The sequence below is a fragment of the Aythya marila genome (assembly GCF_965140915.1).
Source record: "Aythya marila genome assembly, chromosome: 1".
NCBI lineage: Eukaryota > Metazoa > Chordata > Aves > Anseriformes > Anatidae > Aythya > Aythya marila.
In genome coordinates this window covers 124,843,160-124,987,338 of record NC_139042.1, presented here as the reverse complement: position 1 = coordinate 124,987,338, position 144,179 = coordinate 124,843,160, and the positions used below count along the sequence as shown (strand labels likewise).

At 42.4% G+C, this 144,179-nt stretch overlaps 4 protein-coding genes across 5 annotated transcripts; 1 reads left to right on the top strand and 3 right to left on the bottom strand.

Moving 5' to 3' along the window:
- Positions 1-6,448: 6,448 nt before the first annotated feature.
- Positions 6,449-33,699, bottom strand: FAM131B (family with sequence similarity 131 member B). The gene is made up of 7 exons (XM_082784290.1): positions 33,447-33,699; positions 13,842-13,951; positions 12,361-12,396; positions 8,713-8,806; positions 7,923-8,120; positions 7,453-7,596; positions 6,449-7,030 (listed from the first exon to the last, which is right to left on the bottom strand). Exons 1-7 carry the CDS (start codon positions 33,472-33,474, stop codon positions 6,486-6,488), a joined length of 1,155 nt encoding a protein of 384 aa, XP_082640416.1. The 5' UTR covers positions 33,475-33,699; the 3' UTR covers positions 6,449-6,485.
- Positions 33,700-51,821: 18,122 nt separating this feature from the next.
- ZYX (zyxin) lies at positions 51,822-63,438 on the top strand. Of its 2 annotated transcripts, XM_082784274.1 has the most exons (10): positions 51,858-51,976; positions 54,816-55,079; positions 55,614-55,874; positions 58,585-58,775; positions 59,931-60,437; positions 60,789-60,930; positions 61,015-61,184; positions 61,332-61,510; positions 61,775-61,895; positions 62,307-63,438. In XM_082784274.1, the coding sequence occupies exons 3-10, from the start codon at positions 55,625-55,627 to the stop codon at positions 62,415-62,417; spliced, it is 1,671 nt and encodes a 556-aa protein (XP_082640400.1). In that variant the 5' UTR covers positions 51,858-51,976; positions 54,816-55,079; positions 55,614-55,624; the 3' UTR covers positions 62,418-63,438. The 2 variants fall into 2 exon arrangements, with proteins under 2 accessions (XP_082640399.1, XP_082640400.1); XM_082784273.1 differs by lacking the exon at positions 54,816-55,079 and having other exon boundaries at positions 51,822-51,976.
- A 3,713-nt stretch (positions 63,439-67,151) lies between these two features.
- On the bottom strand, positions 67,152-101,724 carry EPHA1 (EPH receptor A1). The gene is made up of 18 exons (XM_082784527.1): positions 101,446-101,724; positions 98,175-98,242; positions 87,044-87,319; positions 85,032-85,422; positions 79,909-80,064; positions 79,379-79,711; positions 78,012-78,136; positions 77,744-77,903; positions 74,971-75,067; positions 73,243-73,298; positions 72,841-72,963; positions 72,552-72,737; positions 72,049-72,110; positions 71,460-71,669; positions 70,459-70,608; positions 69,562-69,755; positions 69,095-69,250; positions 67,152-68,213 (listed from the first exon to the last, which is right to left on the bottom strand). The coding sequence occupies exons 1-18, from the start codon at positions 101,537-101,539 to the stop codon at positions 68,135-68,137; spliced, it is 2,916 nt and encodes a 971-aa protein (XP_082640653.1). The 5' UTR covers positions 101,540-101,724; the 3' UTR covers positions 67,152-68,134.
- An 11,668-nt stretch (positions 101,725-113,392) lies between these two features.
- LOC309874090 (olfactory receptor 10AC1-like) lies at positions 113,393-114,472 on the bottom strand (the record flags this gene model as incomplete). Its single annotated transcript, XM_082752010.1, has 1 exon — positions 113,393-114,472. One exon carries the CDS (start codon positions 114,470-114,472, stop codon positions 113,471-113,473), a length of 1,002 nt encoding a protein of 333 aa, XP_082608136.1. The 3' UTR covers positions 113,393-113,470.
- Between the last annotated feature and the right edge of the window lie 29,707 nt (positions 114,473-144,179).

The following is a 144,179-nucleotide window of genomic DNA, read 5'->3' as shown; positions in this document are numbered from 1 at the left end:
ATACATTTAGTTCTAATAGACACCACTTTACTAACATATTTCCTATTTTTTCCTTTCCCTGAGCCATGGCATAGCAATCTTTCCCCATAAAATTGCTATAGGGGAGAGGAATCAAAGCTCTGTATAGGAATGGATTTATTTTTTCTTTCCATTCCTTTTCTTTCCCTTTGAAAAAAATCAAAGCTAGTTTAAGGGAAATACTAGATTGTTTAGAGTTATCGGAACAAGGAACTTCTATCCAGAAGGAATTAGAAGGAAGAGGTTTAGACTGCAAGATAGTAGGGACTTAGGCAAACTGAATAGATTGATGTTGCACAGATCAGAGTTACAATTAATAACCTTGCCCCCCCTGCTCTCCACAATTGTTAGAGGTGGATTTATTTCAGTTTGTTTCTCTTTCTAGGCAATTACCAATGCAACAGTAAAGGTAAACTGAGCCAAATTTAGGTATTTTGCTTTTCTGCTAGAGACAAAATTCACATTGACTTTATTTGGACAATAAGTAAGTTCTTATCTGGAGTATTTCTTAATGGTTCCCCTGAAGAATTAAGCATGTGGTGAACCATTTTTCAAAGACAATGAAAAAGAAGCCAGCAGCTGGCCTAGTTCAGAAAGGTGTCTTTCCTTTCTCTCTGACAAAAAGTGTGGCCTATAATAAGGACTGCCATGAGTTGTGCCAGTCCTGGAGCTACGGCTAGTGTAGCAGTTCTCTACCTGGTTCCCTTCTGCCTGTAGTCTGGCACAGAACTTCCTACTTCTGTTTTATAAAAATAAACTTCAAGTTTTTCTTGATCTTTTTCCCAAGCCTCTCTCTCAACTTCTTCCCCTCACTGGCTACACTTCTTGCCATTGCACCAAGCACACATAGTCGTCTACAAGTTTGGCCTGTTGCACCCTGCCTTTCCCCACCACCATACCTCACACCTGTCAAACAAAGAGAACAGTTTCCTTCTCTTCAATCGTCTTCAGGCCTTCAACTAACTGTTTTTGCTGGACACAGTACATCATGCACAGACTCTGCCTAGGTATGAAAAGCCATTCTGAATCTCACACTAGATTGGAACTGGCTTAAAGACAGGGACAAACCTCACCTCCAATATCTGTGTTTCAGTCCTGCACAAGGCTCTTCCTCTTATAATTACAGGAAAAGACACCTCAGTATCTTTAGCTGCTGTGGAGTGTAATCACTGAGTACATCAGTGATTTGTGCGTATCAGTTTTATGAATTTCAAGGGTATGTCAAGTTACTCAAGGCCTCCTGCCTGATTGCAAGGGATTATTTCAAAGGATCCTGTGGAAGAGGAGGGAACCCAAAATCAGATTACAGCACTAAAAATTCTAAGGAAAATGCTAGGGAAGGAGAATAGGGGCGGTATATCCTCTCAGGTTTCCCAGGTGGGTTTCTTTTTCTTTGACAGAAATTTCACGTTCAGCTTAAAACAATTTAAGTTTCATCTGCAGCCAGAGAAACATCATTCAACATAACCATCTGCACATTTCACAGGACCTCAGTGATGCATGCCTCACCATGTAAAAAATACAGGTTGCTGATCCCACTGAAACTCTTATTTTGGTAGGAGATGTGGTTAGTTTTCAATGGTGCCAGTTCCTGAGCAGCCAAATGAGTGTTAGTACTTGTGCTTTTTAGGCAGCAGAAGTATACAGCTGGTGATGAGAGAAGGGAGGAAGCATGACAGCTTCTTTTGTCAGCTTCGACTTATCACAGCAATGCCATTTCAAAGTGCACTTTCACAGTTTTCCTAGCCTAATATAAAGGCCAGCTACTGAGAATAATGCTCACTCTCCCTCTGCTCACACCTGTTCCCTCTTGCTTATTTTAGAAAGGTATAAGCGACCTGACTTGTTATGAGGTCAGCAGCATGCTAGCGTCTGTACAAGAACTGTGGGAGATGGGTACAGTTAGGGTAGAGGGCTACCTCCTTCACAACAGCATCCCATTTTGATCATCTCAGAGGTATGGTTAAATTTTGTTCTCTGCTGCAAGTTTATCACGAAAGGTGATGTTAAAGTCTTAGAGAGGTAAGGGGGGTGGGGGCAGAAGAGGGAAAGTGGAAGTGGTGACTTGTCAGTGGCTTCACAGAAGCTGCTGATTTAGAGACACAGAAACTAAAGCAGCAGATTGACTTCTCAACCCCAAAGCCTAAGGTAATGGGGTTGAAAAAATTCACAAGGCTTGTCAAGAAAGCCTAAAACTTATATAAAGAATAACTTACGTAAGCTTCTCTTGTATGGTCCTTGACTTTGAGGTTTGGACTGCGCAAGCAAAATGATTCTCTGAGTCATTGTAATCCTAGGGCCCTGAAGGAAAGGATCCCACACTGTAAAACCCAGCAGGGCCCGTAGACCTCATGTGACTGATGAATAGGAAGGGTGCAACCCAGTGTGCCCAAACATGGTGGACTCTACTGGATTTTAAGTGGAGAAAATAAGATCTGCCCTCCCCCTAAGTCATACAACCACAGCAACAGAAGCACTAGCACTGTGACATTCCTAACACCAGCACTGGAAAAAGAGCAAGGGGGGCAATTAAACAATCATTTGATATTCATCAAATTACATAAATGGTCATACAGGAAAGAGTTACAGCTACTGGTAGATAAGCAGAGGCTCAAACCAATGTCTTGGTGGTCCTAACATGCCACAGTTCCCTAGCCCCTTTTTTCTTTTATTTTTTTTTTTTATCAAGGTCTGTGGGATACAATGTTCATGTGCCATTCAGCAATTCCCTAACTCACCCAGCTGCTCTATATTTGGGTAAGCTAGACACTTTGCCTTAGAGATGAAACATGTTCCTGTCCTATGTTTAGTCTGCTATGAGGCAATCATTACCCATACATTATTAGGGCATACTCAAACTGCTGGCCCAAAGGTGCTGGCCCAGTGCTTGCTCCAAATCTTAACATATTTTCTGCCAAGATTTTGCCAATCTTATTTTCCTATTCCTTCCTCCAATCCAGTCTCTGGGTTTAAATGAAGTAGTATAGCTGGCCAAAAATAGACAATCAAGGGAAAAGGAAGATAGTATTTTCTTACAGTGGAATCTGAGTTTTCTTTCAGATAGGGTCACATGTTTAACCCTTCATTCATATTCACTATAATAACAGCAGTAGCTCCTGTTGAAGTCAAAGGCTTTGAGATGCTGGTAAGGAGAAAAAAAAAAAAAATCTATCTTTACTGCTTCAAGAAATATCCAAAAACTATGTAGTGCAGCTCTGGTCTGAAAAGGACCTGTATAAACAAACAGTAGAGCTCAGTTTCTTAGTAACCCCAGATCAAGCATACTCAGCTTACCTCTCCTTCTTATTTTCGGCCTCATGGGTTCAATTTGCACTCTGAGTATTTGGCTGGACTCCCTCCAACTCATTTACCCTTACCAGCATAAAGAACTGCAGGCCAAATTTTTCTCACAGAGCACCTGTGCCCTCCATATGCTTCAATAGGTATAGCTATATAATAGTGGCTTTTCTGGAAAATGTACAGTAAGTTCCAGGTCCCTCTCTCTGATACTGGATACACAGAAGCAGCAGGCTTGTTACCTAAGAAAAGGCCAGGTTATACAAACCATTTTCAAATTATATTCAAACTGCCTTTCCAGTCCAGCTCTGGATGCTCACTCAGGTTGCAACTGATTATGGGTAGGCCTGCTATCTCTAGTCAAGCTCCTTGCAACTGGAGAGGAAGATACATTTCTCTTTTGGATTGTGGAAGAGGTCATGAAATTTTATTCACAGAAAGTCATGGTCTTTATGAAAAAGCTTTATAGAATTTAGAAAACTTTAAAGTTTTTACAGAGAGTAGTCTTGAAACCTGTCAGACTTCACAGAGAATAAGTGTATCTACAGGTTGCTAGACATAAGATTATGAAATTATAAAGCAGGGTATGATTCTCTATCCCATTCCATAGAAAACCGGAAAACTCAACAAGTTTTCCCCTGGTATTGAACTCCACAGAATTTTTCTACAAATTCAATATTTTATATATATATATATTTATATTTTTTTTTGCATTTTTTACTGTGTAGATCTTTCCCTCTCACTCCCTTGCATGGAGAAAATGTACATCTTTTAGACATTGATCAAACACCTTAGTAAGTGTATCACATGTCCACATTAAAAGAAAAAAGTCCTGGACAAGTTGGCCCTCTCACCTTAGTCCTATAAATAACACAGAGAGATCATTTGAAGCTATTCTGAAAGCTACCATAAACATCCAGATTGGTCCTGGAGAGGCACATGGGAACAAAACTGTGAGAAAAAAGCAATAAACCCAAATTTTCTCCCACAAAGAAACATACTAGACCATTCTGTATCCCTGAAGGTTTTTAGAAACAGAAATAATTAACACTTGCTCATTTGACACCTGATTAAGTGTCCTTGGCACTTGCCTTGTCACCTGTTCTGGTTTATGTCGTTTCATAGGCCCTGATCCCTGACTAGGCTCAAGATAGTTCAGGAAAATGAACTAGCATTGATCCTGCAAAACCTGTAGATTCATCTTTATGAAGTGCTGCTGCCCAGGAGAGGTTAGCACCTGAATGTGTAAACATTTGTACAAAGATACTGAAAGTTCATCATTCAGGAGAAGAGCTACCTCCTAAGACAGATGTAAGCAAGCCCAAGGAAATGGGTAAAAAAAAAAAAAAAAAAAAGGAAAAAAGGTCACAAAAGATTTTATCTCTTACCTATACCAAATTATCAATCTTACTTTAATATCCAAAGGTCTTTTCCTTTAGAGGAGCAATGGAGAGGGAAGACAGATCTTCTTGACATGGTCTTGGCTAGAAAGACTTGGGAGTTCATAGAGGAGTTCCCTCTTCATGCAGCTGCCTGTGTAAGTGGGAGAAAGCTGAGTAGGGTAAAGTTCCACCTGAGAGGAGACAGTTTCAGGGTAGGGTAAATTTCTACCTTGAGACAGGTTTTCAATTTCCTTTCAAAGTCCCTCCCCTGCAAAAAGAGGTCTGTAGAAACATGGTGAGCAATTGCAAGAGACTGAACTCCCACAAGTCAATGAACCATTTTTTTTAACAAAACAAACGAACAAAACAAAAACAACAACAACAACAAAAAAAAAGTAACCCATACAAATAGGAAAAAACTCCTAAAATCAGCTTTTTCCACTCCTGAAAAAGAGATGGAATGTGAAAAGAAACAGATCAAGGGTTGAGCACTATTTACATTTCTTGGGGGCAGGAAAACAAAAGAAGTCAGGAATATAGTCAGGAAGAAGAAAGAGGAAGAAACATCCTCTCTAGCCTCTTTCCTCCATCTACATTTGGCACTGCAGAAGGAGTGGCAGAAATGGGAGAGGTGCAGTATTTCTGATACTGGAGTACAGGCTTTTACCACTATTAACTGCTTTTTTAGGAACACTTAACCAGCAATATAAAAAGTTTTTTAAAAAAGCAACAACTGAAAATTCCACTGTAAACTGGATATCTGTGATCTCATAGTTGTACACACTATTCCTGGATCTGCTGCCTCCCCATGCTTCTGGCAAAGGAAAAGACAGAAGGATGCAGCAGCAGCACCAAGATGGACATGTTCTCAAGCCCTCTGCAAGAGTCAGCTTTTTATGACTGTCTCCGTAGCTGAAAATGTTCTTTCCACTGGCATCCAGTGCTCAGTGCCAAAAGGACACACCACTCTTGCCAGCTCCTAGGAAGGTAGGAATGTCAAAGACAGAAACAAATAAATGAAAGACTAGAAAGAAAGAAACCAAAGCGTGAGTATCTCAGAGCAGGGTTAGATTCGTATCTGCATCCATTCTTTCATGCCACAGTAGAGCCATGCCCACAGATCCACACCATCTGTACTGCAACACAGTGTGTGCCCACGGAGCGCAGTCTGTATCCATTGAGCCTACGATTTCATATCAAGGTGCTATTGAGGATCTGGTTACACAGCAAATCCTTCATCTCAGTACAGTCTATATTGAATACAGCCTTATTCTCTGCGTCAGCCATAATCACTATACTAGTGCAATCTATATTTGTAAAGCCATATCTTCATTTAAAACAGTCTATATTCATATATTCTATCAAAGGGCATCAAGTCCACAAAGCAACATCCATTTGGCCAGGCTGGATTCTAGCCCCATAGCCACTCCCTATATCAAGCCTGTCTTATCAGCCATATCCCCAGTACCAGAAGTTTGTATCCAGAGCCAAGACTTTGTATTTATAACATTTAAACATGATTTACCAATCCAGATCTCTCCAAGCACCTCACGTGCATTGCCCAGAGCAATGAAAATAGAAAATATACATGTATGTCCACACCAGAGGGAAAGGTCTTCATGTGTCAATCACTCTGAGATTTTCCTTTTGTTTAAAAAAATAATTAAATGTAGGAATGTAAGGTGTGTCTGCTCGGAAGTACAGGGAGCTGGAGAGAAGAATTTCTGTCGTTTCATTCCTCGTCACCCATCTCTTTGTTCAGCATTAATGAAAATTTCACAAAAAGCATCAGTTGTTTGTTTCTCCCTCTTCCTCATCAAAGGATTGAACCCCAGAGGAGGTGACATCTGAGACTTTGCGGCTCAGAGCAGCATGTTCCAGCTCCTCTCGAGGAGACAGAGATTCCAGGTCCCGGCATACTACATCATCCTCCTCTGGAGAGGGCTTCTTGTTTATGAGAGGAGCCTTCTCCAGCTGTGGGTGCCCTTCGTCCTCAACATGGTCCTCCATGTAGGTGCTGGACTCAGCCCCATCCCCACCCTGAGCAGTCTGCAGGGGCCACACATGGACCAGCCCTGTGCTCTGGATGAAGTTTTGCTCCTGCTGCTGTGGCTGCAGCTGTTGCTGCTGGAGAAGACCACTCTGGATCAAAATACTTTCCTGAAGGTTTGTCTGAGACTCATCGAAATTCTGGCCTAGGTAGGAGCCAGTTGCTGGAGAAGCGATGAGGGACTGGTCACTGGTCTCCCAGGCATCAGATGAACCTAAGCAATACATGCCCTGTGAGACATAGGAATGAGGCCAGCTATCATACTGTGTCTGGGCCATATGCTCTGCAGGAAAAGGAAGGAAACAACAGACAGTTAGACACGGTAATCCAAGCTGGTTCATTCAGATAGCTTGGATGTCTGTAAATGGTACTGTATTGGACAGGGTTGATAAATCGTTTTGAGGAGAGGAGGGTGAAGAGGAGAGGCAGTACTAGGCAGTAGGCATATGAACATGACTATACCCACAAGCAACTGCAAGAGCTAGTGGCTCTCCACAGTTGTGCCCAAAAAGCCAAAGGAACTGGGCTTTGGAGCCTCTCTGCTAATGTCAGATTCCTTGGGGTGCAAATAGGTGATGCCTCTGCTAGATTCCAACCCTGGAATTTGACACTGCAGAATAAAACAGGGCAGATGGAAGTACAGTGACATGACACCAAGAGCAGAAAAGGGGTCTTTCAAGATTAGCAAGAGGTGCTGGAGCTCACCTTGGCTCTCCATTAGCTCCTGATAGTTCTCAGAGTAGTTGCCTGCTGGATTCTCCTGATTTGAGTTTACACTCACATCCTCACCATCCATAGAGGACCAGGCCATGAGAGTCGCCTCTGATATAGCAAATTGCTCCATCACTCCTGTACCAAAAGAGACGTGGAGGGGGAGCAGTGATGCATGAATGCCTCCACCTTTCACCACCCTCTTAAATCTTACCTCTTGGTCCCTCTGTCCCACTATGGTCCAATATCAGCAATGCCCATCACCCATAGTTGGCCCTTGCTGTCTACACTTTGCATGCCATTGACAATACTCCAACCACAGTCTCTCATCTCCTTCTGCCACCTGAACCACCCAGAGACATTCCTAAGTGTGTTTTTTGAGGATCCTGCACATTGGTATCCCAGTGATTCTGCTCTGGGCCATCCCAACCAACCCAATTCACATGCAAAAAAGTCAGAACTACCTGCAAGGAATCGGGCCTCCTTTTCACCGTCACTCAGGTCTGAGTAGGCATCAGCATCTTTGCGTGCTGTCTCATGCGTGTGCTGCTGCTGCTGGCTGTTACCTTTACCCCAGCCTTGCCATTCAATCATGTGAGCCACACGGCCTTGGCCCATAGCCGTTGGCTTTGTGACATGGTCCTTCATGCTGCGGGATATCCCTAAGGGGCCAGACATTAGAAAACAAGGAGGGGCTATTACACAGCTCCAAGGTTGTTTGCCTCTCTGTTTACCTCTCTTGGAAGTGGGGTTTCTCCCCTCCTTTCCTGACAGGGTTCAGGCCTTGGGTTGGGCGTCTCCCACCTTTCACTGTATCCCTCTCCAGGAGAGTTTCTCCATCTGTCCTTGGACTGGTTCTCAGGAGGGGGAAAAAGAGGAAACCCCAAATATGAAAGACCATTTCCTTCCTTGCCTAGAATCCATTTGGGACAGAGTTGGGCATGAGTGATGAAACCTGGAAGTGAACAAACTAAGAAATAGAAAATGGGGTTAAACCCAAGACAGTTTGAGGGGAAACAATTGAGGATGTCTGAGCTGGGGTGCGTGGTGAGAAGCAAAATCTGTTTCTTGGAAAGTGCAAAAGCTAAGAGATTTCTATATCTCTAACCATGGTGGTAGAGGCTGCTCTAAGGCCTAGAAAAGGCATGAGTAAGAAGGGAGCAGTTGGGAAAGCAACAGGGAGCTATAAGAAGAGGCCTTGAAGGCTTGTGGAAAGAAGCTGCCAAGGATAAACCCAGGTTTTAAGGACCTCACCAGAGAAAGACGATTTAGCCAAAGCCCCAATCCCATAAGCATTGGAGTTGCGTTTCAGCTTGGGGAGGATGGAGGTCGTATCTTCCATGGAGAGCTGAAAAGAGAGAGAATATGAAGAAATATATAGAGGAAGATGAAAAGAAAGTGAATGGAAGTAAGATATCAGTTTAAGAATTCCAGAAGGTAGAGGGAAGATGAAGAGCAGAAGCAAGCAACAAGAAAGGGCAAAAGAGGAGATGAAAAAATTAGAAGCTATTTAACCAACATTTGATAGTGCATAGCTGTGGGACTGAGTGAGGCAAGGTCAGTGGCAGAGACAGAAGCAGGCTGTGAGAGGCCTCCCTTTGGCTGCTGCCAGTCCTCTATGGACATGCTGCACTGTTCTTGCTCTTCGTCAGAGAGGCAAAGCATGGCTGATGGACAACCAGGGAGCTTACAGTGAGGAGCTGACAATGTGATAGGCAAGACACACCAATATGCATTGCACTACAGATATTATTTTATATGTTGCTTTTGGTGTTAATTTCCTCTCATATTTTACATGGTCTTAAAATGAACATGACTATATCAGTGGTGCATCTTGTTTCATTCAAGCACCTACAACTACTAGTAAAGAAATGAGGTCAATTCCAGTAAATTTCACTCTATTCTCTTTCTTCATCCTAAATCCCTGAATAACAAGGACAGGCAGCAGTCATAAACACAATAAAACACAGTTTCTCAAGATGAATTCATCAGGCTTCTTCAAAGATGCCAGGCATTGCATTTGAGGCTAAATTTTCATAAGGGCTAAAGAAGCATTGCTTTTGCTCTTCATTTCAGCCTCTAAAACTCAAGTCCACCATGTTCATACTCAGCATCCAAACACAAAGATACTCAAAAGTAGTGACCATGACAGTGGAAATTTTAAAACCTGATCTGAAGCAACCATTTGGCCATAGGTATAGACCTCATGAAAGCTGAGAGGAGCAGGAAGTCAAATAATCTCAGACAGTCAAATAATTGGAGGCAAAGACAAGCATTGATATCAAACTGCATATAATCCCAGTCAATTGCCAATCTAAGAGAGATGAGTTTCTCTGAAAACTGAGTGTAAATGTAGTGAGTGAGGCATTCTGTAACTTAGCAGCCAGGAATGAGTGTGTGTGACACATAACCTGAAGCTATCAGAAAGCAGGGAAGAACAATAAAAAAGGTAAGGTGTAGCTTAGAACACAGCTTGTTCCATTGTGCACTTCCTTTGATGATGAAGCTGGTTAAAGAATGCCAGTCTATGCCCCCACTGGTCATTCTTGCCTGGGCACTGCTGTTCAGTATCTGTCCATTTGTATCAAAACAGCCTGAGGACTCTGCTATGATAAACCTAATGAAAATGACCTAGAACAGAAAGCATCTGCAGGAGGTCTCTGCCACTCCAAGGCTGAACAGCTATGGCAGAAAGGCAGGAATGAATAGGAAGAGAAGGAAATTCATGAGCCAGCATTGATGCCAAAGATATACAGAATTACACTGAGAAAGAGAAAGAGACACATTGAGAAAGGACTTGACGGATTCAGAATAGGCTAGAAAATTGGAAATTGCAAGTAAGAAAACTATCTTCTACTGTCTTTAAGGAAACATGACCTTGTGTACCTTGCTTTCAGGTAGACAGAAATGCAATGAGGAAAAAAAAAAAAGTGGTAAAGTTCTTCTAGTAAACTGCTGTATGCTGTGTAATTTTCCTGCTCAATGTGTTTCTCTAAGCAAAAGAGACTAAGCAAAACATCCCAAGCCATAAGTGCCACAATGGATGAGATGTCAGTAGTAAGGGTTGGTGTATTGGGTTTATGTGGCAAAGGTTTGGTAGCAGAGGTGTTACAGGGGTGACATCTGTAAGAAGAGCCCCAAAGTTGCCCCGTGTTAGATAAAAGACAGTTGCAGTCAGCTCTGAAAAAGACCTGCTGCTGGCAGAGCTGACCCCACAAGCAATGCTAGTTGTGCCTCTGGGAGAGCATATTTAAGAAAGGGGAAAAAAACTGCTGCACAACAGCAGCTGGGAGAGAGAGAAATGAGAAACAGCCCTGCAGACACCAAGGTCAGTGAAGGAGGGGGAGGAGGTGCTCCAGGTGTCATAGCAGAAGTTCCTCTGCAGCCCATGGAGGAGCCCCTGGTGGAGCAGGTGGATGTGGCCTGGAGGAAGCTGTGGCCCATGGAGAGCCTCCGCAGGAGCAGGCTCCGGGCCAGAGCGGCAACCTGTGGAGAGGAGCCCACACAGGAGCAGGGGGTCTGGGGGGAGCTGCCACCCATGGGGGACCCGTGTTGGAGCACTCTGCTCCTGAAGGACCTCTCCCCATGGTACAGACCCATATGGGAGCAGTTCTTGAAGAGCTGAAGCCTGTGGAATGCCCACATAGAGGACTGTATCTCATGGGAGGGACCCCACACTGCAGCAGGGGAAGAGAGTGACCTGAAGGAGTGGAGTGGCAGAGATGAAGTGTCATGGACTGACCACAGGCCCCATTCCCTCTTCCCCTACACCACTCAGGGGGAGGAGGTAGAAGAGCGCTGATGGGAGTGGGTGGGAAGCTGTTTTTAGTTTGCTTTCAGTTTCTCACTGTTCTAGTCTGCTAGTGATATGCAATAAGTTATATTAATCTCCCTGTGTTGAGTCTGTTTTGCCAGTGACAGTAATTAGTGAGCAATCTAAATTAGTGAGCAATCTAAAATCTCAATCCTTGAACCCTTTTCTATTGTATTTTCTCCCCCTCTTCTTTTAAGGAGGGGGAGTGAGAGAGCAGTTGTGGTGGAGTTTAGCTGCTCAGCAGGGTAAAAACACCACAGTTGGTTAAAAAGGCAAATCCCCTCAGCTTTCAGTGACCCAAGTGCTCTCAAATCACAGAGAACCAGAAAATGACACACATTTAAAAAGTATCTGAAACCTGAAATTGCTTACAACTGCCAAAAACTTGGCTTCTAATCCTACCTTTCAAAATGTATAAAACTATCAACACTAATTTATGGGAAGATACTTTTAAGTATCTTTTTTAAGTATCTTAAGTATCTCGGCCAGAAAGAATAGTTTGGTAGCACTAATAGAAATTATTCCCTTTTCAGGATACTCTTTTTGCGCTAGTGGAAAAAAAAAATAAATCATGGCATAGGTGTTAAGAGCATCAAGGAACATATGTTATTAAAATATTTGTTTGTTTCTTCTTCCACTTATTAGCTAAAGTTAAGTTGTGCTGACCATCTTCCTCAGGGGACTGTAAAAAATGTCTTTACTTCTGTATGTAGCTGAAAATTATAAGATACATTTCTTCCAAAGTCCTGGAAAAGATCAAAGACTACTGATTTTTTAAACTTGTTGGATATACTTCTTCTTTATCTAACAGTGCCAAGAAATATCACAAAGAAAATATCAGAAATTACACACATTTATCCCAGAGAGATAAAGGCAACTTAAAAGCCACCTGCAGATCTAAATATCTTGTGAGACAGAAGCACATCAAAATTCATCAGCATCCTCTGAATCTTAGACAATGCTCAGAATTTCAGTGGCAGTGAAGACTTTCATTCATGTTTCCATTCTGATTGCCACTATAACTAATAAAAGACAAATCCTGGGCTTTCTATGACTAGAATATGAACAGTAGTGTGGTGCATACTCACATTGATACCATCCCAGGAGAAATCTGTCCGTGTTTGCTAAAGAAACCAAAAATGGACATGATGTTAGTGTAATGAACAAGTTGCAAACAGCTATGCATCTCTCCAAGTAGTTTGCCATAATCAACAGCCGGTACTCTAGCTGATAGATTAAAAAAACTTGTGTCTTTCAAGCTGGCTTATTCCCTTTTGCTGGATGTGGTGACTGTAGGTACAATGGTATTTGGAAGTATGCAAGTAAATATGAAGATAAAAAAGTACGAGAGGGAGAAATACAAACACCTTTAAGACTCCCCTTCTTACAACTTTTCGTTGCTAAATACTGCAGCTGGAATCTCTGTATGGGAGGTGCATCCCTCAGGCTAACACAAGGAGGAGCTACACTACCTATCTATTTTTACTGTATGATAGCAAGTTACAGAATGATTTTCTTCCAAAATTATTTTTGCTTGTAGTCTTTCAGTTTGTCCACTCTGACCCACTTTCCCTTTGCAAAACAGATCCCTTGCCCATACCAGTCATTACAGCAACAATTCATAGTGCATTTCCTTCAGCTGGGAGGACTCGCATCTCAACATCTTGGCTTGGGGATGTGAACGCTCAGGAAAATTTAGATGAATTGATTACAGCTATGGTAATTTACATAAATCAAAATGTTTCATGAGATATGGTTTATACTCATTGGCTTTAAAATCTGTATTTGATTTTAACTGAGTTTTCCATACAAGGTTAGGCTCCACTATTTCTGTCATGATTTTGTGAAACTCCAAGATTCTTAGAGTTACATGCCAAGCCAGCAAAGTGTAATAAGGAAATAAAGTATTAAAAGGAAATAAAATACCAATACATTAGTACTTTGTAAGATTAGGCAAATTGTATGTTATTTGTGAACATTCTTTGTGATTTCCCAAATGTTATTTGTTGATATTTTTATTAACCAGGACTGCATATTCTGAACCTTACAAAGCTGAAAATTCAGGTATCTAAACTGCAATAATTCAGAGCAGGAAATGAATCAGCCCTTGACTAAACACTAAATCAATTGGCAGTGAGTTACTAGTGAATGCATTCCTAAAAATCAAAATGGAGACAAATGTTTCTTCAGAAGATTCTATGGCTATACTGCAGAAGCTGGGACATAGTGCTGGATATTTCAGTGAATCCATTATTCAAGGAATGCAGACCTACAGGCTTGTCAGAACTGCCACAGTCTTATTCATGTTCTGTTCTGCCTCTGTTGTGAGTGGTTAAAAACATCTTTACGTGCAAACTCTTACTCACTCTGGATATTCAAAAGAGTGACTCAACTCTACTCAACACAAGCCAAACTGCACAGATACGGAGGTCTGATCCTTGGGTGCACACTGACATCCTAGTCCCCTCCCACATGATGCCCCAGTGATAAACAACATGCATTTCTAAACTCAGAAAGAATCATATATTTCTGATTCCCCTGGATAAGTGTGTCTGGGACAAGCACTCACCTCAGTGGAAGGACGGTGGAAGCTGCTGCCATGCAGTGAACTGGTGCTGTCCATATTGATTTGGTCCACATCTTTCAGTCCTTTCCAGTCTACTGCAATCACCTCATTTCCTGCAGGAACATATCTAGTCAGGCTTCCAAATGCCACTGACTTAAATGTGTTTTAAGAGTCTTAAAAGCCAAGTCAGCTTAGCATACAGAAGAATCACTGACTTTAAGGCCATAATGGCCTTAAACCAAACCTGATTTTTATCAAACCATCTGTACATCATTAACTATTACATTTCACAAGGATATCTCCATATGAAGACCAGTCATTTGTGTTGCTCTAAAGCAGAATGTATGCTTGGCTAAAGCATAGCTTCCCAGAAGAAAAGAATCTAGTCATGATGTGTGACAGAAATAACCAATTCTTTTGATATCCTGTTCAATATTAAGCCATCATTACTTAAAAAGGCATTTCTTCTTTTTAATTTGAAATGGTTTGGCTTCAGCTTAGAGGTGCTGGTCCTTGCTTTGCCTTTCTCAGAAAGATTAAAGAGTTTTTTAATACCTGCTGTTACGTTTCAGAAAAGTTATTCATACATTTGACTTTCTTCTTGACGTATCAAATAGACTGAGATCCTTAGGTTTCTTATTGTATAGCATTTTTCCATCCCCCTTAATAAATTGTTTATTATTTTTAAAGACATCTAAATTTGACATCTAAATTTTTTTAGTTCTTCAAAATGAAGACATGAAACCATGCATAGTAATACAGGACTCCTATAACCCATTCTGCTAATAAAGGTAAAAACAACTGGCTGCTCCTCATCATATTAACCCATTGTGCCATAACCTTGCAGTAGACTCTCATGTTCAGCTGTTTGTTCACTGAGATCCCTATGCATTCAGCACAGTTTTCTGGGATTGGCACCCATTCAAAAGCAGAATCTGTGCTGTTTGATTTTAGATGCATTTTAATACAACTTAAAGGATTAAATAAAAATAAATGTTAATAACGTAAAATAGGAATGATAAAATTGAAAGAATAAATATAAAAACCAAAATGATTAATACTAAATTTTAATATAAGTGAAACTAAATGCAAACTTCATATAGCCAAGTATCAAGACTGTTCTGTATGACCTCTCTGTCCATATAGCTATTTACTGTGCCTTCAATCCTTGTTCCATCTCAAACTAAAAAACATTTTATTTCTGCATCCATGGAGGAGAAGGTTATACTGTGCTTAAAACAGCCTTTTGCAATCTAGCAAGAAACAGAGCTCCAATAATGATCATTGATTCCTGGATCAATTGTGTAATCTCTAGTCTATTTAAAATATATATTACTAAATGTGAATGGTGCTATTTTCATTAGCATTTTGCTTTTTATTTGCTCTTTGTCGCAAATTTCTTTGCCACAGACACATGAAAACCCTGTTGCTTTTTCTAGCATCTGGCACATTTACACTGGTTTGTCACTACCTGGGTAGAGATTTTCTGACAGGCAAGAGGTATTGTGCAATCCTCTGCCCTACACAGGCCTGTAGGAGGCATGTAGGCATTTATGGGTGGGAAGCCTGAGGCATTCATCAGCTAGAATTCAAAATGCAAATAAGTTAATTTGGTCTTTTAAAAAAGGCTAAGCTTGGTAAGTCAGAAAACAGCAGAAAGCAAGTATTATTTGATTTAGTGTCCACCACATCTTCACACCTCATCACTTTCTGCTGTGTAAGAAAATCTCCTTCTCAAAGGATCAAGTCATACTTTCTCCTCCACACATTAAATATGTTTCTGTTCATTGGGATAATTGTAACTGAGTGCTTTAATAGCATCCCCAATGTGCTTCTGATTGGCTAAGTAAAACAGAAACTATTCATGGAACTTAAAAGAAAAAAAAAATCCATAGTGTCTGCTACAAAGCCAAGCATTAGAAGTCAAACATAGCCTGATTTCAGGAGGTAGCAGGATTTGGCATTAATGAACATGACAAAGACTACCTTTCAAGGTTGTGATCATCTTGACTGATTTTCCTATCAAGTACATGCATGTATTTGTCCTTACTGAGCTCCATTATTTACTTCTAATTGTGATTACCATTAACCATGATCAATTCATGAGCTAGAAGTATACAGCTGAAATTGTTTTCAATTCTGATTGGATCATTCAGCATCTATCCACAGTCACCCTCCCTCCTTTGCAGGGTATGTCACATCATTTAATACAAGCTTATCTGCACACCCACAAAGAAGCACAGAGAGACAATGGCAGAAGGTGGGATCCAAATAGTACCCTGGCAGGCTGCTCCCAGGCACAGAACAGGAACCATCATCCTATCAAAGTCATGTCTCAATACACCCAGAGGCTCATAGGGTGACAACAGCAGGTGGAAACCCAAGTTGTGCACTCACACGAAGGGACACCCTGTCTGGACCCCTCACAAGGGTTGTTGCATAGACAGCCTCAGCCCCATGGTTCAGAAACAGTGCCCATGAAGATAAGGCAGGGGAAAAGGTTCTCTAAAGCAACTTTGAAACTGAGGGAGGTGTTCATATGCCATGGAATATGGGACCTACTATTGGATGTAGGAGAAGAGCATTTAAGGATTGCAGTAGATTTATGAGATGTTTAGGGGTAGAACCAATGGGAGGGAAAGCGTGGGATCGAGGTGGCTTGGGGAGGAATGTATGTATATATGTTGCGTATGCATGCTTGTGTGTATGCTACTCAGCCTTGCTACTCACTGCAGCTGGTGACATGGAGCTACAGCAACCTTGCCGCTACTGGATTCATCTCTGCTCATGGGCTTCAAGTGCCCATTTATAAGGGCACTTGAGGTTGTGCACGAGCTTTCCAGCGGATCTGGAGGTATCTCCACTCAGGCCTTGGCAGGTCCCCAAGGCCAGGCTGCCAAAACTTCCTCTAAATCCTGGTGTGCAGTGCCTGTATGGGACAGTTACCTCACTTTTCTCTGGCTGTGGAGTACAGCTGCAACTAGCTCACCCCAAGCAGTCAGTTCTTGTATCGTTACATAAAGCTTTGATACATCATTGCTACCTTCTACACAAGCTTTTATTATGCTTTGTCCTTCCTATTTGGCAGCAGTTTCATTTTTCTGTTTTGTTTTGTGGCAGACAGCACTACTCCCTGCAAGACTGAGCAATCTTGAATTTGTCAAAGCAAGAGAGGGTGCTCTGGTGTGTGCTTGGATTCAAGTGAGAGGGACAAGGCCATAGTGGGCCCACTCATGGGCTGCTCATTCCTAATGTGGCTGAAGAGCTATTAGGTTTGGCATTAAAATCAAAGCTAGAAACATCTCTAGCAAAGGAAAGTCTCTGATAGAGCCTTGAGAAGCCCAGCTGCGAGTCCCAGGTGCATCAGCTATAAGTTTTGCTGTTGGCTTAAAATAAATGTATTTGATCTTCCTTGAGCTGGGAAAGGGTAGAGGGTAGAAGCTGGTGGAGGGCAAGAAAGGGGAACCACAAGGAAGTGCAAATCTGGAGAGTGCACATAAAGGAAGGAGTGCGGGGGCTGAATGTCATCAAAGTGAGCCAATGAATTCAACAGAGGTCAGTGGAAGGTTGAAATTGGAGTTAGGTGTAGGAGTGGGTGCCTACTTCTGCTTATTGGGATTCGGTTGCCTCTTGTAGAGGCAGCTCCTGCTCCTTCACTCCATCAATAACTCTCTGTCACACCAGAAGGGGAGAGCTGAGGCGTTCCTGCTGCAGAGCTGATATAGACAATGATGCTGGAGAGGCAGAAGAGGTGCTACCACTCCAAAGCAGAAGGCAAAAGTACAGAAGCCTTCATTACAGACTTCAACAGCAGTGCCATAGCTGTTTTATTTCCATTTATCCTGTTTCATTCCTGTACTCTCAGTTGTTTCTGAACATAGTGCTGTGACACTACTGTAAGTCTACACATCCTGGCACACAGAGTAAAACAGGCTGCAGCACTGTTCTGAAAATGCTCTGCAAGGACCCCTCAGACACAGAGATAGAGAGAGACTAACCTCAGGCAGACAGGTGCTCAATACAGGCAACTCGACAGCCGCAAAGTTTGGCAAAAGACATTCAATTTTTGATCTCAATACTGGTAGCACACTGATAGTTTCCATTTTTGTACAGTGTGTATAGAAAAAGCACAGAGGAATTTTGTTTTTCCTTGCACTTTTAAAAGTTGTTGCTTTTTTTGTTTTGTTTTGTTTTTAACATCATAAATTCCATCTTTTCCCTGAAAGACTCAGTAGATGACTGAAGAATAAGTAGGAAGCTAAATATAAGAAGCAGTAAAATGAAACCAACACAGTTGAAATACATAAATATACTAAGTGACAGTGTTTACAGATCAAAGTTGCTTTGTATTTTTAACACAAATTTAATTTAAAAAAAATCTGACAGACGCATATCTAGAAAGCTGTATCCATCACAACTGAAGAAATGTTTCTACTCTAGCCCTCTAAGCCTTTGGGGGAAAGACAATCCCTCTGCTCTTTACAGCACTGCTTAAGTAAAAATAAAGATTTAATTTTAAGTCAGACATTTCTAAATAATAAATATGAAAAACATTTTAAAAGGAAAAAAATAGATGAGGGAAACAAAATACCAAGATGCCTCCCCCTGCTTTTTTAAGCATGGTAACTATGGACTCACAAATTAGAAAATGTATTTTCTAAAATTCACAAGTAATATGAAATAGCAACTATTTTTAAGAATGCACTGGAAAACTCCAAGAATCCATCTGGATGACTGTATCCCACGTTGCTGATGTAATATTAATTATTACTTTTTTTTTTTTTTTTCTTATTTGGAGCCCATTTTGATGAATACTTCGACTTCTCATGGAGACATAAAATATCTTGAACATATTTCAGTTTCTTTTTATTTCTGTGATCATAGGAAATTCATCTGGTTTTGAATTACTTATCTATTGTAATGTTAAAAAGTCTATTATATTTGGGTTTCCTTTTGCAATTTCTCAATCCTATTACTACTGTGCATTCATTGACAGTGTATTTGATATGTATGCCTGTATTTTGTTCATTTAACAAGGTACTTGCTTGAATTGCACACCTGCATCTATGCAGAAGCCTTTAATAACCTATTTTGTTGCAACTTCTGTGTTGAATGCTCAAAATCTCTTATTTGTCTTCTATGTTTTGTTTTGCACTGAATAGAACAATATAGCTTTAGAGTCCTAAATTTTCTTCTTTTTTTTCCAATGCAATGCTGGTGAAGATACACACTATATACTAAACATATATTTGTGTCAATCGCTTTCAGATGTGTTGTCAATTAACATAAGAAACACATTAATTATACAATGAGTTTCCAGCGCTGTTATTATCCACTGTTAGCAAACCATCTTCTGTTTTTCAAGTTTTACTTTCCGCAGAGAGCAGAAACATTATCATTCGATATTGGTAGGCAACTTTAATGTTGGTAAACACCAATATTTAGAGTAAATGGTTCAATTATTTCTTTCCACTCCTTTCTTTACCCTGAATGACTAAGAAAGCAACAAATGTAATTGCAGTAATTATGATCAGTATTTAAATTGTACTTTCCCCAATATCAATTTTGGAGGAGCTGTTAACTCCCTTGAGGGTACAGAGGCCTTGCAGAGAGATCTTGACAAATTAGAGGGATGGGCAATCATCAGCAATATGGAGTTTAACAAAAGCAAGTGACAGATTCTGCACATGGGACTCAGCAACCCTGGATATAAGTACAGACTGGGAGATGAGAGGCTGGGGAGCAGCCCCACCAGAGGGTTTTGATCAATGGCAAGTTGAATATGAGTCAACAGTGTATGCTGGGGTCCATCAAGCACGACATTGCTAGCTGGTTCAGGGAAGTCACTGTCATGCTGTACTCTGCACTGGTGCAGCCTCACCTCAAATACCATGTGCAGTTTTGGGTGCCACAATATAATACATAAAACTCTTAGAGAGTGTCCAAAGGAAGGCTATGAAGTTGGAGAAGGGTCTGGAGGGCAAGTCATATGAGGAGTGGCAGAAGTCACTTGGTTTGTTCAGCCTATAGAAGAGGAGACTGAGGGGCAACTTCATGGTGGCCTACAGCTTTCCTCATGAGGGGAGCAGAGGGGCAGGCAGCAATCTCTTTTCTGTGGTGACCAGCAACAGGATCAGAGGGAATGACAACAAGCTGCAACAGGCTGGATATCAGGAAAAGTTTCTTCACCGAGAGGGTGGTTGGATGCTGGAACAGGCTCCCCTGGGAAGTGGTCACAGCAGCAAGCCTGTCAGAGTTCAAGAATCATTTGGACAATGCTCTCAGACATATGGTTTGATTTTTGGGTGGTCCTGTGTGGAGCCAGGAGCTAGACTCCATGATCCCTGTGGGTCCCTTCCAACTCAGTATATTCTATGATTCTCTGAATTTTCATTATACTCGTGGAAGTGTAATATCTTTGTCTAATAGAACACCTTCATGTCCTGTCAAACGTGGTTGAAATGAAATAAGTGGAAGCTACTGGAAAGTACTGACAGATGGACAGATAGTGTATCACAGGACCCTTTTTCTTCCCTGTGTGCTTTACAGAAAGCTGTTGAAAGCTAGCCTAAAGGGCAACATAGAGGAAAGGAATAAGCCTCTGTGCCAAGTGAAGTGTTCCTGAGCTGAACCTCAGATGAAAGCATTCAGATTCTCCCAGATAAAGCTCAGAAATCAAACTGAGTTATTTGCACAACTCTATGAGCATGGATAAGGAAACATAGAAAGTGGTTAGCTGTTGGCTTTTTCAGAATGTAGATAGCAACTGAACCACTTGTGGAAGGTGAATATTAAAATGCCTGTTTTCATGGATGAGAGTGGGTTGAGCAGTGTAGTGCTCTTCAAAGCATCTTGGTCTCCACAAAACAGATGTCTCAGAAATTTTTGATCAAAAATGAAAACATCTACAGTTCTGAGATGTCTGTAGGATTAGGCATCAGACAGGCAGTTCTTCTTCAGGATCTTTGCTTTGAATTTGGGTAACCTAAATTATTTCCCAGACCATTCTGATTCCTTCTGCAGGTAGGTCCCTTTTCAGAGCTGTTTAGGAAATAGAATTAAGGAACAAAGCTCCAAGACCAACATTTTCCTTCTTGACTGGAAGCATTTTCAAACCAATTCTAAAGGTTACTGTACACCATGTCCTTGCAACTAAAAAGAGCTGAACACTGAGCCTAATGTTACACACATACAGCTCTGTTCTGAGAAGCAGTCATGTCATTTAAGCTAAGGAGATACTGCAAAATGGAACACATCCAATTAACACAACAACAACAAAAAATCTCAAAGACCTGTCTCATTTGCAGAACAAGTATCAGCCAGCATGAACAGCAGCGATGGATTTATCCTCATTCTTCAGTGCTTCTCTGAAGTGCAGAGAATGTGTCCCCAGGGGCCTCATTCAGCACAGTAAGTATGAAAACGTCAATATGAACAAAGGTAACAGCCTTTTTTATTTTTTTCTTTTTTTTGGCGGGCCTGTAGCCAACATTGCAGAAGTAATATGCAGCAGGCAATTTCATATCTTGCTCTCCCTATGTATTTAAATTTTAATCTCTGTGATTGTCACATGACACTGAGCACTGTTTTAGAGAATAAGAATATCATTAGTTGTGACATCTATGTTCTGTAGCTTCATCTCTACCAGTGAGAAAGACGGACCATCCCAGCTACTCACCAGGAGTCAACTGGCAAATCGCAATGCACCTTTCTCCCTGCACTCTGGAGCAGGAAGAGAAAGAAAGGTTTCACTACCATCTCAGGTTCTGCAACACACAGAAGGACTTGGAGAAGGGACAGCACAGAACCTTTCCGCTACCCAACTGTCCCCTTTACCCTTTTCTCCCCTCACCCTGATGTTACCATTTTACATATGAAAAACACATGTGAGCCCCCCTACCCTTTCTTTTCCTATAGGCTCTCCCATTCACACCATAGCCTTCCCCAGGCTCTCTTTTCCTCCTTAGCACCTCTGTGCATTCTTTGTGTTCTGTTTTTCTGCCCCTACCTGTCTCCAGGACAGCCCTGATCCATGCTCTGCCCTCCAGCACTACCTGTGGAGCCCAGGCCTTTTCCCCTTGCACAGTCCACTCCTCTCTTCCCAACTTCCAGCCTTTCTGCACCCTTCTGGACCCTCTCCCAAATATTATTACAAACACCCAGATACCCAACCCCATTGCCCTGCCTGTGTGGAGAAGATAGGACAGACTGAGAAAGGGTGGTTGTTGACCCCAGGGACTTCTCCCAGACCTTCTTTTTCCCCTCAGCCGGTGGGGTAGGCAGCACCACTGCCAATATGATGTCAACAAGCCCAAGACAAGACTCCACTGCTGAATCTTCAGGCCCACTATCATTCTCCAGTCAGCAAGACAAGTTAGATGAAGAAGCAGAACAAGAGTTTGCTTAAAACACCAGCACACAGGGGCAACTACCACCTAACAGTTTCAGGCTCCTTTCTCCCTACCTGTCCCTGCTCAGTTTGGGGGTATCACTTTGGAAACTCCAAAGTATACAGCCAGGTGGCTACATCCTTCTCCACCACAGCCACCACACACTTAGCCACAGTCCTCATCAACCACCTCATTTTGGAACAGCTGTATTGGTCAGAACCACTTCCTTCTACAGACAGGAGGCATGAAGACTGCTGCCTCCCTCTTATCACTCTCTCCTGCCAAAACAAAGTGTGGGAGTTGCTAGAGGCAGGCATGCCATGACAATGGCCACCAAAGCATAGCAGATTTTCTTTCTGCCAACAGAAGCCACTCTGTGGGAAGCAACAGGCAAAGGACTTCAGTTGGAGGCTCTTCTTCCTCCTCAAGCTTCTGTAAATCCTGGGTGTAGAGGTGATCCTAACTTTGTCTCTCCCCTCCTCCCAATGCTGCTCTCCTCACGCTCCTATTCTTTGCCCTGAAGAAGGTGGTGTTTCTCATCAGCCCCTTCCTGCAAAGGGTATCTCTCTCTGCCAGTGATCCATCCAGATGCTGGTGGCTGTACATGGCATGATGGAGAGCTGCAGAATCTTTTATCATTTAACATCAGGAATCTTCTTGTACATCCACAGCTCCTCCAGGGACATTTAGGGCTTTCCCTGCAGAGCCTGGGACACTTATGCATTGGCTGCTTTCTGGCCCAGAAATGGATCACTGGCCAGTGAGAAATGGAAGTGGTCACAACATAAGCAGATACCCACTCTAGCTGTGGGGAATCCCACACAGGGAGGCAGAGAGTTGTTTACAGGGAAAAATCATTTCCTTTCATGCCGCCTACCTCTGTGCTTTAATGCCTGGAAAAGCATATGGATAGTATCTCTGTGGGCCTGATATCTCCCATCCCTTAAGAGGAGACAGATCTCTTCCAGAGGAGGCCACTTCAGGTCACAGTTGGACCCTCAAAGACAGCCAAGAGGGCAGAGCTGGCCACAGCTGGCTGAGGTGAACAAGGCCATTGCTGTCATTCCTCTGTGACAGCCCTTCTACAGGATCTCAGAATGGTTCCCCCTCTTTGCATCTTCAGTCACTCCAGTTAGCACTGAATCTAGCATCCTTAGCCAGTGGGGGAACAAGCCACTACCTTTGCTAACTGCTGAAGATTAACTGCTCTGGGAAGAAGATGCAGCTGACCCTTGCCATGGCAGACAACAACCTCATCTTCATCAATGAGGACCGTGTTCAAGGAGGGAAGGGGAGCCAGGCAGCAGAGTGCTTCCCTGTAACCTAGGGACCATAGTTCTCTCTACAGAACTTGCTGGCATACAACTGAGATGTCTGTCATTCTACACCACTGATACAAGAGGCCTCTTGCAAAGCCTTCTTGACTTTTACAAGGCCCTCCTCAGAACCCAGAAGCTCTCTGGTGCAATCAGGTCCCTCATGATCACCAACAAGGAGGAATGTCTTTGTTGAGTCCCTGCTTCATAAAACCCACCTCCACATGTAGGCAGAAACCTCCTCACTGCATAGAAGCATGGCTCCTGCAGCATCAGCAAAACTGAGGAGCACTGGGTCTATGGTCAGTGAGACTGGGTCAACCCCACATTGTTTGCCTGGTATGCGGCATCAAACACCCGGATTATATCAACAACTCCAACCTCAGGCAAGTCCCACAGGAGGGTAGCCCCCTCCAACTCCTACTTCCATCGAGCTCCTTCTGAAGCCTTGGCCCTTGACTCCCTGTCCAGCCTACACATCACTCTAGTAAGCTTTGAAAACCAGATGACCTCCCTTGAGAACACTTCTATGCATTCATGCTTCAACTGCTTCACTTTCTTACTGTCACATCCCATACAGATATATGGTTGTAGAACAACTCCTTGTCAGGAGAGGATGAGAAACCCCAGTAGCTAGTTTCTAGTCTGTCTAATTCTATGGCCCACTTGGAACATCAGAGGGAACACCCTGCATCAAGCACCTAAGTTTATTCACAGGATCCCCCACCTCCTGTTTCTTCTGCAATGAGAGACAGACTGGCACCAGTGTATACCAGGCATGTAAGTCTTTGGACCCCTCCAGAACTTGTTACTTAGATTCTGGATGCTCTTCTTAACAAATTTGTTGTACAGCTCCCATCTCAAGCCATACTGAATTCTGATCCTTCTTAATCAACTTTCCTCTGTTTCTCACCAAGCTGGCTATCTGCAGCTGCAGGAGGAGGAAAACCCAGGATCCCAGCAACTAGAGCAACTAGGAGTCCTACTTCTATTCCCTTGTTCTAGGTAGGACATCACTAGGAAGTATCCACTAGTCGCTGTATACCATGGAAGTACAGAAGAGCTCTACTCATTGCTCTGCTCTGGTTCTATATTTTTCTATTTTTAGTCTGTTAGTCTTTACTCTGTTCTAATTTTATCCCTCCTTTTTTGCCACCAACAATTCTCTTTTTATTCCTCCTGGTTTCTTTCCTTCACTGTCTTTATTTTTTTTTTTTTTTTTTTTGGGGGGGGGGAGGAGAATCAGGGGGGGAAAGTAAGCATTTAGTAATTGTTTGGTATCAGTATTAGTTCGTCCCTCAGATGGGAGTGGATATATAAGAAATAATAAAAGAAAAGGAGAAACAGTAGTGATTTTTTCCTACAATACTTCTCTTAACTTCCAAGTAATTTATACCTCCAGTAGTTCCTGAAACAGATTTTGTCTCTGTATTTAGTCACCTTTAAGGGATTTTTCTTCTATTAATCTATTCATTTTCTAAACCAAAGAAATCTTTTTTGTACCCATAGCACCCTATAACAATAGTTCTTCTTTTTAAGTATACATTATGTGAAAAATGCTAGCTCTTATTTGTTTGAAACTTGCCATTTTGGTTTCATTTGATGTGTAGTATCTATCTTTAAAAAGAATAATAAAATATTCTTCTCTGTTTGTTTTCTCCATGTTATTCATATTGTAGAGAAAATTCATGACCTTAAAGATATCTGTCATAACTTGCCCTCATCATCTGTTTTCCAGACTTGAGAAATCCCTATCTATATGGCTCCCAAAACATAAGCCACACCATACCTTGATTGTCTTTGCTGCCTTTTCTGAATCTTTTCCAGTTCAGTTACATCCTTTCTGAAACAGGATTGAACAATCAAAAACAACACATGGTATTCAAAATATGGGCACAGCATGGATTTACACATAGTAGAATAATGCCGTTTGTCATTTTATTTTCTACTTTTTTCCTAGTTATTAACATTTGATTGACATTATCGCTGCTACTAAGAATTAAGTTTTCTATTATAACTTCAAGATTTCTTTTTGGAATGGAAATAGTCAACTCAGAACCTTCATCATTGCTAATGTAACACTATAATTGTTTTATTGTGCATCAGTTTACATTCATCTACAACAAATTTCACCCATAATTTTAACCCCTAATTATTCAGTATTGTGACATCCTTTTGTAAATCTCTGCACTCAGCTTCAATTGCTCCCCCAAATAATTTACCCTCATTATGGTATTTTATCTCATTAGTTGCCCCCTGTTTCACACCATTCATGGATACGCACATCTGAAAAAGATCCCTGTGAAAACTGGCCATTTCTTGCTAATCTTTTTTTTTTTTTTTTTAATACTATCGTTACCCATGTAATTAATAAGTTTAGGAACTTTCCTTTGATCCGACAGCAGAAAGGCTGTCTTTAGCAGCCCTTACAAATGTGCTTTGGAAATCCAAGTAGACTATAGCCACTGGATCTCCTTTGTTTACGCTTTCTAAGACATATATTGCTTGTTGAGGCTTTCTAAGACATACAAGGCATGTTTTGCCTCAACAGTAGCATTAGCTTTTCCTTAGTATATCTTACTTGTCCATGCATGCACTAGTGCTGTTCTTTAGAGCAACATTTATTAGCTTGCCTGGCATGCATATCTTGTTGACTAGCTTATAGTTTCCTACATCTCAAAATCTGTTTACAAACAGGCATCACATCACCTAACTTCCAATCTTCTTGTACTAAAGTAATTGCAAGACTTTACATATCACAATCAGTAGTTCACTTTTTTCGGAGTCAAATTCCTCCAAGACTTGTTATTCTTTTGTCTACCTACTTTACAACCATATTCACCAAGGCTTCAATTTGATCTTCTGATGTATCCGCAGCATGGAAAGAGTCCAGAGGATAAGCCTCCATAAATTCCACCACAACAACCAGATGCAAATATGTATTATTTGATTTTTTTTTTTTTAATTTGTATGCTTGTTTTTTGTTATGGTCTTAATCTCTCTGAGTCACCTAAAGCCTCATTAGTAACAACATTATGCACTAAATACTGATCATTGCACAAGGCAAATTACTTAACTTTTACAGGCTCTTTGACTGGCTTCTAGAGCAAATATTTAATTTTTGCATCGCATTCAGATTTCTTACCAGGCTACATGTATGGTTAACTGAAGTCCATGTTACTACTAAGTTTACTGCCTTGACAGCCTCGTTGATCTTCCTGTAGCTGTCACTGTTTCCTGTCACCAACCTGACCGGTGACATTAAGTGGCTAGTAGTACAATCCCTAAAACTATTTTTCCCTATTTAGGTCTGGAACATTAATCCATATGCTAGCTATTTGGATCACCAAATTACTTTCTCTACTTCAGCTAATAGTTTTTGCACTGCAACTTTCCCCACAAACTGTCTGATCAGCATCTGTAGTTACAAACTCATCTTCCCAGGATATAGAAACTATGTGTCCTTTCATAAATCTAGTACACTCCTGGACTTGAGAACTTGTAGCTTAAACTCACAAAGAAACATCCCTGTATCTAATCTGACCTCCTTAAAGTAAATGAGGCTAAAGGTATTCCCTTTGTTAATTATATTTTCCATTTCTGCACTTAAATACAGTAAAAAAAAAAATTAGAAAAGTCTTTATTTTTATGTGTTTAGGTGACTGAGAACTCAGCACAATTCTTGGTAAATTATTCCAATAGTTAAGTATTTTTACTATTTGATTTTTTGCTTTAGTTCCAGTCTATATGTGTCCACTGTCTTTCCATTGCATCTTAACTGTTCTCTGCTAGGCTGAAGACTCACATTGTTCTGATGCTTATTCTTCATTCAAACACTTAAAAACTGTCATCAAGTTACCCCTGTAAGTTTTTATTCACGGCTCACATATTTATTTTCTGATGATTATTTTTGCAGCACTTCTCAAAGTGAGAATAATGAAATTAGATTTTTTTTTCACAAATGCCAAATACAGAAAAAGTATAACTTTCTCTCTTCTGTTCAATATTCAGCTCTTCATAGATCAAAGAACCACATTAGCTTCTTTGGCTGCAGCATCACAATAGAAGCTGTTGATCTACTGATTATCTGTTCAGACATCTCTAATCTTTTTTCAGTGTGACTGCTTTCTAACATAGAGCTCTGGTTCGGGACATATTATTCACACTCTGTCAATAGATGTATGAACTCATATTTAGTCAGACAAATGCACACTGTTAGTCAAGATATTACAAATGAATTAAACTGTTCTACATGTATATCAGTGATTTATCCTTTTCATTTGTATTTGTATTTTTGGCAATTCATCCAATCTTCTTAGATTCTGTTAAGCTTATCAATATTTTAGATTTCTGTGTTAAATCACAGGGTACTGACAACTATATTGAGAAATGTAAAATCACATAAGAAACACAACTTTTTCAAAAATGATTATTTGTTGCTATTTTGATGCACCATATGTACCACATTTATATAATATTAGTAAAAGAATCATGCGGTACTAAGTTGGTTACTAACTGATCGTTGTTTTATCTTTTACCAATCTAGTATTTTAGATTTATTACTATGATCATAGGTGAAGTTACTTCTATCATTGGAGTATTTGACTGCAGAGAGTCTCATACAAGTCATGATATAAAGTCAGCTTAATGGGATCTGTTTTGAATAAAGCCATTCTTGTCTGTCATGTTGTCCTTCTAATATTTTACTGGGAATTATATCAGATTGACAAAATAAGTACCTAGGTTATCTCGCTCTTTCAAGACTTATTGGAGGAAAAAAAAAATACTACAGTTCTGCCTTTTTATTTGACTCTCTAAAAACTCTTAAGTGCTAGTTATCTAGAACTAGCTGTTTTAAGTATCAGTCTGACATCATCACTGTTTGTTGTTGAAAAACATACTTATTAAATAAGCTGAAAACTATTTTTCTCCTACTTCCCCCCAAGAAAACAGGCAAAAAATATGCATTGAGCGGGTCAATTTTTCTGCTTCAATACACATCAGTCTATAGAAGTCACTGACTCCCAGCTCTCTCAAGACAATTCATTACTTCAGTTTTCCCATCAGCTCCTTTGCAATTTCTCTCATAATTCTCCCAACTTACTGCCTCTAAGAGTTAACAGACTCAGTATGTTGTCCTTCAGTTCTACTCCCCAAGATCACATCAGTAGAACTGTACACATACACACACACACACACAAAAGGAGTTTTAGGACAATCAGCAACATGCTGAATACAGTTTACCTATACTAGTGACTGTTGCTGATAAATATAATTTACACTTGTTCTTTAGAATGCTTTCAAACTAGTCTTATGCAACTGGCCTCTTTGTTAGTTCTTTCCCAACAACTTTGAAACCACTAACTTAAACCTGACAAGAGAGATAGAGGTCTCAGAGACGATCATTTTGTAGACACATCATGACAACTGGCTGCTAGGTCAGGGACAGAGTCTCTGTTCAGATTCTTATTGGCAGAAATGAGCTCTTAATCCCAGAGCTCTTTGGTTGACTTTTTACAGTGATCAAATTGAGAAATGCTCAAAAGAAGAAAAGTTAGACTGGGAAGAAGCAGAACTAATGAAGTGAGACCAAGCACAAAGCAGTCTGATCTGGTAGGAAAGGTGTTCCTTTGCCCCCTTTTCTGTTTTTCTCTCCCTTGGCTATGAGAGGAACAAGATACCCAGATGCCCTTCTTCATGTATTCCCACCCTTTTTACCACATTGCCTTTGATATAGAGGTTTCTACACAGAGCCCTGTGCTCCTTCCACCTCTTTGCATGCAAGTAAACAAATGTATTTTGCCCCAATGTCATGACTCAGTTTCCTTCTGCATCACCTTTTGCTCTCCTAGACCTCTCCCTCTCTTTATTTCTTTTCGCTGGCTTACTTGTATGTTGAAGGGGAAGGAAGGACGAAGGAACCAGACACTGGCTCTCCCTGATATGTACTGTATACACTACGCTTGCCACACCAGATCTCACTCCACACAACCTTCAGATCTGTTGGGGGATGAACGAGGAGGAAAATGAAGGGGGGGTTCACTGATTCCCCTAGCAGCTTACCCCCACTCTTGTCAGTCTCTTATCATGCTCCCACTCTGCTGAATCTGAAGTAGACAGATTGGAAGTGTGTGGTCTTTGGCTTCATTTCTCCTACCGTGGATGCTATGAGCCACTCATTTACACTTTGTACAGCACAGCCAGTGAGAAAGCAATGTTAAAAGTGTAGGCTTCTTCAACTAGTACCTGCATTGCTTCTCCCTCTGACAGTATACTGACCTTTCCGTGTAGAGGGAAGCGCAGCAAGCTAGCTAGCTAGATTTAGCATGTCAGATTTGACCCAGAGACCAACAAATTAAGAGCACTACCTTTTCCAATCTGCATGGTCTATACATTGACTGATGCTCTGTGCACAAGCCTAAACCAGCTAACACTTGAGCTGCTTTTTTGCACAATTGCCATACTAAGCAAACATTGGGAGGACTTCAGCCGACAGCTGGGGTTATTATAGTGAGGTAAGGGAGTCTGTGTCACATAGTATTCTAAGCAGCTAAAGGAAAGCAGTGATAGGTGGGAAAAGTATAGTAGGAATGTATTAACAATACGTAGAAGCTTGCAGTCCTCTGACAGCACATGACTGAAGCACTGGATCAAATCTGATTCAGAAAGTCAACCCCTCCACGCTTTAAGTCTTAAACATAGGATCATGGGATAATTCCAATTAGAAGACACCTCTTGAGGTACAAACTCCTGCTTAAAGCAGAGTCAGCTATGAGTTTAGGCCAGGTTACTCAGAGCTTTACCCAATCTGGTCTGAAAACCTCAAAGAATGGACACTGCACAACCTATCTGGGAAACCTGTTCCTATGCTTGATACTCTTCATGGTCAAGAAGTTTTCTGATATCCAGTGTGAGCATCTCTATTTTCTCCCCACACACTCCAAAAGCACTATTAGATTTTAATTTCTTTAAATAGTTTTCCACCATTTCACGTCACTTCACAAAACATGTTTGTTGCAGGCTTTCACTCAAAGACGTCAAAGAAATTAGAGACACCACTGGGCAAAACAGAGAGTATTCTTGAGCATAATAGGTTTGAGCTTTCCATTCATTTAAATCTCTTCAAGGAAATAAGAGAGATCTTGTCACACTAGTCAGAACAATCAATTTTTTTAATGTCTAAACTATGGTCAAAGGTACACTTGCAATGTATTCAGAACTGAATTGGAATACATTCAGACATTCAGGTCTGAAATATCCTACATTTATCTAATTCAGTTACTAAAAATAATCAAGCTGATCTTTGCATGTAGTTGGAACTCAAATATCTACAAGTTTCTGGCTGGATTTTGCAACTTTAACTGTCCAGCAACCTCAGTGAAAACCTTTTTTACATACACTGAAATTAAGTCCCAGTTATTGTGAGAGTCACTAGGCAGCTCTCTGGGAACTACACTGGAGCGAGTAATTATCACCAATATACAGATCTGACCTCTAGGCAGTATCAGAGGCAGAATATCAGAGGCATATATCGGAGGCAGAAGTCAACTGTGATGCTTAAAAGGGCTCTGGATTGTTGTGTAGTTGACATAATGCCATGTAACAGAAAGCACATGTATGACATCAGTGTGTGAGTGGCTGCATCTGTGGAGAAGGTGAATGGGTATCCACTTAGCCTTTAAGATGACTTTTCAACTTTCCTCATACTTTAGGGAATCCAAATTTGATCATCACCTTTGTGACTTCTGGTGTCCCCTATAACACTAAAAGATGTTATATGACTTCCACTTCAGTCTTATATGTATGGAGCTGCTCTGCTAGGAACCTCTCAATTACTTTTCCCAGGGAGAAATAACAGGAAAACTCATGTTTAGGAAAGAAAATATGAAGTTTCACATCATTAAATGTGCAAACTATGACATGTAGCTAGATCATAACAATATGTCCCTGCAGGAGACAGAGAAATCATGTGGTTTGCTTAAAACTGGAACGGAAAAAGGTCCAGAGCAAGCTCAGGGCACAATCCTTCACTGGTCCCCATGTGGTGAATAAACTAAATGTGACTGATTATGAGCTTTCTAGCACTAATTCTGAATTAGAAACCTGCTACATGAAAATTCCAAGGTAAAGCCAACAGAAGTGTACCTTGCTTCGCCTACCTCTGGGATCTCCATGGTCTTGGAAAGGCAATACAGGGCTTGTATATTAAACTAGTTCTGCAAAAATCTAACCAGTTACACCATACAACAAGAACACAAAGCTCTACTCATGCTAGGGCATTATTTTCCAACCATATCCTAGGATTACAACAAGATATATATGAATATATATCTACGATGTATATATATGAATGATACTTGAAATAGGTTAGTTATACGGCCTTTGTGTAACAGATACCAGGTCAGAAATCATAAAAATGCTGGCACACACAGGAACAAATACCTTCATGGTTAAGTATGAAAGCCATGCATCATTCTGAAGTTGAGTGGATGCTACCAGATTGTGTGTTAATTATTTATTTGAAGAGCATTGTGGGGAGATGGACCAAGAATTAAAGCTACCTGTACAACATGCACTGTTAAAAGTGGTGTAGATTATTTGTTGGCCAAGAGGATAATAATACCCTCAGCAGTGTGCACATGTAGAGGATATGGGAAAGGGAAGCAGTACATGTTTTGACACATTACAGTATACAGACCCAGGTGATTTTGAAAAATCTTAACAGTGAACTTTGCCATGTGAACATTACAGAAAACATAAAAGATCTCTTCAGGTCATGAGGACATCCAACCGGTAAGAAACATAGGCTAAATGTGGGAATTATATCCCAAGGTAGAAACTGTAGTCTCTAGTTTAAAGTTTGCTTCTAGAGGAGTATATGGCCCCCTGGAAGTGCTCACAGAGGACTTTCCTACCAATCCAAGAAGTGTCACAGCATCAGGCTTTGACAGAGTCGCTCAGATTTATTTTGGGGATCTTGCTCAATTTGTTTGCTCTCAAAAGTTTCATTTTCCTACTTATGTCACAGTGCCTGTGTGCTTCATGGGCTTGAGGTCTTCCACCAAATGAGCTGTTTTTGTCTCAGAGAGTGTTTTGTTGAGTTAAATGGCATATCTCTATGCATCTGTCTGATGTCTTTACATGTGGTTTGCATAGAAAGAAATTTTTCCGTGGGGAGGAAAGTGTGCCACTGGACGCTGCTTTTATCTACAGAGACCTGCATTTAGAGATCCATGGATTTTTTTGGTATTCACATATGTGTAGGAAGACAGAGCTAGGTTTACATAGCCTAAGGGCTTGGGATTCTCTCCTGAAAAATAAGCGTGGCCGGGTGGAAATACGCTATTCCTCCCACTGTGTCCCCTCGCCATGGCTCTGCAAGGAGGAAGGGAGGGATTCCGTTTTGTTTGCTGTTCTCCACTGAAGTCTCCGTAGGGGGAAGGGGGGGGGAGAGAAGACGTGCAGATCATGCAGTGTTACGTACACTCGGATAACAAGAACCCGTTACCGTGCAAGGGAAGCAGCCTCCGGCTGCCTGATCCCGCGTCGGGAGGCACGCCCCGCACCCCCCCCAACCCCCTGGGGGGCACCGCACCGACCCCGCACGCTCCGCGACCTTCCTCCGGGGGTGACCGGGGAGATGCCCCCCGCCGCCCCCGCAGCCCCGGGCTCGCCCCGCTCCCAGCACCGAGGCCGGCGGCGCCCCTCGCCCCTCGGGGCACCGGGCTAGGGGGGAGCGGGGGGGTCGTCGTGCGCAGCTAATGGCGCTGAGCGGGCCCTCGGCGGCCAGGATGGGCGCTGCGCAGGGCGACCCGCGTCCCACCGTCGCTCGGTTATAACCGGGGAGGGACTGCGACCGCCCGAGCATCCTCTAGCGCCGTCCCCGCCAACGCCTTCCTCACCCACGGTGCGGGATCCGATGCAGCCCATCACTCCGGGAAGAGGCGGCAGCCTCGGCAGCCGGGAGGAGGAGGAGAAGGAGGTGGAGGAGGAGGAGGAAGGCGGCGGGGGAGGTCGGAGAGGAGCCGGTCCCTTCAGCGGCAAACGCCGGGGCGGCCCAGCCGGGACCGGCGCGGGGTCATGGTCAGGTGCGAGCGCCGGCTGCCCCCGCCGGGGAGACGCAGGCGGGAGGGGACTCCGCCGGCCGGGCTGTCATCTGCCCCGGCTCCGCTTCCCGTGCCGAGCCCTCGCCGCGGCTGCGCCCCTGCCTCCGCCGTGCGCCTGCCTCCGCCGTGCCGCCCCTCCGCCCGCTCCCCCCGGCGGCTCCCCGACGGATTGGGTAAACAGCCCCGGCCCGGCAGCACCGCAACGATTGGCTGCAGGACCGGGGAGGCAGGGCCGTGCCGAGCCGTGCCGAGCCGGGCCGGGCTGTGCCGGGCCGAGCCGGGCCGGGGGGCGGCCGCGCGTCCACCCCGCGGAGAGCGGCACCGGGCTTGGCGGGGCGGAGCGGGGCGGGGTGGGACCGGGGCCTGCCCGCAGTAGGGGCGGGCGGAGGGGGCCCCTCCTGGCTGCCGGGGCAGCGCCCGGTACAGGTGAGCGGCGGGCGGGGGGGAGCGGGGAGCGGCAGCGCCCCCGGAAGGAGAAGCGAGGGGCGCGGAGATGCCGCGGGTGGATGGAGGCGGCTGGACGGGCCCTCGGCGGCTCGCCGCGGTTTCCCGGTAACTACACTTGCAGGTTTGATTCAATTAAAGGATGCTCTCCTCCCCCCCCAGCGGCCGGCGGCTCCCTGGAGGGCTGTGGATGTGCAGGTGCAGATCTGCAGCAGCGGTACCCGCTTCCCAGCCCTCTGCGAAACGGTGAAAGGAGCAGGCTTAGCCCTGTGGAATAAAAAGGCTTTTCCTTCAAGCTCCCTGCTACCATGGCAGGGGGGGACGCAGGGACGCATCTCACCAGATGAAGATGTTAGGTCGGCTCCTTTCACAACCCAAATTCGTCTGCACCTGATAACAACAGGCAGTGTCCCCCTAGCCCACCTCCCCAGCACCACTGACCCTCCCTACTCTGCTCCTTCCACCTGCACGCTCTGAAATGCTCATGGTTTCTCCCAGCTGCTTTGTGTTTCCTTCACCAAAACCTCTCTGATCTCACCAGCTTCATTCCACCAGTCTCTCTTAAAAGCAAATTGAATTTTGCTGATCCCAAATGGATTATTTTGTTCTCATCTTTGAGAAATTCAGTTTTTTGTCTACATCGCTGAGAAGTCGCTCACAGCAGCTGAACAGCCCCGATTAACAGCAGTAATGGGGAATAGCTCATTCTCCCACATACAGCTTACACTAAACCTAAAGAAAGAGGAGGAAAGAAAAGGGGGGGGGGGGAGGCTTCATATTTCATACAAAAAGATTATGTTTTTGCATGGGCCTCTTCAGAGAAGGAAATCTACCTACACAAAGTCAACTTACAAAGTAAAAGTTAAATAAAAAGGACATGTGCAGAAAAAAAAAAAAAAAAAAAAGTGAAGAAAAAAAAAGTGCCAATGTTTGAATATAAGCAGCTATTATTTATTTTTCCCTATTCCATGGTATTGAAGATTTACCAAGTATGGTGAACTATAACTCTTACGAATTATAAGAGATTGCAGTCCCATCCTGTCTGGGTGCCTGAGGCCATTGGGAGTATGATCTGGTGCTTTAATGTTCTTCAATGGATACAGCACATTATATCTTTGCTGAGGATGAAATTTCTCCACAGTCAGCATTCTTTCCCTATTTTTCTCCTCCCTCCCCCATATATTTCCAAACCTGTCAACTTTCTTGGAATTGTTTTGGATGACTCCATAAAGACATTTTCCTGATGTGTCCAAACTCTTGAAAACTAAGTTTTACAAATGCTGGGAAACCATAGATCTTGTGAAACTTCATGTTACCCAGAGGTCTTTAGGCCTCCCTGAAGAGGAGATCCATATTGACTTCCTGGTGTAAATGCAAGAATAGGGGAAATGAAAGAAAATTGAAATGGGAAAAAAAATGGTATATTAAGAAACAAGGCTTCTCTAAGTGTTTTCTAAATTAGTGACTGTCCAGCCAACTACTGTCCTCCACAGTCTCATGGAGGTCTTTTCCAACCTTACTAATTCTATGATTGATCAGTATAGCTGTCCTGAGGAGGTTTACCACAAACCCCACCAAACAGTTTTTGCAGTCCTACCCTTGCATAGAGATGTATTGCTAATACAGCTGTGGGCAATTTCTTAAGTCTTTACTCTGTTTCATGTTTTAATTTTAATCCCCTTCTCTCCACCCCCAATATAAAGCTGGTATTCCGCAAACCTCCTTTCAGTACTGAGAGAGATCTCTGCACTGGTTCCTTTTCAGTAAAGGTTTCAGGTGAGTCACATTGACTCTCCTTATTTTATTCTCTGGCCTTAACACTTTAACTTGTCTATCACTTTGTCTCAAGCTCAGTGTCATACCCCAGGTCCTAATAAGTGTGCATTTGTCTTTCCTTTCATTAAGCTACAATAAAATCTACATCAATCTGTTCTGACTTCTGCCTCAGGCTGTGATTCCACATGCAGGTGAGCAAGTCCTAGCGCTTACCCTGCCTGAAAATCAGCTTTCTAGTTCTTGATGGATTTGTTTTCTTCTGCTTTAGTGTGGTAGTAGATTACACAGGGGTCTGGCAAGCACTTACACTGCTGCAAGGTAAGTGTCAGGCAAACAGAGCAGAGAAAGAACTGGAAAAGAGGAGGAACTCTCCCTTCCAAGGGTGGTGAATGTCCACTGCTCCCACAAAATTGCACCAGTGTGTATGTTCTTTCACTCCACAGAACTACTAGCCTGCTGCATAGCTGTCTCACATGTCTTAATGCCACAATGCTATAATTTGTGGGAAAGCATATGCAAAATATGTTTTGTGTAGTGCTGATTTAAATGCTGATCTGAAAGGTATTCATAAACATTAAGTGTTCACACAGGGTTTGTAGATGGGGACATTTAAGCATCTAGAGAGAAAAACAGGTGGGTTGAAGATGGGCTGAAGGCATGGGGCGAGAGGCTAGTAGTCAGTGGTGCAAAGTCTGGTTGGTTGCCAGTAACTAGCAGAGTACCCCAGGGTCCAGTCCTGTTTAATGTCTCCATGAATGATTTGGCTTATGGAGTAGAGCATGCCCTCAGCAAGTTTGCTGATGACACAAAACTGGAAGGAAACTGCCCCTCTGTTTCTTGTAGAGCTGAAGACCTCCCCCTCCGTATACCCTGCTATAAGAGGCACACTAGGCAACACAGAAGGAAGAACATTGCTATATTCTAGCTCCCATGTCAGTTGTTGCCCTGAGGAACTTCTGTTTGCAAAGCAGAGCTTCTGGGCTAGTCTAGCTTATTCCAGTTAATTGTTTCTTAATTATTTTGTGTTTGCTCTTTAAGACACGCCTCTTAGCATTGTTTATCATCCTATGAGCCATTGATGAATTGTTTCTATTAAACCTACTTTTCGATGTGTTCCCTATGGCTCTGTATAAATAAAATATAATGATCTTGTAAATTATAAATACTGGAACAGCATCTTCCTGAGAAATACTGTTCATAAAATACAGAGCTATTGTCACTGTCATACCTGCTTAATAAAGGTATTAATTTCATTAATTAGTTATCAGGGATTCAGATTATACTACCATAAATAATGTGCCCCTGTCTTCTCCCTTAGCTGCCATTTAAACCAGTTCAAATGAAAAAAAAATATATATATATAAATCTTGCCATCTAATGTTCCACTTTTAACTAAACATTGCACACCACAAAATAATTCAAAATATTTTCCTTCTCTCTATCATTTAACCTGACATGAGTTTCCATCTCCAAAGGTCTCACTGGTAATCACATCTAATCCTCCCATGAAAAGGCTGGAAAATGATTGCTCACTTTCCTTCTCTGATCCTTTTTCAAATCCTTATTTAAAATCCTGTGTCACGACCAACTTAGATCACAGAAAGATATGGAGGAACTTCATACATGCTTCTTGCAAGATGTGCATTCAGCTGTGAAAAATGTGCAGAGGCCTACTAACTTCTAGAGTGGAAAATGTTTACAAAAATAGTGTCTGTATTAGATCTATATAGACAGGAATTGCCCTTCAGGAACTGTTGCTCCAATATGCTTCTCTGCTGGCCTTCTGCCACTGACAACATGGATACCCCAGTAAATGCTTCTTCTGGCAGAGATCTCTGTAATTGCTTCACAGAAGTAATGGAGTAGATACCACAAGAGTTAATTCTACATCAAGCTGTATTAGCTACTGATAGGATTTTCATGTGGACTGAAAAGGAAATGAGATAACAAAATGACTCATACCATCCCTTCTCGCTCAGAGCTCCTTCGGTGCAGGAAACAAACAAAAAGACTTCTTATGGGGTTCAAAAAAATGAAAAAAAGAAGCACCAGCATAGTTCAGAACCAGAGAGGGGTGAATGATATCTGACATAAATGGAAGGCTGGGTCCTTTCAAGCTAGGAAAATATTTGAGGCTGTGTGAATCAGCTGAAGATTAGAAGTAACAATAGGTGGAGGTATAGACACAGGATATCATGTAATCATTACACATGTAATGTTTGCATTACATATTGCAATATAAGCTCATGCATACCTACATCCGCATCCAAGCAAATGTCATCTTGTTCTGCCTACACCTAGAAGTCATAAAAAACTTTATGAGAAAGCATTAGTATTTATCAAAAATTCCTCCTGGTGCTCAATACTATTTTCTCCCACATTGTTGAAGAGACATAATGGTGGCGCTAAAAGATTATTTTTTCTCCTTCTTCTGCACAGTGAGTTCTCAAATTGGTCTATGCTGCCAGAGTAAAGACACACACTTTGGATATCCTAGAATCATTTATTGGAAACTGAACACTGATGGAGTGTCCCAGGAGGGATAAATGAGCTGGGGGAGAGGGGAAGAGAAAAAGAGAAAATTCCAGAAATGTGAGAGAGAGGGAGCTTGGTGAATCTGTAGTAGTTACTGATGGTTACTGATGGAGCAACTCACGTCACTCACCATCAGGTAGCTAGTACCAAGCAGGGAGGTAAGAGGAAATAGCTCTGGAGGGTCAAAAGGGCTATGCAGTATGTGCTAGGAAGAGACACCACCAATGACATAAACATGTGGTGTATACCCAGATACAAATATCTTTGATGCAGTCTGAGTCTTATTTGGCCTTTTTAAAAACATTTACTTCATTCTCTACTGAATATCTCATCCCAAACAGTGAAACATACAGCAGCTACTTCTCATAAATGTCAGTTGAATCTATACTAGTGGTGTTGCTCAAACTGCATTTTTAAAAATAATCTGCGAGCAGTAAATGTGCTTTTTAAATTCCCAGTGTTATGTAAAAAGGCGCAGTATTTTTAGCCTTACAAAATATCAGTTGTCATCTTCTCACTCTGTCCCTTTGGTTTATTGGAAATGAGGAACTAGAAGCTCTCAGAAACTGTAGATTTTAACTCTTGAAAAGGAAGGGCTTTTCTGCAATATGGTTATGCAAATCTTAATAAAAACATACAAAAATGCACAAAGGTTTAAAACTGAGTCAGAACAAAGAAAGTAATTCTTATTTTAAAAGCTAGTGTTTCTGTCCTCACTGCCAAATTGTTATGTCTGGACTAATGATGGTATAATGCAAAATATCAATTTAAACTGTTCACTAATGATGATAGAATGGCCCTCATCTTTAAAAAATAAACAAACTCCAGAAAGTAGTTTCTGCCATTTAACTCTGCCGTATAACACTGAGCACACATCTGCTGTGAGTAGGCTCTGGCACATCAACATTGACTCAAACTGGTTTTGGAATCAAGTCAGGCCTGTGGCTGTTTCTGTGGATTCTGAACAAATCTTCCTTCTCTGCTATGCTGTACTCCATAAGAGATCTTATGGGATCCAGAATGTTTGCCTCTGTGCTGATTTGGAAGTGACCTTTCCATTCCTGTCTGTGTTTCAAGTCTTCTGAGGTCCAGTGACTCATCTGTTGATGATCTCCTTAATAATCACATTTGGACCTTTCTTCTTTCTTTGTCCTCTACTGAAATTTGAGGAACAAGATTTTGTCAGGTATAGAAGAGACTGGTGAGACCTTTAGATGATACCCTCAGGTGCTTCTGATGCTCAGGTTCTTCTGGTGCCTCAGGTGCTTCCAAACCAGAAGCCGACCAGGAAAGGAGAGCATTCTGTCCTCAACCCATTGTGATCCTAACTGACCCTTGGAAGAAATCCTTGGACTTCCTGTATTTTGTGGCACCAATGCAGTTCAAGAGAAGACTACTAGAAACACCTCAAATAATGTTTACCACCACACCTTAGAGTGTATGGAGTCGTATATATCAGTACCAGACTAAGGCAAAGGCGCTGAAGTCCATATACAGAAAAGTACAGGAAGGTCAATTGCCACCATGTGGGGCAACGTTATGTCTAGAAACTAGCCAATAACCCTGTCACTTCTCAGACCGATCAAGGAGTGCTGCCTTAGAACAATGTGACTTCCTCAGCACTGCTGACCAGTGCTGAGGAGGGCTTTCTTTAACACTGCTGTGTCTTTATGCTGGCAGACAGTAATGTGTTTTTTTTTCTTAAACCTGGTTAAGTCTGTGGCTGGCCAGTAACTGCAATTGGGTACTGCTGCCATGAATCAATAGTGTTTTTAATGCCTGCAAGTACTTGCTGGTGGTTGTTTGTCCTTATTCAGCATCTTTAATCTTCAGCCAATCCTGTCCTGTCTGTATTTTTAGATAGAAAAGCAGTTTTAAATGGAAACAAGACACATATTGATTCAATATATATATTTTTACTCACAGAGTAATACTGTGATCAGCCACCATGATGTTTCAAAAAGCTTCCCAGTTCTGAAATTTCTGTATGTAGTAGGCCTATTCTCATCTAATCAGGCCATGAAGCATAACATGCAGCTAATGCAAAAGCTTGTCTTCTGAATTTTGAGGGACATTAGCTTTTCTCTGTTCCCACAGAATGTTGTTCTTTCTATCTCCTCAAATTTTTATTTATTTTTATTTTTTTATTTATTTTTTTTAATGTGCAGTATGTAAGAGAATATTTATCATACTTTCATATTTACTACTGCTTTTTCAGTTTACTGTCAGCTAGAATAAAGAGTTGAAACAATAGTAGATGAGATGAGTTATGGTCTCATGGTCCCTCAGATAAATTATTGCTATGTTTAGGAAAGTGGAATACCAGACACTGCGCAACAACTATATAACTTGAATTCTTTGCTTGGCAGTGTAGGCATTTGGTGAAGAGCAATTTTTGAGTCAATAGCATACACAAATGGACTCTACCAAACTACCAGTAAAAGAACAAAGCAACATACTGTAGGCCTTTCAGCAGCATATGCTGAGTCTGAGGGAATCATTTCAGCCTCAGAACCAAGCCAGGAGCCTGAAAATATGGAACATGAAAGAGTCAAAAAGATTCAACAGTTTAGTGTCCCTTTAATCTTGACCACAATCTAAACTCACAAATTTAAATTTAGCTTTTGGCACCTGAGCTCAGATATTTGTCTCCAGTGATACTAAGTCTCAAGAGTCAGATGGAATGAAAATCATAAACCAGACCAGAACTTTGTCCATGTTCTTCAAAACATTTTCCATCTCAGTACTAATCAAGGTCCCGTACCTTCTCTGTCCTGTTCCTCAAGTAGATTCATTTGCAGTATGTAGTGTCACTGCAATTAAATGCCTCCTTTTTTTAACTCAGGAGGGAATGGATACTGTATTTCACTTATACATTCAAAATTGCAGCTATTTGACTGCACTGGAGCAATGCAGACTGTATCGCTGTGTTCAGCTTTCCAAAGCAAGCAGACAACTAAGAGGGCTCCTTCCCTTTCAAGGCATTACATTTGAAGATGCTGTGGTTATGTTACCATACACTGCCTGCCATTATTTGGATACCATATGTGGCTCTTGCACTGTTTTAAATTTACCATACCCTTGCACAAATCCATATCTTTGTTGTATTACTTCAAAAACCTGTTTTCAATACAAACATATTATTTTCTTTTATCAAATCTCATTTTCGTTTTATATTATTAAAAGAGAGTCTTGATGACCATCTTGGGAGGACACAGCTTTGGTGACTAAGAACATAAAAGACAAACAAACAAGAAGCAAAAGGATTATTGCTGGTATGACCCAGCATTTTATTTATTGTTTATTTATTTTTATGAGGTTGAACACCATGTACCAAAGTGGCAGGAAGAAATCCCATGTTTTCCTGGTTGGAAGGCCTAGGAAAAACAATCCCAACCTGGAGAAATAAATTTTTAAATATCACATTTGCTTCTTTTGGCGGCAGTAAGTCCAATAATGTCTCTGAAACCATCAGTTACTCTGCAGAAAGTGATTCAATATTGCTTTCAGGGTTAGGAACCTGACCCACCCTATTTTCATTAGCAGACAGGAGATTCTGCTGGCTCAATTTCACAAGCATCTTTCACTACCTGCTTGTCCCAACTATTAGCCAGCACTGTTGAAGACATGACCTGGGACACAAGAATCCCAGTGAAAGAGTGTATTTCGATACGAAGCCTGAACACAAATGATCTCCGTGTAGATTTCAACTGACCAAACACATACTTAAAGCTGTTTACATGTGTCATGGTTTTGGCAGAGATAGAGTAAATTTTCTACATAGAGGCTTGTATGATGCTATGTTTTGGATTGTCATTGAAAATCAGTGTGATAACACACCTATGCTTTCAGTTGTTGCAGAGCAATACTTACACAGAGTCAAGGACTTTTCCACTTCTTGTGCTGCCCTGTCAATGAAGAGGCTGGGAAGCACAAGAATTTGGGAGGGATCACAGCTAGATCTAGACTGACCAAGGACATAGTCCATACCACATGGTGTCATGCTTAGCAGTAAAAGCTGGGGTAAAGAAGGAGGGAAGGAGAAACTTTTGTAGTGATGGCATTTGTGTTCCTAAGAAATTGTACACATGATGAGCCCTGCTTTCCTTGAAACGGATGAACATCAGCCTGCCTATGGAAAGTAGCAAATTAATTCCTTGTTTTGCTTTGTTTGGGCACACAGCTTTTGATTTACCTAGTAAACTCTCTTTACCTCATCTTAGGAGTCTTCACACCTTTACCCTTGCAATTCTCTCCCCCATCCACCTGGGGAGAGAGAAAGTGGCTGTGTGGTGCTCAGCTGCATGCTGGGGTTAAACTACCACAATATGGAAACTGAAGTGTTTTGGTTAAGGATAAAGGTTGCAAGTAACTTGTTTTATGAGCCATGGAAGTAAAGAGTCAGGAGCTTTGCAAAGTACCTAGGACATAGTCATCATCTTCACCTTCAACAAGGCAAATCGAGAATGCCTTGGTTGAAACAATTGTGTCTCCAGAAACGTACATCCACCACTGAGTTCACTAGTGCTGTCCCTTAAGCCCTTGTCCAACACATTTACCACTAACTAGTGAGAGACAGGGATGGTTCATAGTTAATAGAGCTAACTGTGTAAAATGGTGGTAGTCAACTGATCCAGAAATTGGGCTGTGCCTCTGTCAGCCCAGCATACCTTTGGAGAACTGGACATGCAAATTGTCGATGACTTGGTAATACAAGATAAAAGACTTTTTAGGACCTTTTTGGCATTTTGAACAATAGCTGTGGCTACTGATCTCTCAATATCACTTCACGTAACTACAAAGCGCTGTCAGTGGTGGCCTGTTACTACTGCTGTCCTATTCCCCCAGTCATTGGCTCTCATACAGTGCTTCACCACTTTGTTGGATACAAAATGTACTTAGCACACCTCTTCAGTAACACCTGTCACACCTTTATATTTTTAACCTATTGAAAGTTATATTGGGCTTGAAAGTCAGCTCTTTCCCAGTAAATTGTCACTTGCCACGCGTTCCCAGCTGCTACTGAGAGGACTGGCTCCACTGCAAGGTCCTGCTAATTATCCTGACTACCCCAGGAAACAGTCAAGGATTTTTGTCTGGTTTGTAATCATCCTCTTATTCATACTGGCAATAAAATAACTAGCAAACATGCTAGTAGCCACATGTACTAAAGCTGGGACCTGCAGAAAACTTACATAGCTCCATATTTTTTGCTTTGGGAAAGCAAGGTCTTGAGGGGCAGCACCACATAAAAGCTGTGCTCAAATTAGGTTTTACTGTGCAGTTTGTAGATAGCATTTGGCCTATTATTGTCTGCAAGCAGACTGTTGGACCATATGCCTACATTGTCTATTTTGTTTGTTTATCACTTTGATCCAGAGCCCTGGTTTCTTAATCACTGTAGATCACTGTGTATGTATTAGTTTTTGCCAGGACTCCAATCTGGATTGAAACAATTATTTAGTTTTGTGAGACACAAAAGAGAGAGTAGTTTGCTTCTAGATCCACACCCTAAAGGTAATACAGGTGTGGATTACACCAAGCTTCATTTTTCCTACCAGAACAATCTTCTTATTTCCCTAATGTACTCACAAGCCTGATATACTTTCTTGCCATGCCCTGGCACATTCATGACTCATATTTGTAGTCATGCTACAAAAAGACAAATTTATCAGTCTCCAAAGGCCAACCCTGCTGATTTGGCTTCTCAATTCTTATGCTTGAAAATAATGGCACTGGTGTAGAAACAGAAACTGGAGTGAGCAGGATCCTTTCCCAGTATAATATGACTGAGATTGTAGACCAGCATCGCTGTCCCTGCAGCACTGAGCAGCATCATATACTTCTCTGGGAAGTCACCACAGAAATTCTCCTATCATATGACTTAGGAGGCTCAGTGTGACCCAGGGGAGCTGAGGACCTGTTTTAGCCTTTTAGCTTTGTCACAGAGAAGGAGATCAGATGAGGTGAAGGAACTCTTCCCTCCATGCCACAGATGTAGGGGAGGAACTCTCTTCCAAGGACATGACACCCTCCCCACACACACATATAGATTCTTAAATCTTTCTTGAAGTTTTTTGTCAAGGGTGCAACAAGGTGTGGACCCAACAATGTTGAGTATACAAATCTATTTGATCACACTCATTTTCAAGAAGTAATATGGCTTTTTTATGCCATACTTACAAGGCAACATTATGTAACAAAGAAGAAAGGAAGCTTCTACTATTAGAGTACAGCATTCAGTACGGAAAGAGGCTTATACCACACACAGGAAGAGTTGATTCCTTAATTAGCAGACTGACACATCTGAGTCTTTGACAGTCAGTTCTGACAAGCACTATTTGCACAGAGTAACCAAACACGTCAGAGTTTTTCTTGCTGGTGGCAAAGGGTGGGGCATAAGGTTGTGGAAATGGCAAGGGTATTGTTGCTTTCCAAGCAGGAAAGGTTCTGGCAGACATCCATATACAACCACATACATGGACATGCCCCAGTCACTCATCCGTGTTTCAGCTGCATTCCACTGTCTTCTCTAGACCTTAGGTAACTGGATGAGATTTTCCAGAGTCACAGAACAGCTCATATTCCACCAGGACAGCCTGTTTGCTTCTAAGGCACCAAGCTCTGCATTAATGAGACAGTGTGGGAGAGCAGTGTGTGGAAGCAAGCCAGCAAGCAAGCCCCAGGAGCCATGGAGTTGCTGGAGCCATGGAGGTCTGCTGCCCTGCCAGGTATCATAGAATATAGAGTATCCCAAGTTGGAAGGGAACCCCAAGGATTGTTGAGTCCAAATCCTGGGTCCCCAGAGGACCACTCAGAAAATCAGACTACGTATCTGAGAGCATTGTCCAAATGCTTCTTGACTCTGTCAGGCTTGGTGCTGTGACGACTTCCCTGGGGAGCCTATTCCAGTGCCCTACCACCTATCAGTGAAGAACCTTATCCTCATATCCAGCCTGAACCTCCCCTGTTGTAGCTCCAAGCTGTTTCCTTGGGTCCTATTGCTGTCACCAGAGAGAAGATCAGTGCCTACCCCTCCACTCTCCCTGTTGAGGAAGCTGTAGATCGTGATGAGGCCTCCCATCACTCTTCTCTTCTCCAGGCTGAACAAACCAAGTGACTTCAGCCACTGCTTATACATCTTGCCCTCCAGACCCTTCACCATCTTCATAGCCCTCCTTTGGACACTCGCAAATAGTTTTATATCTTTTTTATACTGTGGCACCCAAACCTGCACACAGTACTCAAGGTGAGGCTGCAGCAGTGCAGAGTACAGTTGGACAGTCACTTCCCTTGACTGGCTAGCAATGCTGTGCTCGATGCTGTGCTTGATGCACCCCAGGGTACGTCAGCCTTCCTGGCTGCCACAGCACACTGCTGGCTCATATTCAGCTTGCTGTCAACCAAAACCCCCAGATCACATTCTGCAGGGATGCTCTCCAGCATCTCATCCCCCAGTCTGTACATACAGCCAGGGTTGTCCCTTCCCAGATGCAGAATCCAACACTTGCTCCTGCTAAACTTCATGCAGTTGGTGATCGCCCAGCTCTCTAGCTTTTCTAGATTTTTCTGCAAGGCCTCATGACTCCCGATGGAGTAAACAGCTCCACTCAATTTGGATATTTCCATGAACTTGCTCAAAACACCTTCAAGTCTTACATCCAAATTCTTTATGAAAACATCGAAGAGGACAGGTCTTAAAATGGAGTCCTGCGGAACCTCACTAGTTACTGGTCATCATCCCAATGTAACCCCATTTACAAGAACACTTTGGGCCCAATCTGTCAGCCAATTGTTCACCCACCTTATTATGCTTTTATCTAACTGTATTCTGGTCATTTTGTCCAGAAGGATACTGAGAGAGACAGTATCACAAGCTTTGCTGAAATCCAGAAGGATCACATCACCTGGCTTCCTTTGGTCAACTAGAGGGGTTATCTTGTTGTAGTAGGAAATTAAGTTTGTTAAACATGATCATACCCTTGCAACCCCATGTTCACTGTTACCAATGATTGCATTGTCCTTCAGGTGTTTTTCAAAAACTCACAGAATAATATTCTCCATAATTTTACCAGGCACTGAAGTGAGACTGACAGGCCTGTAATTGCCAGGATATTATTTCCTGCCCGTCTTGAAAACTGGGACCATATTTGCCAGCTTCCAGTCAACTGGGACCTCTCCAGATTCCCTAGACTGTTGAAAAATCATTGAGAGAGGTCTCACTGTGACATCAGTCAGCTCTCTGAGTACCCTGGGATGAATCCCATCAGGCTCCATAGACTTATAGGTGGAGCAGCAAATCCTGCACAAGTTTGGGGCTAACTGGGAAGTTATTCCCGCAGTCACAGTCCTCCACCTCAGGGCAGCTGGGGTTCCAGAGCCCATCACTGTCATTGAAGATAGAGGCAAAAATGCATTAATCTCTGTTTTGTCTATGTCCCTGCCTGTTAGATGACTGTGCTCATCAAGTATCAGACCAGTGTTTGCTCTGGTCCACCTTTTCCTGTTAACATACTTTAAAAAGTCTTTTTATTGTCCCCCACACTGCTGGCCAGCTTCTACTCTAATTGAGCCTTGGCCATAGGAATTCTCTCCCTACAAAGGCGAGCAGTGTCCCTGTAGTCCTCCCATGTCTCCCTACCTTGCTTCCAGTGACCACACACTTTCATTTTCAGCCTAAGCCCTTGAATAAGATCCCTGCTCAGCCAGGCCAGCCTTCTGACCCTCCTGCCTGACTTCCGACATTTTGGAACTGCCCATTTCCTATGCTCTTAGGAGGTGGTGCCCTCCAGCACTGCTAGACCCCAAAAGCAGTTTCCCAGGGGACCTTACTGGCTAGTTCCCTGAGCAATCTGAAGTCTGCTCTCCCTCAATTCAGGGTTGAAGTTTTAGTGGCATTTTTCCTCCTATCAACAAAGATTTTAAACACAACTACCTCATGGCCCCTATGGCCAAGGCAGCCACCTGTAGCCTCACAAGAAGGGGAGAGAGGGTGCAGTTCAACAGGAAGGCTTAGGGTCAGGAGACAAGGAAACAGAAGTGAGGCTGATAGCTTATTTGGGAGCTGAATCTCATTATCACAACTCTGTCCAGGAAAGATCTGCAAGCTCTGCTGGAAATGGAAATTCTCCCCAGTACAGACTCCACCCCAGACACCTGCTCCCCTGTCTGCCTGATCACTCAAGCAGCTTGTGACACACCTTTCTTAATGGTTAGAATGTCCTTTTGAAGTATGTACATATATGTGTGTATCATGCAATGCTTTTATAGTGAAAAAATTGCCATGTCCAGGCAACTTTTAAATATCTTCAAGGCAGGAGATTCCACAGCCTCTCTCTGGAACCCATGCCAGTGCTCCATCACCTACACAGTACAGAAGTGCTTCCTGATGTTTAGACAGAACCTCCTGTGTTCCTGTTTGTGTCTTTTGCCTCTTGTCCTGGCACTGGGCACCACTGAAAATAGCCTGGCTATGTCTTTATTGCTTCCTCCTCTCAGACACTCAGCTTTGAAGAGAAACAGCAGAGACACACTAACTATCTGTCCTGGGTAGTTTGTTGTTTAGGGACTTCTCCGGAAGAATTCATGACCTTTGCAAATAACATTCCTGACTGCATGCCAGTTTCACAGATGCAGGAGGATGACTGGACTCATACGGTCTGGAGGCTCTGCAGCAGAACCTCTCTGAATTTGACCCTTTGGCACCCAGCTGCCAACATGCATCCCACAATGAGAATGAGATGTTCCAACTTGAAACTACCTTTTGGAGAGTGAGACCTGGCCAATGCCTGTTCCCTTTCCTGCAGATAGAGGTAGGCTCCGCCAGGACAATTACACCTATGTGGTGGTAGCAGTTTGCCCAACCCGATGCCACAGCAGATGTCAGCCGATGTCAGATGTACCTTTTAAGTGGGGGATTATCACACACTGTGCATGAGGGAGCGAGTTGGGAACACACTAGGGGGGGCCTGTGCTATGAGAGCTCTTACTAGGCTATATTATGTGCACTAGTTTGTATGCATGTGGCCTGTCCTGGACAGTGTGGGCCTGACTTCATCTGTACCTCTTGGCTTGGGGAGAAAATTGGACCCATTACACATTTTCAATTTTTCAGTGTCCAGACACAGCATTTAAATAAGATAACGTAGCACAGGCTAAGCTGATGAGTACTAGATTAGAATAAATAAATAAAATATGTTTAGACTAAACAGAAGTTATATGATTAAAGAAGTATCAGAGATGCAACACAGATATGAGTCAGGATTTTTCATTGGTTAGAAAAACATGGACTTTTAAGTAGCACTAGTAATTGTTGGCTAATTCATGCTGAGATAAAATAAAACGGCAGTACTGGATCTTTAAATATGCATGAAAATAATACAGCTTCAGATATTTAATACTATTATCATAGTTAATACATCCTGTCCAGCATCCAGATTGCTTTCCTCTGACCTTTAAGCTGCTGTTAATACTAAGATATGCAGCTACCTGGAACCCTCTTGAATCTTGGTAAGATTTTTTGCCAAGAGAGTTTAATTCTCTAATAGTGTTCTTGAAAATAATCCTTCTTTTTGCATTCAGGAACTTATTTTTTATTCTCTTACATTGTTTTCATTTTATAGCCACCTAATCACTGACAGCATACTCATTTTTCAGTGCAGTATATGAATTTGCCACATCAGTTCTGTATTGCATTAATCTTTACTTACTCACTGCATTGCACAACTAAATTGCCAGTAAGGATTCTTTGTGTCTGTTTCCATGAAAACTTAGTCTCTCTGAGGTAGGTTTCTTGAACTCTGAGAATTTCTAAGCTTTGGTTTGACAGCCAACACTGGGTCTTGCTTCTTGTCACTGATCTCAAAGAAGTATCCTGCCAGAACTGCATACTCTAAATCCCTCCAACAGCTGCTTTGTAGTCAGCTGTCATTTCACCCTACATCTACAGAGCAGACTAGCTTTCACACCACAATATATTCCAAAACACCAGATTGCATTTTTCATGGCACAGGACAGCCAAAGGACATGCAGAGGACTGATGCTAATTCCAAAAATGAGAAAGTCAAACATATCCTCTGGCACAGCAAGCTGAGTATACCTGCTCATCCATGTCTATACCCAGGCAGCTAAACTCCTGTTCAGGACTAATATTTTGCTTCAGGTAATGAGATTTACTGCAGCTGTGTACATCTCAAGGCACTAATTTGAATATGCAGCAGAAAAAATGTCTACTCTTCCAAGCAAAGAATTGCATGAAGGAATGTTATTAGCATAAGAAGATTTATTTATTTAATTATTTATTTTTGGAGAAAGCTTCATTTCTGATTACAGAAGCACAAACTTTACATCAGCTATATGGCAAGCATGAAATCAGATTGAAGTTTCTCTCTATGTATTCTGATGTACTCAGATTTGAGAATTCTGTCTTTCACATCTCCAACCTGCTAAACACTTCTCTGTTTCAGATCTGTTTCCTCATAGTGAGGAGTTAACACAACATGAATAAGCCATCTTGCTTTTCTTTTTCTTATTCCCATTTCGCTTTATCTGCCTACATGAGCTTTTAACATCACCGCATTGGTGAGACAATCAAACACAAGCATCTGGATTTATGGGGATGTAACCAGAAACGATGACAGGGTAGAATTTTTTCATATTCCCTCAGCACTTTTTTAATCTCAGTCTGAGACATTCTTTGTTTTCTTTGGAGTTGGGGCTAGCCCAGGGAACAGTGGTAGAGTTCTCTGAGGTCAGGCTGCTTGTTAGGTGTACTGTGATGTTCCAGAATTTGGTTACCAATTCCACAACAAAATCTTTTTAGTTCTGCACTGACATCTTTCCCTGAACAAAAGGGGAAATGATTGTCTGCAATAAAAAAGTAACAGTCTTAGAAGATCCAGCACAGCACAGAGAAACCTTCCTCAAACTACACAATTACTTCATGTATTAACCATGGTAGGTTACAGGGCTGATGACATGCCTACTGAAGTAGCATTCTAACAGTATTTTGCACCCATGTAAGAATTATATATCCCTAAGCTTTTAACAGTCATAAGTCAATAATGAACAGTTGCAGCTATGGAAACAGTGAGATGCTCAGTGCTGTACATTGCTATAGGTGATTTTAAAATGGTGTGTAAAAATGAAAAAGCTCACAGGGTGCCAATTTTTTCCAAAAGTATCAGCTAGTTGAATAAAATATGTTACCTCTTTGTGCAAACCCTGCTTATAAAATTAAAGATTTGTTTACACTGGATTTCTTAAGCCGTGTCGAATCTCTTTGTACAGTTCTCTAATGTGAGCATATTGCAGTAATGCACAGGCAGAGTACAGCTGGTGTGGCTTGTGGCTTATTCAGCCACCTGTGAGTGAATTACCCATGCTGGAAGGTATCTTTATTAGTAGGTCACTTAGGAACAGACAAACTTCAGATCTTCTGAGCATTACAAAATACTGTAATTCTCCAAGGAATTTGCAACAGTACAGGAATTAACCCCAGTATTAAGGCTGAATTCCAAAGACAAATTATAATGACTGAAAAGAAAAAAAAAAAAAAAAAAAAGGGAAAAAAAAAAAAAAAAAAAAAGGAATGCTGTCTTCATTACTATCCTTCTTTCCCAATGGGCTTTGAAGCGAGGAGAATTAAAAAAGATTTGGGCATGCTTTGCTGCGCCAAGCCAGGCTCTCCCAAGTATCAAGCAGGACTGAACTCCCCAGCCAGCACTGTGATAAAAATAAAGCCAATGGCAATAAAGCACAGGCAATCCAACAAAGCAATTCAACTGGCTAGTCTTTGATATAAAAGTTTAGTATTTGCCTTGCAGGCTTGCAGGCAGTACAAGAAGAACGAGTCCCTTTTCTGTACCGTAGAGTCACCCGATATCTTGCTTTAATCTCTAGGAACAAGGAGAGTGCGAGTCAGATGCTCGCGCAGCTGGGTCGGAAGAGCCCAGCGGGGACCTTGCCTCACCAGAGCTGCTGGATTTCTTCCTAACCCCCAGCCCAGCGACTGGAAGCGAGGTCACGGGCAGGGGCAGCTCCGGAGCTGAGCGGGCCTTTGTCAGGCTGGAGGGAAGCGAGCAGGGGCCGCGGGGTGGGCGCCCGAGGGGGCGGGAGGGGAGCGGAGCGGAAAGGGGCACCCGAGCGAGCATTTCTTCTTCGTCATCGCCGACAAAGCAAGCACATGAAGCCCCTTCTCCGTGCACACAAGATGTCAGTGCGGGGCTCCCGCCGCTGCCGAGCAAACCCGCCCCCGTCTCGGTGCGCTCACTCCCCCGTTACCTCATTGCTACATTCCCTAGCGAGTGAGCTCAGCTGTTCGCACAGCCTCTCTCCTTTTATGGTCAAACAACTTTGCCTGGGCGAGGCCTTTTTCGCGAGTTGGTAGGAAGTGTTTGGGCTCAGCAGCTCCCCCACCTTTCATTTCTGCTGCCTTTCCTGCCGGGCGGGCCAAGGAGCCGGTCACGGAGCTGCCGGACCCCGGCTCCTCCAGCAGCGCCCAGCTGCGCACCCTCGGTCCCCGGGGACTCCTCGCCCTGGGCCGGAATTTCCCCTTCCCGCTTCCCCCAGAGGTGAGTCTCATCTCTCGGCTTAATGGGAAGCTTTTGCCAGCAGCTCTGCGCTCAGGAGGAGTGAACCGGCGTCGAGGAAGCGTGTGTGCGACGTGCGTGTCTGGGGGATGCTGGTTTCCTGGCACTCCCCGGGGGTTTCGTGGGTGTCTGGGGGATGCTGATTTCCCCCACTCCCTCTTGGGCTGGGAGAGTTGCTTGCCTTGTGGGAATTCTCCTGGTGTCTTTAGGACTGATTGGCTCCTTTAGGTCTTGGTCCCCCCCTTTTTTTCTTTTCCCTTTTTTTTTTTTTTTTTTTTTGGGCGGGGGGGGTGCCTCCTCTGCATAGGAGCAGTTCAATTTTAAGAGGTTCGTGTGTGTGCGAATCTGGTGAGTTTTCTTCCCTCCTGGTGAAATGGAGTCAGCTGAACACTCCATTTAACTATACTCCTGTATAACTCTAGCAGTGGGGAAGGGAGAGGGGGGTGTAGCCTGGTTTCAGTCGGGACAAGCCCTCTTTTGTGTGCATATGGAAGAGTGAGACACCTATGGAGTCTTTTTCCAGATGTGTTTAAGAGACGAATCTGGGACTCTTGGCGCATTAAATTTGTTTAATATATGAGCTTCTGTCTCTCAGGGAGTGCCCTGAGAAAGTGAAGATGCAAGTGATTGCAAATTCATAACTTCCTAACGTTTTAAATATGTTTGCATAGCTTTGGGGATTTTTTTTCCCTCTGCACAGGGAGGAGACAAGCCCAGCATATGTGGAAAAAGCTTGTAGCTCTGAATACTCCCCTCCCCCATCCTGGTTTTCTTCAGGCTCTACCTTGCAGCTTGCATAGCTGATAGGACTTTGCTCACATCGAACATTTGTAGTTCAGGGACAGGCTGGGAGAACTCTCTGGAATTAGCCTGTAGAGAAAGTGAAAATAAAAACAACTCCTAAATTTGTTTAATCTGTTCAGATTCTTTTTTTTTTTTTTTTTTTCCTTCTATAGTTCTCTTTCTGACTCCTTCTTCAGTTGGAAGGAAGTTGGCAAACAGGGGAAGTGCAGTGTGTCAGACCACAATGCTGGAATAGCTTTTACTGGGCCTCCTGTGTGGCTCAAGCTAAACTGCTTTCTATCAGCATAGGTGGTAAATGACATTCTGCTTTCTCCCTCCGTGTGTTCCTTTTTTTTCCACTAACTCAAGAAAGGAGCTGAGCTTTAGAAAGTTCAGTCTTGGGGCCAAAGAACTGGAAGCTGTCTGGGCATGTAACAGGTGGCAGACCCACCATGCAACCCTCTGGAAAGAGACCCTGCTGCTGAGTGAGGTGTTGCTTGGTCCTACACTTTGCTCTCTGCTAGAGAGAAACCACGTATTAGGCAACCAAGTACCCTCACTGCATCCTTTGGGGACATCTTTCTTCACAGTTCCACTTGAGTCATCTAACTGCTGTTAATAGGCAGAAAATCTCTCCCCTCAGGGAACGTAGGAGGAGGAGAAGGATCTAAGATTAGGTCTGCTGGTCTGACACTCCCTCTTCCAATAGCTTTTACAAACAGTGCCAGAGGACTCACATAAGCTTCATGTTCCTGGTAAGGTCTAGATGATATTAACAGCAGTGCAGGGCTGGGCAGTGGACTGAGCAAGGACAGCCTTTCTCAGTCTGATCTGTGCGGGGGTGGACAGATAAATTGAAGTGAGGATGAGCAGGGGCAGCTGCTGGATGTAGTCAGCCCTGAGCACAAGGGGCCTTAAGTGTGACATAGCATACTGGGAAATGGGCTGCTTTGGGTTCAGGGAGACAGCAGCTGCTGGTAGTGAAGCCAGCACATTTTATGAAGCAATCAGTGTCCCAAGACAATCTCTGTGTTGGCTAACCCCAGTATGGATCATGATTAGAAATGACTGCGACTGTGGTGTTCTGCACATAAGACAGCCAATTCTGGTAGAATGATACTGGGTGGTCCATTATGCCATAGCGAAACAGTGGAGCACAAGACATCTAAGTGCCTTCATCTGTGAAAGTCTCTAAAGAAAGGCAAGAAGTCTTTTTAATAGATTTGATAGCCCTAGCTGCAGGCTGGATGGAGTTGACTCCCAGCAATCAGAGGGATCAAGAACAGACTTTATTACTCTTCTTTCTTGTCCCTTTCCCATGCAGGATCATATGGTGCATGCTTAGCTCAGTTCTTTGCTGCTCACTGTTGCTGCCTCTTGCTTCTAAAGAGCCTAGAACAATTTGTCAAGGTGCGTGCAACTTGTCAGCCCCAAACATAGGGGGAAAATGTGCAGCAACACAGACTTGACATTTTTCTGTGTTGTCACACACTCGTGGCCTGGAAAAACTGTTACAGGTAACTGTATCTCGCCATACTGAACTGAACTGTGGGAGCACTTAGGACTGAGCATGCAGGTAGGTCTTACCAGCAGCCATGGGTGGATTTAAGGGTAGGCAGATGTTCACGGCACCAAGGCTGTCCAAGCAGCTGTTACTGTGAGCTGTGTGAGAGAGGCAGGCAGCGTGGAGGGGCACTGAATTGGACATGCCCATTTGACACGCTTGGTACAGAGCCTCTGTGCTGGCAGAAGAACTGTTGGGCTGGGGTGTTAGGAAGAGGACTATAGGCATGCCAGGGGTTACAACAAAGTAACTGACTTCGTGGAGATTTCTGGCAAAAATGAGATTTCTGGCCTGCGTTGCAGGCCTGAGGGAATCCTAAAAATTTGCCTCTCATCCTGAAACCTGGGGTCCTGGTGCCTGGCAGGGCTACAGCGGCAGTGCTTGCTCTTCTGCTGTGGTGCTTACAGTGCAGACTTTTATATCAACCCATTTGGATTGCAAAAAGGGATTGACTTAAAGGTGCTGTGTGTGCAGGAGAAGCTGAAGGGGATGGCTCCTGAAAGGCTGGCGATGCCTCTTGGAAGTGCTTCCTGGTGGAGGCGGAACAGGCGGCTGGTGCAGCCAGTGACAGGCAGAGGGAGCTCATGTCGCCGGCTCCGGTGACAGGAAGGAGAGGGAGAAGGCAGAGACGAGGTGCCAAATAGCAGGGGGTCCTCGCCAGGGGATGTGACACCGGGGACCCCCTCGCTCGACCTGTTGTTCTGGCTGACACAGCTACCTGCATGCGAGGGTCCTGAGGTAAAGTGTGTGGGGTGGAAGATTGAGGGGCGTGCCGGGGCTGAGGGGGGCGTTACTGGGGATGCTACAGGCTGAGGTCAGGAGGAAACAGATGACATTATCAGGTAAGTGGGGTGAGGAAATGATAATTCTGGTCTTGGGAGAGCATGATGGGGGGGGCACCTTCCCTGGGGTGCAGGGGGCTCGCTGTGTGGGGTAGTGACACTTGTTCCGCTCACCAGCTGCTTTCCTTTCCTGAATCGTCACTGTCTCATGCAGCAGAGCTTGGTTTTCCCCATGGCTGTCAGGAACCCCTCTGTGGTCAGTGCTGTGCTGAGCTGAGATAGTGAAGTGTGCTGTCTCATTCGAGCTGTTTGTAGTTTTTGTTCCTCTTTTTTTGCTGTGCTGGTCCTGGAAAGTGCTCTGTGTTCTGCTCAGGCTCCTCTGCCAATACGTGAATTCCCGTATCCCTCCATTATGTGTTCATTTTTATTAATTTTGACTCAGGTCCAAGTCTGACTTCATACCAGTATCCTCTCTCTTCTCTCTGGACAGGGACTGAGAAGATGGCCTCGCCAGGTACCCCAGGGACCCGCATGACATCCACAGTCAGTATCAACATTTCTACTCCTTCCTTCTACAATCCACAGAAGAAGTTTGCACCTGTGGTCGCCCCTAAACCCAAGGTGAACCCCTTCAAGGCTGGGGGTGCATCAGAGCCGTCGCTGCCACAGCCTCCCGGAGCTGGCACCCAGCGTGCCCAGATAGGGAGGGTGGGGGAGATCCCATCAGCTTCCACGTCCATGCTGGCAGAAGGTAGGTGAGGGCTGGCATGGCAGATGTGAATATGTGATACTGAATTCTCAGTGTGAGGTCTGTAATTGGGCTAAACATAGGGAATAGGCTAAAAAAACACTACCAATGAATGATACTCTTGCTGTAGGCAATTGCAGGTTTCAGAATGAGACAAAAGGATTGTAAAGTAATCTCAAAGTGTGAGGCATCTCAATTAAAAAGGAGTCAGAAGTCAATTTTGTGTTGCACTGATATTTTAATCAAGCTGCAGGAACACACTGGATTTTTTGTGGTATTCCCTGTGTGCATAATTGTGTAATTGCAGTGATATTCTGGCAAGCACGTCTGAGAGCAAATATGTTGCAAGAAAGTTGACCCTGGTGGTGATGAATCATGCTGTTCTTTCTTACTGGTTCATCTCAGCCCAAGTTGTCTCTGATTATAGAGATCCTTCTTGTGGACTCTGCAGTTGCCATCGTTGCTGCAAGAGGTGGGGAGATAGAAATAATTGCGTGAAAAAGGGTGTAAGCTAACAAAAAACAGGAAGTGAGACTTAGTTTTTATGGCTGAGTTTTTTAATTTTTACTTGTGGCTTGGGTTGGGTGTGATTTCCTGTGTAGGGTGACTTCTTGCTTTAGTGTGTGGTTTTCTTTTTTTTTTTTCTTTTTTCTTTTTTTTTTTTTCCTGTGGTGGTGTGGTTTTGTTTGGTTGGTTTTGTTCTTTTGGTGGTGGTGGTTGGTTGTTTTTGTGCCTTAAGGAACAGAAGGTTCCTGGTTGTGTACCTCCCCTAGTTGGAATTGATCAGCATGGGACCACTGGAAATGTCTGTAGGGACCTGTTGCTCATGCCTGATGATGCGTATTACCCCAATATCCTATTAACTTGCACCTCAGCCAAGACTGATATGTTCAAATAATGTTTACTTCTGTTTGTTGGTTGTTTTGTGTTTTTTGTTTTTTGTTTTTTTTTTTTTTTCCTTTAACTGTCTAGCATATACTGTGTAACATAGTTATTCTAGGTTAGTGTACTAAGTTAGTGGGCAGCTGATAGGAAGTCTAGTCTTGTTCTCAGGGACAAATGATTAAGCCATTTTTTCCATTTCATGAGTCACGATGGCCTTGGTGTGTTGATGCCTCTGTCTCTTAGAATCGCACTGCATGACTTTGGTGACTTTCTGCTTTCATGCTGTTGGCTGGAATCTTGTGTCTGTCATCCAAGGTCTCATACTAGATTTTGTTTTTCTGCTATAGTTGTGTGGATTAGGAATGTGCATGTAGGATGTGTCACACTGACACAAATGTTCAAGTACAAAAGTAGACAAATTAATGTTAAAAACATTTTTCAATATATAGTACAAGTAGAGGATTGGGTGTTAGTTGGTTCACTTCTCCTCTCCCTGTAAAGCTTATTATAGAGAAACTACCTTGACAGAGATTAGCAGAAGAACCAATTGGCTTAAGCTGCCATGTCACCATCAAGTGAGGGCTACTAGGAATGCTGTACTAGCAAGGTACCTCAAGTGCAGACAGTCAAGTGAAACTCAGTTTTCACTCAGTCATGAAACAAATGCATCTGCTTTGATCCTTCTCTGATGCATATATCATTGATCATTCTCTCCCTTTCTTGTACACTTCCTAAAGAAATGCCAGTATAATATAAAACCATGGCAATTGGCTTATTTGTTTTAAATGACAGGGTGGCCCTGTTAATATGACTGTAGGAATGTTATATTTAATATTGATCATTCTATATATTCGGTATAGTAACTTTGTAGAAGACTTTTTTGTTTGAGTGAATAATTCATAAAGCAGGCTTTTAGTGAATCGTTTTGAAACATTTTGACAGCGGATCAGGGTTTCATTTCTGCAATATTCTTTATCTTTTAAATAAACCAAAAAGCAAGCATATACAAATTTGATTTCAGACTGTAGTTTCTGAGGAAAAAAAATACCAGCTCTGTATTCCTATTTTTTTTTTGCCTTTTTTAATTTCTTTCTTTCCCATAAGCAGAACAAGAAGGCTTGGAAGAGGTGCTACATACCAGTGCAGTTTATGCATTCCACTGGCTAATAAGATTTCAGCTTTTATTTTCTGAAACAGGCAGTATCACGTCCCTTATGTTACAAAGGAGAAGCCCTATTAAAGTCGGTGAAACACAGTTGCATATAAAGATTAGACAACTTGATAACTACTGTTAAAAGTCATACGTGGAGCAGCAGGAGTCTTTGGTCTTTTGGTCTTTCATGCTACTGCTGGTTGGGACTAGCTAGGAAAAGAAGTAGGTATTCATTTTATCCAGAATAAGAAATGTAGAAGTTATGCCTGCTTGTCTTTTAATATTCTTTGCCATGTAGTTGATGAGAGAACATCTTGCACCTCTGTACAGTGAAGGGAAGAAGATTCACACTTGATTTGTGTCATAATAGAACAGAGAAAAGCGATGCCTACATACTAGAGACCAAAGAATGAGGAGGAGTGAGAAAGGACATTAAGACATGTTTCTCAGTTATACAATAACTATTTCTAGTGAGTAATTGCAGTAGCTACTAAGGAAATCTTAAGTGGTGGCAAATAGTTTGGACAAGGTGAAAGTGATCCCGTGGAGTTCAGCTGTCCTTGATGAGTACTGGGGACCACTTATTGTAACACCTTCAAGACTCCTTGTGGGGTTTGTACAGGCTAGGAGTAAGAAATGAGTGAAACCTGCTTTTATTCTTATTCTTCACTATAGATCTGCCGTTGCCACCTCCTCCCCCACCTGGAGAGGATATGAGTTTCTCCTCAAATTGTGCTTTCCCCCCACCTCCACCACCCTTTGAAGAGCCTTTTCCACCAGCCCCAGAAGAAACTTTTCCTTCTCCTCCTCCTCCTCCTCCTCCAATGTTTGATGAAGGGCCTATTGGCATGGTATCCACCCCACAGGTGAGTGAGGTCAAGGGAAGTATAATTTCTTGTGAAACTCTGAGTTGAAACAGCTTCTCAGTTCTGTCTGAAATCAGCAGCAGGAAGCCTGGAGATGTGGGAAAGCGTTTGCTTAGCACCTCCGTGTCTGCACTGTCCTTTCCTATAAGACACTGTGGAGTAGGCTGTAGAAGTTCAGCTGATATAAAGGCAAAGGATGGGACTACCCCATGCACCTGCATAGGTTAGGTCAATTGACCAGGGAACAGTTCTGCAAATGAAGGACCTTGGGATCCTGGTGGACAGAGTTAAATGTGAGCCAGCATTGCACCCTTGTGGCAATAAAGGCCAGCCACATGCTGGACCATATATATTAGTGAGAGTGTAGTCATCAGGGCAAGGGCAGTGTTTTTTTCTCTCTTCAGTGCTGAGACTGCATCTTGGAGGACTGTTTCCAGTTGGGCCCACCAGTGTAGTAACCACAGAGGAATACTGAACTAGAAGCAGTCCAGTAAAGTGTCATGGCAATCACTGGGGACTGGAGCATGGCTCCTCTTCAGATGGCAGAGGAGGAGCAAGGCCAAAGGCAGGGATCTAACTGATGTCTGCAGTACTGAAAGGAGGGCTGGAGAGAAAACAGATTCATCTTACAGGGGCAAACAAGAGAAGAAGTGACAATGGGACACAAGCTGCAACAAGGGAAATTCCTGTTGGACAGAAGAAAAACCTGTTCCCCACCACTGGTGGCTTGAAACTGGCACAAGTGCCCAGAGAGTCTGGGGAATATACATCTTTGAGGATGTTCAGAAACCACCTGGTCAAAGCCCTGAGCAACCTGTCTAGCTTGGGAGTTAACTCTGCGATTAGCAGGGTATTGGACTGCAGACTTCCAGTTATCTTTTCCCACCTAAATATTTCTGGCATTCTGATCCCTGGCATTTTCCCACTGCTGGTAGATTTTGGAAACTGTACCCTCTTTGTCCTCACCAACTTGCTATCTGTTCAAGGCAGGAGCAGATCTGTACTACAGTCTCAGGTGCCAAAATCTGGTGTTGTAGGGGATTCACTCAGTTCTTTGGCTCTGTTCCTTCTTTCCTCATGGATGATGGTATAGGTATGTTGGTCCCTTCCACCTTGTTGATGACTGCCTGTTCTCTCTGCTTCTTCACTTTACAGATGTCCACAGGATCCACAGGTTCTCTGGAGCAACCATCAGCCCCAAAGACCCATGTGGAATTCTCATCTGCACCCAGAGATCCTCCTCATTCATTTCCTTCCAAGTTCACTCCAAAGCCAAGTGGAAGCTTTTCTTCCAAACCCCCTGGAGCAGATGTGACCCCTGCTCCAGCCCCATGGGCAGCTCCACAGCAGCACAAGGAGCCCCTAGCATCAGTCCCTCCACCCCCTCCTCTCCCTCCTGCTCAGCCTACCCCTAAATTCACTCCACCTTCTGTTGCTGGCTCTCCTAAGTTTGGATCCAAACCAGGTGCCACTGTTTCCACGGCTCCTTCAAACTCTACAAGATATCCTACCTCCCTTCAGACTCAGTTCACAGCCCCTTCACCTTCAGGTCCTTCCTCTCGGCCACAGCCTCCCAGTTTCACCTATGCTCAGCAGCGGGAAAGGCCCCAAGTGCAGGAGAAGCCTGTTCGCACAGAACAACCTGCTGCTGTAAAAGACACGGTAAGGGACAGATCCGTGGATCCAGTGTCTCTGGGCAAGCATGGAATCACTGGGAGTGTAGTTGGAGGATGAGGAGGGAGGGTTTGTGCCAGGGTAGGAGGAAGTAGTTATTCATCTGAGAGACAACAGCCTTTAATACCTTACTGAGAGCTGGAACTAGAAACAGTGCTGGAGGGGGGATAGGACTTCATGTAAAGGTAGAAAGAAGCAAGCATAATGGATGGCAGATTGTTCCCTACAGAGGGATAGAGAAGAGGTGTAAAGGTGAGAGAAGCAGGTTTACTAGGGACAAGGTGGGAGGGGCTTTGTCTATAAGCATCTTTTGGGATTGACAGTTTCCTCTTCCTGCAGCATAGACCCACAGGTTCCAGTGCAGACCCACCTAAGGGAAATTCTTCCCTGACTATGAAGGAAGTAGAAGAGCTGGAGTTGTTGACCCAGAAACTACTGAAGGATATGGAGCACCCACCCCCAGTAGAAGCCACTACTTCTGGTGCGTTCTTTTAGTGGACATCAATGGGACTGAGACTGTGGTGGGTTTTCCTCTCTCCTAAAACCTTTCTCCTTCCATTGGCAGAGCTCTGTGGCTTCTGCCGGAAGCCTCTGTCACGAACCCAGCCAGCTGTAAGGGCCCTGGACAGCCTTTTCCATGTGGAGTGCTTTACCTGCTTCAAATGTGAGAAGCAGCTGCAGGGGCAGCAGTTCTACAATGTGGATGAGAAGCCCTTCTGTGAGGACTGCTATGCTGTGAGTCACTGGGATGAAAGCTGCTGGAGAGGGCTGAGCTTGCTGTGGCTAGCCTCTCTTCTTTCCCCTTCCATTTCACCTGTCTGCGGTGTAGTCCCCTGGGGATGGGGAATTGGAGTAATGTTGTCTTGTTTTCTTTGGGCTTAGGGGACCCTGGAAAAGTGCAGTGTCTGCAAACAGACCATCACAGATCGGATGCTGAAGGCCACTGGTAACTCATACCATCCCCAGTGCTTCACCTGTGTGATGTGCCACACCCCTCTCGAGGGGGCTTCTTTTATTGTGGACCAGGCCAACCAGCCTCATTGTGTGGATGACTACCACAGGTATGGAGAAAGCTCATTCATGTGGTATCTGAAAGCAGATGTTCCCTCACACCTGTGTGATTTTACTGCAGAATGGACTTGGGTTGCCCACATGATCAGTTGGACATAAAGTTAAAATTGAGTCAACAAAGTACCATGTACCAATTTAAAGTCTTTTCCCACTTAAACGTTTTGTGATTTGTTCCTCTGCTGCTAATACTGATACGTGGCAATGAGAAACCTGCAGTGGTCTCACGGTCGCCTCTGTACTTGTGTGTGTTACAGGAAGTATGCTCCACGCTGCTCTGTGTGTAGTGAACCTATCATGCCAGAGCCTGGGAAGGATGAGACAGTGCGTGTCGTGGCACTGGAGAAGAATTTCCACATGAAGTGTTACAAGTGTGAGGTAATCCTTGTGGCCCCACTCCTCTCATCTCATTCATGTCATCACCAACTAGGTGGCACCTTTGAACTTGCCTATCCTGACCAAACACTGAGCGTGTTTTGAATGACTTGGAAGCATTTTGAGTCAAGTTTAGACATTCACAGACAACAGGTTCATGAACAAGGACTGTGCAGGGTTGTAGCCTCTAACACAGCTCTAATATAGCAGCTGCGTATGCTGGGGGAACGTAGAGATAACAGAAGGGACTATGGCTCTTCTTTCAAAATGGTATTTCCCATTATCACCACAGACAGAGCAGTGGGCTGTGAGCCATTATCCTGATCCAAAAGGGCATTTCTTACATCCTTGTCTGCATCCACCCTACTGTTTGCTGTCACTGAGCTATCTCCCTCTTTTTCTTTCCCCATTTAGGACTGTGGGAAGCCCTTATCCATTGAGGCAGACGAGAATGGCTGTTTTCCATTGGATGGGCATGTGTTGTGTATGAAGTGTCACACTGTTCGTGCCAAAACAGCACGCTGAGGAGCTTGGAGCAGGCATACCCTGAAGACCCCTGCACTCAATACTCCTCCCTTCCCCACCATTGTCCTACCCTTCTGCCTGACAAGTCAGATTGCTACCAATGGAGACGCTGCCAGCGCGGTTCATTACTCACATACAATTCACAGCTCATAAACTTCACTGTGCACACCCACCAAAAAAGGACCTCTTCTCCTATCACCACTTCCTGGCCGTAGTGTATTCCAGGCTGGGGGCTATGACTGAGGTGAGTGCAAAATCTGTTTGCTCAGCACTGGAGGAGAAAGACCAGATCTCCACCACCATCTGGTGGAAGTAGCAAAAATGACCTGTGGCAGCAATGGGAAAGGCTGAGCATTCTGCTCCATGAAGCCAGGAACGATTATTTGACATTAGAAGGTGGAAGCCTCCATCTTAGTATGGCTTCTGTCATAGGTTTTCTCTTTCCTGTGCCATCTCTTTATGGTGGCTGGAAAAAACTAACCTACTAGCTTTTATTCTAATGGATTTTATCGGCTAACTGTCCTGTTATCCCCTTTTTTCTTTTTTTTTTTTTTTTTTTTTTTTTAGCCAGATTAAACTGGCAATGTTTGGAATCGTACCCTGCTCCTGAGTTTGGAGACTTCTTAATTTTTTTCTCTCTCCAAAGTTATTTTTTTCTCAGCGTGGTTTCTGGGCAGTCAGGGGGGCACCAGAGTAACAAAGCAGTCCAAAGAACACGTGTACAAATAAAGACTGTGACAAGGATGGGCAGCATATGGTGAGGAGGTCCATCAATGTGTGAATGAGAATTCAGCAGACTGAGGAGCATCTCTCTGTTCCAAGCCGGGGTTCTTTCACTGCTGTCAGTGGAAGCTACAGTGTCATTGCGATATACTGTCTGGCTCTATGTGTTACTGCACTGAGTCTCACTTCCTGGACTAGAAAATGTTATACTAAATAAATCCTTTGAATAACTGTCTAACCACTGTTTGCATCCAATAAAATGGTGACAATTTTTCCATTAAGATGTCTGAGCTCTATTTGGTCAACTACCCACGAGAACTGATGTCTTAGGCACTACAGAATCTATAGTTGTTGTTCCACCTAGCCTCCAAAGATGTTATGAGTCTGAAAATAGCCTTTCTCTCTCCACATCTTGGTCTTCTTTTCACGTTGTTTAGTATTCTACTTCCTGTGCCTGGAGAGTAGCTCTCATTTAAAGCACTAGAAAACCACATTTCAGTACAGCAAGACTGTAGTCTGCTTGGTATGTTGCTGATAGGTGTTACATTTCACTTGCATCAAACTGGGCTGAAGTTGTCAATTTGCTCTGTCTTCACTATTGCTATTTAGAGAAAAAGTGTTTGTGTTTGGTGTTTATGGTTTAAGCACGGTACTGTTTTGGTCACTGAAGGTGAAACTCTGTGGTAAGCATCAATGCTTCTGCACTTCAAAGACATGAAACCAACTCTCGTTCTCTTGCCAACTTGGGGGTAATGTTTAATAACTCCTTTCAAATTCATCCAGTAAATGCCTGGAAGTTTCCTCTAGGGTAAGCAAAGAATAAATTGTACATTTGCTTTCTATTTAGTTTCTCACCTGCTTTCATGGTGGCTCATAGGCATGGTTTCAGAGGGGCTGCTTTTAGCTTTTGTGACTAAAAGCTCTTTCGTAAACACCAAGGAGCACACAGGAATAATGACAGGTGAGAGAGAAGCACCCTAGTGCAGCCCTTTGCAGAGCTATCACAGGCCTGGAATAAGCCCAGGTATTTAGGACAAACACAGTAGAGTGAAGGGGCTCTCTGAATCACCTCACAGATTAAGGGGGAATTACTGCCTCTGAGGAGCATGGTATGCAGGGGAAGTGCATCTGGGAACTGTACAACATATTTCATTAGGTGTTTAGGGGTAAGAAAAGGAAGTGATCTAGGAGAAGAAGCAGTGTGGGGACAAGAGGCTTTCTGCATGTAAACAGCACATGCATTCATCTGGCCATGTCCTCTATGTCCCCAACAGTCTGTCCCATTTTCTTAATAAACTCATTTTACAGTTATTTTCCTGTGTGAAGAGACCCTGTTCAGTATGTGTATGCAGGGTCTAAATACCAGCAACAGGAAATACCAAAGTGCAAGTATAGTGTTTGGGTATCAGTGTGTAAGCACTAGTGAAAATCAAGCCAGAGTAGCTGGAGAGAAAGTAGAATACAAGAGCTGAGACCACCAATTGACGTGGCTCTGAGTCTGGACCAGCTGCCAGAAAGTCCCGTATCAGTCAGCTGCTAGAGCTTACAGGAGGTCCAAGCCAGATACCCTGGGGTCTACTGGTAAGTCAGCTACTGGTAAGCCTGGACCTGCTACCAGAGAACAGTTTTCATCTGGTGTAAGGTGACTAGGAGACCAGGGAATGCTGGGGTCACTTGCTGTCTAGATTCAATGTCTGTAGCTCATTACTGGAGAGATCATCTGCGTGTGTGCACGCGAAGGGGAATCATACCCAGCAGCAGAGTCTGGCTACAGGCCTTGAGGGGTCGTATGCCCTGGGGCCAGCAGCTGAGAAGAGCTGTGCTCATTGTCCCAGCTACTGGACAGCTGGTCTCAGAAACTCAATTCTACCAGCAGAAACTACCAGGGTAGATTCTACCATGGTATTTATGTATACATTTCTCACTAACTGGCTTATCCTGATCAGCCAGAGAAGGGAATAGGATCAGGTTGTTTGTGCTGTGCTTGCATGGCTACTGTGTTTTTTCTGCCTGTGAGGTCAGTCATGCACAAGTGTGTGCACACAAGTAGCATGTAGATGTGCATGTATATGCATTGTGCCTGAATGCCTGCAGGAGTGCCTACTGGGAATACATGCTCAGGCTTGCTACTGGCTGTACCTGAGGACATGGAGCTGAGCAGCCTCATCTCTTTCCGATTAGCTGATTCAGCAGCTCCTCACAGTTGAAGGTGGAAGGGACCTCCATGTCCAACCTCAAACCACATGGCAGGGTCAGTCTGAGTAGGGTGCTCAGGACTGTGCCCAATCAGTTTTTATGCAACTTCAGGGATGAAAACAACACAAACTTTCTGGGTTCCAGTGTTGGTCCACACTCCCAGTACATTTTCTTACCTTCAACAGGAATTTCTTGTATTTTCATTTATGCCCACTGCTGCTTTTCCCTTCACTGGATACCAAGGAGACTTTGGCTTCTTCTTCTTTACTATCTCCCATCAGGTATTTATACACAATGGTAAGAGCCACCCAAACCAAAGCCAGTCTTCTCATTGCAAATCTAACCAGTTCCATCTCTGTCAGCCTCTCCTCATGTCAGATGCTCTTATCCCTTTAAATTCTCGGTGGCTTTACAGTGGTCTTGTTCCAGGTAAATCCATGTCCTCCTTGCACTGAGGAACCCAAAACTGGGTACAACACTGCAGGTGTCTTATCAGAGGGGAGAGGAGAGGGGAAGAATAGCATCCCTCCAGCTACTGGTGTTGCATTTCCTAGTGCAGTCCAGGTACTGTTGGCCTCCTTTGATGCAGGGGTGCATTGCTCAAGTGCAACTTGCTGCTTGCTAGGACCTGCAGGTCCTTTCCTGCAGAGTTGCTTCCCATCCAGTCTGTCCCCGTGGATACAAGCAGTTATTCCTCCCCAGCTGCAGGGCTCTGCATTTTGCCTTGTAAACTGTATAAGGCACCTCTCTTCCCCTTTCTCCCATGTGCTGAGGTCCCTCTGAATGGCATGGCAGCACATCTGGTGTATCAACCAACCACTCCCAGTTTTCTATCATCTGCAAGGCTACGCTGAAGTTTACATATGCATGACACACGCTTTTATCTTATGTCAGCCTAATCAAAGCTTCCGGTCTAGCCTGGATATCATCTATGCAGCAACTTTAACATGAAGCATAGATAATATTACTAAGATTGAACTTAGTATACTAACAAGACTCACAGTGCAAGCTTATCCTGTCAGCTCTGTCTTACTGTAGTTGCAGTAACTCAAGTGGCTGAGATACATGCATATCATGGTTCTGTGTGTATGCCCTGCTGCTTCTCAATTTGAATAGAAACCATCCTTCTTGCCTCAAGTTGCATCCTTTTAGCTCTGGGCTTCCTAACCCTTCTGCAGGGCATAGGTAAGCAAGATCTTCCCACAAGCAGGAGTGTTAATTCAAACCCTTAAGATTTTGGAGGATTACACAATTATGGAAACACTGATAGCTACCCACAAATAACTCATTGCTGAATGACTAGCACTCACCATCTTCACCAAGCTAGACTTAGCACAGGTGCAGAAACATAGTTCATGAGGTGAGTACAGCTAAGTCTTCCTGGGTAGGATATGAGAGTCCAGTTTGCTTTTTGAGGAAGTTTTAGGATGAGCAGAACACGATTCTCCCCCCACCCCTTCTCACCTGAATTCTCTCTTCTGCAGCAGAAGGAAGTACTACACACCTATTTCCTCAAACTAGAGAAGTAGCTTCTAATACTTCTCACAGTTTAGGGGTAAATACAGGAGCTGTATGAAAATGGACTTGGCTAACAGATTACAGCTGTAATGGGTTTAAAGAAAAAATGTCTGAAGTAATCACCTGCACATGCATCCTTTTGTCCTAATGCAGATGCATTTGCTCACCTGCAGTTACGTGATTGCCAGAGAACTTAAACCTTGATGAAACAACTAAATTAAAATGTAAGCACACTGCTGGAACATAATGTATATGCTAGAGCAAAGGTCCCAATAGTATTTGAGATAAGCCAAAGCACTTCAACACTCCCTGCTCTGCCACAGGTTTATTTACAAAATACTATTTACAGTCTATAGCACCTCTGTCTTGAATTTTGATAAATAATAACACTTCCTCCAAAGAGGAGGAATAAGACAGACCACCTACGCATTTTTCTGTTACAAACACCCTATCCAGTCAAACAAGACCATTCCCTCTTTCAAAAAAGGGGCAGAGAAAAATGGGTACCTAGAGGGTTTTGTGTCCATGGCACCAATAAAGGTATTAAGCAGGTCGGGGAGAGGTAAGTCTCTCTGCTGAAGTACACGTGTGCAAATAAGCAACATGACAAGGTTACATGATCACACAAGTTACAGCAGGATGTGCTGCTACTCCCAACTTCTCCTCCAAAGAACAAAGTACACCATGACTTGGTGGTGTTTAAGGCAAGAACAGCTGAATTTAAAAACATATCCCTTAGCAGCAGCCTTGTGAAAGACTGAATAGTTTGTTCATGTTGTAAAATAAGGAAGACAGAAGGCTGCTGAAATGAGAAGGGACATATTCCAGGGAGTGAATGGGCCCAACCCTACATCTGCATCCTTGTGCATGTTCCCAGAAGGTCCCACTCTATCTGAATCCTCATCTCCAATCTTATAACATTATCCATGCCCCACACCCCAACTGAACGTATCTTATGTCTCCATGTGATTTACTGAGGGCTGAAAGTCCAGTATGTGGACTACAGGGATTACTTAGTACTGCACAAAACAGACTATAGAAGACATGGCTGAGAACAGATTCTAAGACCAGTGCTCTGAAAAGTACCAATGACTGCTGTAGAGCAAAAGCAAGGGGCAACAGAAATGAGAGCAGGTGGTGTTGCCTCATAAGTCTTTTCAGTCCTGGTTGTTTTGCTTTGCTTGTCCCAGTCACTCATTTGGAAACAATTGCCATAGGAATGATTCCAAGTGGTATGTGGGTAAAACAGCATTTGGCAAGCTTAAGGGAGCAACAACAGATCACTCTTTAAAGCCTTGGATGCTACACAGGATCCTCTTCTGGTGGCCTGGAAGTGACACTCCCATCTGTTTCAAGTCCCTGAAGGAAATGGAAGAGAGAGGAAAAATTAATTGCTATTCTTGTTCCTTGGGGATTGGGGTGTGTTTAAGGGCAGAAACTCTTCCCACGCATTAGTTCAGAAAGTTTCCTTTCCCTCAGTGCCTCTTGCTACACGTGCTTTTTCTCCAGAGGGAAGAAACATCTAGATGCTCCTTTCCTTCTCTGGCTACCTCTGCCCACCCAGTCAACTGTTCTCTCTCACCTTGTGACTTGGCCTTTACTCCCATTACATTAGAACTGCATCCATGTCTGCTCACAATGGTCTCAACCTTTCAGCAGGGTCTGCTTCTGCACTGTGCCTTTTCATTTGTCTTATGTAACTACTCTGGTTATACTTGGTTGTACATCCCTGACCCTACACTAGGAAAAATGTGTACTGGTAAAGCATCTGGCCCAAGTTCTTCTAAAGAGCCCAGAAGGACTTTGCTCTAGGATGAAACAGTGCCTGGCTGATGTGGGGAAAATGTCACTAGCCTGTCTGAGTTCAAGTCAAGAAAATTCTCTTATCAAGTCCTACGAGGGTGGGGAGATGGTCAGGTTAGAGAACTGCCTGCCATCTGTTGCCTACCCTTAGTCTAATGTGTGCCTAATGTGAATTCAGAGCAGCTCAGACCCCTGGAAAGTCACAAGCAAGGACAATTGGAGAATTAGTTTCACAGCTTGAGCTGTGATCGTGATTTTTCTGGGCTGATTGTTCTCTTATAGGGTAAGAGGTCCATCCACTTCCATTTAACTGCATACAGAAGGATGGGAAGAAGACTTCCAAGTAAACATGAGTGCCTGTTCAGATAGCAGAAGGACAGAAACAGCTATTTGTGAAATAGCACGGGGTGCCTTGTGAGAGCTTAGCCTGTACTTACTCAGCTGTGAGGTCCAGAATTGACTCCATGGTGTCCAGGCCAGCAGTGCGAAAGTTGGAGATATAGCGCTTCATGCGAATGGATTCCAGCCACTCAGGAATGGATCGATAGGGGATACCATCAGATCCACTGCAGCTGGGGAGCCGGAGCGTTACCCTAAACACAGATGAAACTTTCATTAGCCAGGCAAGAGGCTCAGATGACAGCCTCACTAGCTAGAGAGCAAGAACCCTCTGCCAGCTCTAAGCCAACTCATCTTTTCTCTACACTGTGTGATCAGACTGCACAGGCCAGTGGCTATGTATGCCCTCTGTCACCATGAGACAGATTGCCGCTATCTTCTGCATATACACATTCAAGATGTCTCTCACCAGCCCGCACTGCTAGCATCACCTCTCCTCCTGCTCAAACCAGGAGGCAAAAATTTCCCAGTTAACTTCTCCCCCTCCCTAAGACAGTCTGCTTACCTGGGATCAAAGTCTGCAACAGATCGGAGGAGATGAGGACTTGAGATGAAATGTTGCAGCTGTGCCTGGATCTCATGAAATTGAGGCCTCCTCATCCGATCGTGTGACCAACAGTTCTTCATGAGCTCATAGAGAATAGATGGGCAGTCCACAGGCGGGGGGAGCCGATACCCATCCTCTAAGCTTTTCATCACCTGCACGGATGACAGATAGAAATCAGGAAAGAGCAGAGAGTGAAAGAGAGGAGCCAGAGGCCTCTGTGGGGCTGGGAGCAGACAGTTAATCATTTTTCACAGTGTGCAGCCAGGGTGGGGATTGAAGACAGTTACATGTGTATAAAGTAGAGTTTGGGCAGCACAACAAAGGATAAGGACACGTGAGATGTCAGAAAGTGAAGTGGCATACACAGCTGGCTTCAGCCCTTCATTAGCTTAGCTCCCGTTTGCCATTCACGGCATGTGTTCATGAGAAGTGAGGGCCAAGTGATTCTGTTACAGGCCCAGTGAGAAAAGTGGATCTAGGTTCTGAAGAATAATTTGAACACCATGTGGCAACCTCATAGATGCACTAAGCCTGGCACAAGTATCAGACTAGAAAAATACTTCAGAACCAGAGCAAGGAGAGAAAGAAATCAGCAAAGAACATCTCTAAACCCAAAGATTGTGGTTGTATTAATCAGTCTTTAATTTGGCTTGCTACTGGTGACGTCTGAACCTGATTCAGGAACCCAAACATTACTGTCTTTGACTTGGCTGCACTGATTTTTGGCCAGGAAGGAGACAGAGTAGTTCTGTGTTTGGAAGAATGACAAGGCTGCAAGCAGAGGGAGATCAACACAAGTTGGGCCTATATTCCTGGTTTATTTCCTTAAACCAGCACAAGCTCAATGTCTGTTACCTTTTGATTGGTCATGTCTCCATATGGCTTGTCACCAAATGACAGCACCTCCCACATGACAATTCCAAAGCTCCAGACATCACTGGCTGAAGTGAATATCCGATGAGCAATGGCCTCTGGGGCTGTCCATCGGATGGGAATCTTACCACCCTGTGAAAGAGAAGAGACATAGGGTAACCAGCTTGTTTCATTGAGTCATGCTTCTCCAGTGCTTTCAGTCAAGCAGCTTACAAAATGCTTCACAGACTGGGCCCACTTCACTTGAAGTGATGTGTGATCACCTCTGGGGAAATCTTGTCAAAAGGACATAAACGATTTTGGAAAGTAATTTTGTTTAAGCCCTGTGTTCAGCTAAATGCTACAAAAAAAAACAAAAACAAAAACAAAAACAAAAAAAAAAAACATGGCTGTGGGTGTAAGACAATGACATCAAGAACAGACTTTCTTTGAGTGACACAAGATAGTAGAATCATTGGAGCTTTTTTTGGATGGGATGTGTAGATGTCTCTAGTCCAAACTCCTCTTCACAGCAGGGCTGTCTTCAAAGCTACATATAATTAACTGAGTCCAAAATATAAGATCCCATATTTTGTTTCATTTCAAAAATCACATTCTCTGTGGTACTGAATCTCTTAGCAAACAAAATCAGCACAGACTCCAGAAAGAAAAGCACCACCTTCAACCACGCCGTGACTTGCAGGTTTATAATAAAATATATATCTATTATAATATATCATACGTAATGTATGTAATATACATGTATATATGTAGTCTTATAATGGAATATATAATATAACAGTTTTATAAAACTTATTTTATAATAGGTTTTCTTTCAGAGAAGAAAATCTATTTTGTTCAGACTTATGTCCAAATCCTTCACCTGGCACGTTTCCTACTACAAAGAAATCCTGCCATTCTTATCTGGCAGAATCCCAACCCCAAAGACTACAGCTAAATTACAAGACTGATCCTTACCTCAGCAGAGATTGTTTTTGCATTACCTTGGTTTCATAGGTTCCCTCTGCATCATTCTCCAATATTCGGGAAAGACCAAAGTCAGACACCTTGCACTGAAGGCTGCGTGTGACTAGGATGTTGCGAGCAGCCAGATCCCGGTGCACATAGTTGTGTTCTGAAAGGTAGGTCATGCCAGAGGCTATCCCTTGCAGCATAGACACAAGCTGCACAGGGCTAAATTTTTCCTCATTTTCCTGCATGGAAGAAGTGACAGAAGACCCTGGTCAGGTGACATCAGTCTGCTGTTTTCTAGTTACTGGCCTTATCAACTTGTAAAAGAGGGCATTGGTGAACAAGCAAAAAGGCAATGCTGCAGCCCAAAGGATCCCACAGGTTCACACTAAGGTGGTCTCCAGAGTCATCACCAGGCACCTGCAAATTATCTGTCAAAGACAATACTCTGTATACTGAGCAAACTGGATAGCATCAAGATTCAGTTGCCAAGACTGGAAAGGTGACCAGAAATTATATGGATGTAGAGATCTTTTGTCCACTCTTCTCTTAGGGTCCTAAATCCAGTTTAAGTACAAGTTCTGGCAGTACACAAGCCTACTACAGATTGGGATATCTCACCCGCAGGAAGGTATCCAGTGCTCCATTCTCCATGTACTCAGTGATGATCATCATTGGCCTCCCTTGGGGAAAAGAGCAAAGTGTCACCCTTTCTGCAGTTCACCTTTGCAATTTGTGTTTCAACACTCTCCACATTCCCCCAAAACTGGGGATCATGCCTAACCACCACCACCATCCCTGCTCCGCTCTGACAGCTAGCTGTCCCTCCTCCTTAGATTTCCCCTGATGATTTTGTATTACTTTTAGTATCACACATAACCTTACACCATCCCTTACACTATTCCAACTTCTCTATTCATCAGCCCAAGAAGATTTCTCTTAACAATGCCTCATGACTCCACTGGAAATCCATACCCCTCCCCCATTCCTCATTCTCCACCATAGGCTAATATAACAATGTGTCTTCTCCCAATACTGCCTCCTTGGCATAATCCTCTCCTAAGAAAGGTCCTAGGAATGTGCCACTTTCTATGTCATTACAAGATGCTCTTCCACGCTCTTACTTTTGGTGACAACTCCTTCCAGATGCACAATGTTTGGGTGGTCAAACTGCCCCATAATTGTTGCCTCACGCAGAAAGTTCCACCACTGTGAGTCTGAATATGTTGACTTCAGGGTCTTGATTGCAACCACAATACGTTCTTTGCCTGGGAGCCGTAGGGACCCACGATAGACCTCCCCAAACTCCCCTGAGGACAACCAGAGACAAAAGGTCACAGATGAGCTCAAGAACATGCAGCCAAATATCAGTGTGGGGGAACTGAAAGATGAAAAGAAGGCCAACAAACTCACCCTCCCCAATCACATTCTCCATAGTGACACAGGAAACATCCAGTTCCTTAATGAATTCCAGCACTCCTCTGCTGGGGTCATCATAAGGTTGCAGGTCTACATAGGGCTTCAACCAGACCTTCTCTATGGTAAAGGGAAACAAAAGAGCAACTTAACCTGTCAACTCTTTGGTCAAGCTTTGTAGGGCAAAAATACAGAAGCAGAGCTAAATCCACAACCTTCAAACAAAAACAGTCAACAAATACATCAAACATACATTGAATAATACTGCAGCTATTATAGAAGGAGAGAGATTACATCAGAAAATCCACATGGGTGCCTTGTTTGAAAACTGTGATTCTTTTCATTTTTTGCAACCCATTCCAGGTTTCTCCCTGGTTCCACTATCCCTTTGAAGCTCACCTCGATCAAAGCCTGAAGTATTGTAATCTGGCCGTGATTGTCTGCGACGAGCATGCCTAGAACATAAGGAGAAGTCATGAAACTCAAATGGTTAACAAATATCAAAGAAGAAAGCAAGACTCCTAGGGAGTCTGTCCCAACTGGTCAAGCACAGAGTTCTGGGTAGCTCAGAGCAAAGTGGAACCAGACACTGCATCTACTTGATAGAGTACAGCCTATAATAGAATGTGGTACTTAACGTACATTTAGAAATGGAATTTTGTTTCCATGCAGTTAGTTTTGTTTGTTCCTCTGTTGCTGAATTAAATATGAATTTCTATTTCTTTTATGTTCTCTGTACACTTTCAGTAAAATATCTCAGCTTAAAAAAAACAGCCTTGTAGACATTTGGAAAGGAAGTAGAACTTTGTATCTGGGTAGAGGACCATTAAAGTAATAGTATATGGAAAATGGTTTGAAATAACTGGCTACATGAACTGCCTGCTTAATTGATCAGCAGCTATATAAAGGACTGTGCCATAACACTTTTTTTTATTAATTTGTCATGATAATAGTATGATAGCGCTGGATTATATTTGAAAAAAAAAAGAAAAAAAAAAGAGAGAAATCACTATACTTTCCTCTGTCCTCAGCAGCAAGCATTATCTTACAGGCATATCAACCCATCCAACCCTGCTAATTGAAATCACTTAGAGTCATTCCATCTTATTGCAGCACGCTGGTCTTCTTTCACCTCTAACTAATCCATCCAACTTCCTCAGAGATATCAAGTCCTTCTTTCTTAACTCTTTCTTAAGCTTTTATAGCTCAGCTGTTTTTCACAGAATGGGCAGGGCTGAAAGAAACCTCTGAAGATCATCTAGTCCAACCTTCTGCCAAGCAGGATCACCTAGAGCACGTTGCACCAGATGGCATCCATGTGGGTTTTGAGTATCTCCAGAAAAGGAGACGCCACAACCTCTCTGGGCAACCTGTCCCAGTGCTCTGTCACCCTCACAGTAAAGAAATGCCCCCTCATACTCAGCTGGAACCTCCTGTGCTTCAGTTTGTGCCCCTTGCCTCTCGTCCTGTTGCTGAGCACAGCTGAAAAGAGACTGCCTCCGTCCTCTCAACACCCTCCCCTCAGATATTTATATAAATTAATGAGATCTCCCCTCAGTCTTCCCTTTTCCAGGCTAAACAGGCCTAGTTCTCTCAGCATGTCCTCGTACAACAGGTGCTCCAGTCCTCCAACAATCTTAGCAGCCTGCCTTTGAACTCACCCCAGTAGTTCAATGTCCCTCTTGTACTGGGGAGCCCGGAACTGGACACAATACTCCAGGTGCGGCCTCACCAGGACTGAGCAGAGTGGGAGGATCACCTCCCTTAACCTGCTGGCAACACTTTTCCAAATACAGCCCAGGATACTGTCAGCCTTCTTGGCCACAAGGGCATATAGCTGACTCATGGTCAGCCTGCTGTCCACCAGGACTACCAGGTCCCTCTCTGCAGAGCTGCTCTCCAGCAGGTCATCCCACAACCTGTACTGGTGCTTGGGGTTATTCCTCCCTAGATGCAGGACCCTGCACTTGCCCTTGAACTACATGAGGTTCCTCCCAACCCAACCTTCCAGCCTGTCAAGGTTCCTCTGAATTTTAGCACAGCACTCTGGGGTATCAGCCACTCCTCTGACCTTTGTGTCATACTCCTACATCTATATCTTTTTCAGCTCCAAAAATCAACACTTACTTTCGTCGAAAGAACAGAAGTCCCAGAAGCAGCCCAATAAATAGTAGAACTCCAAAGATAATGGAGACTATGACTCCACCAGACAGAGCTCCTGTGTCTGCAAAGGAAAAGATAAAGGCCATATCATTTAAAAGAACAAGAATTATTTGTCTGGAATGTAGCAACCAGCTTCTACCAGCCAGTGGTATTAGGTGAACTATGGTGTTTCATCTTCCAGGCAACACAATGACCATATTTGAGTCCAAATATGCACATGCTATCCATGCACATAGTGTCTCTTCAGGTAGGTATCTGGTTCACTCTTATCTGTGATCCTCGTCTAGATGAGTAATTTATCCCTGTACCTGATTTAGCTTTCAAATAATCCCTGCTGCAGTTGAGCTAGACAACTCCAAGGTCTCTTCCCACATGTAAGTGAAGAACAGCTATTCTTCCCTCCCACTCCTCTCCAACTACTTTTTCAGATCAGACTCTTCTTCCTGCTCAGCAGCTGATTTAGACTATGGCATAGCAAAGACACAGATTTGCACAGCAGTCTAGTTTGACTCTTCTTTTTTATGCAGTTCATTTCCCCCTTCTGCCTTCCCTTCCTTTTGAAAATCCGGGTTTGTTTTTTTGCCTAATTAATTTGACAGAAACCACTGGCTGCTTAGCATTTTTGCAAACAAGCAAGCACTGACATATGAACTTGAAATCTAACATCATATTTCTGCTCTCTCAGAAAAAAAGTGTCAGGTGGTTTCGTTTTGTGACTGGATAGAACTCAGTGTTCAGATAACTCAGCTTGTCTTTTTCTACTTACACTTTCAAGCTAAAGCCACACAATATAGCTGACATAGTATAATATATATATATATATATATATATATATATATATTAATACAGTGTTATCCTCACAATATAGTTGAATTTATCAGAGTAAATACTAAATTCCCTCTGTTGGTTGCATTTAAGCCTTAATTTCTTGTAAATTAAAAAATGAATAATTTATTTTTAAATACATTAATGAAAAGTGTTCATATACATATCTAACGAGTGTCTACATCTTTTAATATTTTTCCTAAAGGCATTTAGGAAAGCACGCAGAAAAAAAAAGAAAATTCCTAAATATAATGTTGCAATAAGTGAGGGATCTTTAAGCAAGGAACAGCTGCATGACAACAGTGTCTGGAAGTGTTTCCTAACATCCAGTCCAATGCTCAGCATCTGTAAAGCCTAATTAACACTTGTTATTCTTGCTCAATTTGATGCTGACTCATCCCACTAAAATTACTAAAAATCACCAGCTTAGATAGGCAGAAATCAAGAGGCAAAGCTAACGTTCTTTCTTGCTAAAATCAAAAAGGCAAGATTTGGAAGAGGGAAGTAATATATTTTATTAAACCAACTAGAAAAAAGGGACAGGCTCTTAAGTACATAGCTCTTCTGCAAGAAATAAAGGGATCTAAACTCAAAATCAGATTTAAAAAGTTGCCTGTCCCTACCAATCTTGTTCCACTAATATCTCTAAACCATTGCAGCTAAAAATCATTATATTATCAAATAATCACTCCCACTGAATGAAACCTTGCTGGCAAGGTTTTTATTCCTTTCATATTCAAAATATCTTTGCCTTGGCATGATGAGATGATCAACTTTTATTTAAAGAGAAAAAAAAGCATAAACTTGTGGAAAGCTGCAAAGTATCTCCTAGCACATCATTTTATAATCAAAAAAAAATCTATTACATGTTAACTTAAAAATTTTCCACAGAACCTTTGTGATTCATTAACAGACTTAACCAACAGACTAATGTCATCACAATTGACAAAGACTGCAAGAAAATCTTACCCAAAGTTCTTGGTGTTAAAAAAAAGAAAATCTTTAAACAATATTTAAACCATGGTATCATAAATCCTTATCAGCTCTTACTGAATTACTATAACCATTTCTTAAAATTAATGTATGCCTTTCATTTTTCCTATTTTCTTGCTTCATTACAGTAAAACTAGCCTTTCATAGGCATCATTTCAATGAACTGATTTCTAGGATTATCAGAAACATCCATAGGGTCACTACGAGGATCTGTGAATTTGTGGAATGAAGGGAGAATAAGCTCCTTTATAGAAAACCTTTGATAATAGGGAAGTCTTTGGATAACCCAGGGAAAGGGAAGGTTGGATGTGGGGCCTGCATAAAATATTCTTTGATGCCGGAGGCCTCAGTAGACTGGCCTACACTTTGTGCTTTGGGTGAGAATTTTTTTTCAGCAGCACATATCATCTGACAGAGTCATTGCCAGACTCACATCCAGGGGCTGAACTACATACAGTAGAAATGATAAAGCTGGAAAAAAATAGCGCTGAAGTCCTCTGAGTTCTCCTTTTCATTAGCAATTCCTACATAAAAGGATAAATATGCTAATTGTTTTGTTAACACTTGAACTTAGAAACGTTACTATTCAGAATCAAAATATCTTTCAGGAGAACTAAATGAACAGATGGTGAATAATTTATTTATATAACACACAAAACTGACACCAATCATTTCTGAATGGGAAAGTACAATAGGATTCTGTATAACAGCAAGCACAAAGGATAAAATGATTCCCTGTTGAACATTTTCACAAAGCAGAGCTTTGTAAAGTCTTGGCCATGATGACAAAGAATTCAGGAGTGTGATTTCTTTGCCTTTGCAGCTAGCAGAACACAAAAAGATTGGTGTACTACGTGCATATACAATCTGATGGAGAAGGGAGTTTCTCACTAATGACATACCAATGGTTGTACTTTACCTGGTGGAAGGGTGCGGAATTCCTGCTCCTGGGAGTAGGGCCCAGGCCCGAGAGGTGTGATGGATCTCACACGAAGCAGATAGGCTGTGTCTGGTTGAAGGTCAGTCAGAGTGACATTTGGCTCAAGAAGGTGCTTCACTGTGTATCGTGCCTCCTCTCCCTGCAGAAATTGAACAACGTTAAATAACTAACACACATGGAATGGAACAAAGAGGACATTTTCAGCCCTTTAAGTGGTATGGGGAAGAACAAACGAGGCAGGTCTCACCTTCTCAAAGAACATGACCTCATACTCCACTGCGGTCTGGCTGCGCTGCCGTGGGGCAAGCCAAGAAACAGACAGACTACTGTCATCCCTTTGTGTCAGGATAAAATGGGACACTGTCACTGGAGCTGCAGGGGAGAAAACAAAGAATACCAGAATGAAATACAAACAACACAAAGTAATGCCTCTCTCCATCAGAGGCTCTATCTTTCCTTCTATGTCATACCGTGTAACTAGAAATGACTCTCATTGCCACTGCCACTCCCTTAGCTTTCTATTCTGTGGTGAAAGCAAAATGGGGTCTCCAGCTGTAATTTGTTGTTTTCTAAGAATAGCATGCTACCCCAGTAGTATCTACCCCAACAGAGGAAGAGCATATCTTTTGTCTCTGAAACAAAACCAGTCTTCCAAGAAATTACATTTAACCCAGCACTGTACTGTTCAATTTGAAAACAAAACGTTATGATTTTCTGCTCTTTCAGCAACAGTGACACAACTATCCTATGTGATTTATGAATAAAACTCCATTTCATATGGTACTGTGAAATTCCGTACTCAAAATCTCTCAGTTGACTGCAGAAGAATGTTATTCATGAATAAAAAGATAATTCTTAACAGATTGTAGGGACTGACGTGTCAAGCCTGGTTCTGTCCTTGTCCTTCATCATCACCAGGAAGTGATGAGGTAAACCCAACGTAGCTCTGCTTTCCTAGCTCAGAGTTATGCTGCCTCTGCATAGCAAAAGGAAGAAAAGACAGGGAGTCGTATAAAAGTCACTAAATCAGAACTGGGATAAGTACCAAGGGCTGCTGAGCACTGCAATGTTACTTTCCTATAATCTTGTTTAACAGCACTCCAGAAAATATTCATAGGACAGTCAAACTACTGCTCAACTTGAAGCCGAACTACGCATAAATGTGTCAAGGAGAACTTGTATGTTTCGAAGATACAAATTTCTCCACGTTTTTGAAGTTTTTATTTTCAGTTACATCAGGATTTCTGTTGTGTTTGGTTTGTTTTTTTCACTATATTTGAGTCATTGGTAATATTTCAGGCCCCATGCTTCCTGTCACACACATATAGCAATATCTTCATTGGACTACAACAGCGTATCACAGGGAGGGCTTTATCCTCCTCACCTCTGTTAAGTCCTTGGTGGATTCATAGCTCTTGGTAGATAATGCTTACTGCTGATTTAGCTTGCAAGGAATATGACTAATGGACTTTACATGCCAGAGGCAGAGGTACCTTATCATACCATACCAACACATGTGGCAGACAGAAGGAGATGGAGAAAGGTTAAACATTCACAGAGATTCCTCTTCCTTTTCCTGATGAGCAGGAAGAACTTCTCTCTGCTTCTGCTAACCTGCATGTCCAACTGCGACCCAGACAGCTGGAGCAGTTCTCTGGGGAGCAGGTCCCATTCCTGAGACACCATTATGGGCTTCCACAGCAAATGTGTAGTTGGTGTAAGCTTCTAGGCCATCCACATCCACAGCAGGTTTAGTGAGACCAGAAGCACTGGGGGTGAATACCACACCAGCCTCACATGGCTCACAAGACATGAAATGACAGCGCTGACAGAAGACTGTGTAAGTCAGATCCTTTCGCCCACCGTGGTCGCTGGGTGGCTGCCACCACAGAGAGAGCTGTGTGCCAATAAGGGAGAAGCTGACATTGCGGGGAGCTGAAGGGGGACCTATGAGAAGAATGAAAGAAAGTATTAGATCCAGCTGATAACATACAATGTATTGTGGCAGTTTCCAATCTGCTGATGCATTTCAAATTATGCCCTCTGTCCCCCCCAACCTCTCTCCCTCTCTGACCTCTCATCCCCATTTCCTAGCACTCTCTTTCATCTTTTCTCCTTGTTCTTTCTCTCCAGCCACAACTTACGGGTGCAAGCAATGTTCTGGCCCTCCAAAGGTGCTCGGTAGAAGCCTGTGTTACAGGAACAAGATGTAGCCCCTGACTCGTTGGATAAGCTGTTTGGGGGGCACTTGAGGCAGCGGTTAGTCTCCAGAGAGTGACGGTAGAATCCCCGCTGGCAGGCTGTGAGGACACAGACAATTCAACATAAGATCAACAGGAAACAAATTGCCAGTTTCATTCAATTTCTTGAAAGCTCCTTTTACATGCTTGCTTTCCTTCTATTCTTTCAGTTCAGAGAAATATTTAGGTTGGAAGGGATCCCAGGAGAGCACCTAGACCAATCATCTTCTAAGAGCAGACAAAGAGGAGATGCAGACCCAAGGTGGGATCAATGTTATGATAGGATTTGTAGGCTGAAGAACCTCAGGAATGCTTAATGAAAACACAACCTGGTCAGCCTCGGATACTTTTTTCAGCATAAATCCACATTGCTTTCTATTTTACTCATCAAGATTTCTGCTGTCAGTAAGGGCTGTAAATACTGCCTCAAAGTCCTTGGATTCCTCAGACTCCTCTTCTTGCTGACTTCCTACAGAATAGCCAGTGGGCTATTTAGCAGAAGCATGTTTTCTGATTTCAAGTGTTGTATTTAGCAGGGCCCTGAGGAATATGTACATGTAGATAATTATCAGTTTGCCTAACAGCACTGGCTATAAAGCTAATGCACTGCAAGAACACATGCCATTTGTTTCCTATTTCCAGTCCTATAAAACTAAGCAGACATGTCCTTCTCTAGCTGTTATCATCTGACACCATCCTTGATGCATTATTACTATCTCGTACTCCAGGAGTACTAGTCTGTCTACCAGTTATCTCGAGGTTAATGCTTTACCTCTGTAGGTATGTAGCAAGGAGGAAAGGAGTGAGGAAAGCTGCAGTACCCTGAGAATTTAATGGTTTACTGGCCTGTGCTAAATGATTTTCACAGAATCACAGAATGGCCGAGATTGGAAGGGACCTCTGAAGATCACCTAGTCCAACCCCCATTTTATCAAATGTTCTTGAAATACAATCAAACTTATCACTAATCACATAGTTGAGGAATGGAAACACTAATTTTTTACCAAGCTTCTGCCCTGCATTTAACTTGAGCATTGAGGATATTACCCTTTTCATATTGCACTACGAGAAAAATTATGTCCTGGGTAATCCCTCAGGATATCCCAAGGGAGAATACCCCAAAGCCATCTGCTCTGGAGCCTGACTGAAATGGCTTACTGTGGTAGAACATAACACAGAAATCAATCCTTTATCAAGAAAACAAAAAACATTACAGCCACTCCTACTACATGACATAGAGGAACACCTGAAGAAACTAAAAACTTTTCTGTTAACAAAGGCCCAGTCTCAGGAAGAGTGATTATCATCACCATAGGTTGAGATCTCTCTGTAGATTACCATCAGAGAACTGGTTTCATCCCAGTCTTGTTGGTTACCTCTCTTGCCCTCAAATGGCAAGCAGACTGTCTTATTAACATCAGAGGTTGCAGCCCAGAGATGCCATTTATATTCTATTTAAGATCAAATCATCTCTTTCAGAAATAGTCAAGAATAAGAAAAATTCTTTGATCTCTAGTCTGCTCATGACCAAGAGCATTTCTATTTGCTCGAGTGAAAATGAAAACTTTGTGACCTCCTGCCATTTTGCTCCAGCATAAGATTTCAAAATTAATGTCACTGGATCAGTCTGGATTGGATCGGCTTTGAGAGCAACATGAAAAACAAACCAAGAGCAGAGCCACAGATTTGTGTAACACATACACCAATATTCAATGACAATGCTATTTGCCATAAGCACACAACTTACACACACTTATTGTCAGGGTAACACAGAAAGGAAATTTGGGACACAGACCTACAGTCTACATCTATTGCTCAGAGTAAAGCTTTGCTTTGCTCACTGTGGCCCTAGGACCCTTCAGGTGGGATGACTGCCTCAGAGGGAGGCAGTAAGCCTAGTACCAAGTGAGTGCAAGGAGGAAACTGCACGGGGGGACGTCTGTGTAAAGGGATAAGCCTGGGAGGTAACAGTGAACACACCGGTCAGCTAGACCAGGTCACATCACCTCAGGCTGTGACAAACAGAGCCTAGAAACGCAAGCTAGAGGGATGGCACACGGCTTTGATATCCAGATATCAGCATGCCCACGGTATGGTCCAGGCTAAGGGCAGCCATCCTCGGGCCCGGCCGCGTTTGGAAGGACAGGACAGCGGGGGCAGAACCAACAAGACCACTCAGTTTCGGGCAGCTGAGCCAAAACAAGCCCAGGCCAGCCCAGACGGGTGCCCGGGGCAGCGGGAGGGGCCCTGGCGCCTCAGGGCTGAGCCCCCGGGCCCGGCCGCCACAACCAGCCCCGGGCGAGGCGCCGCGGCTCCCGCTGCCCACGCAGCCGCCGCCGTGCCTGCAGCGGCCGGCAGGGGGCCGCCCAGCACCGGGGAGGAGCGGGGCCAAGCGCCGGCAGCCCCGCCTGAGAGGCGGTGCGAAGCCTCCCCCGGAGCGGCCGGCTGGGCAGGGCGTGGGGGCGGCGAGGCGCCGGCGGCCTGCCGCATTAGCGGGCGGGCGGGCGTCAGGCTGGGGAGCCGGGGAGCCGCTGCTGCCCGCGTCCTTCCCAGCCTGCGGTTCCCCGTGACGTGGCCGCCGCCACGGGCTCGTTGGGCAGAAGCAGGGCAAGCTCTGCCCTCGGCTCCCGCAGGCTGAGCGGTGCTCAGGTCCAGGGAGCAGAGAACTGGAGAATATTTCGAGATGGAGGATCATCGAGCCCAGCTACTGCGCGGGAGTAACCTCCCCTGTCACAGCTTCGTGCTGTTCCCTCAGGTCCCGTTGCTGTTCAGCAGCACCCGCCCCTCTGCTCTCCCTCAGCTACAGTCCAGACCCTCTCCCACTCCACACACTTGGTTTCCCCAGTCCTTGGTGATCTGCTCCAAGCTGTGGCTTCAGGCAACAAGGTGTGGAAAACAGGTCTGGAAAAAGGGGTGTGGCACTGCTCACCCAAGAACCAGAAGGCAGAGAGGGCAGCAGTGGTCTAACCCTTCACTGCTTATTCTGGCAGGTGGTTTTCTCCTAAGACTGCCAGCAAGCATTGGGCAGTACTCAGACACCAGAACGATGCTGACAGGGAGTTCAGCATCAGCAACCAACTCACCCATCACCCTGCAGAGCCCACCAAGAAACCAGAATGCAAACTAGGGGCATAGTCAGCCTCCGGTATTCACAGTAAATGACGTACTTCAGGAAGTTAGTCACGGAGGTCCAGGCTTATTGGCAGAGGTGTAGTCCCAAGCTCAGATAACAGAGAGGTATAAAATGCTACGAGAGGCTGAGATGTAATGCTCTGGGCAGGCACAGCCCTCTCAGCATGATGAGATGGCTGAGCCACTTATCCACCAGAGCTCTGTACAGCTGGAAATTCACTGAGGGGTTGGGCGAACTGGTTCAGAACCTGGCGTTCTGGCTTTCTGTTGCCTCCTGTCCTGTACCTGAGTTCAGATTCTCCTCCCTGTTATGAGGCAAGGATCATAGTACAGCTTTCCTGTCTTCCTGCTCAAGGCAAAAAGCAGAACCAGAATACTCTGCCTGAAGGTATTCTTCCTCCATTCTGTCTCTCTTTTTGTGTTTGAAGGGAAGTCCTTCACCTTGCAAGGACAAAAGTAAAAGCCTTGACCGCAGTCTTCATCCTGACATGGATTGTTCCCAGTTGTTTGCATAATGCCATGTCTTTTCTGTAGAGGGAGGGGAACCAAACACATTCCCCAACAGGCAACCTACATTCACCTTTTCTGATGCTAAAATAACACACTGCTCTGGGGGCTTGAAGTTACCTCTCCCTTCCCCTGCTAGGTTCTACCCCTCTTCCCTTCATCTCCTGGGAGACCTCCTGATTCTCCACAGATACAAAAGGCACTCCTAGCTGCAGCTGTACTTGGGCAGAGTGGGATAAAAGCACAGATGAAGAATGAACCTGTGCTGTGATAGCAGCCAGGGCCTGTCCAGGCATGACAGCTTCCCTGCCCCTTCCCAGGGGAGTGCTCTCAGGAGGGCGGGGAGAGCTGTGTAGCACCTAAGTGGAAAAACTGGCTGGGCTATACAAGGATAGGGGATTGCTGGAGAAGGGCAAGGATCTTGCGCTTCAACCTTTGCCAGCTCTCCAAGCAAAATGAGCAGCAAGCAGGCAAGCAGTGAGGATTCAAAGGGGCACCAGATCCTTGCAGTGAAACAAGGGCAGAACAGAGCAGAGAGGTTACTCCACTGACCCTGAGAGCAGTGCATGGATTCTTTCCCCTATATTCTCAACTGCCTCAGCCTTGTGCCATATGACTCTGAAAACAAGAGTGGAAATGTGCTCTTACCTCCTTGTCTGCATTAATACATGTCCCTAAAACCACCGTACACATCCTCTTCCTTGGCATACACATGTAGTTTCCACAGGAAGCTGAATCCTCTCCCCTCCTTGTCAAAAGGATAGCCCTGCACTGCTTGCTCCAAGAACCCTGTCTCACTCTGTGGCTCCAGTACCAGAGACTCCTATGCCTGCTGATTGTTCTTCCTCAGAAATGAGCCAGGCTCTGACGGTACTGTGCAATGTGCTTTACACAGTTTCCCATGGCAGAAGAACCATCCCAGTCCAAGCAGAAGGGGGCACAAAGGAGAAACTTGCCCCCCTGCAGCTCTTCGCTTTCTAGTCACGGGACAAGCACACTGTACTGTGTGTCTGACCTGTCTGCCCTGAGAGAACAAGGCTGCCATTTAAGGGTTGGGAACTAGTTGTTGAGTGAGTCAGTGTCAATCACACAGTTACAGCTCGCAGAAACTAGCTCCAGAGCTAAAAGCTCCTGGATGGAGCCCAAGAGGGAGTGGAAAGGTGTGTGCAGGTCTTACACCTGACACACAAGGAGAAAATCCCAATTGAATAAGAAGCTAAAGAGGGGAGAAAAGGTTTAAGAAATGGCTCTCAGGCACAGAGGGCAGGCAAGAAAAAGTTAGACCACACTAACTCCCCTGCTCCCACTCTGTGCTTACAGATACTCTGATCTCCAGCTCCCTGGAACCTCTCCCATGGCCTACAGCCACTGTCTGTCTGCATACTCACCTACGCAGCTCCCATCGACTTCCTCAAACCCCACAGCACAAAGGCATCGTCCCATCGGTACCAACCACTCGCCATCTGTGCTGCAGTGCATCCTAGGGGGAGAGCCTGTTTCTTCAGCTGCATGCTCCACGCAGGCCCCAAGCACTTCTGTCAGCCCCTCTGAACCTGCTAGCGTCTCTGGAAAACGGGCAAGGCCTCGCACTGCCTCCGGGCAAGTCTTGTAATACACTCGGACAGACACCATTGCTACGCAAGCCCCAGAGTTCTGGAAAGCTAAGTAGAAGCCCCGGCGAGACAGCTTCCCAATGGGGCACACTTCTGTGTTCAGCTGCATGGCACCAGATTCAATGTCTCTGTTTGTGAAGCTTCGATCTGCAGCCACAGTGTTGAGCTAGGTGAAAGAGAAAAAGACAACAGCTTTAACATCCGAGCAAGCAGCAGCTCTGAGTTACCTACAGCTGTCAAACATTTTTTACACTAAGGCCTTTTAAAGGCTGCATGTTTGACTGTTTCTGATCTCAGTGTACTGCATGTTTTTCACTATCTCCTTTCAACTCATTTCCAGTCATTCACTTTCTTATACAGCACACTGTATTCTGGGTCTGTGATCTTGGATGTCTTTACAAACTACCCTAGGAGAATTTAACAAATCAGGAGCAAATCTCTCATGCTATTTTTGTTTGCAAATCATATGCAATAAAAATTAAAATAAATTCACAATAGGACTTACAGATGTGTTTTTGAAATTGACCAGTGAATTACAGCTACCCATTTCCAGGCTGCACTTGATGCAGATCAGACCTTCAACTGAAAGGTGCTTTTCATGCAGTATTCAAGGCATTTTAGCACTGAAAATTTCACTTCAATTGGGTGAAGAATGCTTCCATGCTTTTACATTCCCACTGCCTCACCAACTGACAGTGAGAGAGATGCTTTCTATAGTGGGGCAAATGGGAAAGGTCTCCATGACATCAAATGATATGGAAAAACTGGACTGCACGTGGGATGGTCTTTCTTCTCAGAGACACTGGTAAATGATCCTCTCCACTGTAGGCCCCTCCGCATTACACAACACCACCTGTTCCATGTAGGTGGATGGCAAAAAAATCTGCAGAGCAGTTGCATGTGGTAGTAGGATCATAAAGCGGGTTTAAGAGTTGTGGAGGTATCACACAGATGCATACAGCAGCCTCCAGTTGCAAGGGAGGTGCACTGGGGAAGGGGGAGGGAAGAGTTAGCTACCATAGTTCTACTCTTCCTGGAGCAGAAGCAGCAGGACTGTAGCTTTTACAGTTCTTTGTTTTCATAACATGTCGTTTAAACTGCAGAGGAAAAGGGCAGTCAAGTAATTTAGGTCCGTGGCTTCTTTTAGGACACAACTGAGTTACAGAAGTTCCTCTACAAAAAAGCTGAGGTTCCCCGTTCTGTAATTCAAATATTTTCATGGCAAAAGGGCAGTACATCAGGGAAAACAGCAGGTAAAATATAGCAGTGCTAAATACTTTCACACAAGGGAGAAATATGTTATAACAAGCCAACACCTCTAGATTTAGAAAAAATAAAAACAAACAAACACCCTATATCTAATTACAATCAGAGCAAATGAAGAAGAGCACCAACAGAGGTTTGAGTTGGGTTCTGTTCCTCACTTGGTCTAATCTTGCTTTATTGCCTAAGGCAAGTCAAATTATTTTGGTCTCTGCTTTACTCTAAAAACTGATGTAACAATCAGGCACAGTTATAATCCTTTAGAATCCTTACCTAAGTTGCATCCAGTTAAATAGGTGATTAAGAAGAATGGAGGTCTGATCTCATCTGAAAACTATGGCCTCTTCTGGCAGTGACTACTCTGAGGCATCACAGAGGGCACTTAGGGGCAAAGCTTATTCAAAGGACAGCACTTATCCACATCCCTTCCCCAGATGCTGGTTCTCCTGTCCGCCCCCAGTCAGCAAGACACACCCAGTTTAAGCTGAAAGGCATGACAGCCTTACACCCACAGCCCTACAGACCTTGATGAACAGCGGGCGGCGGAACTGGATCCCGACATCTTGCTCAGACTCCATGTAGTAGAGGTTGAAAGTCTCTTTGCAGGTCACCACTTCTCCTTTGAAGCTCTTGCAGTCCCTCACAGTAAACTTCAGCTCCACGTAAATGCGAGAGGCTGCCTCACCCCGATAAATCCAGTTGGTGCGAAGCCAGTGATCGGTGTCTCCCTCAGAAAGCACACTGCAGTCCTGGTACATATAGACCGGGGTGCCATTTATCATCTGCTGCACTTCACTCCACTGCTCCCAAGGTAGAACAAAACATGTTAGACAAACGTGAGAAACAAATTTCACCTCAAATACAACAAAATCTAGCCTACAAGATCCACTCCTATTTAGCATTCAGGGCTCAAAGCCTGCAGAGCTGAAAGGCCTCTTACACTGGCCTACAGCCCTGTATCTGCCTGAACTCTTTACACTGGGAACACGGAGGATACTCTAATTAGGGTGTAACTCATGCGAAACTGAAAGGAACCACAGTGCACGGACTGCTGCACATCCCCTTCATCCTACCTTGGTTCCAACCTCTTTTCTTTCATGCACTGTCTTGTCTTAGATAAAGACCCCCTACTCCTGTGTATTGTCCACTTCTTTCTGCCCCTGTTTAAATTCAAAGTGTACAATAAGATATGCCAAGACTATTAACTGCCCCTGAAAACAGTGCACAGCACTTTGGGGCAGGAGAAGAAAGGGCCTGACACAATGGGAATGCCAACTGCAGCAGCACTGTGCTCATTAATTAGGAGTTCACACTTCATTTGGGTGTGATATTTGCAAACCCTAATTTAACTATTAAAACTCAGTTGGTTTTCCTGACTTCATACTAGGTTCTGCTTCTTCCCCAGCAAAATAATCACCGGGAGAAGGACGCATGCCCAACTGGATATATCTCACTGATATTATTTGTATGAATCTTTTAATCTTTGTAAGCATTTTCACTGACTTTTTTTGCACTTTTGTTTCCTCACCACAGGTCAAATATGAAATGCAAAGAATGTCCAATGATAAGTAAGTTACACATGAAAATTGAGAACTTGGAAAGGAAGGTGTTGTCCACAGGGAAAATGGCTTATACCCTTTTTCACACCGTGTTAATGCTGTCTTTTCATTATGCTTTAAATGTTTAATCAAATTACATTCAAACAAGTGCCCACATAGGTATTGGCACAGGTTTAAGCATCTTGGTTTCAAATCACACCGCAGGTTAAGGTGCATTTTAAACAACACCTCAGTGTCTATATTACTCTAAGTTTGTCAAGTTTCATGAGCTGAGCATGAGATTCACATATTCCTCTTCTTCAGCACAACCACCTCCTGTGCTCAGACACAGCCCTGCAGCTCCTCTCCCAGCTTCTGATCCCACAGACCAGATACAGCCTTGTGGGTTACTCTGCTGGAGTACTAGAGATAGAGTGCCAAAGGAAATCTCCTGTACAGCCCCACTCTGTAAACTATCACTGCTTTCTCCAAGATAGCAAGCACTGCTGATAGCACTGGCTCGTATCAGTCTGTTCTCAGCCATTTACCTAAATGCATACCTGCAGTTTCCTCCCAGGAAGTTCTGCAGATAGAATCAATTTGTCCTTTCTTGTTTCCTTTTTCTCCATGTAATTAATCTCCAGTGTTACCCCACCCTCTTAATCGGATTCAGTTGATATATACGTGCACCACACAGGATTTTCATTTATTTCATTTACTGCAGGTCAAAGGACTAAGAACATCAAGAGAGAGAAATAGACTGATCGATCTCTGTTGATCAACCAAAAGTGTCAGTCACTTAATTGCCCCTTGCAGTATTTCATTTAAAAAAAAAACTTCTGGACAATGCTACAGAACTAAATTTACAAGGCATCTTGAAGTATATTGAAATAGAAGAGGTAAGAAAGGGAGCAACAAAAAAGTAATTTTCATAAGAAACTGCCAACGTTAATAGCTTTTAGAAGCATTTTTTTCCATGGGTATCTGCCTCCACCAAGCTGATGGGAAATATACAATTGCATTCGAAGGCCAAGAGTTAAAGAAAGTTGCCATTAGCACTTTATTTCAAGGCAGTGTCACACATAAGCATCACCAGAAAGCAGTTTTTGCATGTCTCACTGAAAGACATGAATTGTGAAAATATACCCTTTTCCTAACTTAACTAATTGAAAATTAAGTTTTGATCCTGTATAGTGACAACTGGCAGAACTTTTTCCTATTCTACTACTGGAAAAAAATCCAACTCCTAACTCCTGTATTTCTCATCTTATCTTAGCCCATCTTGTTCCAGACTGAGATCTTCAGAGCAAAGATTTCTATTGTACAGTTTCATATGCAGTGTGGCACAGAGAAATAACAAGGGAGTCAGACATGGTTTCTCTAGACTCTGCTGCTGATGGGTAAAGGAAGTAAAATGAGGATATTATTTACGCTAGCAACTGCAGAACTATCGTTAAAGACACTTGTGACTTCTTTTCATTATTCAGTGAAGCTTTTAAATTCAAAGTAGTGGAAGAATACTGTTACATACAACACTTAATGAAAGGGTGATGAGTCCAGAAGTTGCTAGGCAACTGTCTCACATCCTCAAGGAATCTGCTGCAAAATCAAAATGTATGCCTCTGTTTTTTAATGTAATGTTCTTAATGAATGTGTGGTAGAGTCTGATTCAATCAATATGAATTACTTGACTCTCCAGCTCATCTGCCAATGACATTGAATCAACCTCCTTTGATAATATTACTCTCTACCCATTTAATTCCAGACACTGTATCCTTACTCCAGTCATCGGTTTGGCCAGAGGATGGGAAATATTTTTATAGAAGTGGAGGAGGCTCAGAGTTAGACTTCCTCATTCCAGAAGGGAGTGAACTGTGGTTTTATGATGCTCTAGAAAACTTTCTCATGAGGTTTGGACCTGTAGAAAGGCTTAGGCTAGAAGGGACCTTTGGAGGTCATCTACTCCACTCCCCATCTCCAAGCAAGCTAAAGAGTTCTTAACCTCTTCACATTTTTAATTCCTTTTAAATTCTTTTAAATTTCATAAGTTTTAACTGTCTTAAGTTTAAACTTTCTTAAGTTTAAATTCTTAAAACTTATTAGAATTCTTAAAAAGTTGCTGAGAAGGCAAAAGCCAGTGCATTCAAGAGAGAGACATAAATTAGTAGCATGAGTTTCTAAGAAGCCTAAGGATGTAGCTATTGGATTTGAGGAGAAAAAGGTGCTCTGTGATTCTCAGGAACCCACACGCTGACACAGCACTTAACTCCAGAGATTTGTTCTTGAAACTCTTTAAGTTATTCCAGCACAGCAGTTAGTGGTAAGTGAAAGAAAACCTCAGAGATCACTTAGCAAAAATACTATCTCAATAAGCTCAGAATACTGCAAGTTTAGGAAAAAGGAAGGCAACATTCTTCCCACTGCTGGGTTGGATTCAGTATTAAAGAAAGCAGCGAAGAAGATCTGTCTTTATGAAGCCAGTTTAGAATGACATGAATGACAAACTGGGAGTTCACTGACAGATATTCGCAGTAAACAGTGTGGGGTTGGTCTACCTTGTGAGTAAACATGATAAGATTAAGGTACATATGTTATAATATGTCTTGATTGACTGTGAATTGCTTATACAGTTTGAAGCTCTGAAGCCTCAGGAAGGCTTACCTTGCTTCTTCTATCAATAAGCCTTCTCTAGATTAGGTCTGTTTCAAGGAGATGATATAGGACAACCTGTGATTCCTCCATCTATCTCTGAGTTACTCTTCCTAAGGTCTGTCTTAAGAAGTGAACTGAGACAGTATGTATGTCTTCCTGGAGCTGCTGTCGCAGGCTATTCAGGCATTAGAAAAGTGATCATCTTTGGTTTCAGCTTTTTTTGTTTGAATGAAAAAAAGTACTTTTATCATGAAAAGTAAAAAATTCACCCTTGCTGTGAAGAGGTAGGCTACCAGTGACAGAAGCAGCAGATAGTATTGCAAATCCTAAGGCTCAGACTGGAGTCACAAGAGCTTGTGGCTCACAGCAGTAATGCTGTCTCTATCTCTAGCCTGCCAGGCACTTGTCCCATCTCCTTTCAGATAAGAGCCTGCCTGTTGTGACCCATATTTCATTTGCCTTCAGGTTAGCTCAGCACAGTAACTTCCAGCCTGTGGCCTGCACACCCTTGGGGAAAGTTACAGGGATACTTCTAAGAGACTTTAAAAAAGGTAACAACAAAGCAAGCATCTTGCCAGTAAGCTTGAAGTTGCTAAACTAAGATGCAGGTCTCTACTGGAGAGGTTAGGAGTTCACATGCTGAAAAGCATTAACTTGTTTAACTTTGGGTTAGAGAGCTATGCTAAGATCAAAAGACAAGCTGGGTTAGTACAGCCATCTACAGTGAAGAAGAGCTACAGAAAGAGCAATCTTTCTCAACAACCATACATCACTGGTGCCCCAAGCCTAAAACTGCCTAGCAGAATACACAAAGCTGAATGATTTCTCTCTCTCCTTTCCCCATGTAAACAGAAAGGGGAGAGAAATAGAATTTCAAAATTCTGAGTCTTTGACATTCGTATAGCATTTGCATGCCATCATGACAAAAAAAAATATATTGGCATGGTTTTAGAGTTAAAGGCCAGTTGTACATTACAGGTTCAGCTGCATTAGATTCTTAACGTAGCTCCTCAGAGGTAAGACTGTGACAATGGAGACACCTTGCTGATATCTGCTGTAATACTGTGAACAGCTTCTCTTTAGCTAAAATACATCTGATGAAAAATCTGTCAGTAGGCAAAGCTTGACCGACCCATCAAAAATAGCAGCACCGTACTGGTGTTTTGAAAATATTCCAGAATTAGCACAGCGTCACAGAAAGTTAAAAGTTTCTCAATGTTCTTGTAAGCTCTCTTGTGGGTGTGGAAGACAATTTAGATGATAACGAAAGAAACACGGTTATAACTAGACTCTTAACTTCATGAGTCCTATAACTTTAGATCGCAGAACAGCAAAGAGGCTGTTTTTATTTCTTTGAACATTTGGCAATGGTCAGGCAAGTTTGATTTCATCACATCATCGTCATGGAACCTTTGATACAACTGAACATAAAAGTAATGGTTACTTGTCTGCATATCTGTCTGGGTGGGATGATACATTTTTTTTTTCCCCACAATGATCCATTGATTATCTTCAGGGAGGAGCAAGTGTTGTGCAATTATTTGTCCTTTAGGGCACTAGTGCATAGGTCTGTATCCCACCCACCTCCTTCCAATTTAACTTGTATTCATGTCCTTATGGGAAGGTAAGGTGCTAATCTGAGCCACAGAGCTCCAGTACATTGATTATATAACCTGTTTATCAAATCCAGGTCCTGCTGTCTGCTCGTTCTCTGAACTGCCTGGCCACATTAAGGTCTTGCATGAAAACAGTCTGGGTCACAACAGGTGCTACCAGGTCACGGAGAACGATACTCTTGTCCAACACTTCACATAGGTATTTTGGAACATTTATTTCTTGTGTCTTCTTTGGTAACACCCATCAACTACATCAATAATTACAAAAAACACAGGAGCAGAAAAACAGATGGTGCATCTTAGGAGTTCAGAATTCATGGCTGAAATCCAATTACCAATACAGCGTTATCTCTCACATATTTGTGCACTACATTTTACATTGCCTAGCATCTATTGTAAATGAAAGTGATTTTTATTTTTTTTTCCCAAGGCAAAGAGCTCAGTCTAGTGTGAGTTATGATTTTGTATGGTCTGTCAACTACACTTCCAGTATTTATAGTAGAGCTGGAAAATGAGTCTGATGGCAATGGGCAATACTTACGCTGTTTGTATAGGTTCCTTTTAAAAAAGAGCATCAGATCAGGTAGAATCCCAAACAGGGACAGGGTAATTGTGCATTTTCTTTGGAAAGGTAAGCATGCCTGAAGAAAAGAAGCTGCAGGAGATGGCAGCATGAAAGACTAGCGAGTAGATGGCAGGCACTAGGTCAGCCACAAAGAAGGCAGGAACTGGCCTTAGAAACAATGGAAATAACCTTCCAAGAAACCAGAGTGAATGAGCAAATTTTTCTGTAACTCAGCCTTTGAATTAGTAAGAATCACACTTCAAAGCTTGGGTCAACCCAGCAAGGACACAGCTGGCAGCAAAAGATATAAAGCCTTTACTTTCTAACTTGTCTGCCTGCAAACTCAGCAGTATTCTAGTTGGTATTATAATGAAATTTGGTTTGGTTTTAAACTTTAAATAGCCTGCTCATCTTTTCAGAGGACCTTGCTATAGGCAGCCTCCTCTTAAAGCTCCAGATGGCTTGTGGTGCTTTTGTGTTCATGTGAGGAAGCTCAATGAACCTTGTCCACTCTCATCCAACAGCTATAAAAAGATGAGTCAGCTTCCTCAAGCTGCTAGGCAACACTGCTGTCATCACTGTAGTGCCTGAGCAGCCATGGTGATGAATGTAAGTCATACAGCATCGTCACTTTGGCTCAGAATGTGTTCTTTTCTGCCCTTCAAGTCACAACATTGAGTTCACAAGCTGAGATTGCTTCTTGGATGTATGTGCATAACTTCATCCTAGACTACCTACCTATTTAGTGGACCATGCAATCTGATTTACAGTATGGCTATTAATATGTAGCCGACTTCCTCTCATCTCACTTTTCCTATTCCACCTCTCACCCCTCTGAGTGAGGTATATCTGGACATGTACAATATTTTTTTTTTTTAAACTTTCTCCCAAATATACATTTACATGAGGTAACTATTTTTCACTTAATATCATCAACAAGTATCTTTACGTGTCCGTACATCAACAGCAATAGGACATATCAGGATATGACCCTGAAGACAGAGCAATGTCCATTTCCAGTTACTTAGTGGCTTTACCAGGCATTTGTCCCTTACTTCCATGCAGATCTTGTTCACTTGGAGTTAAGCACCTATGCCTGATACTTAAACTGAGAGCAGGCTGAGGTATATAATGAGGTATATTATTTCAGGGTCAGAGATGATAACATCTGAGTTAGATCCTAGAGGACACGCATTATCAACAGCTGTGGAAAGAGAGGCACACAACAGCATTTCTGGTGGTTATTTCTGACACCATCTTCAGATGGTGCAGACTTGCTGAGACTTGTTCCTGGTAAGGCTATCTGAATAAGATACTGATGATTAAGTGAACTGCTAAAGTTTAATGAAATAGGAGAGCTGTGCTGGAGTCGCTTGCAGGTTGAGGGCTGTGTGGCCCACACCATTATTTCTTTCATGGCCAGGCTGATCTGTCTGAACAGAAACAGCAGAAACAGATGTTGATACCAGCTGATGACTGGTTTCTGAGACCTCTTACTACACTGAAAAACTACCTTGCTTTGTTAGAACCTGAAGGCCTATAATCATCATTTTGTGGTCAGTGACATAAAAGTTGCTGACAGGTCACAAGTACTTGATCTAGTCTATTACCTAAAGAAAAAAAATGGAGCAATGGGTTTAACAATGGGTTTAAAATTTTTTTTCTGTTAAACCCTAGGCTCCAAAAATGGAGCCTAGGGTTTAACAGAAAAATAAAATAAAATAAAGCATCAAATAAACAAATCTGAATACTGCTTTACTCAAGTTACAATAATATAGCTTTGGCAGCTGCTACATTCACAATCAGACATCCTGTGAAACACAGACTACAGAGCTGCACAGGAATTGCATCATTTCCAAAGTTTTTCAAGTGTTTTGGGAGCCATGATAACTGCAGCTAGTGGTTATTTATGTCACTGGAATACATTAAGTTGCTATGCATTTACATGTGTGAAACTATACCAAGGTTGAGCAAGCCAGGTGCCATTCACAGTAGGCATATTATAAAGTTTGGAACATATTATAAAGTTTGGAACTGATAGCAACACTTTCAAGTATGGGTAGAAGCAAACAAGTATTGAATAGGCAGAGAAAATTATGTCCCCCACCTCACCATTCATAAAACATTGAGAACAACAGTAGTCCAGAAAGAAGACTAAGAAAATCATCTGGATTTGATCCTGATCCTTCAATTCTAATATAATAGTCCAAATTGTGCCTATTGACACAAATAGCAATATGTGGCAGCAGCAGAGTTCACGTGATTTTGGAAATAACAGATACCCAATTAAAAATAAAGTAGCTGTGAAAAAGTACTCTTTTGCAAGCAAAGACTGTTGTAGAGCTGCTGAAAGTACACATTGAAAGAAAACACATCAGCCACCAAAGAATCATGTGTTTAATTTACAATCCACACAACAGCATAGAATGCCACCTTGAAAGGCCCAGCACATAGCATCCTACAGTAAGAATTGCTAAGAACATACGTAGTCACATATACTCATGATTTAGGTGGGAAAGGACCTTCGGGTCTCTAATCTCCTGCTCACAGCAAGGCTAATTTCAAAAACAGATGGAGTCGCTCAGGGCCTTGTCTATTGAAAGACAAATGCAAGAGAATAGCATGACTCCTCATTACTGTATTTTCAAGGCTGATGCAATTATACATGAAAGCAAAACAGATAAATTGGATACTGTTATTTTACAACCTGACAAGAAGCAATGCTACTGTGCCTAGTTATTTAATTTATTCATTACAGGACTTCAGTAATCTGCCTTTCTAAGGGCCTAGTTTTTGACAGTAACTTAAAGTGAATTAAAGATTTCTAAACAGCTATTACAAAGCAAGCTAGCATAAACCTTTCAGCAAACAATTTCTATATACATTTTACTTCAGTCCTCACATCACACCATTAAGCTTAGGCAAGATTTCACTGCTAGACAGTGTACTCACAGTCCAGAACAATGACCCATACTGTCCAAAACTGCCTGCCGTGCAGCTTGGTGTTCACAAGCTGAGCATGTGTTAACAGAAGCATTGTCTACACTAGCTGCAGACCCTGTCTGACCATGAAACGATCACACATAGCAAACCACTTCATGCATTTAGCATAGGCTAGAAGAGAGCAGAAAACAAAGGTCTGATTCTGCCTCCACAGAGTTATCCAAACTCTTCTGCGCAAGGCCTCAGAGACTTTGTCCATACAAAGCATGAAAATTCCTCACAGCACATTCCTCCTGCATGTGATAAGCATATTGACACAAATCCACCTCACAGATAGGAGATCTCTGGCATCTGAGGTTCGGTACAAATAGCATTCTTACATGAAATACAGCTCTTCCCTTTGAGTCCATAAGCAACACAACTCAGACATTTCCAGCCTGTTATTACTTAAACTAGTCAGACGGTTCAATATTAAGCTTTGCTCTTTTGTATCAAAAATGTTCTGAATTAATCTTGGTTCTCTTTCAAACACATTTACTTCATCATTTTGAAAGAATGGTTTCAGAAACTATTTCAAAGTTCTAATTTCAAGAGAATTGCCCATGGTTCTCTTTTTACTTGTGGACATTTGTCAGAGATCCACCTAACAGGAAACGATAAGGAAACAATGTAATTAGACAAATTCCTGCAAGAGTTGCTCTCAGTAGCCAATGAATCTATTTTTCATCATCTGTTAGTTTATCAGTCATCAGCATCTTGATCGACTAGTATAAAATGCTCTCAGGCCATTCTTTCCAGAATATTCTAAAATTCCTAGTTACAATTACATTTTAAATATATATACATAAATTTTAAAAAGCAGATGTAACACAAGCAGAAGGGTATGCCAGCTCCTAGCACTGCTATGAACCTACTCTGCAAAAACCAGATGTTCTATGACAAAAAATAATCTGATAGAAAGACAACAATTTTTAAAATGCGCTTCTTAATGTTTCTTTCCATCTCTTCAATATACTGATTTCATCCTGAACATGCCTGGAGCACAGTATTGGGTCAAAATCACCATACAGACAGCTGACAGGGACAAGAAGGGGAGCAGTGAGCAAAATACTATCTACATGTATGTCTCAGTATGGCACCTGTTTTGAGTAGGGTATAATAATAAGCAAAACAGCTGTACTAGCAAAAAATGCAGATATGTCAGTATAGGAAAACCTCACTATCTGGCTCTAGTTCACTTAGCAGGACTACCAGGAGTAGGAGGAGGCTAGGATGAATTTTAACCAGCCACAGCACATTACAGAGGAAAGTTATGAAAATGAGTTAGGAACAGGCTGAGCCTAGGTCTGTCTACTTTATAAGCAACAAGAGTAAAGATTCTTACTCCGTAGGAGAGCTTGTGCCTTGCTAGAAAGATAAGGATGAGGAATTTGAACTACTTATTAACATGCATCCTTCTAACTACTGCAACATGGTTCCTGAATCCATTTTTCTTCCATCCTTCTTACCACCCCACCCACGCTCCTGCTCTTAGAAAACCACCTTCCCTAACTTAAGTTGTAACAGTAAGAGGGACTGTTTGTCTGTATTTGATACAAAATATCCATGCTTACACAAAAATAGTTGAGAGCTCAGCTGCCTTTTTGAGTCCAATTTTGCAGTGCTTTCAGGAGTAGAATTTGAAGCACTTCCATCAGCTCAATTTTACAGCCATGAAATAAAGGGAAACGCCTCCCTCATTATCAGTTGTGTGGGTCAAAAATAGCAACAAGATTGGATGTAAAGTCCTAGAACCTTACAGCCCACCCAATATGCCAGGTTCTTGCCCCATGAGTTTACAATTATTTCCTCAGTCAGATGATGATTAAAAAAAATAAATTGTAATTGAATCGTTCAGTTTAATGCTCAAGAAGGATGAAAAAAAAAAAGAGAGAGAGCAAGAGAGAGAACAAGCTTAAGCAGGCAAAATTTCTAAATTTTTAGAGGCTTGTAGACAGAAATACTTCTGCCATGGCTATTTGCCTGGAGAAGGAGACATATGATTTGATTTTTCCTCTTTTTCTGTTAAGTTTTATTGCATCATAAAAACAATATATTTCAAGAACACGTTTAGTTACTGAAAGCTACTGGAAGATTTACAGTCCTTTAACAGCTGGCTAGTGGGTGAGGCTGTAGAGGTGAAGGGACTGCAAAGGAGACAAAGACCATGCAAGGCCCAGGAGAGGATGGGGCTGCAAAAAAAGCCTGATTCTGGGACACAGGGTGAAATTTCAACTTGGATTACATTTTTCCATCACCTAGCATTCCCAGCAGCTCCCCATCCTTGAACACGCGTACTCACCCCTACTTCTGGAGGGTCTGGAAGCCAGCCCAGTTCACCCTGTGCAGTGCTTGTGTCTAGCAGATCCACTGAAAAACAGAAGAGGGTGAAGAAAAATCAGTAACTCAACTCCTATTTGCCATGGAATGACTTCATTCTAGTTTTGTCAAGGAAGACAAAGCCTGCACTTTGTCTCTCAGCTCACGCATTCTTTGTGACTTTTTACCTTCAGAAAATATGGCTGGAGGAAGGATGGGAAAATAAAAAACAGTGCTATTAGTCAGGACGAGTTAGAAGTTCTTCCTCATGAGACCCCCTCCTCTTCCACCCTCCTCTCAATTAACACATACAATACATAATGACATGCTAAACCCTGACACTTACTGCCTTTTAAAATTGTCCCAAAATAGGAGGAGTCTGAAGCCTATTGAAATGGGAAGCCAGTATTAGCAGCCGAGCACATCTTTCCTTGGAATAGGAAACCAGCAGACAAAGTGGATGAAGAGGCAGGTGATCAAATAAATTACCAACACAAAAGATCAATCGATGTCGCCTAGAGGAACTACTATTCAGTGCTTCAAACACTGGCAGAAAGACAGAAGCAATGTGAAGTTGTAAAAGGGATTTTCCACTGTCACAGGGCCCAAAAGCCATGAGGCAGTTTCTCAAACTGACCAGCACTACACCGCTGACCCAGGCTGTTCACCATCTGATGGTGGCCTAGAAACCGTTTTACTCTCTCCCCCTCAAAACAGTTTTAACCAAGAGAGAAAGCTAATAGCATCTCCAGGGCACAACATTGCCACCTCTCAAAGGTTTGCACTGCATGACTGTGTGTTAAGCCTTGGCTCCTGGAGTCGTGCAATGGAGAAATTCAGTAGTATATTCATTGTTAGCCCGCAAAGAAACTTGAAAAATACAATCAGACTTTACCGTGAAGTTTTGATCTAAAGAAAAATTAAAAACTTATCACTTCTTTGGTAAACAGGGAGAAGGGAGAAAAGTTAAAGTGAGTTGTACTGCTGGATGTGCAGCTTCATGCCTGCCTTTGGGTCTGCCGGTACTGACAGCACAGGCTACTCGTTTCAGTGCACCTACTGCAGCCCTGACTTGGGAACATAGGAAACTGGAAGAAATCCTTGGATTCCCTTTTGAATTCCTGTGGGTGTATTCAGAGGGGACATTTCTAATGGTAACAGGAAAAAAAAAAGGGGGGGGGGGGGAGGGGAGGGGGGAGTGAAAAGTAGGAGGGGGGGGGAAATTTTAAACAGCATTTAAATAACTGGATTTCCTCCCCCTCGTCTGACTGCTTTACGAATGCTGCCTGCCAACTACAACTAATAAAGTGTAAAGTGCAGATCAGCAGGAGTCCTGTGGAATGAGGAAGCAGGCTGTGGGCCCAGAATCAGAGATAAGAGGGATTGCACTGCTGTTCTCACCTCTGAAACACCCTTTCAGGATCAGGAGAAGGGAAAAGCAGGAATCCAGGTTTTGCAAGTTTGCTGCATTCACAGCATGGTCATATGGCAAAACTTTCCTAGCCACAGACTCCCTGTCCAGACAAAGCTCCTCACTCACTTCCCTTCTGCTCTCAGTCTATCTGAGATACTATTCTTGTGTTGTTGGCTCCAAAAACTCTCAGGGTGAGGTAGCCTGTCCTTCCAGAACCATCACCCAGATAACATCTATCCCACGCACTTCAGGCCTGAAGCAGTGATGTGGAAGTGAGAGGGGCTGCACAGCAAGTTCTAGCAGAGAGCAAAGGGAAAAAAAAAAAAAAATCAAAAGAGGCCGGGACAGAAACCTTCCACATCCCGTGTACCATGTCACGGTACCTCCAGCAGGTGCTTCTTCAGCTACCCTGTGCCCACTGGAGAAGGCAAAGTCCCCTCTCAACAAGTGCATCTCTCAAACTGAAAGACCCACAACAGGGAGTCTCCAAAGAAAGGAAGAATGAGTAAGCAGGACTACAAAAGCACAGGGAATAAAAGTACTCTGGAGCTACTAGCTCTTTGGTCCACAGCCTCTCTCCTAGAAATCTCTCCATGGCTGTCCAGACACATAGAAGATCTCCCCAAAAAGAAGAAAGACTTCAGATAAGAGAGGACAGGGAAATGGGCTGTTCCCTGCTGCACATTAAGGAAGAGTAGATCACAGCCACAGCCAAAATAAGATGTTTGAGATAGGTGAGAAGCTGGCAGAGAAGTCCCTGAGTGTAATTGCCAACTACTGGTCACACACTTAGGGAAAACAGAACCTGTGTGGCAATACCTTATATTACTTCTCACCTAGGTTTGCCTTCTCCACAACATCTACTAGCTGCATCCATTTAGCTGAATCCTTAATACAAACGTGCTTGTCAAGAACAGTTTAAAAGAGCATTCATCATGCAGTGAGTCTGAGATGATCCCACAGCTGAGCTGCCAGTTATGACTAAATCCTCTCAATCAAGGGCCAGGAGCAGCAAAGGAGGGGACTGTCCTTGGGATTGAAAAACCCTGACACTTCTCACCACACAAAACAGACTCAGAAAGAATTCTCTAACAGGAGTTAGGTGCAAGAGGTAGGAAACTGAATGGAGATTTACTCTTCCTCACCTCTCTGTTAAAATTTCCATTCCCCAGACATTTCATAACTACTGTGCAACTGCCAAGATGGAAGAAAAAAAAAAAGATTACTACTTCTAGTAAAAGGGACTAAGTGGAACAGGGAAGGGGAGCAGGGAGTCTTAAAAGAAGAGCTGGAAGAAGAAATTGTAAAGCCCAACACTACCTACCAGCCCTGAGGTAAGTGAAAGAAACCACCTTGCCTTCCAAACCTCCAAAAATGACTGTTCTCTTGCTTACAAGGGTTAACCCTCAAGAGGGCTTCCTCAGGAAACTTCAGGGATGTTTTTGAGGAGGGTGGCGGCAATGACTTTATGAGGTTATGTTTGAGCTTGTTATCTGCAACACTTGTGTTTAATGCAAACAGATTCTCTTGGATCACTGGATATGCCAAGGCATTTGTGCTTCATCTGGGTGGGGGTGGAGAGGGAGGGGGGAACCACATACCTGAGCTCAGTTCATTGAGCCACCAAGAGTCAGAAGCGGCTTGCTCTTCGCCTTCAACCCCCCTACCTATCTGCCTTCCCTATGCACTGCAGTCTCCTGCAGGCCTTCTCCAGCTCTCTCCAGGCAGGCTGCACTGTCCCTGGGTCCCCATGCAAGTAGCCCAGGCCCTTTTCCCTGCCCTTTCGGAAGAAGTCCCTCTCGCTCGCCTGCCACCCAAGACTAGCAGGCCCCACACTTACCTTCTTTCCCAAGCACCTCAGAAGGAAGGAGAGCCCAGAAGAGAAGGAGCCCAAGGGAGAGCTCGATCCTGCCAGTCGAGGTCCTCAGCTCCATGCTGGCTGGAGAGGGGGCCTCGATCCCAGCCCCTGCCTGCTCTCCTGGCTCAGGCCTCCGAGCCTCGGCTCCTGCTCGCAGCGCATGAACCTCTCCCACAGCCTCCTGACTGGAGCGCGCACATTGCACAACCTCCCCGCCTGGCCCACAGTTATGATGAAAGATCAAGGCAAGTGGGTGGAGAAGCCTTACTGCCTTTACCTGTTTTAAAGGGGCTGGTCACAGACTTCCCATCTGGCAGGCAAATAAACCCACCTTAAAGGCAGCCACCTTTTTCCTGGGAGCCTCCCTCCACTTTTGCTCTAGCCCTGTAAGAGGCTCCCGATTGCCACCTCCCGGGCAGCCCTTGCTACCGTACTTGCTCCTGCTCCGGAGACTCCTTTTCCCGATACTCAGCCTCAAACACCTCGTCACAGCTGCGAGCCATTTCCTCGGCTCCTATCGTTAGTCACCAAAGAGCAGAGCTCAGCGCCTCCCTCCACGCCCCCACCTCGAGGAAGCAGTAGACTCTGATGAGGTCTCCCTTCAGCCCTCTCCTCTCCAGGCTGAACAAACCAAGTGACTTCAGCCGCTCTTCACGTGTCTTCCCCTCCAGACCTCTCACCATCTTGCAGAATTACCATTTTCCTGTTAGTAAGCTCCTCATCATGGGCAGTCTCCTGCTTTTCAGTACAAAAGTCATGTTGAAAGAGAAACTGACCTGGGAGGACTCCCTCTTTCTTCTGGGTAGGAAAACCTCATTTCATTAGTTTCCTACTTGAGGGATGTAAATACAAAATAAATTCCTTTTGTGGTAACTTTTCCACCATTCAGATGTTCTTTTATCACGAATAGTATTCTCTCTCAAATACATCTGTTAACCCCTTCCCCATAAAACAGAGATGGCAATGTTCCTCCACTTGCTGTAAGACTGTGTTCCTCCTGCATTCTTTTTCCTCCTCCCCAAAGAAGAGTGAAGAAAGGACTTTGATGGGTTGCCTAGAGAAGCTGGGGGGATCTCCACCCTTGGAGATGTTCCAGACTTACCAGGGCACAGCTGTGAGCAGTTTGATAGAGCTCTGGAGTCAGCTCTGCTGTGAGAAGGGGCTGGTGCTACAGATCTGAGCTCCTTTCAGAAGAAACAGTCAAAATACTAATCTTTACATTTAGCATAATGCAAGAAGTAAAATATCAATAAAAACAATTAAAATATTAGTGTCATTCAAATTAGTTATCTTAAATTTATTCCAGTTTAATCTTGTCTAAAAAGTTTTCTTTTTTCTCAGTCTACAGTGCTGTTACATTTTTACGCCCATCTTTTCCCAACATTTAAGTGATTCCCATTGCAACACAAATATAATGTTTCCCTATCTACATCTTGTACCTTAAGTTTGCACTAGCAGAATGTACCCATTTCAGTTTTTGTTTATACAATACTGTGCCTTCTTAGTCTATGACATAGCAATGAAGGAGGTGTGCCTATGGCTAACTTCTCCTTTGTGATGGGACAGCATAGGCATGAAACGAGATGGCCCCCATAGGCATGAAATGAGAAAAAACATTTGCAGCTGGAGAATAAGGCTCTAGGAGTGCTCAGGAGCTTGCATGTTTTCTAAAGAGGAAAAAAAAAAAAAAGTGTTGCAGATTTTATTCAGTTCCTTAGGCATACCCAGGTTTACATCTGTAGAATCTTTAAAGTACCAAATCTCTGGTGTCAAGAATGTGGGGATTCTCTGTGTCGTTTTACTTAGTTGGCAGATACTCAAGGACATTTGATCTAAGCTGATGGGATGTGCAGGAACAGATTTTCTAGGGCTAATTGGAAAAGATGGCCTAAAAAAGATTTACTTTCATCTTCTCCCCTTTGTTAGTGTTGGCTGATGGGTGTCAGAAAATAGAGTATTCCAAATGATGGGGGTCAGAAATTCTATGTACAGCTTTGTTAGTTTGTAGATTAGATTTTGTAGATTTCATCTACTGTAGCTCCCTCTTAGAATATGTACAGGGGTTGTTGAAATATTGTCACAGTGGTATACAGTGGTAGTCAAAAAAAATATTGTAACAGTAACAAAATATTGTCACAGTCAAACAAAATATGTCACAGTAACAATAAGGCTATAAATGAGTGTAAACACAAAAAAAGTAGAAAACCCAAATGCCTGGAACTTTACTGATATCTGTGTAAGCTCTGCTGTGTAGCTTTGCCAAGTGTCCTCTGCACCAAACTGCACATCCTAAGGGAAAGAGAAGGAATCTACACAGAGGCTGCACCCAATAAAGTGGAGTACAATCTGGATTTTCCATACAACTCCACAAAGTATTTCACTGATGGGATGCTTTTTCTTGCACATCGTAATGTTGGATTTTTTTTTTTATTATTATTATTATTATTATTTTTTGTAAACTGTTGGACAAAGCTAATTCTCTTAGTGTCTAGTGAAAAACAAATAATAAATAAAAATAAAATAATTTATTTTCAGAATGTCTTTATCTTTACACCTCCAAAACTTTTTAATAGTCATGTCTTACCAGTGAGCTGTGCATCTCTGATATGCTTTTTGATGGCAAGAGGACAACTGAATCTTTTACACTCACTCTCAACATTTCTTTGGATTGATTCTCATCCTCTGTTTTGAGACCCTCAAAGTATTTCTGGATCGCAGGGCTTTTTTTTTCCTTCTGTTTTCCCATGTCCTGTTTTGTGTATTGCTGAGATTAGTTATCTAGGTGGAAAATAGCAATACACAACACACCTGGTCTTTCCTCCTACAGAAATATGGGCTTGTGGTGAGGGAAGTGAGGAGGAATGGTATGCACCAGGTCTTGTCTTCATGTAACGTTGGGACAGTAATAAGGCACTCCCAAGATGGAATTAAGATGTGCTTCTTTTGAAATGCAGTTCAGACACAACTCTTCCATACGTTTCTTTTTTTTTTTTTTTTTTTTTTTCCTGAGTTTTTTGTACCTCACATTTTAGAAAGAGCTATGAATTTCACCACTGTGCTATTAAATGTCCTACTAGATCATGAACAAAACTGAACCTAGAAACAATCTTCTGAGTTCCCAAGTTGGTATCGATTCCCAGACTAACAAAGTATCCCTACATCAGTCAGCCTGTAGTATTGGTATCTTGAATCTGTGCACCTTGTACAGTCTTTCAGTAAGATATGGTAGCATACATATATATAGGACAATATACATATAAATAGGGCTCCCAGAGGCCCTGGTCACATTCTGCAACAAGCTTCACTTCAGTATGAATGAAGAACTTGCTCTGGAGATGCTTTTGGTAGATGGAATCAGGCCCTTGTTCTTTGGCCTTGATTCATTTCTTTTATCCACTAACTCTACAGCTCTAAGAAAAATCCATGACAGCTCTGTAGAGCTCAGGAGACAGTTTTTATGTTTAATTCCCTATAGAGGGTTTGCGTCCCTTCTCTTTTATTCTCACCATCATGACCACAGTTTAATATTCTTGTGTTTTCTTTTTTGCCTTGGAAAATTTTCTGGCTCTACTCCATCAACAATTATCTTAGAATATTTCAAACAGTTGACTTCAGTCTGCAGAAGATAGATTCCTACCATCTAGTGGTTTCAACTATTAAATTAGTTTTGCACGTGGACTACTTTTCATCCAGAAACTCAGGCCTTTTTAACAGATATTTTATGCTCCTACAAAGGAACACAAATGACCCTTCTTGATCACAAAGTGATTCTAACTTAGGGACCTGGGGACTTGATTGCATGAGTAGTCAAGCTGGTTTTCTTTCTCCCTTGAGAAGAAAAACAAGGGCAAGGGAACAAATGAAGTTGATAGAGGCAGTGTGTACATCTGGGTTTTGATTTTTATTGCTCATCCCAGTAGAAGCAGGGGATGGTCCCTCACTTTTCATCCCATATCTAGAGATAAACCCTATCAGAGATGTATAGGATTTTCCTGAACAAGGCCCTGAGTAACCTGGTACCACTTTGGTGTTAACCCTGCTGTGAGCAGATATTTGACCTAGAGACCTCCAGCAGTAACTTCCCCCTTTTTGTGCTTCTTTGATCACTATAAGATAAACAAACATGCACATGCCACCAGGAATGTAGACAACTCCTTACCTGGGCTTCAATCAAAATGAGAAAGCAGCAGCATATTAATACTTCACCTTATAGAGAAAGCTAGGGGGAATGACTAAACTGAGAATGGAATTTCAGTATCCTTGCATAAAACTCCACTTTCTTGTTCATCAGATACATACTCATAGGTGTTTCTCTTATCTATTGATGCCATAGCTGGAAACCTAATTTAGTACAGTCAAAGTATCTCCACTCGGCTGAACTGCAGCACTTCTGGCTTCTGTCTCTTGATAAGCCACGATAGTACTGGGCTTTCAAAACCGGAGTAAGCTGAATTTCTGTACCACCTGAAAATGAGAAGGACCTTTCTTTTCACCAGAAAACACCTGAGAAAATTTGCCTGCTTTCAAATACTAGTTCTGCTCCCTCTGGTGGTCGAATGGGTGTAGAGCCCTAGAGATCTTGTCAGCCTGAAGGTGGTGTGGCAGGACCAGAGAGGAGCCCGTCTCACCCACCAGGACTGCACTTAGTTCAAGGGTGATGCAGTTTTGTCTGGTGATGTCTGTGATTTTGTTGTGGTTTTTGGTTGGTTGGTTGGTTGGTTGTTTTTTCCAAGTTAACACTTTTAGTTCACAGTGAGGCCGTGAGAGACTGAAGGACCAGCTGCAAAAAGTAGTATAATAATAGTAATAAAACAACAACTAAGCAAAACATCCCTCTGCTTTTGTCAAGCTGCTACCTTTTGGATACATAAGTGGAAAGCAATTCAAACCCGGACATAATATAGTATGATTCATGTTCTCACTCATAAAATTACCCTAACAGGTACAATTCCAGGGCACAAGAGTTTGTTGCTTTCTAACAGATATTCTAGCATATTATATACTTACAAATCAAAAAAAGTGCAGTTCTACATGAAACGCTCCTCTTTGAGAGCATCTGGTTTCTGAGCATATTTGAAGATATTTATGTTGGTGGTGTTGAGTTTTCACTTTTTTATTACTTCTATTACTGACCCCACAGGAATTAAAAAAAAAAAAAAAAAAAAAAAAAAGCCACAGCATATGTTTAAGTATAAGCATAAAACCTGACCCCAGAAAACTTTCACTTCTGTAGAGATGCTTGTGACTTCTTCAAGTAGGTTATAGAAATGAGGAAATGAGGATTATAATCTTTTTAGTAACTGAATCACAGCTGAAATTATGCAAGAATAATCTCTGCACAACAAGTACATATCTTTCTATTATTTGTTGTTTGTAGATATTTTCTTGATGTTCTTTCCCACTCTCAGATTAATTATGCTTAAATGAGAAAAAATACCTCACCAAGACTGGAAAAAATAATTACCATTCAAACCATGTAGTAAGCAGACATATCACTAGTCACTTTGGTAGTGTGTTTTTAAATTACTTTTGTACCCTGACATCTGAACATGTGAGCTAATCAAGTTTTTCATTTCTACTTTATTAATAGAAAATTTAAAGCCTTTTTTTCTCTTTCAATTTTGCAGTTATCTTTATGGTCCTCTTCTTGACAAATTACAGTTGCCTCAACAATACCAATTCAATAAACTTGTCCTTCTTTCTTTCTGTTGTAGCATAATTGTGATGTTGCAATGCTACAGACCCCTGCTGTCCTTTGAATGAAACAGTTTCCATTGGTCACTGTGTTAACAACCTGTGTTGATCATGAGTGATTTCTTTGTTGACAAGAGAAGATACTTGAAACAGACCGGTTGCTCTCTTGCATGTGGAATGAGAGCATTTGATTGCAATAACATCTTCCCAACTCACTGTCAAATCTCTTCCCAGTTCAAATTCCCACTTGAATTTTGAAGCTTGAAATTCTAATTAAAGCAAAACATGGAAACCAAAATGAATACTGAAAGCAACTCTAGATCAAAACCACAATAAAACATGACATAGGTTTGGGAAGTCCTGATTTTCAGTGGTGACTAGGCTAGAGGCTGTTGAGCCATCTGGTCTTCCCTCAGCTTTATGTACCAATTTTAAAAACAGTTTTATATTTTTGAGCTTGTGCAGGTAAAGCCAACAGTACAGTTTAGGTGGGTGCTGACCTTCTTGTCCTCACTTTTTCCTGAATTTGTCTAAAAGATAACTGAGCATAACAGGATATTTCTAACCAAGAGCTTTGGGTTAGTGGTACAGTGCTGTAATCATGAATAGTGCCTGCAGTCAGCTTTTTGATCTATATGATTGTAGAAGTGAAATTGATCTGAAAAAAAAAAATAAAAAAATGCTGGTATGGAGCTTCACTTCATTCCTCAACTTCACTTTGGTCTTCTGATTATGTCCTGTATTCCTGATTGCTTCCTGAGGTAGTCCACAAAAGGGAACATAAGGCCTACACAATCACATGGCTGGAAAATAAAAACCTTTTAGATTCTAAATATGTATCTCTCTCTCTATATATATATATTTTTTTTGCAGAGGAGGTCAGATTACTTATGCATTTTTATTACTTATTTGCCTGTTTATAGGAATGTAGACTTTATTTTTGATATAAGATTCTATCAGATTTTGTATGCTGGGTAAATAATTTCATACAATAGAACAAAGCAATCTCAGGCAGGGTTCATCTGTTATTTTATAGGTCTATAAATATGTGCAAGAGATACTTCTGTAGCATTCTATATTTTGTCATAGTAAATTCAATATGACTATCACCCTTGGCACGCTGAATGATAAACATAAGGAAAACGGGTCATTTCTCAATACATAAAATCATCATTTTTGACAGCCCTTCACCTTCATGGCATTAGAGTCCATTTCTGGGTTTAATACTATCCACACATTCATTTACTTTGGCTGCAACTCTGTTGTTGCAAATACCTGTATTAATTTCACCTTGATATTTTCCTCCTGCTTCAGATCAAAGGACAAGGGAAGTTGTTTGGGTAACCATAGGATTATCTTCAGTTTGCTAAGCTTTTAAAGAATACAAATGAAGGGAGGCTGGTGGACTCAATTCCCATGTAAGCCAAGATGGATAAGCTGTGAAAACATGCCTTGTCCAGGGGAGGTGATTATGCTGAAAATTATTCCATGTTCCTAGAATTGGATTTCCAGCAAAATTTCAACTTCCCTAGCCCATAACAGAAACACATTTCTACAGTAAACTTTTGATAGTTAGACTTCTAGTAAAATAATTAAATATTTTTTAATCCAAGTACATTTAATATTTCTAGGAGACTGAATATTTAGAGGAACAATTTTTAAGAAATCAAATCTATCATAGAATCACACAATAATTAAGGTTGGAAAAGATCTTCAAGATCATCTGGTCCAACCATCACCCTCCTATCACCTACACTCAATGTCATCCACTAAACCATGTCCCTAAGCACTATGTCCAACCTTTCCTTAAACACCCCCAGGGATGGTGACTCCACCACCTCCCTGGGCAACTCATTGCAATGCCTAACCACTCTTTCTGAAAAGAAATTTCTCCTAATTTCCAACCTAAATCTCCCCTGGTGCAATTTGAGGCCATTCCCTCTTGTCCTATTGCTAGTTATCTGTGAGAAGAGGCTAATCCCCAACTCCCCACAACTTCCTTTCAGGTAGCTGTAGAGAGCAATAAGGTCTCCCCTGAGCCTCCTCTTCCCCAGACTAAACAACCCCAGTTCCCTCAGCCACTCCTCACAGGACTTGTGTTCCAAGCCCTTCACCACCTTCATAGCCCTTCTCTGGACATGCTCCAGGGCCTCGATGTCCTTCTTGTAGTGAGTGGCCCAAAACTGAACACAGTATTCAAGGTGCGGCCTCACCAGAGCTGAGTACAAGGGGATGATCACCTCCCTGGTCCACACTATTCCTCATAAAAGCCAAGATGCTGATGGCCTTCTTGGCCACCTGGGCATACTGTCAGCTCATGTTCAGGTGAGCATCAACCAGCACCCCCAGGTCCTTTTCCTCTGGACAGCTTTCCAGCCACTCTGCCCCAACCCTGTAGCATTGCATGGGGTTGCTGTGGCCAAAGTGCAGGATCCAGCACTTAGCCATGTTGAACCTCATCCCATTGTCCTCTGCCCATCAACCCATCCTGTCCAGGTCCCTCTGCAGGGCCTTTCTATCCTCTGGCAGATCATCACTTCCCCCTAGCTTGGTGTCATCTGCAAACTTAAGTGCACTCAATTCCCTCATTCAGATCATCAATGAAGATATTAAAGAGGATGGGCCTCAGCCCCAACTCCTGGGGAACACCACCGGTGACCGGTCGCCAGCTGGATTTCATTCAGTTTCCCACTACTCTCTGGGCCCAGCCATCCAGACAGTTTTTAACCCAGTGAAGAGTATACCTGTCCAAACCATGGGCTGCCAGCTTCTCCAGTAAAATACTGTGGGAGACCATGTTAAAGGCCTTGCTGAAGTCTAGGTAGAATATGTCAACAGCCTTTCTGTCATCCACCATGTGGGTCACCCAGTCATAGAAGGAGATAAGGTTGGTCAGGTAGGACTTGCTTTTCCTGAACCCATGTTCATTGGGCCTGATCCCCCGCCTGTCCCACATACACTGCATGATTACATTCAAGATGAATTCTGTTCCATCACCTTTCCTCGCATCAAGGTTAGGCTGACAGGCCTGTAGTACCCTTGGTCCTCCTTACTACCCTTCTTATAAATGGACATCACATTAGCAAGTCTCTAGTCATCTGGGACCTCCCCGGATGTCTTACTTGTGTTGTCAGTAAAGCATGACAGTGAAATAAAAAAACAAACACAAACATGTCTGAAGTACTTTCTTAGATGTAAGTGAAAGTACCTCTTTTGTATGCACCATTGAAGGTACTGGGCCTCAAATACTTCAAGTGTTACTGAACATCTCTGCCATCACATCCAAACCCTTTTAAGTTTTGAGCACATGGACAATTTTACGAGCCTTAAAGGTTAAGAGCTTAAAGGCTGAGCTCTGGTGCTCAACTACTAATGAGATCTTTGTACTCATCCAATGCTTTGCTCATGGCAGCCTTGACAAAATTAACTGCAAGATTGAATACTGATTTTATGGTCATGAAAACCATGAAGGGAAACTTAGATAAATATGCATTTATCTAACTCTGCACTGCCTGATTGGATCCTGTTATTCCCTGTGAAGTTCTGAAAAGGACTTTAAAATCCTCATTTTCTTTCTGTACTCTGCTCTAGCTCAAGGTTTTTGCTGTCTTACTTCACTTGGGCACTCTCAAGCTCTCAGCATACAGTGTTGTGGGTCAACAGGACTGAAACAGACATTTCTAACATTGGTGGAGGGAGAGGGGTGTGGAAGGGACATCAGGTAGCTCCTGGCATCTGAAAAACAACATTTAAAGAGAAAGTGATTCTGATGTCTCATATACATTCTTGCTGTTCTTACATCGTAAGCTTCCCTCCTACCACTCTCATTCTTGAGTCCTTTCTACAGGTCCATACAGGAAAGCCCAGCATTCAACACAGCTGAGCACTGAAGAGGGGTTGAGGGTGCTGTGAATCTGTGTGGGCATACTGGTGGGGGTAGGATGGGGCATAGTCTTGGGTTCTGAAATATCTCCTCATTCTATTCATCTGCAAGGACACTAGGTAAAGACATTGTCTTCACAGGAATTCTCTACTGTTTATTGTGGTTCTGACATATATCTCAAAATTACAGAGGTGAGAGTCTAGCATGGGTGCTGTTTCAGTCATGTTATCCCTCCTAAAGGCACCATCCATATCCTTACAGTAAGGACAGGTCTGCTGAAGTGCCCCTGATCAATAACTGTCCACAAGGAGTAATTCTAGCTTAAGACACAGTCCTGCTATCTTCTCATAACTAGAAGCAGACGACATTTATATCTCTGTTATTCCATCCCTACAACTGCCAGAAATATGTGAGGGCCTCTACCAATGTTCTTAACATTTTAACTGTAGTGTGTTTCATCTCTTTAGTTTTATTGCCAGGTACACAAGCATATCAATACCTCCTAAAAAGCAGGGTAGAAACCTCTGCCATAGAATCTTACTAATCTCAGAAGGGACCTCTGGAGGTCTCTAGTCCACCCCACTGCTTACAGCCGAATTAACTTCAAAGCTTGATTTGACATGACAGAATTTGAATTTAAGGCTTCAGTTTTGTCTCATGCTCATTACAATTATTTACTGTCTTTAAATCCTTTAATAGTGTTGTAGTAGGAGGATGGTTGGACCAGATGATCTGAAAGGTCTTTTCCAAACTTTATGATTCTATCATTTGATTCAAAGCACTTTTGTAATGTATTTATAAAGTACTTCTTTATTGAGTAATACTGTGCTTTTATTGAGATCCTCCCCTTCTCATTTTTGAAAGACCTAGAAGGTGATAAATTTTTCACTAATACTTTGATCATTTTAAATAATGCTGCTGAAACTTTGCTCACAGGAGTAACTAGGTATTCATTGACATGAGAGTCAACATTTTGTTAATATTTTAGCCTGACTAGACTGTCTATTTAAAGACAGCTTTTAACTTGAGTTTTAAATTTCACATTTCTCTTTTGTTAGATAGCTCCAAGTTAATTTATTCCATTACAGTGCAGGTTTTATGTTAGTCAAGTCCACTTATCATAATTTTTATGACCGTAGCTCAGAGAAAGGAAATATCATTCTGCTCCCTCAATTTGACAACAGGGAGATTTAAGGGCAATTGGCTGCTGAATTACCTTTGGATTAGACAGATAAACAAAAGCAAGCCTTTTTTCTTTTTTTTTTTTTCTTTTTTTTTTTTTTCTTCTCAGCAATCTTACATGCAAGAGGTGAGATCTGAATCATAGAGTCTGTTTGGTGCTTTAAAACATGATGCAAATTGAAGTATTAAATAAAATAATGAAGCTGATTTTTCACCCCTCTTCCTGTCCAAAACTGATTTTGTCCTAATTTGCCTGAATCATCCTGTCCTGTCTACATGTAGGAAACACACAAAATAACACTGCTGTGCACATTTCAGACTCTTATGTCTGCTGCAGTCCAGCATATGCTGGAACTCTCACTAGTTTTATTAAATAAATGACAATACTTGCAGCAATGGTATTATTAGACTTAATGCTGATAGATTTTGACACTCCTCAGGCATCCTTATTTATATGGTACAGCCTTTCCTGATAGACGTCATATAATATTGGTATATGAGCCTTTGTGTTTACATAGGAACAACACAAACCTAAAGTATCTTCCTGTAAAAGGAAAGATCTTTCCTGTTAAATGGGCATAGGAAAGTCATACTCATCAAATCCATGGCACTTTCATTTTCATTATCTAAAATAATTCAAAGTAAGATGAGTTTACACTGATGATCTTTCCTTCATGTGATGGAACGTTAGAAGTGCAGTCTTTCAATAAATTTGGAGAAACCATAGTTTAATTTCTATTTCATTCAAAGCAGTGGCTTTCTTTTTGTAACCTTCTAATAATGGCCTTCAGGTTTTTTGTTTTGTTTTGTGTTTTTTGTTTGTTTTTGTTTTGTTTTCTTTTGTTTTTGTGCTGGAAGACTTACCAGTCTAAAAGTATTTATTGAGTTTCCAGTTTCTACTTTCATCTTGAAAGAAAAATAATGAAAAGAATACAGCAGCTGTAAATAATTTTGTGTTGATGTTTTGAGTGCGCTGATATGACTGTAAATGTGTGCATGGGCACATATATGTGATCACAAAAGTCAGACCAAAAACTGATGAAAGTTCTTCTTCCTTACAAATTGGCAGAATTTCCCTGTAGGTAGGTAGAGACTTTTTTTTAGAAGCAGAGAAGTCATTTTGTCATAAATGTATCAATGCATGTTGAATTCTGCCTGGATATTTGTTGTAGTGACATCTATAGAGAATCTGGTCCTAACCTGGTTATGGGGCTGTGTTTCCAACAAGCATGTTTACTCTAATAAAATTTACCACACACCTGTCAGAGCCCTGACAGTATCCGAGTTCAGCTGAGCTCCTCTCTTCCTCCTAAACATTTTCCTCAGAGCCCCTCTGATTTCCTTGTTCCTCAGGCTATAAATAAGGGGATATAGCAATGGAGTAATGTTGGTGTAGACCAGAGAAACCATCTTGTCTTGAGCTGGTGAGTAACTGGATTTAGGACGAATGTATATGAAGGTGGCACATCCATAGTGCAGCAAGGTGATGGCCAAGTGAGAAAAGCAGGTGGAAAAGGCCTTACTCCTTCCCAGGGAGGAGGTGACATGTAGCAAAGCAGCAGCAATACAAACATAAGAAGTCAGGATTAGGAGAAAGGGAAGCAGTAGGAGAAGCACACAGGCAGCAAGCAGAGGCAGCTCAGGGGTGTAACTCTGAGTGCAGGCCAGGTGCAGCACAGCAGGGACATCACAGAAGAAGTGGTTGATTTGATGTGACTGACAGAAAGGTAAGCGGAAAACAGCCACTGTCAACCCCAGGGCAACAGCAAAGCTTCCCAGGCAACATGCCACAGCCAGCCTGAAGCAGAGCCCCTCATTCATCACTGCTATGTAATGAAGTGGCTGGCAGATGGCAACGTAGCGGTCATACGACATGGCTACCAGGAGGAAGCATTCAGCCCCACCAAGTGCCACAAAAAAGTGCATCTGTGCAGCACAGCCAATGAAAGAAATGGTGCTGCCATCCACTACTATCAGGCTGAGGAGTGCCTTCGGGACAATGACTAAGGTATAGCAGAGTTCAATGACAGAGAGCTGACAGAGGAAGAAAAGCATGGGAGGGCGGGAAGGCTCCATAACCACTGCTACAAAGATCATCACATTCCCTGCCAGTGTGACCAAATGGACAATTAAAAAGATAAGGAAGAGGAAGACCCGCAGACAGAACAGCTCAGAGAAGCCAAGCAGGAGGAACTCCATGGTTGCATCAGTGCTCTCATTGTCCCTCTCCATGCAGCCTTCACATGGCATCTACAGGGAGAGAAACAGAAGGGAGATAATTGAATTTGACCTGATGCCTGGCAATCAACTCCATGAAGGAAAAAATGTTGCAATAGTGTAGAACCAGTGTAGTAAAGCTCATTGTGAGACTTTGTGGGGAGAAAAGTGATCTTGTTTTAAAACAAAACTCATTTCACTTGGTCATATTCACACACTTTCACACCCTTATTCTAACAACCACCAAGGTACTTGTGCCCAAATAGTCTGCTCAGGATTCTTTGCCATGAAACTGATGGTAAAGAATATCAGCTGTTAGGTATTCATCACTTCTTCCAAATTGTTCTTAGGTTTATGACCGTGACCTTGATGGCCTACTAATCTAGCTGCTATCAATACCTAGGTGCCCTTCTTTCAGACATTCTGCTGCTGCTCCTTCAGGAGCTTCCACTCCCAGGCAGACCCATTTGTCCTCTGCTCACACCAATATTGCAGTTCTCTACATCTGTGCTAGGGATATAAAAGGACAAGCAGACAGTGGGCTGGAGCTTCTGCTCTACAATCTGACTCCAACTAAAGGAGATTTCAGGTGTTCACTGACTGACTCCTGACTTCCCCACGGTGTATTTGTCTCAAAGTTCCTAGTGAAATGGAGTTTCAGATAGAAGAGGTCAATGACTAAACACGAGGATTGCAAAATCTGAGATGATATTTTGTCTACTTATATCTTTTTGCCTGTCTCAGGCTTGTGGCATCAGAGTAACATAAACACACTTCCAAACACAAACCCAAAGATGTCCATGGCAACATACTTTGTATAACAATTTATTTATTTATTTTAATACAAAGCTAATATCCTGGACTTGGAGGGAATGCTTGTCACAAGAAGAATAGAAAGTTCCTAGAAATATGGAGTGTAGCAAACCTCCTGATGTTGAAAAGATCTATTAAATATAAGGACATAGAGAGCAATATAGTAATAAATTACATATAATGGTCACGGGTGAGTAGTGTTCATTGCTCATGTGCACAGCATGTAAAGCAATATTTATTACAAGGAATAATTCTGATTCTTTCTACACTTTACTGTAAATCACTAATAAGACCAGATTCCTTGAAGACTTCTCACATCAAAAATATATTAATATTTAAATATGAAAGAAGTTAGAAATTACATTAAATACTCCAATGCCATTAAGAGTAAATAGAAAAAAAAAGAAGTTGATGGAAAAAAAAAATACTAGATGGAGAGAGGGATTTTCCTGAAAAGAAGACATCTCCAGAAAGAAATTATCAATAAAGTTGAGGAAGTGAATCTGATAAGCCTACACACCTTTGCACAATTCAAAACATCTGGGAACTCAGGCAAATAATGAAAACTTCTACAGTTATATAACCTAGGGTGCAAAGCTAGGAATAAAATCTCTGCTCTGGAGCATAAAACATACGCACAATAGCTATTCTAAACAGCCTGCCTATAAAGCTTTCGTGACACTGAATGTAAGTAGGAGCTCTTGACAGAGAACAAGAGATCTCAAGGCTGCTGACTCAATCACTGCAGACCAGCTTGGGCCCCCTGCACTCCAGGTGCTAAGACTTAAAGAGTATTCTACTAAACACAAGACAAAGGAGTGGAGAGAAAATGTGTTTCCCTTATTTTCATTTGGAGCTGATCACTTCAGCGACAACATACCTTCTCAGGGTTAGAAGATAAGAAAATATAGACTTCTTCTTCTTGATGATGTGCCCTGTTCTGTCTGGGCTGACTGGGTTTCTCACCCAGTCTGGAGTCCCTTTTGTTGTGAGTGTTCCCTAGAGCCAATGTTTTCTTTCAGCATTTAATAATCATAATCTCTTCTCTTCCACAAGACGGACTTCCTTATATACTTTATAACACAGAGGTCTTTTCTCTTCACCACTGTCTCTGCCCTCCTACATGAATGACAGGCAGTTCTATTCCTCCCAAGGAAAGGGGGGTTGCAGTTTTTCTGTAAACCAATCAACAAGATGTAGGTGAACCTTTAGAGGAAAGCATCCTCGCTGAGGGTTGTTGCTGCTTCCACCAAAGCAGCTGAAAACATCCGATTATTTACTGGGCTGATTTGTACCTCAAATAGCAACAATTTACCTAACAGAATCCACTGCTGCTCTTTAAAATCAAGAGAATGTTTAAACCAAACTCACACTTAAAAGCAAAGTAAAACAAATACAAAAGCTTCAAAACAGCCTCTGGAACTATGTGTGGGATTTTCACCAGTTCATACAATCCATTATTTCGTACTGAGTCAGATGAAATCACTGTTCAGCAATGACTGAGATTATTCAGATCCGGTTTATATTTATTGCCATTGCTACATTAATTCCTGGTCATTTGCAATGAAATCATTAAAGAAATCTGTAGGCTTATGTAAGCAAAGAGAGGCAATGTCAACATTTTTGACCGTCAAAATGGAACAGATCTCCATTAACATAGCTTGGCATAAATAGCATGTAATTATGGTACTTTAAGATTTTTCTGGAGACATGATTTAGAGAAAATCTACAATGAAAAAACATTCTTCTGTAGAATTTTATGGATATGGCATGGTCAATTTGAGACAAAATTGAGACAGTATAATCTAGGGACTGACTATTGGGAGCTTTGTAGAGAAAGACCTTCCAGTAGAGAGCAAGATGAACATGACTGAGGAAGACAGCATGAAGACTAGCCACATACTGGGCTGCAGTAACAAGACAATGACCAGGAGGTGAAGTGAAGTGATTATTCCCCTTTGTCTGGCACATATGAGATCACATCTTGAACAGTGTCCACTGTTGCAGTCCTCCATACAAGAGATATTACAACAAAATCAAGAGGAGCACATCGTGTCCAAGGAGATGCTGCAGAAGTTAGGTTTGTTCAGCTTGGTGAATAGGAGGCTGTCCTGGTTTTGGCTACGGTAGAGTTAATTTTCCTCCTTGTAGCTGGTATTGGATTGAGGATGAGAATAATGTTGATAACAAATGGATGTTTTAATTGTTGCAGAAACACTAAGCCAAGGACTTTTCAGCTTCTCACACCACCCTGACAGTGAGGAGGCTGGGGGTGCACAAGGAGCTGGGAGGGGACAGAACCAGGGGGTTACAAAGGGCTGTGTAGTGCTTAGCTGCCTGCGGAGTTAAACCGCAACAGAGGCCAAAGGGGGATCTAAATGATGACTTCAGCTAGTTGTTGTAGGACTAAATGGAAAACAGAGCCAGAACCCTCTCAGAAGGACATGGTGAAATAGTTGAACACTGGAACAGATGCCCCAAGAAACGGATATCTAACGTTTGGAGATGTTCACAAATCACCTGGACAAGGCTGTGAGCAACCTTATATAGCTCTGGAGCTAGTTCTGCTGGAAGCAGGGGGTTAGTCTAGAGACCTCCAGAGGTCCCTTTCCACCTAAACATTTCTTTGAGTCTATGACTTTTTTCCACCTTCATCAGACTTCCAGTATGGACAGGATCAGAAAGAACTGTGTGTACCTGGGGAGCTTTACTGTCACAAGCTGAAATACTTGTGGAGTTCCTCAAAGGCAAGTAACTGGGATTCTGTAGTGTTACAATTTTGAAATAGGACAGAACTTAAATTCCCTATTTGTATTTCATCATTTTTTACTCTTTTTAAAACTTGTCATTTAATTTGTAAAACTAAAGCCCGACAGTGGAATCTATCCTCCTGTGTCTCTCAGTTTGTTTCCTTTACCTTCAACTTTTAAACATTTTTTTATTATTATTATTTCAAATTCTTCCCCTACACTTCTTCTGTTTAAATGTTGTAAACAATTTAGGGCACAGAATGTCCTTAAAGCATTTACAAAACTGAATTTTGAATCTGGATGGAAATTCTAGATACTATTGTATAATATCCAATAAAGCCACAACCCTGGAAACTCTCTCTGTTGCGTGCCAGTCTTTGATGCTGTAACTGGAGTAAATGCCAGAAGCTGGTTATTTTATAATTCTACTTGGCAAATAAGTGGAAGTAAATCTTTACAGTATAGCATCTGTTTTAGTCAAATGCTTTGCTACCTCTACCAAGTTCTGTGAAAATTCCAGAACATCAGCTGATTAGCTTATGTATAGTTTCATTTTGTGTTATAAAATAAAATTCAGTGTTTTGCATGTTATTTCTTTCTTTATATTTATGCTTTTCTCTAACTGAAACTGCAGGAGAAATTCTGCTACCTCAGTAACAATGTAAAAATAATTACAAGGAACTATTTTGAAAAATTGTTTCCATCTTTCTCATATTCACTTTGCACTTTTCTGCTGATAGACTAGAAGAGAAACTAGGTGAGTAAGCACATACCCAGGAACCAATACCACATAGTCAGCGGTAATATGCACTATTTTTTTAATACAGTGTTTGGCCTTACACTAAAATATGTAAGGCAAATTATTGTTTCAGTTTGTGTGTGTGCAGATAAGCTGTCAGTTATTAACATGCAACTTACCCCTCCCTGCAATGTTTCAACAAACACCTACACATTACCTCTAAAGCATGGTTCACTGACTGAACAGGGGAGCATTACCTGGAATTAGGTACATATCCCAGTGCCAGAATGCACTGCAACAAGACAAACAGCTTGCAGGAGAAGAAGAGAATATGCATGACAGAGTGGCTCCATACTTCCTCCTCTAGCCCACATCTTTCAGGTTCCCAGCATTTTCATTGCATTGGCTTTGCCAAATTCATAATAGATTAATAAAACCTGCACATTTGCATGCCTTGTCTGGAGCACGTTAAAGTTGTGCACCTTCTTACTGCAGAGTTTGGCCCCATTCTCCTCCCCCTTGTTCTCTGTAGCAATGTTTGTGATTTTTTTTCAGTATACCTTCAAGGCTTTGGGACTGGCCTGCCTTAGCCCAAATTTGTATAAAGAGTTTCTTGGAATCTAGGAATGGTTAATGAATCACATAATATCTGTTTCTATCAACAATTGCAACATACTTCAGAGGATGTTCCTGTCCATCTTCAGAAAAACAAGCAACACTGGGCTTGCCTACCCACTTCTATGAATCATCAGCCTGCTCTGAGAAGGACAAGAAAAATGATAAAGTTGCCAGGTGAGCATTACTTGTGTTCACAAGTAGAAGCTTTTGTTACTCAGACAAATTATGGTGACCTATCTGACTAGATAAATTAAGGCAGTTTTAAGGTGAGTTTATTGAATTGGTTTTGGTGAATAATGAAATATAAGATTCACTTTAATGGTAATCTGATGTTCATAATGTGAAAATAAATATTAGTATAATTTGAGAAAGTGTATTTGTGACCGAGTAAGGCTGATTATGATCAGGGTGTAGCTGAGCCAGGTTCTGGAAACTGCAGCATCTTGAAAGAAAATTTTTAACATGTAGTGGATCCCCATTCTGTAATCAAGGGAAGTCAATAAAAGTCACAGAGGCAAGGCACTTAAACAATTGCACATAGACTTTAGGACAAACAGTGTTTCTTCATTTCTGTAATACACAGAGCTTTCCTGGAACTGGGAACTGAAAAGTAGGATGACTGATAGTAATTTGCCTTTATGAAAAAAAGCATCACCTTGCTCCCATTGATTTTCTATTGTTTGGCTTGGTAAACACTACCAGGGAACTCACTCTGGAAAAAATATTAAATGATAAACCAACTGATAAAAATAATAAAAATAAATAAATAAATAAATAAGGGTAGGCAGCCTGGCGGCTGACTTCTCTTGGTTTGTTAAAGGTGGGGTGTCTTTTTCACTTCTTTGTACTTACTCATACTCTAACCCAGCCAAGGGCACTGTCCTGCATCTCTGGTAAGAAAATGATTGCGTATATCATTTAATATTATCATCAGCATGCAAGCTTTTCCTAGTCAGAAAAACATGAAGTCACTGAAAGAAAACTGATCTAGAACTGGAGAAAGAAAGGGCAAATCTAAAACAGAAAAATAAAGAAAGAGAGGATAAAAAGTTTTAAACAGAAAATGACAAGTGAAAATGTTTGAAAAAGGCAGGCAATCTGAAAATTAACCTACAGGCTTTGGAAAATATTAACTTAAACAACTTAAACTGCTGCAGTTAATATAAGAAAGAAGGTGAAGGAACTAAGGAAGGCTGACATACAGAAGAGCTATCTAAGTGTGTTTTTGGTTTGTTTGTTTGTTTGTTTGTTTGGTGGGTGCGTGTGTGTTTTTGGTCTGACTGAGAACTATCTTCATGATTATTCTGGAATTTCATTTTTCCTGGTCATCTGATTGTTTTTGTGAAGGATTCTATACAAATGACCTCAGCTTTTCACAGCGCTTCAGAGGATGCCATAGCACTTAATTAATTCTGAAAAACTTAACCTGCCTGTTAGCTGTCCTATTCAACTTTTCCTCTAATGATGTGACAGCTACCTACATAAGGTCTCACTGTGATCACTCTACCTCACCTACAAAGTCAGCCAAGTCCTTGACAAGATGATTCCATGAGACTAAGATGACTCAGCAACACTAAAAAAGGGCATGGCTTCATATTGCTGTAGGGCAAGAGAATAAGTACAAAACAGTTGCATACAAATACAGACAAAACTGGAAAAAAAATGCCAGAAATAATGGGCTGGGAAACAGGAAAGAGAGATGGACCACTCTGAGAACAAAAAGTGTGAAAGCACATCTCAAATATTTGAAAGGAGTACATGCATAAAACCAGATAATGTTAAAGAGGGATGCAGTGACTTTCACTTCAACTCTGGAAGCGAAGCCCTTCCCCATTGTTCAAAAAAACTTGTTGACCTTTTAGAGAAGATATCTTGAGAGTACAACTCTTAATGTTATTGAAAGTTAGTTTCAGATTCATTTGGGAAACTTTGTGGGAGTCTCTATGGTTTAATTGAAAGTTTGTTGTTTTTATTGTTTTAGCAGTCAGCTGATAACCTGCAGCCTGAGGGGCTCATCTGGAAAGGAAAAGAGTATCTACATCTCCCACAGTCTTTGGAGAAGCTCAGCAGTGCTCAGCTGCTCTTGGGATTTGAATCACAGCTCACTGGGGCTGAAACTCAATGATGTTGACATCTAAAAATTGTGTATTTATTGCCTCTTTTTGTTCCCTGTGCAATGGTAAATGACGCCTTGTTCACCTGTGCTCTTCCTTAGGGTGGTGGTGGCTGAGACACTCCATCTGGGGACATCATTTATTTTTACTTAATTTGATCTGATGCAACTGTGGCTCCTGGGAGGGATGGAAGAAAAGCTCGTTCTTTTCTGAAGTTTTCCGTAGGTGGCGCCATCTCAAGCTGATGCTGTACACACTCCATCCCCAGCGTACCCATGCTACTCCCATTTCTCCCTCCTCCAGTCTCTTATTTGTCCACCTAGGTTACTGTTTTACACCTATGTCTCTTAGGACCTCAGGGCTCATTCTCCAGGTAGTAAGGCATATAACTGTTAGACCAACATGTTTTTCCAGAGCAGCTTATTGCAGAAAGTAAGCCCTGCTAACCAGTATTTTAAACTTAATGTAAAAACTCCAGTAGAACTGGAGTTCGTCTAGACAGAGTAATTGATAAATAGTCAATATATGTGCAGTCAGAGAAAGACAGTGGGCCACAGAATTCATTCTAGCACTGAACCTTTGAGGTTGTTTCAAGCTGTGTTTCAAGCACATTTGCTGGAGAAGGTGGAAGGAAAGAACATCTGTTACTAATGGTGGACAAAACCTACATCTTAGAAATCATATATTGCTCAATCAAAGAACCACGTAGTTCTTGACTTCAGCATTCTTTACCAACATTTCTGCTTGTTCTCTCACATAAAGAATGCACTATCTACTTCTTTTATTGTTTCTTGTGTTTACAACATCTCTCTATTCTTACCTACTAAAAGTGCAAAAACTAAAATGTCTTGGTGAGAATTCAGTAAATAGTCAGTTTGCTGAAAAATGATGGTTGACGGTCAAATGACAGGTTTTTTTTTTGCATGAGAATCTGTTAGAGATAGGAGATATAAACCTCAGAATACAGGGAACTTTGTCTAGAGATGTGACTGTATTTAGTTTTTTCACTTTACTTCATGGGTGACCAAAGCCCTGATCTGAAAGGAGAGAAAACATGGTACCACAAAATCATGAGATATGTGGAGGACAAAGGCTACAGTAGCCCCATATTTCTTGTGCTGAGTAGGTAACCAAGACCAGTTTTACTGCTCATTTCCATTCAGTTTTGCTATTGGATCTCCCCCAGCACAAATAATTGGTAAGTGAGATGATACTGAACCTTCACTGTAAACACGGGACAAAAAAGATCAAGGCCTTGTCACCTTCTGGAGGGCTCTGTGACAATAACAGATGACTTGTGTTTGGCTAGACTCTCTGGAACCTCGTGTGGCACTTTGCATTACAGCACTGATAAACATTCAGGCTGACAGTCACTGATCCCATCCTGGCAGGGGACCTGTGGGCACACTTACATTTAACAAGAGACCATGTTCATATTTACATGCTTGCTAACCAGAATAGCAGAACTAGGCCTGGGATGGGCAACCTAAAATGTGCTACTATTGGCGCCCCTAATATTTTCTAGACCTTATTTTCATGGATCTATTTGGTGCAAAGACTTGTATTTTGAAATAAGCAGCTACCTGAGAAACATATCTATGGCTTCATATTCAAACACTAAGAAGAACTTTTTACATATTCAGCTTTAGTAGCTTTTGTTTATTAGCAAAACCTAATTTACCATAATTATGGAATGTAGCCCAAAGATCTTGTAAGCAACAAACAAAGCAAAGTACTCAGATATTCTTTCAGACTGATGAATAAGAAATGAAATGAATCACGTGGATGTGATACTGAAACACTCTCTATCTCTACAGAGCTCTTCACAAAATCACAGAAATCAAAGAATCTATAACAGAAGATCCAGCCTCCTACTCAGAGCTGGAGAATCATTAATTCCACATCACATCACCATGGTCTTGCCTAACTGAGTCTTCAAAATCTCCAAGGCTGGAGATTCCTTCACCACTTTGGATACCAATTCAAATGCTACAGTGTCCCTTGATGAAAAAGTTTTCCCTGAAGTCCAACCAGAACCTGTGATTTACAATCTGTTACTGTTGATTTAATGGAGCTGGCATAAACTTCTGCTATACAGAACTTGTAGGGGGATAGGGGAGAAGGAGGGAAGAGGGTAGCCAGACTGGAAGGAGCAAAAGCAAGATCAGGACATTAAGAAAAGTTGGAAAACATCCTGATAGGACAACATAAAGGGAGAGTAATATTTTTTTTTATTATTATTATTAAGTCACAAGGTGAAAGCACTGAAGGAGCAGAGGCAGAGAAGTCTAGATCTTCTTTACAGAAAGCATCGTGTAAATGCAGTACCTTCCTTTGAACTGCTGGGACTCTTAGCCATTAGTCTTTCTGTGCTGAACAACTGCATTTGAACTAATACTGAAATGATGTTCTCATGCCTGAAGCCTACTTTCTTCAGGTGTCTACAGGGCTGTTTCTCCTCTCTCTCCCAGCTGCTGTTGTGCAGCAGGTTTTTCCCTTTCTTAAATTTGCTGTCACAGAAGTGCAACCAATATCACTCAATGGCTCAGCTTCAGCAAGCAGCAGGTCCCTTTGGAGCCAGCTGAAAATGGCCCTTATCTAACTTGAGGCAGCTCCTGGACTCCTCACAGAGGCCAGTCCTGCAGCTCCCCCCTCCAGCTGTGCCACATAAACCCAATACAATGGGGCAAAGGCTCAACAGGCAGAGACTCTTGAATAAATAGCAATGACTTGAGCTGAGCTGACCATAGCTAGCTGTGTAGTGAAATGGACTTCAGCCCTTGGTATGTACAGTTTTATTCCCACTTCCATTTTGGTTTCTGTACAGATGGACGGACCTAGTATGTATGACAAACATCTAGCACTCCTGGGAGATACATAAAGTGAAGTTTTGTTTATAATTCTTCCTTTGCCTTTTTTCATCAACATATCTGTCACTCACTACTTTAAGGTCACAGTGGTTAGGCCTTAAGAATAAAAGGTCAGTCAGCTCAAAGGGGCTACAGATATGAAAGTTCATCAATGAGACAAATGAACAGAAAGCTGGGTGTACAGGTTTTTTTTGTTGTTGTTTTGTTTTGTTAGTTTGTTTGTTTGTTTTTTGCTGTATCATCAGAAGTGCACTAATGGACAGTGTTTTCTCTCTGAGGATCTGGACAAACGAAAATCATCATACAGCAGCTCTTACGGTCTCAAGGGACAAGTAGTCAACAGTGAAGGTGATCCTACTATTTACACTATAACAGATAAAGCTATATTCACCAGCCTCTGATGCTTGAATACAACTGTAGTTATAATTAGGACAGGCCAACTATGGCTTTAAAGAATATGAGATTACAGAAATCTATTAAACTCCAGCTGAAAATATCAGAGATTAAACTGTGTAAAGTTTGCATGTTATTAAACACTGATTTTATTAATTCTGGATTTTGATAGATAGAACAACCTTTAGGTGCCTGGAAAGGATAGGGTTCATGTCATCTAAGTGAGAGAGGTCACAAAGATAAAAGTCTTGATATGCATTTCTCAACAATTCTGCCACATACTAAAATGAGAAGATCAACTTCATTGGAATCAATAATGCACATAATTGTATCTAAGAATTAAATATATATCTATATTTCAACATGCTCCAAGTTAAGGCTTTCAGTTTTACCAAGATGGGGCAACAATCTTTTTTTCACTTCCACTTCACTTCGCTTTTTTCACTTTCTCAACTCACTACTTGCCCTGTTTGATTTTGGAAGCTGAATGACTATTCCCAGAACTGTTCCTTTCCTGGTGAACATTCTTGCTACAAATTTTCATTTCATGAGGTTTTGTTCATCTTAAACTTAAATAATAATAATAAAAATAATAAATTAATTTTTAAAAAGGGGGGCAGAAATTGAGGGCTATGGATTAATAGAAACGCTGTATGGTGGTTAGTATGGTGGTTTTACAAGGTAAAAATTATGACTCTACTTTTCAATTAGCTATGCATATTGAATGGACAGCAAAAGGTCACCCTGAAAATAAATGGTGAAATCACTGGGAACAGAGATTTGTAAATGTCTTATATCAGGCCCAAATCAAAACTAGCATGGGAAAAGTTGGACTAGACCAAGACTGAGTGTTGCTACTTGTTTTATGGCTTTTTTTTTTTTTAAAGGGGAAAATGTAGGGAAAAACAGGAATTTTGAAAACTATTGCAGAGGAAAGTGAATAGGCAGAATAGTGTACTGACATTTAGACAAATAACTGAATCAAAAACATTTTTTGTACTACAGTGAGGAAGAAAACTTGAATTCTGAAAATTCAGAAGTAGGAGCCTTTCTGTGTAGTCAGCTGAGTCAGTGAGGTTTGATGCTGTTGCCAGCATTAGGCAGATGTTCACATCTCTACCCAGAAACAATAATGTCTGATAGGATGAATTTTTTTTTTTGTGATTCACTTTAGTCCAGGAAAGGTCTCAAAAGAGTATGTTACTTGAAACAGTAGATACAAGCTTTTGTTTGCCAGTGAAACCTAAAGCCAAATTCAGAATTACAGCAATTGAACTGGTAAGTAATACTGTTACCGTTGTAGAAAATAGGTAAGATGTCACAACTTTGCAGTGCTGTAATTAGCATTATATTTAGATGGAGGACTTGGCTGTCTATACTTGTTTTATGTGAGACCTGGCAGTGGTTACATGTGGATATTGTTGAAATACCTTGTCTAAGGCAGCCTGAATGGTTGGCCATGTCAGTGTCTTTAGCACTGTATGTGCAGTATCCCAGAGACACAGTATGTGTGTGTCTCTAGGATACATGCCTAACTTCGTTACTGGTCACTTTTTAAGAGCCATCTCTTAGGAATAGGCAATTTTCATGTGTCAGAAGTCAAGCAAGTGAGGCAGAAATTTGGCTTGTGATTTCAACTGTGATTTCAAAATAATACATCATCTCATATCAAGATAAAAAAGGTTTAAAATCCTCAGGTTTTCCTATTGTGGTTAACCAATCACTTCAAATTTATCAGAAATTTCCATTTGCTTAAAAATTTGGGAGCAATAGAAGACTATAAATTGTTTGTATGATCAGTGCCTTGAGATACAATCAATTTTGTATTTGGCCATGATGACAGCAATATCAGCATGCTCACCAAGACCTAAACTCTGGTTGAGTGTCACAAATGGAATTATATACTTCTCTTATGGAAGAGAAGCAGCAATATCTTTATTGATATAATGCAGTGCTCTAACAAAGTTTAATTATAGAATCATAGAATCATAGAATGGCCTGGGTTGATAAGGACCTTAAAGATCATCTAGTTTCAACCTCCCTGCTCTGGGCAGGGTTGTCAACCACTAGAGCAGGCTGCCCAGAGATGCACCCAGCCTGGCCTTGAATGCCTCCAGGGATGGGGCACCTATAGCCTTTCTGGGCAACCCTTCCCGGTGCCTCACCGCCCTCTTAGTGAATAACTATCTCCTAATTTCCAACCTAAATCTCCCCCCTCTTATTTAAAACCATTCCACCTTGTCCTATCACTACCAACACATGTAAACAGGTCTTCTCCCTCCTGTTTATACACTCCCTTTGAGTACTGGATAGCCACAATGAGGTCTCCCCGGAGCATTCCCTTCTCCAAGCTAAACAAGCCCAGTTCCCTCAACCTTTCTTCGTAGGAGAGGTGCTCCAGCCCTCTGATCATCTTAGTGGCCCTCCTCTGGACCCATTCCAAGATGACGGTGACTTAACAAGATCTCGTTGGGTGACATCACATTGAGTTACTCCTGAAACTAATGTTACTGACAAATGAAAATGGAAGGAAATAAAACCTTCCAGAAAACTTCAAAATCTTTTTCATGGATCTGACTGTGTGAACCATTCTCTTAATACATGGAAATCTCATCATAATTCATCATATAAGGGCAATATTAACTGTTAAAACACAAACAATATATAAAATAAAGCCATTGTTGACTATAGTATCTTCTTTATTGTTAACAATGCAAAATGGAATAGAAAAAATATTGCAGAGGTCATTGTGAAGAAAAAGCATTGTAAAGAAGAATATAAAGTCAGCAGTTCTGGTTATACACTATATATGTGATTATGCATATAGCAACAGAAGTAACATGCAACATTTTCACATTACATGGTTTAGTACTTTGGAATGCTAGTTACAGGTTTAATAGGTTACGCACTACAAGATCATCTCTTATCATTGAGGTTTTTTTCATATGACTAAATACGATAGTTCTTATATTCATTGGGATCATGGGGAAGGAGAACAGTGCCAGACAGAATTGAGAAATACACATCAGCAGCATAGCATAAAAGAGAGCTCTCCCATTCAGTATTTCTATGGCACAAGGGGAAATAAAAAAAGCAGAGAGATCTAGGTCCCATCTTTCTTGCTAGGGCTACATCTACCGTTAGGACTTCAGAATTTGCTATCCATCAGTGACAATACTTTCCAGGGAGAAGGGGACGCAGAAATGAAAGCTTGTCATCGAAATTAATTGCTCTGTAACTTGGAAGGTGTTCATGCTCTCGTGCAATGTAGCGAAAACCACTTCCATCGCTATGTTCACACAACAACCAGGCACCTCGCTGCACTTTATGAGAAGATGCCATGTCATTGTCATGACCCCTAGCCAAATTGGTAGCTTCTCTTATCACCCTGCTCTTCCCTTGATATTGGTCATGTTCATAGATAGTGATCTGTGGATTTTGTAAACTTTCAGTAATCAACATCAGGGAAGAGATCTTGTCATTCAACTCTCTACCAACAAAGCTATGCTCTCCCTCTTCAAATACTGTTAACCGGCCTTTATAGTTGGCATGCTCATAAGCCACCCAAGGCTGTCCAATTACTTTCACTGAGGAGATACAGTCATTCCAATCTACATCTTTCAGATTGGCAACGTCTCTCGTGAGTTCTTTGGAGTACCCCTGGAAGTTGGCGTGCTCATAAATGATGATTTTCCCCATCTCAGCAGTGTTTCTGTAATTTCGATTTCTTGCTGTAGAAGTCAGATGACAGCCTGCAGAAAAGGAAAACAGAAAACAAATAATTGTAAGAAGTGTTTCCACGAAAGACACAAGGCAATAGAGAGGAAAAAAGAAGAATGGGACAATTAAAACAGTTTTAGCAAGGAATGAATAAAACAGCTGTTGGACGAAACTGAGGGCAAGATGTAGAAATTTGAATTTGGAAGAAAAAATTAAGAGTAAAACGAGATATGCATCAAATCTCTCAGGTCTTGGTTAGTTGTGTATATTGGTATGTGTTCAAATGACATCTAAGTTTAGTAACTTATTGGAATATTCTATTTAATAAATAATTAATTCAAATATAGGACTGGTGATTTGTGTGGGGGCCTGGAGAGGGCTGTCCTAGAAAACCCTCTTGGAGACTGCCAACATTCGTGCTACCCTTGGAGGAAATTGAAGTGACATAAAACTTTTCAATTCAAATGTATTGTTTGGTGCTCTTAACTTTTAGCAAAAGTTAATAAAATAGCAAAAGCTCTTCTGGCAGAAATTGATCAAACCTTCCTATCTATAATGGGAACTATTTATATCTCGTTATTTCACAGAGGGCTGAATGGGCTATAGCATAGGAGAGAGAGAGGAAGACAGAGAAAGATGGTAAAGGAAAGGTCCAGATTACCACCCTGGGTTCCAGCGATGTCTCTGGTCCAGTTCCTGTTCTGTCTGTGATGGTGGTGGGTGCACACAAAGCCCTTCTGAGTCGCACTATTTATATGCTGGACCCAACTCCAGTTCTCACTTTGTATCCTAATTACAGCTAGTCCCCACCTCCAGTTCCTGCTTTGTATGGTAATATGTGCATCCTGTGACCCAGAACCTTCTCAAGGGGAAGGAGGAATTGGGGGGGGGGGGGTAGGGGGGGGGGGGCAGAAGAGGGGGTTGCTAGCACCTTTCCTACTGCAACTGCCAGAACCACGGACACCAAAAGTTGTCTCAGAAGGTTACCCAGAACAAGGAAGTTGGCACTATCCAGCCCTAGCAGGTCCTCTTTTCTGACCATATCACCACTTTGTGCTACATGTTTGAGACATTCTGTTTTCTTTTAGCTTCTCAGGCACTTACAGTGAGTCTTTCAATTCATGACTGACACTGCATTTGAGAATTATTTTAGAAATAGGTGTGGGCCGTTTTGACAGCATTTCACAACTCACAATATTGTATGTAAAAAACTAGTAAAATATTCAATTAACTCCTAAATGAAAGTGCAATTTATTTGTTGCTATAAAACTAGTTTTATGATTTATCTGTATTACTACTTCAATTCTACTACTCTTTGGGCCCAGCCATGCAGCCAGTTTTTAATTCAATTAAGCATACTCATGTCCAAGCCCTGAGCAGCCAGTTTCTTCAGGAGAATGCTGTGGGAAATGGTGTCAAAAACCTTACAGAAATCTAGTTAGAGCATATCTACAGCTTTTCCCTCATCTACTGAGTGCATCGCCTTGTGGTAGAAGAAGATCAGGTCCATCAAGCAGGACCTGCCTTTGATAAACCCTTGCTGACAGGGCCTGATCACCTGGTTGACCTGTAAGTGCTGTGTGATGGCACTCAAGATAATCTGTTCCATTACCTTCCCTGGCAGTTCAGACTGACAGGCTGGTAGTTTCCTAGTTTCTCCTTCTGGCCCTTCTTGTAGATGGGTGTCACATTTGCTAGCTGCCAGTTGACTGGGACCTGCCCTGATAGTCAGGACTGATGATAAATGATGGAAAGAGGCTTGGTGAACACTTCTGCCAGCACCCTTCTTGGGTGGATCCCATCTAGTCCCATAGATTTGCATACATTTAAGTGGTTAAGCTGGTCCCTAGCTACTTCCTTGTGGATTATGAGGGCTTTGCTCTGTTCCCCGTCCCTACCTACCAGCTCAAGGGGCTGGGTACCTGGGGAACTGCTGGTCTTGCTACTGCAGACTGAGGCAAAGAAGGAATTAAGTGCCTCAGTCTTTTCCTCATCTCTTGTCACTATGTTTTCCCCCACAACCAATAAAGGATGGAGATTCTCCTTAGTCCTCCTTTTCTTGCTTACATATTAATGATTTTTTATTTTTTTTAATTGTCTGTAACAGCAATAGCCAGACCGACTTCAAATTGGGCTTTGGTCCTTCTAATTTTGTCCCTGCACAACATCACCATGCAGTTTTGTCCTCCTGAGTGGCCCTCTCCTTCTTTCTCAAGTCATAAAACCTCTTTTTCTTCATGATACCTAGCTGCAGCTCTCTGTTCAGCCAGGCTGGTTTCCACACTGGCTCATCTTTTGGCGTGTGGGGATGGCCTGCTCCTGTGCCATTAGGATTTATTTCTTGAAGAGTTACCAGCCTTCCTGGACTCCTTTGCCTTTCAGGACTGCCTCCCAAGTGACTTCACCAGCCAGTCTCCTAAAGAGATCAAAGTCTGCCCTCTGGAAGTCCAGGATGATAGTTCTGCTAACCCCCTTCCTTACTTTTCCAAGAACTGGGAATTCAATTAATTCATGGTCTCTGTGCCTGAGATGACGTCCAGCCTTCACATCACCCATAAGTCCTTCTGTATTTACAAGCAAAAGGTCCAGAGGGGCACCGTCTCTAGTTGGCTCACTCACCAGCTGTGTAGGGAAGTTGTCATCCCCACACTCTAGAAATCTCGTAGACTGTTTCATCTCCACTGTGCTATATTTCCAGCAGACAGCTGGCAAGTTGAAGTTCCCCCTAAGAACAAGGTCTAGTAATTGAGAGACTTCTCCTAGCTGTTTGTAGAATATTTTGTCTGCCTCTTCAGCCTGGTTAGGTGGTCTATAACAGACACCCACTAGGACATCTGCCTCATTGGCCTTCCCCGTGATTCTTACCCATAAACATTCAACCCTGTCATCTCCATTATTAATCTCAAGACAATCCAAACACTCCCTAACATACAGTGCTACCCCACCACCTCTCCTTCCTACCCTATCCCTTCTGAAGAGTTCGTAGCCATCCATTGCAGTGCTCCAGTCATGCAAGGCATCCCACCATGTTTCTGTGGCACCAACTATTTCGTAGTTAGAATTTCTGCTGCAATGGCTTCCAGCTCCTCCAACTTGTTTCCTATACTGCTTACATTGGTGTGGATGCACTTCAGTTGGGCTACAGATCGTGCCACCTTTCTGGGTGGAGAAGCCCTAATTCTTGCACGACCATTCCCAGACACTTTTGTGATTTCTAACCCATCAATGTCCCTTGTACCTCTGCTGCCACATGGTCCTACATCCCCTACCTCAACAGAAGCAGCAGAGGACCTTACTGGCACACCACCTTGTAACAATTGTTGAACCACACCCAGGCTTGTCTCTGTCAAGCCTAGTTTTATCTCTTTCTCCCTTCAAATCTAATTTAAGGCCTGCTAACTCCTGATCAAAGATACTTTTCCCCCTTAAAGACAAGCGAACACCTTCCATTGGCAGAAGGCCTAGTGTCTTGTAAAATGACCCATGATCCAAAAAAAAAAAAAAAAACCAAAGTTCTGCTGAGGACACCAGGCTCCAAGCCAGATACTCATTTTGTGGCTGTTCTTGTTCCTCACCTCATCAATCCCTGCAACTGGAGGGATAGATGAAAACACCACGGGTACTTCTGACCCCTTAACCAGTTGTCCCAAGGCCCTGAAGACTCTTTTGATTGCCCTCAGACTTTGTCTTGAAGCTTCATCACTGCCTACCTGAAAAATCACTAAAAGGTAATAGTCCAAGGGCTATAGGGTAGGAAGCTTTCTCATTGTGTCCCTAATCTAGGGCCCAGAGAGGCATCAGACCTCCCTATGAAGTGGGTCTGGTCTGCATATTGTTCCCTCCAGAAGTGAGTCTCCCATGACAACTCTTCTTCTTTTGTTGGAGGGAGCTATTTTAATGCAGGGTGCAGGTTGACATGACCTCAGCATCACCTCCAAGTCAGATGTACCATGTTCCTCATGGTATTGTTCAGATCAACCTGCAAAGCTTCACACCTATTGTGCACAGCATGTGGGAAGGTGGCAAAGTTCCTGAGGGGATATGCTTGCTGTGCTGTGCAGGGACTTGTTGCCCCTTATCAGTGCTTTCAGACAGATGGGGAGAGGATAGGGAAACGCATCCATTGAGTGTCCCTTCTGCCTTCTGATTCTGTCTCACAGAAGGTAAGGAGTGACTCCAGTAGGCTATCTCCCTCACGTCCTTGTACTGTGAAATATTGTCCCGGTTTTTGTTGGATAGCTAGTTTTCTTCACAGAAGCTGATATGCTGTTGTGTTTTGTATTTAGGATGAAGCCTTATACTTCCAAAAATTTATGTTTTGGAGTTAGGATGAAGTTTTATTTATTTTTTTTTAAACTATTACGTTGATAACACAACATTTTCTTAGATATTTCAGTGTTTACACAGCAGGTTACACAGCAGTTTACACAGCAGCAAGGTCTTTTTTTTTCCCCACACTGCTCCACCAAGGAGCAGGCTGGGGTTGCACAAGAAGGTAAGAAGGGACACAGCCAGGACCCAAAATGACCAAAGGAATATTCCGTATCATAAGACATCATGCTCAACAATAAAAATGGGAGGTTTTTTGCCAGGAATGCTGCCATTGCTCAGGGACTGGCTGGGTTTCAGTCAGTTGGTGGTGAGCAAATTAATTTTGCATCACTTGTTTTTTATTATTTTCTGTACCTTCCTTCCTTCCTTCCTTCCTTCCTTCCTTCCTTCCTTCCTTCCTTGCTTCCTTCCTTCCTTCCTTCCTTCCTTCCTTCCTTCCTTCCTTCCTTCCTTCCTTCCTATACTGTCCTTATCTCAACCCATGAATTCTCACACTTTTACCTTTTTGATTCCCTCCCCCATCATATCTGGGGAGAGTGAGCAAGCAACTCCATGATGCATAGCTGCTTACCAGGGTTGAACTGGATAAATCTTTATGATTTGTTTCATTATTGCTGAAAAAAAATGTTTTTAGGAACTATCCTGATCTTTCTCGGAAGAACATCTTCTGTGTTGAAACCCTACACATCAGCAGATACCATGTGAGTTCCCTTTTTCCTGCAGTTATTGTAGAATGTTCTACTTCTTCTGTGTTAAAAACAATAAAACAACATCCTGAAAAAAATCAATTTGACTAGAAGAAGTAAAAGAGAAAGCTATTTCTTATCAGCAAAATAATGCCCAAACACCAAATTAAGGCCTAAGGGCAGAATCATAGATTTGCAGGAAAAAGTATGGGAGGAAAGGAGGAAAAGATAGGGGAGGACTGGACTCTTTTCCAGTCTTATGCTGACAGCAGGTCTGAGTCCAAAGTTAGGTAAGGTTCCTTAAAGCCTTGCCCAGGTGTGTTCTGAGCATCTCAAGTGTGGAAGCTTAGGGCACCTGTTGCAGTGCTGAGCCACCATGGGGTGTGATATTATTAGTTTGTGCTGTGGGGCATATTTACATCAATTAGGAACATGAAAAAAAAAAATTAAAAAAAGCTCTGTTTAGAGTAGTTGTACCCCCTACAGGGAAGGGCTTCTGTCTCCCTGAGTCACTGAGGGGAGGTATTTTTGCTACATTTTACTACTCCTCTTATCATAATCTGCACCTCTTGGAGGAGAGAAAGAATTTCTGATGAACAAGTTACATCTAAGTGGCCATTAGTAGTAGCAAATTATTTGACTAAAATAATGCAATGCTGTGTTGTGGACAATCCTTACACAAAGTCACTGTTAACAAATGGGCTTTCACTGTCTGCTCTAACCATTATCTCAGTATGTTTCACTCAATAATGGTATTATTCTGATGTTTGCAAAAGCCTTCACCCACTCATAGTAATAATTGCCCTGACACAGGCTGTGGTTTGGGAGGTTTGGGCTGGACATTAAGAACTCCTTCACTACATGTCAGTGCAGCACCAGAAGGAGTACCAGATAATGAATATTTCACCCATTGATGTTTTCAAGACTGATGACATGGAAATCCACAGACAACTGAAAAATAAGAAATGAATCCTTACTTTTGCTTACAGCTTCTGACACAGAGGATATCAACCTGATTTCCTTCCCAGCTGCTGATGTTGAATGGGAGCTGTTTCTGCTATCATTCCTTTATGTTCCTGTCATATTCATTCACCATCAGCCAATAGCTTTATCCAATGGCATATATTAAAGTTCAGACAAGGTCATTTTTGCTTAGCAACAATCCTCAATATCTTATTAATCACAATGACAATGCAGTAGAGAGTTCTACAGAAATTCTGGGCAAGTTTTGCAGAGTTTTGCTCAAATACCCCAAATATGGATTAATTTAAAATATTAATGAAAAGCCAACCATCCCTTCTCGTACCCAGTTTTTTGTGGTGGTCCAGGAGCATGGTCAACACACACACACACACACGCACACACAAATAAATAGATAAATAAAATGAATAGAGGTAGTGAGTGCTATTATTCATTTTTAAGAGCAGGTATTCAGGCTATAGTCACCAAAATCATCTGATATGATACCAACCACTGTAGTTTGCAATTAATAGACATGACTTATGTAAACTATGTAAATAAGGATATTCCAGAAATGTTTGTTCTACATTTTAACTTCTCTAACAAGGACTGTTAGAGAGTAGTGAAAAAGGATTTTCTTGCATTCTTTCTCTAAAACTCTTGACATAGGCAGACTCCTGGCCTCAGTGCCACAGGCTGTAGCATAAGGCTGTTGCACATGAAGGCAAACAGTTCCTCATGGCACAGTAGGTTCACCTTCATTGCTCATTTATTTCCGTCTGTAAAGTTCACCCTCTAAATGAAAGCCTAGCTTTGTTACTAGCAGTGATTCCCCCAAAACATGCATAGGAAGCACTCTCAAGGGTAGCTCGCTGGGGCTCCATCCTAGCTCTCTCCAGAGGATGGCAGCAGATGCCAAGCAGCCCTGAAGGACCCTTCACTCCCTGGGTCAGGCTGCAATGCGCTCCCTGCTATTTCATGTGAGATGCGTGATTTAGCCAGCATACACCAGGGACTCTGCAAATTCGTGAGGTATATAACTTCCAGTGTTGAATAATAGTAAATACACCTCAAACTAGTCATAGATTGTTTTTCTTAATGATAAATACTGATAAATACCTCTTTAATATTGAAATATGTCTGCAACAAACAAAAAAATAATATTTTTTGTGTTTAGAGATGGCTATATCTACATATGTAATAACATATATCTATATGTATAGTAATAGAAGTAAATGGCACTACTGTAGATAGCAATAAAAAAATTCTGTTACTGTCTTGCAAACAGAAAGGAAAGTGCCAGCGTAGAAACCAGAAATAGGATATAAATTAGTGTGGTGTAAAAACAAGACTAAAAGTCATGTTTTTAAAGCAGAAACATGGAAAGCATACATATTTGTAGACGTTATCATTTGCAGTATGTATCTTTATACTGTCTCTTTAGAAATTAAATAATTTGTTTAGTAACAATGCTTCATACAACTGATAAACAACAATAATAATATTGTGCTAAGCATGTATCCAAGAATTTTCTCCATTCATTCTGAAGGAATTACCTTATATAGGATTTCTTTTTAATATTTTTCCTTTAACAGCAGATTTCATTTCTGTCCACGAAAATTATCTTTCTCTAGCATATTTTTTCACCTTTTTAGATTCCTGAACCACTGATCTTATTTATCTTCACTTCCCCATCCTCTATTTTCTTCTATACATGAGTAAAATGTGCCTTCTACATAAAGTTACTATTTCTCCCAAACATTACATTTTCTCTCAACAGAAAAAAAAAAAAAATGTTGTTAACAGAGCACTTAATAATCTTTTTAAAGATAACATGCTCATAGGATTCAAATTGGTATGGACACAGAGACCTTAAAGAGAAGTTTTTCTCCTGGGATCACACAAGTGTGATGCACCAGGAGAGGGCCATCTGGGATTTCTGTCAGATTCTAAGACTAATTAAGCAATCACTCATGGGAAATGTAAATCAAGGAAAACCAGAGAAGGAAAAAAAAAAGTTTTTAAAAAATGTTTATTTAGTTCTTCTCTGCTGCAGCTAGACAGGTAGTTACTATTGATTGGTTCTTTAAGGTCTTTCTCCTGCACACAGGTACACTAATTATTGCTCTTGTTATAAATGAAGTCTCAACTCAATCTGAATTTAGTAATATTTAAACTTATAAAAGGTATAACAGGCAAGTAAACAGTGCTGGGTGTGTGGGGAGTCTATGCTCCACCAACACGCACACACAAACATCAGACATTCTAAATATACAGAACACTGCTTTTACATACTAAACCTGAGTATTCCTGTACAATCAGAAAAGGTAACAAATAATCCTTTAAGTTCCTTGACTTAACAGTCTCCATTTTCCATTCCTTTTCTTGATTACAAACAAGTCTCCATTTTCACAGAATCACAGAATCACAGAATTTCTAGGTTGGAAGAGACCTCAAGATCAAGTCCAACCTCTGACCTAACACTAACAGTCCTCCACTAAACCATATCCCCAGGCTCTACATCTAAACGTCTTTTAAAGACTTCCAGGGATGGTGACTCCACCACTTCCCTGGGCAGCCCGTTCCAATGTCTAACAACCCTTTCAGTAAATAAGTTCTTCCTAAGATCCAACCTAAAATTCCCCTGGCACAACTTTAGCCCATTCCCCCTCGTCCTGTCACCAGGCATGTGGGAGAATAGACCAACCCCCACCTTGTGCAGCCTCCTTTAAGGTACCTCTAGAGAGCAATAAGGTCACCCCTGAGCCTCCTTTTCTCCAGTCTGAACAAGCCCAGCTCCCTCAGCCGCTCCTCGTAGGACTTGTTCTCCAGGCCCCTCACCAGCTTCGTCACCCTTCTCTGGACTCGCTCAAGCACCTCGATGTCCTTCTTCTAGTAGGGGCCCAAAACTGAACACGGTACTCGAGATGCGGCCTCACCAGAGCCAAGTACAGGGGGACAATCACTTCCCTAGCCTTGCTGGCCACACTGCTTCTTATACAAGCTAGGATGCTGTTGGCCTTCTTGGCCACCTGAGCACACTGCTGGCTCATACTCAGCTGACTATCAACCAATACGCCCAGGTCCTTCTCTGCCTGGCAGCTCTCCAACCACTCATCTCCCAGCCTTTAGCTCTGCTTGGGGTTGTTGTGCCCCAGGTGCAGGACCCGGCACTTGGCCTTGTTGAACTTCACACAGTTGACCTCAGCCCATCAGTCCAGCCTATCCAGATCCTCCTGCAGAGCATTCCTACCCTCTAGCAGAGCTACACACACACCTAACTTGGTGTCATCTGCGAACTTACTGAGGGTGCACTCAATGCCCTCATCCAGATCATCGATGAAGATATTAAAGAGGACTGGCCCCAGCACTGAGCCCTGGGGAATGCCACTAGTGACCAGCCTCCAACTGGATTTGACTCCATTCACCATGACTCTTTGGGCCCAGCTATCCAGCCAGTTTCTAACCCAACGAAGCGTACGCCAGTCCAAGTCAAGAGCAGCCAGTTTCTTCAGTAGAATGCTGTGGGAGACGGTGTCAAAAGCCTTGCTGAAGTCAAGGTAGACCACATCCACAGCCTTTCCCTCATCCACCAAGTGCGTCACTTCGTCATAGAAGGAGATCAAGTTCATCAAGCAGGACCTGCCTTTCATAAACCCATGCTGACTGGGCCTGATCGCCTGCTTGTCCTGCAAGTGCCACATGATGACTCTCAAGACAATCTGCTCCATGTGCTTCCCTGGCACTGAGGTCAAACTGACAGGCCTATAGTTCCCTGGGTCAGTCCTCCGGCCCTTCTTGTAGATGGGCGTCACGTTTGCTAGCTGCCAGTAAACTGGGACCTCCCTCGATAGCCAGGACTGTTGATAAATGATGAAAAGTGGCTTGGCCAGCTCCTCTACCAGTTCTCTCAGTACCCTCGGGTGGATTCCATCTGGCCCCATCAACTTGCACACATCCAAGTGCCGTAGCAGGTCGCCAACCATTTCCTCATGGATAGTGAGGGCCACATTCTGCTCCCCATCCCCTTCCACCAGCTCAGGGTACTGGGTATCCAGAGAACAACCAGTATTGCCGCTAAAGACTGAGTCAAAGAAGGCATTAAGCACCTCAGCCTTTTCCTCATCTTTTGTAACAAGGTTTCCCCCTGCATCCAGTAAAGGATGGAGATTCTCCTTAGTCCTCCATTTTGCATTGATGTATTTGTAAAAAGATTTTTTGTTGTCTTTGACGGCAGTAGTCAGATTGAGCTCCAGATGAGCTTTGGCCTTTCTAATTTTGTCCCTGCACAGCCTCGTAACATCCTTATAGTCCTCCTCAGTGGCCCGCCCTTTTTTTCCAAAGATTATAAACCCTCTTTTTTCTCCTAAGCTCAAGCTGCAACTCTCTGTTGAGCCAGGCTGGTCTTCTTCCCCGCCAGCTCGTCTTTGGGCACGTGGGGACAGACTGCTCCTGCGCCATTAAGATTTCCTTCTTGAAGAGCGCCCAGCCTTCCTGGACCCCTCTGCCCTTCAGAACCGCCTCCCAAGGGACTCTACCAACCAGTGTCCTGAGCAGCTCAAAGTCAGCCCTCTGGAAGTCCAATACAGCGGTTTTACTGGTCCCCTTCCTGGTCTCGCCAAGAACAGAGAACTCCACCATTTCGTGGTCACTCTGCCCAAGACAGCTTCCGACCACCACATCTCCCACCAGTCCTTCTCTGTTTGTGAAGAGAAGGTCTAGCAGGGCACCACCCCTGGTAGGCTCACTAACCAGCTGCGTCAGGAAGCTATCTTCCACGCTCTCCAGAAACCTCCTAGACTGTTTTCTCTGGGCTGTGTTGTGCTTCTAGGATATGTCAGGGAAGTTGAAGTCCCCCACAAGAACAAGCGCCGACGATTTCGCAACTTCCGTCAGCTGCCTGTTGAACTCCTCATCTGTCTCCTCATCCTGGTTCGGCAGTCTATATTCCATTCCTTTTGAACAATATGTCTTGCTTTAAGTTGTCAAGCAACTCGGCCTTCAGGCCTTATGTATCCCATTCTTCCCGAATCGAAGAAAAACATATCCATCTCCTTTTCAAGGCCAATAGGGCCTGGGTCAAAAGGCACATCCAGGTCAGCAGGGGGCGTAACAGCAAAAGCCTTCGATGGCTGTAGCAGCAAAGGGGCCCATGGCGTAGCAGTCGGATCAGTAAAGGAGCCCGCAGCTCCCTCACTATCTGGCAAACCACACGTTTCTGACTGTGGTCCCACATGGCTCTTCAAGGCCCCAGAGACTGCTCGCCAGGTGCTGAGCAATCCTGCTGCAACCTTGTCATTTTTAGTTGGAGTCTCACACCTTGACATCAATTTGGTCCCATATTTCAAGCTCATAAACTGTCTGATTGTTAATAAGGAGAATAAACTGTAAGGTTACCAGGACAGTCTTTGTTCCTAAGGACGTATGATTCCCCATAATGCGCAGATGCTTACCAGCAAGGGGCAGTTGTGTGCACAGGTCCGCTTCTCTCAGCTTGAGCTTCTTCCCAGCTCCAGTGCGCCCATTTCCAGCAAATTTCCGTACGAGCTTGTTTGAGCAGTTTGCTGAGTTTGGCCAAACCTATCTTCATGAGGCAATCAATGTGCATGTTCCCATCCGTTAGGTCACATTGGAACTCTTCTTTGCAGAAAGCATTATCCAATAAAATCTGCTGGAGTTCCTTCTGCTCAGGATTCAGCCTAGTATCCATTCAGCAGCCTCTGTCTGGTCATGGTCTTTCAAAGGGCTCTGGTTTCAGACATTCTGATCTGAATGAGCAAGTATCAGAAGGATCATCTAATGAATTCTTGAATTGAATTGAATTGAATTAATCACACAGTAAATTACAAACTTAACCAAACTAAAACACTAAAAGGAAATGCATAGACAGTGCAGACAGGGACATACACCCTGGGAAGATTAGGGTTCAGATTAGGAAAGCCAAAGCACAGCTGGAGCTAAACTTGACTAGGGATGTGAAGAATAACAAGGTTTCCTACAGATACATAAGACAGCAAAGGAAGAGAAAAGAAACTGTACCTGGTATTTTCAGCAGAGTTACTCCCAGCCAGTCAGTCCCCAGCCTGTGTCTTTTCATTCCAGATGCAGGACTTTGTATTTGTTCACATTGAATTTCATAAAGATCCTACTGGCCAGTTCCACCAGCCTGTCTAGATCTCTTTGGATATCAGCCCTGTTGCTAAGTGTATAGATGGGTCCCTGCAATTCATTATCATTTGAAAATGTGATTAACAAACCCTCCATTACCTGTTCCAGGCTATGTCTTTCATTCATAAATATGTAGGAGCTGCAAGACTCCTTGTGAGAGGCATGAGGAGAAGTGTCCTAGGGAAAGAAGCAAAGAATGAAAGAAAAAAATTATTAATAATAATAATAATAAAAATAAAAATAAAAATGAGATCTGTGGAGTGAGGAATTATCCTGGATGCTGAGAGAAGGAGAAGCATCTGCAAGAAACAGAGTGAGAGTGTTTCATTTTTCTGGTCCATGGTTGCTTTTTATGCTAAAGAAATCATTCACTAAAATGTCTGAATTATTTTAGTAACAGAAATATTAGTAAGATCAACCAAGACAACTCCTTCACTCCTGGTGAGAGCCTGCTGATCTATGGAATAACATATGAAGATCCAGGTGACAATATATTTGCCTGGCAGAAGAGCATCACTTTATACTCTTCACATCTGTCTTTTACCTACAGTTGCTAGGCACATGCAAGGAGTTCCTCAAACTGTCAGAATCATTAGTAATAAACCACTAGGGGAAAGACATTTCAGCTATGAATTTCAAAAAGATATTTTTACAGACATATCTCAACAGCTTCTTCTGATAAGAATATGTCTCAACATCTTTGATAAGATGTCTCAACATCTCTCATAAGAAGATGTTTCAACAGCTTCTTCTGGTAAGAGATCACCACTCCCATGGAACATATGTGCAAAACTAATGAAAAACAAGAATGGAAGAGAACCATCTAATAACATAACATTAATTAATTCTGTGGCCACTACCTGCTAGCTAGGTAAATACCATTCTGTAAACCTTCATACTACACTTCATGTGTGATAAATCATCAGTGCATCCTAACTTTTTATTATTAAAAAGTTGGATTATTCTGGTGAATTATGTACTTTATACTTCATGTATGATAAGACTACAGACCGCTAGTTTTATATAGTACTCCTAGTTACTGAGAAAACAAGGTTAAAGAACATTCATGTTCTGTTATTAAAAGTTTCTTTTCCAAAAGCTGTTTTACAGAAGCTGTTTTTACTGATACTACCAACAACAAAAGCCTTACGTGGCTCTTATGGTAATACAAGATTTTCCTCTAAACAAAATTTTTCATTTATTTGAGTTTTATCTAGGAAATGCTAGATTTTCTCCAACCTCTCTTGAGATCACCTGCTTTCTTTGTAACTAAGTTATACTTCTAAGTATTAAAATTCAATGGATATAGTTATCAACAAATAGCTACAATGTTAACTTCATTAAGAATGAGGTATAGGGGCTATAATGGTATAAAGTGGTATCTCCCATGAACACTGCCTGTGGTGCCCCTCCTTTGTGGACTTCTGAAATCTAGACCATCAAGGAAACTAGAACTCTTGCATGTGATGCATTTGAAGGTTGCTGCCATTTCCTGATTTAAAAACATTTTAAAGCACACTAGCTTGCATGCAAGTGAGTCTGACATTACAGCACAAATATCCCAGCACCAGAATAGTGGAATAGCCTGTTTCTGGAATTGAATGGCTAACAAACTTGAGTGGGAACCACGGCTTTAGAAAAACAAAGCTTGCTTTATGACAGGGAAGCCCAATACATTGTAAGAGATTTTCCATCTGGCTACAAGTTGCAGCCATGGTGACCTGATTGATGGACTGGACAGCAGATGGCCAAAAATTTATATGACAGAAGCTTTCTAAGCTTGAGACTTTATTCAGCTGAGTGTGCTGACAGGATTATGCAGAAACCAAGGCAATTTTGTGGCATGCTGCTGGTCTAGGTGGAAGCTCTCTGGATTGCTGTCTGTATTTGCTCCTTCATAAAGAGAGCACCAGTTAAAGCCAGAGAACCTAAAGCACATGCCACAACTTTTTTTTTTTTACTTTTTTTTTTTTTTTAACTTTATCTTCTCAACCAGATTTTCAATCCAGAGTTACTGAAGGTACTGCTAAAAGGTAGATGCCTACTTGGAAAATTTAGCATGCATTAGGTCAGAGATAAATGTAGAATATGCCAGTTGCTCCAAATGATATCGTTAATTTGATGCTACCAAATGTGAATATACGTCTGGGACTTAACTGAGGAAAGCAGGATAGCAACTGATTGTATGGCATCTCCTCCAGGAAAACTTTCCATCAGGGAAACACTTATTGATGGTAAGCACGATTGCTTACACCTGTACTGGGTCTGGCTGGAATGTTAACTTTCCCGGCAGCAGCCCATACAGTGCCGTACTCTGTACTTGTAGCTGGAACAGCAGTGTTATCACACCAGTGTTGTGTCTACTGCTGAGCAGCAGTGGCACAGCATTGGGCCTTTCTCTAACCCTCCTAGGGGGTGGGCAAAAAGTGAGGAGAGAAACATCACTAGGGCAGCTGACCTAAACCAATCAAAGGGATATTCCATATCATGTGATGTCACACTCAGCAATAAAAGGTGGAAACAGGAAGAAGAGGGGAGGGGTGGGCTCTCGTTGGGAAAATGTTGGTCCTCCTCTCGAACACCGGCTGCGTGCATTGAGGCCTTGCTTCAAGGACGTGCTCAATCATCACTCATTTGTGGGAAGTAGAGAGTAATTTCTTTCCTCTGCATTTCCATATAGCCTTCATTTATTTTGTTTGTTTGTTTTCCTCCCTTCCTTTTTTTTTTTTGCTTTTCCCCTCCCTTTTCCCCTTTCCCTTTTTATTTCCCCTTAGTTAAATTGTTTAGTTCATGGTAGTCTTTATTTAATTATTATAATTAATTCCCTTTAATTAAATTATCCTTATCTCAACCCATGACTTGTTCTTTGCTTTACTTCTCCCCCTCCTCATCTAAAGGAGGGGGAGTGAGAGAGCGGTTGTGGGGTTTAGCTGCCCAGCACGGTAAAACCACCACAACACCTCTATGGAAGAAGCTGAAAATTTGATTCACACGTGTATTTGTACATGACAGGCAAATCAAGGCTTCAGCTATCTATCTCATGTTATAGATGCACATGGTTAGAGCAGACTTATTGGCTAGTCTGCTATGGGGTTCTCTCTCTTTCCCTCTTTCTTCATAGCTTTTCAAGGAAAACATCCAAATGTTCCAGAAAAACAAATGTCTTTGGGTTTTTCCAACCCATTTAGGGTAAGAAATACTCTTGGGACACATCACAGCTACTGTCCACAATTTAATGCCTGGTCAAGACTTACTTTCAGATTTCCTGAAAAGTTGTCTATCAAAGAAAGAAAATGTGAAAAGATCAAAGAGTAGGTGCATCAGCTCATACCAAATTTCTCTGTCTCCCCTGAAAAGTTACCACAGTTCTTTTGCACACAGTGTATTTATTAATATTTGGCTGCATAGAAAAATTAATTGTGAAGCAAGTGAGCTTTAACAGCTGGGTGCTGTTTCTTGCTTGTCTTTATCAATTTTTCTCTCATCAGTGATTATAACTTTTGAGTGAAATTTCACCATAGGATTACCAGTTAGGAGAACAGGTTGCTGCTAACCTAAGAAAAATATAGTATTGCAA

Coding starts and splice junctions, on each gene's coding strand:
- FAM131B (XM_082784290.1), bottom strand. CDS start 33,474: ATGGGCTGCATCGGATCCCGCACCGTGG. Junction 7,597..7,922: donor GGAGGCCCGATTCCTTGCAG/GTAGTTCTGACT, acceptor CTTTTGGTACAG/GAGTGATGGAGCAATTTGCT. Junction 7,031..7,452: donor GGAGCTAATGGAGAGCCAAG/GTGAGCTCCAGC, acceptor CTTTTCCTGCAG/AGCATATGGCCCAGACACAG.
- ZYX (XM_082784273.1), top strand. CDS start 55,625: ATGGCCTCGCCAGGTACCCCAGGGACCCGCATGACATCCACAGTCAGT. Junction 55,875..58,584: donor CACGTCCATGCTGGCAGAAG/GTAGGTGAGGGC, acceptor TCTTCACTATAG/ATCTGCCGTTGCCACCTCCT. Junction 60,438..60,788: donor CTGCTGCTGTAAAAGACACG/GTAAGGGACAGA, acceptor CTCTTCCTGCAG/CATAGACCCACAGGTTCCAG.
- EPHA1 (XM_082784527.1), bottom strand. CDS start 101,539: ATGGAGCTGAGGACCTCGACTGGCAGGATCGAGCTCTCCCTTGGGCTC. Junction 85,423..87,043: donor GCCGCCCGCTGTTCATCAAG/GTCTGTAGGGCT, acceptor TCTTTCACCTAG/CTCAACACTGTGGCTGCAGA. Junction 68,214..69,094: donor ATTCTGGACCTCACAGCTGA/GTAAGTACAGGC, acceptor CATTTCCTTCAG/GGACTTGAAACAGATGGGAG.